Below are 123,590 nucleotides of genomic sequence, written 5' to 3' on the forward strand. Positions count from 1 at the left end.
CTGGTTGTAAGTTAGTACTGTTTGGAATAAAATTACGAATAAGAAAAGACTTCATAGTTGTCAATTTAAACTTTGAATTACTCAATGGTGGGTGCTTGACTCGGCGTCATTCATGCAACTCTCTCCATCTAGTAATGACGCGCCGAAGCTATACTTATTTTTGCCGTCGGTTAAGCGTTGTCCTCGGTTCATCACGGAAGACGAACTACATTGCACCGCATTATGATTAATTAGTGCCGATAAAAGAACGGGAGCACCCCGCGAAAATCTACCACTAAGCATCGTCTTTGTCAACCACAAATTTCACTTGTATCTGCCGACGCTCTAGCCCAGGGATGCAGAACTAAAGAAGAGAGGGGTGGAAGCATGGGGAAAGAGTTTGTTCCCCCGTCCACAAGGCTGGAGCCTTCAATGACGTATATGTGACGTTTGGCAAACACACTGAATACATCTCTCTTCTCCTCCTACCCTGCAATGACGCGAGGGTTGAAGGAAAAGGATGAGTTACGTGTTCCGGCTTGTGACGTTCTGCCACAACTGAAGCACAGTTTTGCATCCCTGCTCTAGCCGTTCGCTAACGATGAGTTTGTTAATTTAAATTGGAGGACTTAGTTCACTTGTTACTCTAAACCTGAATGCAAAACGCATATGATTGAGCTTGCTTGAAATTTTTTACACTCCAATTCAAAGTCAATACATTAGTGATATTTACAGAAATGTTATTACATGGTCTGTAAATCTCCAAAGCCCAATTTAATTAATCTAGTTTAATATGATTATTGCGTTTATATTTACTACATAAACAAACAACCTTTTACATTAAGTTATGTAACGCATTGCAATGTGCGTTAGAATGCCGATCGATGAGAGAGGATGTTTACTAAGCTACCGACTCAATTAGGCGTTTTAATTATTCGGTTTATTGCTTCCAGTTTACATGCTACACTTATTTTGAGTATTTTTAACAGTAAACAGAAGGGATGTGTTGCGACTTTATTACCACATAGAGACGCGATACTCTAAGTTTTTTTTTATTATAGACGACTAATAGATATTCATAGATTCCAGGTTCTTTCTTACCAGACGGGGATATGACTACTCAGATAGATCTATGAGCTACGACAGAACACCACAAGAGATGTGGTATGTATAAGGATTCCAAAACCAGAGAAAAATGTGTAGTGTGACGGAAGATGTAGCCGGCTTAGCTTTCAATCACAACCGATTAACAATTTCATTCAATCAAAAAAGTCTGTTTGGGCTGAATTACTTAAAGACGCTCTATATCATCAGTATTCACCTCTATACCTCTAGACCAGGGATGGGCACAATATTCCCGCGCGGGCACTGTATACACACCCCTCATTTCTCCCTACACAAATATTCTACCTGTCTGCATGTGCGTACAGTAAGCAGAGGTTTGAACTCGGTACCACAGCGTTCTAATCAGGGTTGTGTAAAGTAGTGGAATGTGGCGAATAAATTTTAGGTTTCGTTTTAATTTCCAAGAAATATGGGAGCAAGACTATTTTGTTATTATGAATAAGGTAAAATCCAGTGCCAAAACTTTTCAGTTGAGATTTATATAAAAACATAATAGGCCTATCAGACGGCACTTCGATCTTGAACATAAAGAAGATACTGGCGAATATAAACTTATACAGTAAGCCTAGATGAGAGTTTAAGCAGGATTGTTAAAAATGGTTGATATTAATAAAATACAGTGCGTATACTAATTAGTTCCGCAGTGACGTAAGAGGCAGTATTCGATCCGGCAGCTATGTAAAGTTGGTACTGTGTAGCGCCTAGTTTGAACACATAAGAATATTACATCTCTCTCTTGCTCTCGCCCATTATTCAATGCGGCTAAGGACATTGACTCTACCTGCACGATACCAACACAACTGTTCGAGTCTCCAAGTTCTGCTTGTCACGTCTCCTGCGGAGCCATTTAGTATACGCACTGTAGTTGTTACATACGACAAAGCAATGTGTTATTTTAATGTAATTTGTTGTGTAGTTTGAAATAGTGAGAAAGTTTTTAAGAATCTACAAGAATAAATTGTTAATGGAAAAGACAACCCATAATCACTGCTAATTGAAAATGCGGTCCGATCAATTTATCGCATTTCAAACACATAGGCGAGTCATAGAGAAAAATATCCTTTTTCAAATGTCAGGTAAAACCAGCAAGGAATTGTATGAATTATTACTTAATGATAAGTCTCCTAACTTAAGTAATTTCGCAGCTAAGATGCTGGCAATCTTTGAATCCACTTTTGTCTGCAAACATTTTTTTTATAAAATAAACCTGATGAAAAATATTACGCGTATATGTCTAACAGCCTATCATCTCGTAACTGCTTTACGTTTATGTAGTAATACTATTCATTCTAATATAGGCAGACTCGTCCTGACAAAACAGTATAGGTGATATAAGTGATTATTTATGAGTGCTAAGCCATAGTGACCATATGAATGCTTATATTATGTATTTGACTTGATTTGAAGTGTTTAATGTAATGGCATGCCGCGTTAGTTTTGTACAGCTCTAAGTGGAAGAAAATGCAAGTTCATTTGTGATGTAAACATGTCCAAAATATTGTGGAAGGAGTGAACTGGATCATATTTACCTTCCCTCCTTTATGCCCATCCCTTCTCTACAGCTATTACGTAAACGCGATTAATATTTAACAAGAGATGAGTTGATTGTATACAAAGTGACGTATAATTCAGTAGTCTGGTCTTGGCTGGAACAGGGCACAGATTCTACAATACTGATATTGGTGGCTTTTGGTAAAACGAAATACATGGAACACAAACACTTTCATGCGTCCATATTTATCAACAAAACGTATAATTCTAGCTTAGTAATAGGCCTATACTTATTTCATCACTGTGAAAGAATCTTCTTAATGTTCCACACCAAACGCTCTCAACTCCTTTCGATGCGTAGTTCTGTTTGACAAAAGAGGGGGTTGAACTGAGAGGTTTGGGTAAAGTTGACCCAGGTTACTGGGGTTTATTTGTTCCTTGTTGTAATTTTTGTCAGTTTATTATAAACATACGTGTGCATCTATGAAATAAAGAGTACTTGCTCATAAAGACCAAAACTATGTCAGTCTTCATATGTTATAATATTCATGTTTAATACATTGTGAAAGACGAAGCATTAAGTTACTTGGATTTGTGTTTAAAAATGTGATAATAAATTGATGTCGTAATTTCCAGCTTTTTATTACTACAAGAATTACGATGTATAATTAATTTATCTAAAATAATTCACAGGAATAAATTACTGGAACAAAAATCAAGACAAAGTGAATATGATTTATAAAAGTTATTATTTTGTTTTCTGAAGAAGTTTCCTGCAGCTTCGCTAACAGAGGCGTTAGAAACCTAGTCTATAGTTTGTAACATTTCAATGTCCATCGCTTTTATTGAAAGACGTTATTTCATTTATTGTTACTACTACCGCCATCTTGCGTCACGTTGTAAACAGATAATAATTTAAAGATATCTCTCTTTGATATTTTTCTCTTCCATTCAGTGATAATTACAATGAAATTCCTAGAAGTACGGTTTGATAAAATGTAAGACAGTTTATTACGAAACAACTGGCAATCTTTTTGTAAAATGTGTATTGCATTCACAATGTTAATGCTGACTGAAAGAATGTATTTATTAGCACTTTAATCCTTACAAAACCTATAAATACTAAAATAATGTTATAAGAACATTTATATACTAACGTCATTAGTCATTAGTTTCCCCTAACTTTTATCTGATTCTGATTCTCTAAGAAGTTAACGCTCTGTCAGTATGTTGCAATTAAACGAACAACTTCCGAAAATAAAAAGTAAGGCTTGGATTTTTTCCATTCCAAGAATAATTCTGTGGTGTTTGGGTAAAGAGAGATAAGTCATAAAAATGAGTTTGGAGATAAATGAAAATTAAACTTCGGACCGTTATTGCAAATAATTTTCTACACATATAAAACACATCAGCTGCTAGCATTCTTTGATTTTTGCACACTCATTTGTATAATTTAACTTCTGTGTTCATCTGGGGAACAAAATTCCATCTGCACAAAAAATGACTTATCCCCCTTTACCCGAACACCACAGAATTATGAAAGTAATTGACATTACACCTTAAGTGGTAAAACGAATTACAGTATATCTACTGTATCTCTATATAAAAATTTTATGTTCAAGAAAAAAACATTGAATTTAATTACTCGCTTATTAGCATACCTTTATGGTCACTAGGTACTGTACATAATCACATCTAATAGCGAAATTAATAATTATATACTCTAAGAAAGTCGACCATTTTTCAGGACTAGAGTATGGGAATCATATGATATTGATTATCTATGAAGGTTTGCTGTACTTCCAACTTCAATTAAATTTTGGATTTTCTATTCTTCTAAGACAGCCTAACCTCAGTTGTTTTCTATTACTCTTTTTCTTTGAGAGCATAAATTTCACTGCAATATAGCACAATGTTAAGAACTAGATTATTCTGTAACTTTAATTCTGAATGAGTTCACATATTCATATACCATCAGATGAAAGATCAAACTTAAAAACCGGATATCTCATATTAATAAAGGGAACAGAGAGACAGAAAAATAACTTGATACATATATTTTAAGAATTACAGCAGAACTCCTCAGAATAATACTAAATTATAAATTAAAAAACACAGAAATGTCGATTACTCTCTAGGTAGCTGGCAGGCAGAATAATTTCTCTTGAAGTTCGGAACAAACTAGATGCCGGAAGTAATAATTATGTTTATTATTATTTGTCACAATAATAATGATGATAATGATTATGATGGTGAATTGGCTCACTGAAGTTGTTCATACATCGTTTTTAAAGCAATAACTTATGAATTCAATCAGTCGTAATTGTTTAAAATTTGAACAGTTTAGGACCCCTTGATCTCTTTATGTTATGCAAAATGGAACCCCAAAAACTGAGTTTAAGCATAAACTAGGCTGTTAGAAATTTAATTTTTTCAGTCGTTGATTTTACTACTTTATATATTTTGTTAGGTGTTAACCTTTACATAATAAATTGTGTGATGTATGAACGTTTTCGTTGACCATGTCAACATCATCAGATACACTCTGTCATTTTACAATATCAATACTCTCAATGTTATCTACACAATCTACACATACAATACATGTTTACTATCATATGAAGATAAAACCTATTAAAAATTATATGAATTAGTTTTATAATGTTGAATTGTGGATACCCCAACTGTCAACATTTTTATATTTTATCTTACTTTTAGCCTCATATCATTACATCGTTCATATTATCGTTCACATGTGATGATTTGCAAAGAATATACCCATGATAATATAAGTATATTTTAATTGTTGACAGTTGGGGTATCCACAATTCAACATTATAAAACTAATTCATATAATTTTTAATAGGTTTTATCTTCATATGATAGTAAACATGTATTGTATGTGTAGATTGTGTAGATAACATTGAGAGTATTGATATTGTAAAATGACAGAGTGTATCTGATGATGTTGACATGGTCAACGAAAACGTTCATACATCACACAATTTATTATGTAAAGGTTAACACCTAACAAAATATATAAAGTAGTAAAGTCAACGACTGAAAAAATTAAATTTCTAACATATTCACAGACTTTTCTGAAAATTACGCAAAATGAATTGCAAAATATAAACTAGGCTATTTATTCCTGTGAATTGCAATTTGGATGTCTCTTGTTATACTGCGTGGCGGAATGATATGCTCCACTTCTGCAATTCCTTTACTTTAATTCACAAATTAATATTTGCTGTTCTCATAGAATATGATACATTGTTTTGATGCAACATTATTTTTGTGTGAATAAAAAATACTATATACTTTCTTCCTATGTGGTAAGATGTACATTTAAATCAATAAAATGTCATATTTTACACATGAAATAGTTTCTGTCGTCCATTTCGATTTTCTCTTTCTTTTAATATTCCAGTTCTTCCTCAGCAAAACTGCTGCAGACACGACGCAAGGTACGTGGAAAACTACTAATTAATTATCATTACAGCTTATAAATATACAAGGTTTTCATTTCAAAACTTCCCATACTACTTATTTCAATTACATTTAATTTAAACAAAAACATGTCAATTTAGATATTGAGGGGAAGGTTTAAAACCAGTGTTAGTTGAATTTTAAGTTTAACTCTCTCATCTCATCTCTTCGGAAATTTAAAGTGGCAGCCCTATAAGTTACTTTTATACTTAAAATTGAAAGAGTATTCAATTGTCTATACATCTCATTCATTTCTTTTCACATCTTTTGTTTTCTATCATCGTCTGGCACCCTGGATTGTTCTTATTGTCAGCTGGTTGTGCGATAAAAACAGTTTATTTTGGGTAATTTCCTAAATTTAATTACAGTAAAACCTCTCCTTACGGACACCCCCAAGATACGGACACTCCTCATATACGGACAGATTTTTATGTCCCAACTGAAATAATATAGAAATACAGTGAAACCTCTCATTTACGGACATCGATGGGACGTAACAATCTGTCCACATCTGGGAGGTGTCCTTTATTGGAAGGAATGCTCCCCAATCTAACAGTAAATTTATGAAGTGCATTATGTATCCCTTCACGCTTTAAATTAAATTTATTGCTATAATTTAATTCTAAAGACAGTATACTGTACTACAGTAAATTCTTTGCAACTTTGAACTACAGTAGAGAAGACCAAAAAAGGAAAATACACTACTGTGCCATGCAGTACTGTAATTTACAGTTTTCAACTTAACTTTTACGTTCAGGTGTCATGTCTCTTGAAACAAAACAACTGATTGAAGTGAAGGGAATGATCCTACTAACCCCATCATGTGTCGAATACAATTTCACAACTGCGGAAACCTTGGACCCATCAGAAAGGTTAAATTTTATGACTCTGTTTATCCACCCGCTTCCAGCTAACAAGGGATAGCCAACTGGGCTAGTGGTAGCCTACGAGACCTTTATTATCTTCTTTCACGTTTCAAGGAATTTCTGTACAATTCTCAAAACTAAATTTTCCATTTTTGTAACACATTAGGTCTTCAAAACCAAGTTCTGTCCGCAGTCAGGAGGTAAAGCAAGCTTTAGGACTGTGAAACAGCTGTCCGTGTCCGTGTCTGAGAGTGTCCGTAAACGAGAGTTAAATTTATCATTATTCGTATATTATTTCAGTTGGTACATAAAAATCTGTCCGTATTTGAGGAGTGTCCGTATCTTGGGGTGTCCGTAAGGAGAGGTTTCATTGTAATGATAAATTTAACTCTCGTTTACGGGCACTCTCAGACACGGACACGGACAGCTGTTTCACAGTCCTAAAGCTTGCTTTACCTCCTGACTGCGGACAGAACTTGGATTTCAAGACCTAATGTGTTACAATAATGGAAAATTTAGTTTTGAGAACTGTACAGAAATTCCTTAACATGAAACGTAACATAAGGGTCTCGTAGGCTACCACTAGCCCAGTCAGCTACCCCTTGTTAGCTGGGAGCGGGTGGATAAACAAAGTCATAAAATTTAGTCTGTCTGATGGGTCCAAAGTTTTTGCGATCGTGAAATTATATTCGACACATGATGGGGTTAGTAGGATTACCTTCTCTTCACTTCAATCAGTTGTTCTGTTTCGAGAGACATGGCACCTGAACGTAGGCCTAAAGATTATGTTGAAAACTGTAAATTACAATACTGCATAACTGTAAAACTAGAATAAAATTGCATGGCACAGTACTGTATTTTTTTTTTTTCAGTTTTATCTATGTAGTTCAGAGTTGCAAAGAATTTACTGTAGTACTGTATACTGCATTTAGAATTAAACTACAGTAATACATTTCATTTAAAGCGTTAAGGGATACATAACGCACATTACAAATTTACTGTTAGATAGGGGAGTCTCCCTCCCAATAAAGGACATGTCCCAGATGCTGACAGATTGTTACGTCCCTTCGATGTCCGTAAATGAGAGGTTTCACTGTAACTACTTACTTACTTACTTACAAATGGCTTTTATGGAACCCGAAGGTTCATTGCCGCCCTCACATTAGCCCGCCATCGGTTCCTATCCTGTGCAAGATTAATCCAGTTTCTATCATCACACCCCACCTCCCTCAAATCCATTTTAATATTATCCTCCCATCTACGCCTCGGCCTCCCTAAAGGTCTTTTTCCCTCCGGTCTCCCAACTAACACTCTATAAGCATTTCTGGATTCGCCCATACGTGCTACATGCCCTGCCCATCTCAAACGTCTGGATTTTAAGTTCCTAATTATGTTAGGTGAAGAATACAATGCGTGCAGTTCTGTGTTGTGTAACTTTCTCCATTCTCCTGTAGCTTCATCCCGCTTAGCCCAAAATATTTTCCTAAGCACCTTATTCTCAAACACCCTTAACCTATGTTCCTCTCTCAGAGTGAGAGTCCAAGTTTCACAACCATGCATAAGAACCGGTAATATAACTGTTTTATAAATTCTAACTTTCAGATTTTTGGACAGCAGACTGGATGATAAGAGCTTCTCAACCGAATAATAACAGGCATTTCCCATATTTATTCTGCGTTTAATTTCCTCCCGAGTATCATTTATATTTGTTACTGTTGCTCCAAGGTATTTGAATTTTTCCACCTCTTCGAAGGATAAATCTCCAATTTTTATATTTCCATTTCGTACAATATTCTGGTCACGAGACATAATCATATACTTCGTCTTTTCGGGATTTACTTCCAAACCGATCGCTTTACTTGCTTCAAGTAAAATTTCCGTGTTTTCCCTAATCGTTTGTGTATTTTCTCCTAACATATTCACGTCATCTGCATAGACAAGAAGCTGATGTAACCCATTCAATTCCAAACCCTGCCTGTTGGTTTCACTGTAATTAAATTCACTAAATTAAATGTTCAAAATGTGCTCCATTATTGGCTAGACAGTAATACAGCCTATTTCAAAACTCCTCTACATATCATTGTCATTATTGTATCGGAGTGCCTGGGAAAAACTCCGGAAGACAATGGATCACTAGCGTATATTTGAATACCTCTTACATTAAAGAAAAGTCACCATCGTTTTAACAATTTAATAAACTCTAGAAACAATAACAAGAGTAGGGAATATTACTAAGACTATATAACAAATAACTTATAACTAGAATAACTAATGGAACAATGATTATTAGAGGAGAAAAATTCGCTCCGGCGCGCCGGGGATCGAACCCGGGTTCTTGGTTCTACGTACTATGTGCTCTAATCACTGAGCTACGCCGAAGTTCAATCCACATCACCAGATCGAAACCCTCTCCTCTAGTGTTTTTCCCTTTGTGGCCTGTCTCCAAGTTTTACATTAAATGTTGACATATATTAAGTCAACTGCCATTATACAAGGAGCGCACTCAATTGATTGACTTGGTGGCCGAGATTCCACAGTAACATGCACTGTTACATATTTTAATGCTAGAATAGTATAAAACGTTGTATGTAACACGTGTATAATCTTCATTATAAACACTCATGAAAATTAGAGCGCGAACGTGCTCATCCACGCTCACGCGCTAAACTTTCACTCGTGCCAAGATTATGCACTAGTTACATAAATTACTATTGTGTTGCTACCTGAAATCAACAATAATCTTTGTAGTTTTTCTCTTCAGTTCTAGTAACAACAATCTAAGTTCCCAGGCGACGGTAGAACACAAAAAAGTAAGAACGAATCAATGAGCTGTATAAACAATTGAATATTGTTTCAAATTTAAGTATCATAATGTAGAAGTGCTATTTGAAATTTTGAAGGTGTGGGTGGAAGGTGAGGGTGTGAAACCTAAAATGCAATTAACACTGGTTTTAACTTTCCCCTCAGTAAGTTGACGTTTTTTTAAATTGAATTCAATTTAAATAAACAGTAATTTTGATTGAGAAATTTTGAAATGAAAGCACTATATAAGTTTTTCTCTCTATTTCACTGTTTCAATCAACATAATTGATATGAAGCATTTTATAACAAAGAGAACACTCAAAGTTTCACAGACTTTCTCATTCTAAATACTATTCAGTTGATAAGAGGTCATTAGTGCTAAGAAAAATAGTAAGAAGTGTTAAATAATGTGTTTGGCTGTAAAGCATTTCAGAATAAATGTGACCTTTTCGTGCCAGGAATCAATTCCTGAACCAGTGAATTAGTAGACATAAAACTACAACGGAATACCTATTGACCCAATTACTTTAAAGAATAAAAACACTGAACATTACAATTGAAAGTGGCAACGCTGTGCGTGATGGGTAATGACAGATTAACACACAATGCTGGAAAAAAATAATTGTCGCTAGGGAATTGTAAATTATAAGCCGAGAATTTGTTCACGCGAGTTTAATATTTCGATAATAAAATCTGTAAAAAATTTCCATCATATTTTCCTCTGTTGCGCGCATTCACAAATTGTTCCTAGTATTGCCAAGCTGTCAAAGCGACAGAAATCTCCAGCTTGATGAACTACGTCACAGTAAAGTATTCCATTATTAAAGTTCGTTCAAAAGCAGGTAAACCACATTAAAAGTAGTCAGTGACTAACATATTACATGAAACTTGTTACAGTAAGGTGGGTGCTCCTGTTATGGCCATGTTCCTGATATGGCCACCCCCCCCCCTATTGTGAGTTAGTTAACCAAAAAATCCGCTAAATTGCAGCAGTGAAAGGGCATCCTGGTATGTCGCTTGATCGTTTTCCATCCAGTCAGGTTGAGCAGTATGGCGTCAGTTGCCTGTTTTGCGGTTTTCATGTGACCTCTTCTTATTTTTCTCTGGTAAGTCTCCTTTCGATAATTTCAAGGGAAAAATTGTTCCGGGGCCGGGTATCGATCCCGGGACCTCTGGTTGAACGTACCAGCGCTCTACCACTGAGCTACCCGGGAACTCCACCCGACACCGTCCAACTTTTCCCTTTATATCCACACAACTCGCGTGGGCTGACGAAACGCCAGAGACCCACAACGAGTGCACACAATCTCTGTGTGACTTGGAATTGTGGTTTTCTGTTAACGTACACAGTAACGTATATATTATGCAAATCTAGTCTTTCAGGTGAAGCTCCCTGTAAAGCAGATTTGAATAATTTCAGATTTGATGCCTTGAAATTATTCAAATCTGCTTTACAGGGAGCTTTACCTGAAAGACTAGATTTGCATAATATATACGTTACTGTGTATGTTAACAGAAAACCACAATTCCAAGTCACACAGAGATTGTGTGCACTCGTTGTGGGTCTCTGGCGTTTCGTCAGCCCACGCGAGTTGTGTGGATATAAAGAGAAATGTTGAGACGGTGTCGGGTGGAGTTCCCGGGTAGCTCAGTGGTAGAGCGCTGGTACGTTCAACCAGAGGTCCCGGGATCGATACCCGGCCCCGGAACAATTTTTCCCTTGAAATTATTCAAATCTGCTTTACAGGGAGCTTCACCTGAAAGACTAGATTTGCAAGTCTCCTTTGTTTTATGCATGTTTTCCAAATACTTGTTTCATGAAAACCATCGTACTCCATTCAGTTTTTAATGTTCTGTTGATTGGTGTTGTCGTTGATGGCGTATCTTTTACGAGTTGTTCATAATCAAACGATTTTCGTGAAAGCTTACCTGCTCCTGATATGGCCATATCAAATGCACCATGGCCATATCAAGTTCATTTCACTTTTATTTTTTCACCTGACAAATTTACATGCCTTATAGCTGGGATTACGCAAAAGTTTTGTATTTTAAGTAAAACAACTTAATTTTTTATGGAAAAACCTGTTTTGACTACACTTTTGAATTATAAAAAAGAGTATTGTCATATTTATTCATTTTACACCAAAATTATTTAATTTTAGCACAACTGCGCTATCAAACTGAAAAAAACACGATTTGTAGAACATGGAACAAGGGTGGCCATATCATGTGCACATGTTCCTGATATGGCCACTCGGTATACTTTTGGAATTTGGGACTTTTTGGACAATTAAAGCTATTTTATGGGGAAAGGAAATTGTTTTAAGAAAGTCCATTAGGCTGAGAACGAGTAAGAGAAAAGCGGTTTACATTTTTTTCAAAATGGCGGCTAGAAAAATTCTCAAACCTTAGCATGGCCATATCAGGGACACCTACCTTATATCTAAGTCACTTTTAGACGAAACTGTTCGTAAATGACCTGACACTGATGTGATATCCTGATCATCTTCAAATGAATTGGTTTGTACTGATTTTCCGAAGTAGGTTAATTTATGTAGATTTCATTAGGTCCCGAATTTTTTCGCTTCGGATATTTCAGATCGGAGATGAAAATTCTAATAATTTAATTTATTAGTCTAACCCAATATTTTGCCTTGAGACACAGAATAGCTCACAATAAAATTTAAAATGAAACGAAAAGCTTTTGATAAAATACGGTAGGCCACCGGCGTAGCTCAGTCAGCTGAGGCGCTTGTCTGACGATCGGGCGTGGTTTCGATTCTCACTTGGACTGATTACCTGGTTGTGTTTTTCCGATGTTTTACCCAGCCGTAAGGCTAATGTCAGGTAATCCATGGCGAATCCTCGGTCTCATCTCGCCAAATACCATCTCATTATCACCAATCTCATCGACGCTAATTAATAACCTAGTAGTTGATAAATCGTCGTTAAATAAACAAGTAAAAAAAACATATGGTAGCCTATAATTGAAGGGTTCAGATCCATAGTGGGCCAAGCGCCATTTATTAAAAACGGAGAAAGCAAGGGTTAAAGTTAAGTGGATACCATAGTTTAATTAAGATTGGCATAACATTTAGTTTTAATGTGTATACTTTATATTACTTGCTATATGTTTTCATTGAATTATGGTAATAACTTCATTTTAACCCTTGGTTTCTACGGTTTTAGTAAATGGCGCTTGGCCCACTATAGTTCTGAACCCTTCAATTATAGGATGAAAGTGATGTAAGTATCCAGACTGAAGGAAACAATAGAATGTATTACAATACATTTTTAAAACTATTATCCGTTTTGTTTATTAAGTGCAAGGTTAATTAGAAAATTAGGCCGAAGGTCTGCGTAATTTGGCAACAGCGCTTCTTCGGCTTACCTACGAATACACATACGAACTCAGGACTGAATAGCAGCATTCTGTCTCTTAGTCACTGCAGCAGGGTTGCTAGATTTCCTAATGATAGGAAATAACGATACGTATTAGTCTCTTTATTTAATTTGCAAGAAAATTGCGCATTTTATTGAGAAACTGCAAAGGGACAAATCATTCCTTATCAGTTCCTCTAATGAAAAGAGTAAAAGTCAGAGTCGTACGGATAGTAATTATCGAGTAAAACGGTGTTAACATTTAGGGGAAAATTATTTTTTTCTGAGAAAGTATTCATTTGCGATTAATATGGTAATAGAATTTTTTGTTGTGCTCTATCCAAGGATTAAGCCGTTGAAAGCTGCACATTTCGCCTATATTATTACTTTTACTCTTTAGGTCTATACTATTTTATTTCTTAAATTTCTTTAAGTAAAAAATATTTTCACATTCTTCTCAACTCAACTTCCTCGTCCTTGAATGGACTGGAACTCATCACATTGTTCACCACAATAGTCCAAAACTCTTATAAATATTCTACATATTTGAAATGTGGATATGGAGAAGAATGGAACGTGTGAAGTGGACAGAAACAATAAGAAATGAAAGTGTGTTAGAAAGAGTGGTTGAAGAAAGAATGATGGTGAAACTAATCAGGAAGAGCAAAAGGAAATGGTTGAGTCACTGTCTGAGAAGAAACTGCCTACTGAAGGATGAACTGGAAGGAATGGTGAACGGGAGAAGAGTTCTGGGTAGAAGAAGATATCGATGATATACGACATTAAGATATATGGATCATATGAGGAACAAAGAGGAAGGCAGAAAATAGGAAAGGGTGGAGAAAGATGGGTTTGCAGTGAAAGAACTGCCATTGGGCAGAACACTAAATTAATTAACTAATTAATTAATTAATTAATAGGATATTTTAATAGTACATTATGCAACGAGCCTATAATGATAGTAATTAAGAAAGCGAGTATGGATGTTTATCAAACGAGCGCAAGCGAGTTTCATAATTTTCATACGAGCTTCTTAATTACCATTATAGGCGAGTTTCATACCACTTTTTATGCTCGACCATATTTCTAACTTGAAATTACCGGTATTCAGATGTATACATTTTATTTGTATCTGACAAGATCGGAAGTGACCTTGTTCTAGGTCGTGAATTGTGAGATGTGCGCAGACGCGAAAGTATTGATTTTTTCCGAGAAACAATAATGTCATTGACCTTGTGTAATCCCGTTAAACGTGGTATAACTTTGATTATTGAATTCGACATTGAAAAACGAGATGACAAATTGAATTTATTTGAATATTATTTACAATTAACGCTAATTATTATAGTAACAGAACATAACTTTCTGCGACAGTATTGGATTTCAGCCTCCGTGACTTTTCGCTAATTCTCTTTCGATTGCATATCCGAGAATAATCGATACTTGCGGTTTTATAACGGTACAAAGCTGACTTCTCATTGGCTAAACACATGTAAGCTGAGTTATCATTGGCTGAAGACCTGTACTTTAATGAGTAGGTGTACTTTAATTACATGCATTAAAGTACTGCTACCAGGTGTATAATTAGTATATATCGGCATGGTCGAGCATAAAATTCTTTATCGCAGACTTAAATCGAAACTATTATCAAAGAACATAAACTTTATAACTTGAATAAATAATGATTTTGAATAATTTAAGGAATCAAAGTTCGAGAATAATATTTTAAGAATTACACGACTTTGATTTCAAAACAACTATGTAAAATCCGCAATAACAGAAACACCATAACAATATATAGGCCTATATCTATGTGATGATTGTTCAAGTCCAGCAGGTGGTCCCCGTGGCGTTCGTGAATGCGATGCAGACAGGTGGGCCATCCTGCCTCAGCCCTTGAACGAGCCAGATTCCATCCTCATACGAATAGCCTGATAAGCCTCAGGGACCCAAAGCTTCAAGTCCTTCCTATAATTACCAGCATTGCAAACCCGTACTTCTCCCAAAGATTTTACCCCAGCATATTTTTAACTAATGCAGATGATACAGTAGATGAAATTAGAGAAGGATGGAGAGCGTTGACGGAATTATAGAGGAAAATGGGAAAATACCGAGAAAACTCTCTGCACCATCTGCTTGATCCACCACAAATTCCATTATCACTAGACCGGGGTTCGAACCCGCGCCGCCTGAATAGAAGACCAGAGCAGAGACGTGATTTATAACGGTATGTTACGAAAATATGTTGAGAGTATGGCATATTGAAAAGAAATATCTACTACCAGAAACCAGTCCAGTTACCGGCGTAACTCAGTCGGCTAAGGCGCTTGCCTGCGCTCGAGGTTTTCTCCAACCTTAAGGCAAATGTCAGGTAATGTATGGCGAATCCTCAGACTCATCTCGACAAATACCATCTCGATATCACCACTCTCATCGACGCTAAATAACCTAGTAGTTGATACAGAGTCGTTAAATAACCAAGCAACAAAAAAAACAGTCCCAACACCGCCTGTCATCGCAACAAATTTCTTACTGATGCTCCAAGATTTGAGTGGGGCGACGGGTGAAATTTTGGTTATTTTCAGTCGAAACCATATTTTAGTTTCTTATTCGTGTAAAAAATGAATCAGCAATATCTTATTTATACGTTGAGCACGTTTCAATGCATAAAAGCATAAAATTACGCAATATATAAATGGCTGCACTCTTGAGCTTCAATTCCATGCAAATTTTATAACAATAGGTACCGGTAGGCCCTACTAGAAAATTGAAAAAATAACTTTTGACAAAATAATTTAGTTCTCTGTTATAAGGATATATTTTTAAAATATGGATACTTAGTGCTTTTCTAGTACATCAAAGCATAACTCAGAAAATATTTGGGTGACATGCATGAATATTTGTAGTATATATATCATATGTGGAATATGTGTGCCAAAAATGAACCAACTAACTCAAAAACTACAGAAGTTAGAAATTTCACCCATCTCCTCCCTTAAACTCGGTTCTTCGACTTAAAAGACAGACAACCTAGCCATTCTACTGTGCACCTACCTGCTAAGTTCTCACCAATACACCGTGTCTATGTCTACAAGTCTACATCATTAATTTTAAGTCTTTCTATCAAGAAGATTTAAAATCCATTAATCAATACCGCCTCGACGGAGCAGCTAGCGAATAACATAGCATATTGGTAGTGCCTCAGTAATTGTTGTGGCAACGGAGAACGTGTCATAAAAACGAAAGCCTGTAGCAGACGCACGATAACATGATCGGTTGCTACACGACGAATCTGAAGATGGCGTGTGCAGAAATACAGCTCCGATAAGAAAATCTTGCTTCACTTCACGTAACAACGCCAGATGCTTGAATTTGGACCTGGGGAATTTTTTTTGTAAACCTCTCAAGTGAAGGTCGTCGAAATGCTAATGCAGCATAGAAGTTTCTCACGGTTTATATAAGATTAGTAGATGGCAATAGAGGCTTGCCTAACAAAAACTCGACTCATACAAATCTGGGAGGCACGGCAGATGAGCACTAGAGATATGGTATACAGATTTGATGGCTGGTGAGAATTGTGTTATGTGACGGATGGTGGAGCTGGCTTAGCCGGGCAGCACAATCGATACGCAACTCATTCCATCACGGGTGCACAAAAAGTGTATTTGGGCTCAAGAGCTAAGAGATGTTTCATGTCCCACCCGATAAGTACCTATGTTTGTATACATACATACATACGGTTCTGCCCTTAGTCTTTCACTGCAAACCCAGCATTCTCCAGTCTTTCCTATTTTCTGCCTTCTTCTTAATCTCCGATACTGAAAACGTGCATTTCTGTGAAAATCTTAAAATCCAATTTTTGCAGCGTCACAACACATCTAATAGCAAAGTAAAATCTAGAACAGTGTAACTATTTCGAGACGAATTCATGTTTACATCAAAATTTCCACTGAAAATTATGAGTACGTTAAGAATAAGCTTCTTGAATGTGAATAAAATTGTGAATCCCGCAGATTTCCCGTATATCCTTCTCCTTCCCGTATATCCTATCCGCCTTCCCGTATTTCTTCTCCTCTTTCCTGTATGTGTTCTACTCTATCTCGTATATTATTTTCTTCTCCTCCTCATCTCTTATTTCTCGTATATTTTCTCCCCTCTCGATTTGTTCCTTCTTCCTTCTTGTTCAAAGTTCAAGTTATTTGGCCTTTACTTTTCCGTGTCTATCAAAACTTACTTGCATACCTACAAATGGCTTATAAGGGGACCCGGAGGTTCATTGCCGCCCTCACATAAGTCCACCATCGGTCCCTATCCTGAGCAAGATTAATTCAGTCTCTACCATCATGTCCCACCTCCCTCAAATTCATTTTTACATTATCCTCCCATCTATGTCTCGGCCTCACCAAAGATCTTTTTCCCTCCGGCCTTCCAACTAAAACTCTATATGCACTTCTGGAGTCACCCATACGTGCTACATGCCCTGGATTTAATATTCCTAATTATGTCAGATGAGGAATACAATGCTGTCAAAACTAGACAATAAAAACATAGCGAGACTGATGTAGCCCGCACGACAAACATTTTACTGTTTCAGACGAAAATCTCTTGTCGGACAACTATTTCCTCTTTTCCGAGAATCGATTTCTGAACCATTAGACTTGTAACCACTCAATTACGCGTTAATTCGTTAAATTGATGAACAAATAACAAAGCAGTAATTACGTTTGCAGCCAGACTCCGAATTAAACCTTTTCACCAATCCACATTACTTTCATCGAAATATACAACGATTGCAATGACTCCATGAGCCAGGGATGAATTCCAATAAGGGCGAAATTTAAACCCATTCCTCCTTAATTCCAACTATGTTCCCATCTTAAAAAAGCGTCTACACAATGTTTATTCAACATCGCACATATATATCATAGCCGACACTTTTTTTAAATCATCCACCTAAATAGGAAATCTCTCGAGTACAATGACCTACAATACCACACGGGTATGCACAGACAAACAAAACCATAACTCATGAAGGCGGTGTGGATCTGGCCGTGATCCCATGAAATCGACGCGACGCCACAAAACCCAGCGTCCGGGGTAGCAGACTTAGCACTCAACATTTTTAAAAATGCTCCAAGCAATTTTACGTACGTGAAAATTAAGTGCTGAGCTTGCTTTGTCAGTACAGCACTTAGTAACAACCTGGAAGATTATGACTTCGATCTCGAGTGAAGGCAAAACTTTTAACTTTCCCATTATAAGAAATAGTGGGTGAATAGATTGCAAAGAAACCGCATCGAGGCAGCTGGGTTCTCTTGTAGGTTTGAATTACTCAAAGACGTGTTATCGGTGACTATTACACTTTTACTACGTCACACTACTTTTGACCAATAAAACGGTACGAAAGGACGTCTTTCAACCAATCGTAGCTGCTTATCGCACAATTGTATCGCGTCCCTAGCATTTGTTTAATTTTATCGCGACCCCAGAATTTGTTTATTTTTATCACTACCCTAGCATTTGTTTCTTTGTTTGCCAACATTTCAAACTGCACTGGTCTGGACGTCAAAAAACAGAAAATTACAAACCACTCCAGTCGATGCACAGCAGTTTCAAATATGACTCGCATTGGCATTCAAGAACAAGAATTAATGAAGCTCAATGGTCATATATGAAGAGCACCATTCGGAAATCCTCAATAAGTTGAGGGATACACCATGTACATCAACGAGTTCACTTCTTTTACGCACACGTCTAATATAACATCAACTGAACTACAACCACTAAAACATTCAAATTTGAAAATTGTACTTTCAATAATTGTTTCTTTTAAAATTATTCATGTTTATTTTTTATTTCATCATCGTTAATTAAAACGTTTCTTGTTTATTTCATCATCCCTAATTAAAACTTTTCTAACACTTGTTTATATTATTTAGGTTATGTTTGTTATAGCTTCTGCTATATGATATTATGGATAGTCACGTATCAGAGATTGTTTAATACTAAGATTTATTGAAAATCATCTGTCAAGTGACGTTGATTACTGGGATCCGGATGATTGAAGTCGAATGCAAGTTTTTTAATAAAAATGAAACTGAATCAACAAAGCGTTCTTGACTAGTAACCGTCCACAGAGTTCAATGAAGATTCCATAGTTGGCACAACTGATAACAAGAAAACATAATCATAAAACACTACTGCCATCTAGCGTAATGTTGAGATGGTACAATAATACATTTGAAGACAGTTGTATTTTCGTAAGCCAATTAATATTTTATTGTATTGGAGTACTTCGTTACTTCTATTCTTTATATACTTTCTTCTAATCGTGTAATAGTCAATTAAATCCCACTCGAGTTTTGATTTTCTCTAGATAAATCAAAACCTCTAGTGAGATTACTGTTGATAAATGCGCAGTATTGGTATTTCGATACACCACAAACTATTAATGTAAAATATTAGCTAATATAAGCAGTTATAAAACATTATTTATTTATTTATTTATTTATTTATTTATTTATTTATTTATTTATTTATTTATTTATTTATTTATTTATTTATTTATTTATTTATTTATTTATTTATTTATTTATTTATTTATTCATTTATTCATTCTTATTTATTTATTTATTTATTTATTTATTTATTTATTTATTTATTTATTTATTTATTTATTTATTTATTTATTTATTTATTTATTTAGTCATTTATTCGTTCGTTCGTTTCTTCATTCATTCATTCATTCATTTATTTATTTATTTATTTATTTATTTATTATCATAACACACTGCTCTCTCAAATTGACTGAGCATATTGGAAATTCAATCAATGGCTTTCTCAAAACACACTAACAATTTTTATCTCGAAAAGGAAGCAAAAAAGGAGGAAATAGTATTATTTTTTTATTTGAAATATCTCAAAGAATAACCTCTTGAAATTAATGAAATTACTTACGGTTCACTCTATATATAGGCTCAAGTCTGATTGAGCGCAGGGTTTTTGCATAGGACTACGTCATGTATTGGATGATAAATAAAAGATTTGTTTGAACAAATGTGAATTGCGATTCTGGATGGCCGAGACACAAGTTCGACAGCTGAGTTCGAAAATCCTTGTCTACCCCTAATTTATAAAGCGTGAGGAATAATCCAAATAAACCAATGTTTAGATATACGCAGAAAGCGTTATGTTAAGACAACTGAAACAGTTTTGGCTTCAATGTAGTGTCATCTTTAAGGAGTATGTTCACACCGAATGTGGGCAAATCTATGGTTTAGTAGGGGACCATTTATCTAACGCGACCACCAAACTGGAAAGCAAGGTGGCGAACGGCCAAACCCTGGGCAATCCGTCATTCCACTGTTCATAACTTTCGGTTTATCGACATGTCCTTCCGTGAGATTACTAACGACCTCTCGGCCAGCATTATCACCGGGCTACACCGCTGGAATTATGGAGAATCAAAGCGGAGAGCGAGAAATTAATTTCATGTTCAAAATTACTTTTGTTCGTCAACAAAGGATTACAATGCGAGCAACTGGAATATAACTAAAATCGTATTGTCTTTCTGAACCATCGATTTCTTAATAAGATTAGGCTTATTAGTCTTCAGACTCCTACTTCTATTCATCATCATCATCATCATCATCATCATCATCAAAATTTGACTTGAAGTACTGGACTTTTTTGGCCCATTCCGTCGTTATCCTTGTGAGAGCATCAAATCAATATTAAATGTTTACAAGCATCGGGATTGTGGTCAGCGAGGCGTAAGATAGTTGTAATTAGTCTTTTAAAAATACGGTTTAATATTGTTGAATAGATAAAGGCTTTGTTTTAAACCGTTTAAAACCTGTAAGAATGGTTCATTTGATTCAGGGTGTCACGCAACTTTGAATACTGAAAAACTACACCTAATGCTTTGGGGGTCATCATAAAACAATGCACTGGATAAACCAATAGACGTCTAGGAGACAAGTTACTGATGTATATATTCTATTTAGAGCAATGGAGACCAAACTGGGTATCGTGATTACATCGTGTAATCAAAGACATTCATACTAATAAGGAGAGATTCCTGTACATTGCTCTCTGTCTCGCTCACGTACTGAAGGTAAGCAGTGTCGCTACCATGTCGCTCTACAAACCCTCTGTCTCTAGCAGAACAGAAGGTTTCGTACAGAATGGGAAGAGGAATTTATTCGCTCTTTTGTCGGAGAAAACGTAATACTTATAACAATACTGACCATTACCAGTAGCAGTAATAATAATAATAATAATAATAATAATAATAATAATAATAATAATAATAATAATAATAATAATAATAATAATAATAATAATAATATAGAGAAACTGATTGAATATTACGTTCTAGTGTAGTAATGAAACGAGCTATTAAAGTCCAAGAACTGAAATCAGCCATAAATCATCGTCATGAAGAGAAATATGACATAAATAAGTGTAACGAAGCCAGCTACCTAGTGGTGAACGAAATAGCTCGTTCTCTTAAGCCTTCCAACGAAGGAGAGTTTTTTAAAAGCGTAATGATCAAGATGGATGAAATGATTTGTCCAATGAAAGTTGTTAAATAATTTTGAAAAACTGCACTTTCTCGACTAAATACCCAGAAGAGAATTCAGGAGATTTCTGATTGTGTTCATGAGGAATATTTAAAAAATGCAAGGAAAAAAATACATATTATTGGCTCTTGATGACAGTAGTGACATTACTGATACAGCAAAGCTTGCGATTTTTATTAGCGGGTTGATGAACTCAATGTTAGTGCACGAACCACCACTGGTTGTAGTTTTCATGCCAAGTACCTCCCCCGACTCTTTACTTCATATACTGTCTCTCGCGTGTAATCACTGCCGTTCGAGTATTGGTCATCACTGTAGCCGAGTCAGAAAGTATCCGAACTTCGGGTGGCAACGCCGTGCTAGTAGGCAACTTCTCTGCCTTGTGCGCGTGGTATGTAGCCTGGTCTCCAGGCGTATATTCTCAGTGTGCCGACCGAACAAAGGGGAAAGTAATGCTTGAAGTGTTCTTCGATATGCAGGATCACACACAATTCCACTTTATTTCTAAGGGTCGAACTGTCAGTAAGGAGACGCATGTTGCAATTCTTCAACGTCTTCGTGATGCAGTTCGAAGAAAAAGATCAAATTTGTGGCAAGGGTAGAATTAGGTTCTTCATCATGACAGTACCTCAGCGCATCGGTCGCTCTTGGTGGGCGAATTCCTAGCACAACACAAAATACATGTCCTTCCACAGCTATCATATTCTTCAGATCTTGCTCCAGCAGATTTCTACGTATTTCCAAAGATCAAATCCCTATTCAAGGGACGGCGATTTGCGTCAGCCGAAGAGGTGGAAATTCAAGCGACGCGCGCTCTGCGGGAAGTGACCAAAGACGGGCTGCAGGAATGTTTCTAGAAGTGGTATGGACGCTGACAGAAGTATATCACTGTCCAGGGGGCGTACTTAGAAGGTGGTGTTATGTAAATGGTTACATATCATCTGCAACAAAGTTATTTACATATGTTCGGTCACTTTTTGACTCTAATGGTAGACTATAATTTAGTCTATATTATAAAATAGGACAGTGATGTGCTACTATAACTTACTCAGTCAAACAGAAGAGTCTAGTTCTAGTGAAATGCGTCCTCGATCGGAAGTGTGGAATCTTTTCGATACAAGACATGTCAATGGTAAGACAGAGGCAACTTGTAAATATTGTAAGACTATGTATCACAATGCTCTGGCAACACGACTAAAAGAACATCTTATCAGATGTGGGCTTTGTCCTCAGTCTGTTAAGCGGATAGCTTCGAATGGTATATCGCAAGTAAAGAGGACAAAAAAAAATACGTCAGAAGTTAATATGCAGGCTAGCAGAGGCGGATTTTTAGGGGAGGCAAGGGAGGCTGTACCTCCCCTAATATTTTACCAGAACACAATATGACAGTATTAATTCCAGCTGAATTAAGATCACAGACAAGTTATAGCAAATGACTAACATTTTTCCTTTTATATTAATTTTACTGTTCACTACGACTCCATGTATTGTAGGTCCCTATCACCACGGCATGGCGCGCCCTCAGGTTGCGGATCGAGGAGACGGCCTCCAGATATGAAGGGTAGCTGTGAATATATTGAATAAGCAGTCGCGGACAGCCGATGAGGGGTGGTCCTCCAGCTTGGGGGTTGGGCGAAGGGCTAACAACCCATCACCGTAAAAAACAGCTTGTTACGAATCCTTCAAATAAGCGTCGGAATGGGACTGATTCTCTGGCACGACCACAGCAAAGGAATAAGGTTTTGAGATTTGGTGCTTAGGAAAATATTTGGGGCTAAGAGGGATGAAGTTACAGGAGAATGGAGAAAGTTACACAACACAGAACTGCACGCATTGTATTCTTCACCTGACATAATTAGGAACATTAAATCCAGACGTTTGAGATGGGCAGGGCATGTAGCACGTATGGGCGAACCCAGAAATGCATATAGAGTGTTAGTTGGGAGGCCGGAGGGAAAAAGACCTTTAGGGAGACCGAGACGTAGGTGGGAGGATAATATTAAAATGGATTTGAGGGAGGTGGGATATGATGATAGAGAATGGATTAATCTTGCTCAGGATAGGGACCAATGGCGGGCTTATGTGAGGGCGGCAATGAACCTCCGGGTTCCTTAAAAGCCAGTAAGTAAGTAAGTAAGTAAGTTCACTACGACTAAGATATAAGCTACGTAAAGTCGACCACATCCAGTTGGTGATGCCCGCTCCTATACTGTAGATAGTACAAATAATTCGTACCGAAAAATAACGTCTAGCAGCTTACAGTGTCTATGCGATAGATGGAGAGAGGAGACAGTTGCATCACTCTGCTCTCCGGTAATCATGACAACAGCAGTTCAACCAATAAGATAGCTGGTTAGCGGAGTGTTTAAACTTAACTAGAACGCGCGAGGGGAGCCGAATTTGGAGACGTCCTATCCACCGCTAACAACTGTACTTCTGTACTGCTTATAGTCAGCTGGTTTCGGCTGTATTGGGAAACTCTCTCTCTTTCTCTCTTCTTGGTTTTAGAAACTTGAGACACGTGTCGTTAGTTTTCTCTTCCTGCGTAAAAGTTTTTTTTTTTATGTTGGCAGTTTTTTCTCTTGTTTGCGGGTGTTCCTGTTATTTTTTCTTTTGTGTTACGAGATATATTTATTTACACAGTACATTAAATATATCGAGAGTTTAGAAACAAATGCAGATTTGTCTCTAGCTTCTTCTAGTAGCAGTTATTCAGTATGCTGTGACCTAATTGATCGGTTTGCGAAGAAAAAGGATCATCGAGTGAATTTGCTGTAAAATTAGGCTACGTAATAGTAATGAGCAAGCCCCAGATTCTTAGATTCGAACCAATTTTGTTGCTATCTCGTTACTCTCGAAATATTGCTTTTCTTATTCAGATTAATACTCACTGTTAATAATAATAACGATCAAAGTTGCCACGTCTGCTGGTCTTCCATTTAGCGTATTCTCAGAGTGCAAACCACTCAGAGAAAGGTTCGGTTTAGCCATAAGGGAATGCTGAATAATTTCCAGATTCAATCCAATGCTTGACGCTTTGTGGCTCCAACCGACAAGAAACCTGTCATGGATAATGTGGTGGGCACTGCTAATGGACTCATATGGTAATCAGCCATGTGACGTACGGTAAAACGTCTGTCTTCTCTGATCAAGCCGTGAACGCACACCACGTTATATTCTGTTGTGGCTGTTGTCCCATCACAACATCCACTGTCCGATAAGGAAGTCCGCTCTGTTCCATATTTGAGATAATTTCAGCAGGATACAAAACCATAACAAAATTTTAAGAGTTGCCTGTTAATTTCCGCCGCCGCACTTCACTACTTCATCAAATATTCAACCACATATTTATTAAATTCAAACCGCCAATACTCCATCTATCTCTAGCATAGACATAGATATCTATTATGACACTGTATGAATTATTATCCTGTAATACATATAACACATAACAGGAACTATCTCAACGATTTTCAGTTCCATTTCCAGCATGTAGGCTAATGAGTACAGATACGGAAATAAAATTTGGAGCCCCCTTAATATATCAGTTTAGCTTACAACACACTGTGCATGTGCAGTAAACAAGAGTTCCTGTATATATGCTACTTGTGGACAGTCGTGTTACACCGCTGCTTTACTACACAGTACAAATTATGGTTCACGTCTATATAATTCGATAATAAAATTTAATACTTTCATAAAGTGAAAAGAAAAAAATTATAGGAAATAATGGTTAACAGAGGTATACCAAATCATATTACTGAAATATTTAAAGAAATATACAAAGGTACAACTATATGTGTAAAAGAAAGAGGTGGAAATTTTAAAACAACAAGTATTAACACTGGACTAAGACAAGGGTGCTGTACATCACACAGAGTTAGTGTGCACTCGAAGTTGGTTGCTTGACGGTTGTCAGCCCTCTTTGAGGTCTGTGGATATAGAGGGAAAAATTGGATCGATGTCGGTTAGAGTTCCCGGGTAGCTCAGTGGTAGAGCGTTGGTACGTTAAACCAAAGGTCCCGGGTTCGATACCCGGCTCCGGAACAATTTTTCCCTCGAAATTATTCATCACCCACTTTATTTAATTTATATCTAGACAACGCAATCCGAGAATGGAAACAGCGGTTAAACATTTTAAATATATCCTCTGATTATAATAGGAAGAATTTTATAATGACACTCCTATATGCAGATGACCAAGTAATAATTTCTGACAATGAAGACCGCTACAAAGAGCATTATTTGAACTCCATAAAATAACTCTTAATTACAATTTTTATATATCAAAAAACAAAACCAAATCTATGGCATTTCAAGGACCTCATCCGCTAAGATGTAAATTTGTATTAGACAATAATATAATTGAACAAGTAAATACTTTAAAAAATAATGTAAGAAAAGATACGATGATAAAATGTTATAAAACTATGGCAGTTCCTGCAGCTCTATATAGTAGTGAAACTTGGACAATGACAGGTAGAGATAAAAGTAGACTACAGGCAACAGAAATTATGTTTTTAAGATCAGTTCTGGGAGTCACTAAAAGGGACAGAATCAGGAATGAAGATATAAGAAATCAATTACAAATTTTAACCTAAATGAAGAAATTGACCATCACAGAAAAAAAATGGATAGATCACGTAGACAGAATGGATGAGAGAAGATACCCAAAGAAAATATTAAATTACATACCTGAAGGAAAACGAAACATAGGAAGACCAAAAAATCGATGGAAAGACCAATGAACTAATAATTTGGAGCGCGCAACAAGCCTTAGTAGGGCTTAATGCATGAAGAAGAAGAAGAAGAAGAAGAAGAAGAAGAAGAAGAAATTTAATCCAGAATTCATACTTTAACCAATGAAATTTTCAGATCCAGAATTTAAAAATGTATATGACAGACTCTTCCCTGTATTATATGTACCATGTATTGTAAAACAAGTTTATTTCTATCCTAAGTATATGTTTTCTATCTTATCTTGGTTACTACATCAACATGACCTGTACTAATTATACTACTAATAATAAGTTAATATTAATCCACCAATCTCAACATAGTCTCTTTTTTTCACTCACTTATTGCTAATATTATTATTATTAACTTTATTATTATCATCTTTATGTGACCTTTTTTCTTAAGTATTTTGTCTACAAAGTATGTATATTTATGTATGTTTCTATCTACTCTTCTTAAGAATGTGATATTAGTGCAAGAATTTTAAATTTTGTTTTACAAACAGTAGAGATTTCTATTTTTGTGAATTACCGGTATGTATAATCTGTGTAGACCTAATCAGAATCTTAAATTTTAATTCAGAAAAAATAGGTGTGTTTGGTGAACAATGTAAAATTGTATCTCATGTGCAAGTCTTTCTATCAGAACGGAACTGTCCCCGAACACGAGCTTTGCTCTTTCGGGGTACTTTAATGTAGCGTTTTTATGTATATGTTATTATTAAGTAAATAAATAAAAAAAAATTGTTGCCTACATACAGGTGGACTCCCATCAAGACTCGCTCCAAATTTTAATTCCGTATCTGTACATTTGATTAGACATACGATTAGGCTGAACTTCATTATAAATTTGTTATACAGGGATGGCCTCATATTCTCAGTCTTCCTTGTTGAGAGTGTCCTAGTTTCCTATCATCCCTTAGTACCCCTACCACGTCTCTTCGTCCTAGCAAGTGATTACGTCAGTGAACCGAATTGTACTCACACGGAGTCCAGCTCTTAATTCCGATACCACCAGAATTTCAGGTTATGGTTGATTCATATAATATAATTAGTATTTTATGCTTGTTTTCATGTTGGTACTTCCGAATTGCAGGGATGGAAAGTTGCTTATACCTATATTTCGTAATTGAAAGGAAGTAAGTCATAAAGCCAATACAAAAATGGAACATTCATCTCACTATAACTCAAAATGGAGATTTTGGACTTCAGTTCTAGCTTATAAGGTAAGAGCTGCTTTTGGTCGTTTCGATCTCTATCTTCCCGGCGCCTATCAACGAAAGTAATGGGTAAGTGGCTGGTTGGGTCTATAAATATTTTAACTATTCTGTTAGGACTTTATTTCCAAGATTACAACTTGACAATGTACCTTGCTCTTTTACTTATGGTGGGCAAGTTAAACTATGCCTTTTAATATATATATATATATATATATATATATATATATATATATATATATATGTAGTTTTTTTAACATAACGTTTAAATTTAGAGATAAGACAAGTGAATAATTCTTCCAGTGAATTTTCAGCACCAGAGGTACCATGAAAATGACACATGCAAGTCCATAACGGTCGTAAGACATAAAACACCGATCCGTGAATACCAGCAGAGTGATATCATTCCAGAGATACTAACAAGAGACATCGTTAAAGGTCGCCAACAAATATCCATTTTGGAGGAAAAGAAGGCACTAAGCGTCCTCGTCAGCACCAGGAAGCTACCCAGACCCTGTCAGCAGGAACTACGCATCGAATGTCCCGGTCCTTGGTATCACCGTATTACATTATGAAATTAAATTAAGGATAAAATGGAGTTTTGATGGTACTAAATTTGTACTGTTGAAGGAAACGAGATAATAGCTTTACTACGCAGAATATTTTTACTACAGCTACATGTGGGTGCATAGTTACAGATGCATAGCTTTACTGTGTAAGTGGTGTGACAAATTAAACAAGAAGGGTATAAGGAAAAGAGGACTATGCACAAGGGGAAGTAAAGAGAACCAGAGGAATGCAAGGAGAACAAGAGAAACAAAGCGAAGACATGGAGAACAAAGGGAATGCATTAGAACAAGGGAGAAAACAAGGACGGGGGGAAGACAAGAAGAACAAGAGAAGTAAAAGGAGAGCAGAGAATATATCAGAACAAGGAGAACACAAGAAGGACAAGGGGAATACAATATGAAAACAAAGAGAAAATACAATATAATAATAAGGGGCATACAAGTAGAACAAGGGAAGTCAAGGGGAACAAGGGAATACAAAAAGAACAAGGGGAAGTCAAGGGGAAAAGGGTAAAATAGGTAGAACAAGGGGCATACAAGGAGATCAGGGGAAATACAAGGACAAAAGGGGAACAGAAAGAGAATAAGGGAAACAAGGAGAAAATGGGGAAGACAAGAATAAAAGGAATACAATTAGAACAAGAAGAACACAAGGTGAACAAGGGCAATGAAAGGGAAAATCAAGGGGAACAAGGAGAAGACAATGAGTACAATGGAAACACGAAGAGTACAAGGGGAATACCAGGATAACAAGAGAAATACAAAGATAACAAGGGTAATACAAGGAAAACAAGAAAGCGGGTTGCATTTTTATGAGACGGTCAATTCTCAAGTTACCACTCATACCTAGTGAGGAGAAAGACGTAGTTTTATGTCAAAACCATTGTCTGCTCAATCCAATCAGTCCTGGGATCGAACCCAAGCTCGAATAATAATAATCCCGCACTCTAGTACTGAACTACAGGTGAGATAGTTTCGCATTCTCGAGTAACACTGCCTCTGCTGCTGCGCGACCAGCAAGTTAGTATTTCAAATTCTCCCCTCACGCGTATCGCTAGATGACGTCACCCGCTACAATTCAAATTCATGTTGGGTACACTGATCCTTTGTCTGTCGATCGTCGTTTATTTCATTGGAATATGTTCTGTAGTTTATAAATTATAGGCGCGACAAAACTGGCCTGTAAACGTGTCGCTCGACTTTCTGGAATGGTACCATAGTACTGGTCCGAACTTATTATATAGACGTATTCACGTCAAAAAACACAACACAAGGGAGACTAGTTTTTAGAGGGAGTGAAATAAAAGTACATTTCCCCACTCATAATGGAACCCAGGTACACTGAATTGGTAGGCTACCTAGAGGTCTATATCATAACACTTGACCTGCGGCGAAGGATAACCAATTTATTTCACACAGGTCACAAAAAACACAGCTGTTAAAACGAGTAAAATCTAATTTTACACACCTTCTTCATTCTTTCGTTGTTATTCTTATTTTTCCCTTCGTTACAAATTTCTAGAGTCTCTTACGAATATTTCCTTAAAGCAGTAGCGTAATACCTTACAGTTTCAAAAGAAAATCCCCCTTCAGCTGACTCTACCAAGGCTATTCAACTTCTACACTTGTTTTTTTAGATCATACACATAAATATCCATTGAAGCTGGCACTGGTGACATAAAAAATGCTGTATAGTGTCTGTCCGAATAAAGCTGAAAGTCTGCAATACATATAAAACTCCTTGGTAACAAAGTTTAAGAGACACGACGCGACGGCCGGAAACACAATACTGCGAATCAGAGCGCCTTCTGGTGTTTCTGTTATTTTTACACATGCAGAATGAGGCGAGAGGAACTGATGGATTTCATTACGATATTAAAATGTATAACAAACAAAGATAGCCTATTACCTTATTACTTTAAGCCAGGGACTAAAGAAGCATTGATAAGAATGTTTCGTTTCTAATCGTGTGTTAAGATTTAATAATATTCCTGATGTTTGGTGTTTACTTGCAGGATCTATCAGATGTTAAAGTGTATTCTAATTCTCCCTAAACATTAAGGGGTTAAGTACAGCTTACGGTAGTAAAATTTTGGAAATATTCAACATTTTTTCCTCCATTAATTTATCTTATACAAAAATAAAAATTAGTATGTGTAAAACATTGTACTTCTGTTATATGAAAAAAAAAATATTTTTACGATTTAAAAAAAATTATTTACATTTTTTTTTTAATTCAATTCACTGTGCAGTGATGAAGCGTTTTCCACATAACTCAAAAACTATCCAACATTCTGTGATGAAATTCTTTATGTGTATTTACGCATGTCATATATACAATATGATCCAACATCACTTCTCTATCTTTGATAGATTGTCTGATAAAAAATAAATTAATTTAAAAAAATGGTCAAATAGTATTTTCTTCTAACACAAAATAAAAAATATATATTTATTAAGGAATGTAGTTGAAAGAGCATGATATTGTAAACATGAGTCTCAGCAATAAAATAAAAGAGAGAAATCATGAAAAAGTTAACAAGATTACGAGTTATGACGGAAACGCTGCATCACTGCACAGTAAACTGACACAATTTTAAATTTTGAAAAAAATATATATATATAATTTTTTTTAAATCGTAAAAATATTTTCTTATGCAGCAGAAGGACAGCGTTTTACTCATACCAATTTTCATTATTGTACAAGATACAGTAATGAAAGAAAAATGTTGAATATTTTTAAAAAATTTACTGTTGTAAGCTGTATCTAACCCCTTAAACTACATAATTTTTATTGTTCCGCAATTTACTGTAATTCCCAATTATAAATGATTCTTCACAGGTTAAATATTTAGGAATCATTATTGATAAACATCTGAAATGAGACAAACAAATCAACTACCCTTGTAACAAATTACGTACAATTATATATTACTATGTTCAGTTACGAAATTATTTACCAATGGAAGTACTACGTACAGTTTACTTTGCCTTATTTCAGTCTATAACCCAATATGGAATATTAGGACGGGGTAGTACTTATAAAAAAAAACTTTAATCCACTAGATGTATCACACATAAGAATGATTAAAATATGTAAAAAAAAAAACCTATTGATTATCCTACTCAAAAATCGTTTTTAGAATTTAAAGTCTTCAAAACACATCAAATGTATATCAATGCATTATTAAATGTTATACATAGAAATCACACAATATTTCCGATCATATACTCACAAACACAAAACTAAAGGCATGGATACAATAAGTTTGTTCGAACCCAAGTGTTTAACGAGCACTGCTTCCAACCATAGTAGTAATATCGGCCCTAGAATGTATAAAAAATTAATAAAGAAATACCCACACCTATTTACTTCCAACAGTTTGAAATTTAAAAATGTGTGTAATATGCGTAATTATTAATTTTTAGATGTTATTTTATTGTAATTTATTCATGTAAATTTATTTGTGTCGAATCCTCCCCTGAGTACGAGAATACTCTCTTTCAGAAGAGTGTTAGAATTTTGTAAATTTACAATTAATTTCTTTGTATTGTATTTTTCTGGCAATAAAAAAATATTCGTATTATCCCAATTAGACATTCGACTCTACCTCATTATCTCCTGGCTTAGTTGTGTCATGAGTGATGCCTGATTGGTGTCACTTATGAGGTTCCAACCTGTCTTCGGACACTTGACTAAACAACAGACAGTCGAAACAAATAGGGACAAAATGTTCTTTTGGTATTTGTGCAGTCATACTCATCTGTGAAAATTTTTAAGTAGTGAGTAAAACAAACCGATGCACCTAAATGTCTCAATCCTATAAATCAGCGGTCATCAGCGCAGTACACCCTCAGGCTAGCGTCTCTTACCCGCGAATAAGAGATGAACTAGCGTGCATCCGTTGCTGCTGGCGGGTATGCTTTCTCCCTCTACCTTCTGCACGACGGTTCATGTTCCGATACACTCCTTACCCGTTACCCATTTCAGCTAGTGATAACGATCACTGCTATAGATCTATAAACACTACAAAAATTACGTCTGCAACTGTGTGTATGTACAGTATTACATTCCATTTTACAAAATATGTCCAGTGGTATGTTACGTGGAGAGGACATTCTCAGCCTTTAAATTCACGTTAAATGACAGAAGACTAATTTCGCAACCAACTACGGCTGTCTTTTAACTTTCCAATTCTGCTCACACAACGTTTTCTTAAACACTGCCATAACAGCTATTGCGGAACAAAAATTATTTAATTTCTGCAGTCAGAAGCACAAGATGGCGCACCGCGTGCTGATGTTCTTTCTAACACTGTTCAAAACAGCGACAATTCTTTACCAGAAGAATAAGATGGTGTAATATGTTTGAATTTAATATTACACGTGTGTAATATGGGCATTCGTTTCACCATTGAAGTAACGAAATGAGTAACCGAACGAGAATTAGTAAATAAAATTTAATAATAAATAAGTTAACGAACAGATAGACAAAACACTTTGAAATATGAATTTATATTCTCTAACATATCAAATATTCCTCAAACCCTGAAATACCCATTTATGTTCTTTATAAAATTTATATTCTAAAAGTGTTTGTGCTGAAGGTACCGGCATAAATAGCAATATAGTGGAATAAAATACGTTTATACTAAAATTCTAATTTTTATAAATTACGTTTGAAAAACCCCCTGTGTGTCCACCGCTGTGAAGTAACGGTTAGCATGTTTGACCGTGCAACGAGCGGGCCCGGGTTCAAATCAGATTTGGACAAGTTACCTGGTTGAGGTTTTTCCGGAGTTTTCCCTCAACCCACTAAAAGCAAATGCTGGGTAACTTTTGGCGCTAGATCCTTGATTCATATCGCCGGCATTTTCACCTTTATATCATTCAGGCGCTAGATAACCATAGCAGTTGATAAAGGTCGTAAAATAATCCACAAAAAAAGAAAACCCCTGTAAAAGCCAGACTCTTATTATTAATTTAACAAATTACAGCGGATCAATCTTGAATTCCGTATTATGCGATTTGAACTGAGACTAACGCTATGGATGATTCAAATGTTGAAATTCCGTTATGATGCACCAAGTTCATCGTATCTTCTTTCAGACTCATCATAAAAAATTTCATGAAACTGTTTCTTACTTTTGCGATAGAGACAATAATAGCTTGTACCTACTGTAAGTGACCAGCCAAATTCTCTTGTTTTTTTTTTTTTCGCATTTCCTCAAAGTTCGCGAGTTATTAGTGTGGAAGTTGTTCAGTTCAGTACTATGGTTGTGATTTTTTAAAGTAGCACGTTCAATATACTGTTAAGAATAAGAATAAACATCACTAAACATTTAAAATGTGTTTGGATGTTAGAAGACTACTGTATAATATTAACATACACATGTGAAGAATTGCTCTATGTTTAAGCGGTTCTTAAGTATTCTTATGTGAGCCTGTCTGCTGAATTATGATGGTCATTGTGTCAGTTTTAAGCTACGGAACACAAGCAAACAAGACACGTAGCGATGGGCGGTACTTCACAATTGCAAGCGGAAAATAATCAGAAGCATACAACGACCGAGCACCGGTCAGGGTGATTTGAGACACGTGACGTGAACGGACTGCACACAAGCTGTTACGGAATAAGAGATCATTCCTATAATGTGCCGGGACTATTTAATCCACAGTCTGTCAGTGTCGTGGAGTAAGCTTTCTCAATGGGAAAGCCAAGACTTTTTGTTGGTGGGGAAGAAAGTTCAGCTGTAAATTTGCGGATGACGAAGTAGTAATGCGTTTATGTTTTAACATAACTCTTTACAAAACAAAAAATAACTTAAATATATATTATTTTTTTAAATAATGTACACGTCCAGTCTACTACATTGTTCAACCTTGTGTACAAATGTTAAAACGTGTAAATAACTGTTTTATGTGAACCTGTATTTTTTTTTTTAACTTTCCAGCTGCTTATCTCGAAAACAACATGTTTGCGAGAATGCAATTTTGAATAAAGGTTTCTTCGTTTGAAGGAGAGAAACAATGGTAGGCCTACTTACTATTTGTTTTACTAAGTGGAGATCATCAAAGTAATTTTAAGGTCACTTGTTTATGGAAATTCAAACTTTTTTTCATCAGATTCTGATTTTACGAACAAAAATAAATTTTGTCTCAAACATTTATTTATCAAATCTTATTTTTATAAAATATTTGGCTAAACGAGCGCAGAGGAAATTCCCTTCGTACTCAGCTTGTACACCTTCAAGTGATTTACAGCTTTTTCCTTAGTCATACCAACACAACTTAGAGTGACATTATTAAAGTTTCATCCTAGTGGGTAGATAGCAAGTTTTCCTAAGTTCGAAAATCAGTGACGAGTTAGGTTTGGTTTGTTTAGACTTTTGATATGCCTTACATAAGTATAGGCCTACGCTTTTTGATAGATAAGTAGATCGAACGCGAGTTGTTTTGCTTTCATTGAGACATACGTAGTTTACCTTAATAATTTCTATTCACTGTGTTCTTTACAAATTATATATCATTTACATAATTGGTAAACTAATTTCTAAAACAATAATACACTTACCTTATGTTGGAGACGAAGGCAGTAGCAAAAGGGTATTCCACACTCTCGATTCAGACTTCTCTCACTCCAAGAACCTTACTTTACACTTCATTACTTCACACTTTATATTTCGTCACTTAATACCACAATATAAGCATCTACAAAGGAGGCACTCAGAAATTCAGGAACTGAATGTTTAGACATACTGTACTGACGAGGAGTTGAAACACTCTGCCTGTCTCTTTCCCATACCTCACTCTATGTCAAAGTCCAGTCACTCGCATAGATAAAATGTCCCAAATAAGAATATATAAGCAGTTTTTAAAATGATTAGGCCTATATAACATGATTTATTGTATAGCTTTAAGAAACAAGTTCCCACAGAAAGGAATTTGGATTAACAGTAACATTGCACTTACGTGGATAAAATATAACTTCACTGCTAAGAAAAACACTTGACAAGTCCGTGAACAATGTAAGATAATATTACCGAAGCGTTTGTGTGTTTGTGCAGCCACAATAATACAAAGAATAATTTACTAAAACACTCAAAACTTCCGAAGAAATATTATATAAAGTTCGCGAAATAGACATCTTGAGAAATACACTAAAAAGGCGCCTAAAAAGCTGAAACAAGAGACGAAGCAAACGGCGCAAGACGCGTAGGACAACTGAAGTCAGAAAATTGGAGGGACAGAATAATGGTGGTGGAACTGAAGGTCACGAAAGTCATCATAAATCAGATATTTATGGGTATGTAATTTTATTCATAGCCTATTTATTTCAGTACTATATATATATATATATATATATATATATATATATATATATATATATATATGTCATGCATTACTTTTAAAGTATTTTAATGTGATACAATATCTAAAAATCATCATAGATTTACAGCATTGGTTTGATAAATTTAGAATGTAGAGTACCAACTTCGTTTTCATTTTATTACTTTAATAAAGAATCTAACCTTACTAGTAACAAATGTTAAATTTAATAATAATAATATCTTTAATCATTTTCGAGAATTTAAATATGATTTCAAGGCTCACAATTAGGCCATCAATAGTGTAAAACGACAGAGTTTTGTTAAATTCTAGCGCACGAAATTTTAATGAGTGCTGTTAATTGAAACAGTAGTTAGTCAAAGTCAAAGGTTTTGGGTTTTTACAGCATGGCATAGCTGCAACAACATCCAACTTTTCGAAGTTTCATGTCAGCTCTGTCATCAGGGATGGAGAACATTGTTTGTGGATCATTGCCAACAGCATTCTCCAGAAATGGACCTAACGAACTCAAAACAAGATTATCCTTTTCTGATGATAGAACCAACATGTAGCTCAGAAATGTACAAAATAGTATTCCTACATCCATAAGAATGTCAAAACACAGAAATGTTGATACTATTAAAATTGTATTTGATAAGCTCGGTATTTAAGATTTATATTCAGCTGCATAGCCTTTATTACTTTTCGGTGAACATATAGGCCTATTTATTCTAAAAGTTATTTCTAGAAGAACTGCTGTAATTACAATAGTAATTTGATAGTAAAGTACCATTATCTACGTCTCACTGCTATTCCATAAGTAGGCCTACTGTACGTACTGGGTCAATTCTACGGACTATTAGTAGTAATTCATTCAATTCTAAAGTAATTGGACGCGTTAATTTCGATACTAGCATATTGAATGAAGTATTCAAATTTAAAATTTACCATCAGCGTAGCTCAGGGGTTAGAAGCTGGACTCTAGATCTGAGTTTTCAATATGGACAAATTCGAATCTCGCTTGGAGTGATTACCTGCTTGGATTTTTTTCGAGGTTTTCCCCAACTGTAAGGTGAATGTCAGGTAATAAATAGCGAATCCTCGGTCTTATCTCATCACAAAATCCACTGTCCCTGGTTAACTTTGTAGTTTGAGCCTATAACAATTTTCAACCCGTTCAAAAGCATAAGAACTGCTCCAAATTCGATAGCATTATGATAGCCTAACTTAAAATTACTCACACATGATTATGGTTGAAGGTCACAGATTTCCACATTAACAATAAATGCGATAAATAGTGTAGTAAAAAGGAAAGTGATTTTATTTGTGTACATACATGTAATAATACCGAATAGGTATATCAATATTTAGACAACGAAATAATTCACTTTTGCGAAAAATCGAAATTATCCCAAAAACCACGTAATCACTTTTTATTGTTTCTTTATTTATTTATTTATTTATTTATTTATTTATTTATTTATTCATTCATTCATTCATTTATTTAGCCGGAGTGCGTTGCAATGCTGAATGACAGCATTGACATCCGGTCATATAGCTATCACTCACTTATCAACGTACAATTTATTTATCGTCCTATTACTAGTAAAACCAGTTAAGACCAGTAATGCAAGTTTTGTAAAAACAGGAATTAAAACTTCATTAATGCACCAAAAATCATAATAAATTCTTTAAATAAAGTAATTGGTATGTTGCCTGCATGCAACATTTCGGACTTATTTCATCTTAGTGAATACAGAGCACGAAAGACAAGTCGGGGACTGTACTTAACTTATTTTACACAAAAAGTGGACTTAATATGCTTTACTAGTAATAGGACGATATATACAGGGACATCATTTTATTTTACTTCAATTTTTATTGTACCTGATTTTTTTAATGTACTTCACTCCCACCCCTTCTACTAATGAAGTTCAACCGTCCTCCACACAGATCCAAGACCTCATAATATACACAGTAGCCTTACGGTCATAGTAAACAGTACGTTCTAAAAATATGTTCGCGTTTTCCAGTGACGAAAGACCTTTCAATATTGCATCATTTTCCATTTGCCTACGTCGCATCCCGGTTTCCCCTACTTGCTTCTTTTCGCCTCTCTGTAAATGCTAGTGGCTGGGCTGCCTTAACTCTTTTCTGGGAACATTAATTTCTGTTAGGAATTGGACGTCTACGTAATATTATACCCATACAATTGTTTAAAATAACTTAAATAAAAGGGCCTCGTTCAGTAATTAACTGTCACGTGATTTCCTCCCTTTCTACGACGCTGCGACGTAATCACTTGAACGGACAGTAGATAGCATGTCTGAGTAATTTTATCTTTTCGGATCGGGCAGAAGTGAAGATTGAATTTACAGTGCGTAAGGTACTCTTTTATAGAGTAGGTACAGAATTATTTCAACATGAGTTACTAGTACGAAGTACGAACCTGGTAATTGGAATTAGGTACAATAGTCTATAGTGCGATAATATGCACATTAGAACTGAAGCCTGTATCGAAATGAACGGCCACCATTTTCAAAAATGTGTTTAAATATCCATATTATGATTATTTTTCAATTTAACTTCATTCTCTATAGTGTACGCTAATGTGTTTTAGACAGTATAATATACACTACATAATGAATACGTCCGCGTGGAAAGCTCAGTTCGTGAGTAAAAACATTCTTTGTTAATACTGTACTGTATTTTGATTAAACAAAACCTAATGAAAATTATCAAACTCAAAATCGCGATATTTCCTAGTTTACGTAAATGGATGTACTACTTTTCTTCCCTCCTATACCTAGTAAAGTGATTTGTTTGTATATTACGCCAGTATCATCGAACTCCAGTCGTGGAAAGGTTCTCAATCAACCGTTAAGCCAAAGGCATAGCCAGGTTAATATTAGAAATGTTAGTAAAAATAAAATGATGTCCCTGTACATAGGTAGACCTTCTTACATTATATGCACACATACATTTTAAAATTTATTTTATATGTATTTTAACTTATTTATTTCCCTCATTCATTTTTCTCTTACTTTCTAAAGGTATGTTCCTAAGGATTTTATTATCTGTTCATTTGTAATTCTTGATAGCGTATTGTATACCTGACGCCGCGAGAATGAATTTTGATGCAGCCGAGCGTGACTAGAACGCCATGACCGCACTGGTAGAAAAGGTGGGTGGTACAAGAAGGGGTAGTAAATCAGTCGCTCTGAGGAGCTACAGTTCTACAGGTCTGCATTAGGCAACTAAGACAAAAGATGATGCTTCCATTTTTCTGATACTGTCTGACGTACTCGATTGTAGGTTCTCATTGTAGTTCTTACATCGCAGCGTTTGATAGCAAAAATCGCATATCGTTAGACGTTATTCAACTTGCATTTTTTTAATTGTCCGTGACCCACTACCATAGCAGAGCACAGATCTTGCCAAGATCTTGTCAAGTAGAGTGACCATATTTTCAGATAATAAAAGCAGAACTTCCTCTGATTGAGATTCTGGCTGGTATGTACGTCTATTCTCAGGCAGTAGGCTACATCTCACTTGACGATATGTGTCAGAGGAAGGTCATTGTTTGTATGCATCTGAAATCTGACTAGTATATCTTCTTAGTGGGTTATTTTACGACGCTTTATCAACAGCTTAGGTTATTTAGCGTCTGAATGAGATGAAGGTGATAATGCCGGTGAAATGAGTCCGGGGTCCAACACCGAAAGTTACCCAGCATTTGCTCATATTGGGTTGAGGGAAAAATCCGGGAAAAAACCTCAACCAGGTAACTTGTCCCGACCGGGAATCGAACCCGGGCCACCTGGTTTCACGACCAGACGCGCTAGCCGTTACTCCACAGGTGTGGACCTGACTAGTATAATACGAGCTAGTAGCTAGTCGGCGTATATAGCTAGTCGGCGATGTATGCAATGGAGGGGGAAAGGAACTGGCTACTCTATCCCAATATTTCCTGACGTAGTTGCCTCATAAGTGGTGTTTTTTTGGTATCATTTGTGAGGTTCAGACGTGTCTTCGGATAGTCGATTAAAGAACAACAAAAGCAGGATCCATTCCTTAAAGCGTCCTGTAAAGCGCGGCCTCGGGTTTTTGTTATTCACCTTATATTAGACTATATAATATACCGGTACCTACCTAAAATATTTAAACGTCATATATCAAAGTAGTAACCAGTTTGAATACAAGTTTTCAAATATTAGACAAAGGAAATAATATATCAATAATATAAAAAATAATAATATGAGGAGTATAAAGTTTACATTGTTTTCACGTGTTAATTACTATGTTACGGTACTTTGTTGGCTAGTTTCAGCCTGTGGGCTATCCTCAAAGTGATATAGTGTTAAAAGTTGTGTAATCAAGGTGTATAATATGAGGAGGTATAAATTGATATTATATATTTATTATTATTACTCATGTTTACTATTAATCTATCTTATAAGATGACTTAGATTAATAATGTAGTTGCTGTAGCATGATTATTCTGCTTCAATTATTGAGCAACTACTTATTTTTGATTTGAATATAATGCTTTCAACAACTGCTCTGTCCAAGAAAGAAGCCATAGAATTCAACACAGCTATAATTCAGATTACACTCTGTAATCAATATATTATGTTTTAAGGTTTCTGGCTTCAGTCTACATTTATTATCTGTCCTTCTACATATTATTCACTCCTCCGAAGTATTTCCTGTTGTTTTCCTCTTCACTTATTCTATCTTATAGAAGATAAAACATGGAACTTTCACTTCAAATTTTATTTCGCAAGACTTTTAAGAATAAACTAAAAAATCAGGATATTTATAGGTATTTCAAGCTTTTGTGTGGGCCGCAATATAAGAGGAGTATCCTGCGAAAATCGATTCAGTAGCATACGTAAGGATCGGAGCAGAGGAAAATTCTCTCCGGCACTGGGATTCGAACCCAGGTTTTTAGCTCTACGTGCTGATACTCTATCCACTAAGCCATATCGGATTCCAATTCCGCTGCCGGATTGAATCCTCTCAGTTTAAGCTCCACCTCTCAGTTTCCCTTTAGTGGCCAACCCTCATGCACTGTGTGAAAGATGTGTGACAGTGGCACAATGTCCACACATGTGCAGAGGTGCACTCATTACGAGTGACTAAGTGACGACGGAATGAGCGCCGTCTTAAATCACTAAGTGATTATATACGCACATTATATTATTGCGATGTACCGAAGTACATATGATAACGCAGAATTCCTGCACGGAAATATCATATGTACACCGGGGACAGAACAACTAGAGGCTTTAGTGACGTCACTACAGAAGAGCCCACGCACAGCAGAATTATTGTTCGTTGCACTACAAACTGAAAACGTTGACCACTTACCTTCACTGATCCAGCTGCGTTCTCACAATATAACTTCTGTTCAGAAAATGTTTTGCAGATGGATAGTACCGTACAATTTTATATAGCTCAACTAAAATATGTTTTTATATTGACTTAATCTGTTTACTATGTATTGTATTTTTTGTTTAGCATAACTGATGAATTGTATGTACTGTAAATTGAATAGTATACTGTATAGGTCAACTGATGAATTGTTTAAGCTTATAAATTGAATTAATCTACTTCATATGAATTGTATAGCTTAACGAAAATAAGTTTGTAAATTGAACTAATTTGATTGTATATGTTTGTATAGTTTGGCTGATGAATTGTATATGTTCTTAAATGATTACTAGTCAGTGTAGCTCTACTGATGAATTGTATACAGACCTACTGTAAATTGAATGGTAATATGTATAGCTCAACTGATGAATTGTTTATGATTATAAATTGAATTAATTTACTTGATATTAATTGCACAAATTTGTATAGCTTAATGAAAGTATGCTACTTTGTATTGTATATATTTGTATAGATTTGGCCGATGAATTGTATATGCTTTAAATTGAATAGTAATCTATATAGCTCTACTGATAAATTGTTTGTGTTTGTAATTTGAAGTAGTTTGCATGATATGTATTATCAATTTCTGTATATCACAACTGGTTGAATTGTTTATGCCTTAAATTTAATTAAATTGTTTTGTATTATAATATAGCTCAACTTATGAATGATCGTTTGCGTTTGTAAATTTAATAATCTGATTGGCTATGTATTGTATACTTTTAGTAGAGCCATCGATGTTGGTCAGTCGACAGACTCGCTGGGCTGCTGATCCGGAGCTGCGTTCGGGCTTGGGTTGGACCCCCCTTTGGACTTTGGTTTCTTCGGAGGTTTTCCCCAGCCGTGGGACTGAAGCCGGATGGTCTATGGCGAGTCCTTGACATCAACCCCTTTGATTTGATTACCCCCTTTGATTTGATTACCTGGTTGGGTTTTTCCGAGGTTTCCCCCACCGAAAAGGCAAATGCCGGGTAATATTTTGGCGAATCCTCGGACCTCATCTCATCTCACTACATCTCGCCAAAATGTAAAAAAATGTAAAAAAATGTAAAAAAATGTAAAAAATTGTACAAAATTGTAAAAATTGTAGAAAATTACTAAATTGTAAAAGTATAAAAATTTGTAAAAATTGTAATTGTAATATTGTAAAATGTTGACATGTTCCACATCTTAAAGCTTCATTGCTCATGTAAGATCTATGGAATAAATAAATGAATGAATGAATGAATGAATGAATGAATGAATGAATGAATGAATGAATGAATGAATGAATGAATGAATGAATGAATGAATGTACCTGCTAGTGCGGGAGGAGGGGGTGGTGGGACCGCTTAAAAGTAACGGTCTCCACGCTTCTAGGGGCCGTATTCATAGACATTTTTAGCGCCGACTTTCGGTGGATGATCAGCGTTTTTTGTATTCATAAACCAGTGTTAGCGATAGGATATGATTTGAATTCTGTACAAGTAACCAGTGGATAGCGGGGGCTAGCTTAGTACGCTCGTAGCGCATGCTGCGAAATGTCTATGAATAGCACCCTAGATGTTCTGCCCCCGGTGTACTTCGGTACATCGCAATATAGCATACGTAAGCATTTAAACTGCGCACGGTGATTAACATCTCCTTATGACTAGGCATCCCATACGACCTTTGTAACGTAACGCATTGACTCTGTATTAAAGCTGTAAAGGGTTAATAAACTTTCATTGCTTGTTAATAAAACTGACAGGCTCATGTCAATAGATTTACTGGCATGTAAAAGAACTCCTGTGGTACAAAATTCCGCCACATCAATGACGCTGATATAACCTCGGTAGCTGCGAGCATCGTTAAATAAAACATTTTTTTTTTTTAATCTTTAATGTTATCATCCTTTGTTGAACCAGCCATTTGTGATGTGGTAACTTTTTTTTTTTTTTTTTTTAGATTTTCTCGTAATTTTTTGTTGTAGTGTTGTCTCATTAGTTCCATTATATTCTAGATTATTACCATTTATTCTACTTTTATGTGTAATTTTAACAGCTAATGATTTAATACCGTTATTTAAAGAATTAATGGAAATATGTTTGCTTTCACAAAATCAGTTTTGTTTACTTTATTTTTAGTGGCTAAATAAATTTATATAATCTAGTGCTAAATTACGATTTCTAATTTGTGTTATTTCTTTAGTATCTTTAGGCATATTTGTTTTTAAATCCTGTGTAAATGATTTTCAATTATTTTTTATTTTTTTCAAATCAGAATTAGTTTTTTTTTGGTTTCGTGTAGTATGTTGGGACTATTTTTACATTGTCACTCATTTATATTTAGTTACATAAAAATATATGCACTACTTTTACCGTAATATTTTATATCGCTGGAAATTTAACAGTTTTGCATACCCTAAATTACTATACATTTATAAGTACATTTGATATTTTTCGTTGTTAATATAAATAAGGGTTTAATATATTTTAGAATACTGCTAATAGAATAAAATTTTTAATTCAATGTTTTTCTTAATATTATGCTTATATATATATATATATATATATATATATATATATATATATATAATAACGTTTCTTCGTGACTTAAATGGGGTACTGTAGTTGACAAAAGTCCTTTGTGGAAATCTTTGTTTCTAATTTTACATCCTTCCATAAGTGGTTATGGGCATAACACTCAATTTTTCATTTATATAAAGTAATATTTAAACACCTAATCTCATTTAATGTCTTTGTAAGATCAGATTCGAGCGGACCCGGGTTCGAATCCTGGTTGGGGTTTTTCCAGGGTTTTCCCTCAAACAATAGAAGTAGAATTGCTGGATAACTTTCGGTGTTGGACCTTCGGACTCATTTCTCCATTGTTAATTTACATAAGTATTATCATCATCCATACCATAACCCGGTGCAATGTGCTGTACTTGTACAAGAGCGCGTTTGTTCGGCTAACCAATCATTCACAGAATAGGAGTGGTAAGCACAATAAGCCTCATGCTGCAAGTGTAAGCCTTCCGGTTCCTCCTCCGTACAATAGAAAAAAATATATATATTTGTTATGCTTGTCAGCATACATTAAAAGTAATAAGGAATTGTCTTATCAACATTCAAATAAGAATTCTAACAAAATAACATGTTATTATTTTTATTGAATCATATTAATACATTATCTTTACTATCCATCTATTTATCTCTTCCTCATACTTTTCCCACTAGCCATTTGTTATATGGTTAATATATTGATGGTGGGTTTTTATATTAAAAAGAATGGCAAATCATATTTTTTTAAAAGGCCCCATGCTTCCATATATTACTAATTGGTTTTAAGCAAATAGTTGCACATTATTCCAACTTTATCTTATCTCTATTATAATCATCTATAAATTTTCCAAATTGTTTTATAATTTTTGTTATATACTTCAATAATGATTCACACTTCATTGTGGCGGCGTCTCCTGCAGGAGGGCTGTAGGACTGCAGCCCCCCCCCCCCAGATAAATTTTGTATGTACTAGTTATTATTTTTACTTCCCTTAGTTTTCAAAACACATTCCGAGTTTCAAATTTTCCTCTGCTACACCAAACAAATAATGTCATTTCCACCTCTGTGAACTTCAAATTTCCTTCCGGTACGATGAGTCAAAGTCCACTCCTTGTGCGCTTCGCACAATTCTTTGGTCCGGTTTGGTCAATCAAATAATGTCATTTCCACCTCTGCAAACTTCAAATTTCCTTCTGGTACGAGTTGAAGTCCACTCCTCGTGCACTTCACACAATTCTTTGGTCCAGTTTGGTCAAACAAATAATGTCATTTCCACCTCTGCAAACTTCAAATTTCCTTCTGGTATGAGTTGAAGACCACTCCTTGTGCACTTCGCAGAATTCTTTGGTCCGGTTTGGTCAAGCAAATAATGCCATTTCCACCTCTGCAAACTTCAAATTTCCTTCCGGTGAGAGTCGAAGTCCACTCCTTGTGCGCTTCGTACAATTCTTTGGTCCGGTTTGGTCAAGCAAATAATGCCATTTCCACCTCTGCAAACTTCAAATTTCCTTCCGGTGAGAGTCGAAGTCCACTCCTTGTGCGCTTCGCACAATTCTTTGGTCCGGTTTGGTCAAGCAAATAATGCCATTTCCACCTCTGCAAACTTCAAATTTCCTTCCGGTGAGAGTCGAAGTCCACTCCTTGTGCGCTTCGCACAATTCTTTGGTCCGGTTTGGTCAAGCAAATAATGCCATTTCCTCCTCCGTGGGACTGCCAGTACATTGCATCGTCTGCTTACTTTCCTTCTTCTTCTTCTTCTCACGATACTGTTACCGGCTGAACTGGCTATTAGCAGAATGCATGGTCTGTAAGTTGTATATGTATAGGTTGTATGTTTTACTGTTTTTCTAACAGAAGTGTATTTCTATTAGTGACATGTTGCAACATTTTTGTCAATGTGTTTTCATCTTTTGAACAGTGTGTGTTTGCTATGAATAATTCACTGTGATATTTAAAATTTATACAATTTAGTATTTTAACACTGCACGAAAAATGTGAAATTAAAACACGTGGGAGACCGAAACCTATGTTGAATATTACACAGACAGCTTCAGTCCACCAGAAACAGTACACTATAAGTTTCACTACTGAAATTTACAATAAATATGAATGGATTTGCAGTTGTGAGCTAAAAATCCACTTCTCTGCTTTCCTTGTCTTTTATTTGGAATTAAAGATGACACAGCAAATATAGCGTGGGTTGAAAATGGCATAACAGACTTAAAAAGGCTGTATAAAAAAAAGTCATAAACATGAAAAATCAGAAAAATACTTAACCAATATGTTTAAATTTGCTACGCTCAGTTCAGTGAATGTGCAGACATGTTTAAGCCAAGGCCGTAAGGAGTTAATTCAATGCCACAATGCTCAAGTCCAGAAAAATAGGAACACACTTTCAAAAATAATTAACTGTTTGAAATTTTGTAGTTTTCATGAATTAGCATTAAAGGGACATGAGAATGAAGGATCTCAAGGATCACTTAATCAAGGGATATTCATGGGATTATTGAAATACAGTGAAATCGACTCTCTGTTGAAATCTCATTGGTGGTTGTGTAAATTTGGTCCAATACATTAGAACCCATTGTCTTGTTTCGACATTTTTCGGAAATGCTAAAACTTTCGAAAATAGCCATAACACTGCCTTTAACAAGTGAACCTAAACGCTGTTTTTCTACACTTAAAAGAATTAAGACTTACCTTAGAAACAGAACGGGACAAGATCGATTGACTGCACTTGCTATGCTGTCCATAGGAAAGGAAACGATAGAAAATGTTCAACGTTTTGATGAGAGAGTGATGGATAAGTTTGTAACAATGAAGGACCACCACATGGAATTTATCTTTAATAGTACATTATGCAACGAGCCTATAATGCTAGTAATTAAGACGCGAGTATGTTTGTTTATGAAACGAGCGCGAGTTTCATAATTTTCATGCAAGCGTCTTAATTACCATTATAGGCAAGTTTCATACGACTTTTTATGCTCGACCATATTTCTAACTTGAAATTATTCATAAGTATTCATGTTATGGTTATCTAAGTGAGGAGCGGAACTGACCTTCTAAATTGTGAGATGTGCGCAGACGCGAAAGTATTGATTTTTTCCGAGGAATGAATGTCATTGACCTTGATATAATCTAGAGCAGCGGTTCCCAAAGTGTGCTCCGCGGAGCCCTTAGGGTTCCGCGAATGATTCTCAGGGGCTCCGTCCGCGAAAGTTATGAAGATGATAAAAATTGGTAATTCCATCTAGTCTCTAGCGGGGAAAACGGAAACTACTTCCATCAAGCGAAAAATACTTTCTGAGAAAGTAATTTGCATTCTTCTTGCTACATGGAAGCATTAATATTAGATCTACTCGTCACTGGAAATATCTCGATCTTTCTTGCTGGCCAAGTACTCGATGATTCTCGAAATTTATTTTATTTTTTATATACTGGGCAGGCAGCGTATGTTATTCGTGGTACGTGGAATCTACAATCTATTGACTGTTACATTACCTCAAAAAATATATATACTGTATACCTGCATGTTAATTTAATAGCAGATGTGTCAGCTAAACTTTCGTTGAACCGGAACTGTGGCTTAAGACGGGCTCCCTAAGACCTAAGAGTCATTAGCCATCAACCAGTGCTCAGTCAAAGGGAGATAACAACAGCTATAACCTTACTATCAAAGAAGATAGTGCGAATTCCTGGGAATTGAGTTCGGAATATGTTGAACATGATTCTGTCTCAGCATCTACGATGCCTAGTGTAGAGGTATTGAAACTAACAAACGAAAATATTGTTATTTATATGTAATGATAAAACACACATGTTAGGTCAATAATACAGTGATCATTGATTTTATGAAATACATTAAAGGTGATATGTTACAGTTGTATGAACACTACTTATACAACTGTAACATATCACCTTTAATGTATTTCATTGTGATTTATATTTGGTCACGGGATTCAGTGAGTTTGCTGATGAACGTCCACAGTGTGTGATATGTAACAAAGTTTTATCCCAATAGTTCTATGTTCCCTGCCAAGCTTAGACAGCATTTCTCAATTCAAAAATTGACAAATAAAACTGCAGACTAGTTCGAAAGAAAAAGTGACGAACTCCATGCAGTTCAGACAAAATTTTACCTCGTGTAAAAACAAACAACGAGAAATCACTGAAAACGTCGTCATGACCAGACTCTTGGTGGTAAACCTCACCACTATTAGTGAAGGTAGTGAAGTGCATGGTGGACAAGAAAACTGCAAACTTGATTTCCAGTGTGTCCTTATCAAATAACACTGCATAATCGAATCCAGAATCTATGAAAAGACATAAAAAAAGTCATGATTTCCCGTATCAGTTAAACGAAATTTTCGTTACAACTTGATAAATCCACAGTCTTTGCCGGATTAGCTATGTTAATGATGTTTGTGCGGTATGAATTTTCACGTTCTTTCATGAAATATTTTGTTCTGCAGCCACTGCCATTATCTACAAGCGGTACTGAATTTTTTTCTTCTTCATTGAAAACTCGATACCGTGGGACAATTGCATTGACGTGTCAACAGATGGCGCAAAGGCCATGGTAGGTCCTGTTGCTGGCGCGTTACAATGATCAAGAAAGTTTTAAAAACTGCACAAGTAGTCACTGTGTACTACACCAACACGCCCTCGCAACGAAAAAATGCCAGCATTATTAAAACAGGGACTAGACAACGCCTTCAAAATTGTCAACTTTGTTAAGACACGACCTTCGCTGTGTAGAATACTTAAAATCCTGTGTGAAGATATGGGTAGTATACACAAGTCATTGTTGGTAATATTACACACAGAAGTACGATGGTTGTCGCGCGGTAAAGCGTTGTCCCGATTACATGAACTTCGAACGGAAGTTTCTTCACTTTTGAAATACCAGAACAGTTTGCTTGCAGATTATTTGAATGATCAGGAATGGTTGTACAAATTATGTTACTTGGCAGACATTTTTCAAAAATGAATTCAGCACATACACACAAGGTAAACGGAAGACTATATTCGATGCTGATGACGAAATTGTCGCACTGAAGAAAAAGACAGCGTTCTACATAGAAAACGTCGACAATAAGGATCACTGACTTCAAACTTTATAAAAGAAAATAACATAACAATGAATGTCTCATTCATATCAATGATGAAAGAACACCTTGACAATTTGCTTCAAAATATGAATCCATACTTTCCAAGGGACACTCAGGAATCGATTCTAAAGAAATATGAGTGGATTGTAGATCCATTTCCAGTGATGTCAAAACTAGCAGCCCTCACTGCTTCAGATATGAGGTCCTTACAGACATGGTTTCGAACAGCCACTGTCAGGCATAAAAAAAGCAAACCATTTCCCAAATTTTGGGCTAAGTTAGGGGAAAATCTTTTGATATTAAGTTCAAAAGCTAAATTTCTCTCACTGCCCTTTGGTACTGTGTATCTCAGTGAAACGACCTTTTCGAGGTACACGGCTACAAAAACAAAATATCGAACTTGTTTGGACACAGAAGACGATATACGTCTTCAACTGACTTCTATGACACCGGACATTGACAAACTCTGTCGGAAGAAACAGGCACATTCTTCACATTAACTTCGGGTGTACATGTAACATTGTAACATTTTTTTAAATATCGTAACTACGGTACTTGTTAATATCATTTTGTAGATTTATATATATATATACACACAGGATGATTCACCACCCGTAACAGTAATTTATTTCGGAAACTAGTGCATGAAAATTTTCGAGATAAAAATATTTATTACTAAACCACATGTGAACTTTCACTTGAGCTTGATCAATCAACTCTAACAGGAAGTAGGGTCAGTGGCGTATCACTTTAAAATTTCAAATGGTAGTCGGGGTCAAATATGGTACCATTTGATAGAGCTCTTCAAAACGAACAACTTTCATAGGAAACGTTTTTATTAATTCCTACTCTTTCAATGAGAAAACATACTAAAAGACAATGGGTGATTTGGACCACCCGTAAGTCATTTATTTAGGAAACTAGTGCATGAAAATTTTCGAGACAAACGTATTTATAACTAAACCGCATGTAAACTTTCACTTGAGCTTGATTTCATCAATCAGTCTTAACAGGAAGTAGGGTTAGTGGCGTATCACTTTAAAATTTCAAATGGGAGTTGGATCAAATAAGGTACCATTTGATAGAGCTCTTCAAAGCAAACAACTTTCATAGGAAACGTTTTTATCAATTCCTACTCTTTCAATGAGAAAACGTACAAAAACAATGTAATCACTATTGAGAAATGTTACAAGACGAAAATGTAAACAAGACAATTAATGTTGACATGTTGCTGAAAGGCTGGACAATTCCATTAATTTTTTATAAATTTTCAAACTATCTGCCGTTGTGAGCAGCATACACCTGTACTCTTCTACTAACACTGTCAGTGACTCATAATACTTCGGCGTGGTCAAGTGACTGGCAGAGTAGCAATTAATGAAAACGTTTGTTTTGAAAGGCTCTATCAAATGGTATCCTATTTGACCCGACTCTCACTTGAAATTTTAAAGTGATACGCCACTGACCCTACTTCCTGTTAGAGCTGATTGATGAAATCAAGTTCTAGTGAAAGTTCACATGTTTTTGAGTTATAAATATTTTTGTCTCGAAAATTTTCGTGCACTAGTTTCCGAAATAAATGACACGGTTTGTCCGAATTACCTATTGCCTTTTCGTACGTTTTCTCATTGAAAGAGTAGAAATTAATAAAAACGTTTCCTATGAAAGTTGTTTGTTTTGAAGAGCTCTATCAAATGGTACCCTATTTGACCCCGATTCTCATTTGAAATTTTAAAGTGATACACCACTGACCCTACTTCCTGTTAGAGCTGATTGATGAAATCAAGCTCAAATGAAAGTTCACATGTGGTTTAGTGTAAATATTTTTGTCTCGAAAATTTTCATGCACTAGTTTCCGAAATAAATGACTGTTACGGGTGGTCTGAATCACTCTGTATATACTTCCGTTTATGTATCGTGTGAAATACTGTATGCTTCATAGAACGTAGACAGATAAACTGAAAAGTAAACATTTCTTGGGGCTCCAGGAGAAACTTTTGCTTCAAAAAGGGCTCCGTGGCTGAAAAAGTTTGGGAACCGCTGATCTAGAGAATAACATGAACATTAAACTTGATATAACCTGGAAATTGATTTAGAATTGAAAAACGAGATGACAAATTGAATTTATTTGAATATTATTTACAATTAACGCTAATTATTATAGTAAAAGAACATAACCTTTTGCTTCAGTATTGTATTTCCAGCCTCCGTGACGTTTCGCTAGTTGTCTTTCGATTACATATCCGAGAATAATCGATACTTGCAGTTTTATAATGCTACAATGGTGATTTCTCATTGGCTGAACAACTGAACTATAATGAATAGGTGTACTTTAATGAGGTGCATTAAAGGGCTACTACCAGGTGTATAATTACTACATTTCGGCATGGTCGAGCATAAATAATTAAGGTACCTTTTTATCAATGCAGACACCCCCCCCCCCAAGTATTACTACTATGAGTGGTCACTTTTTCTTTTTGACAGCTGTACACAGTCATTGTGTTAAACCAGACATTTTGAAATAAAGCAAAGTCGGCATTAAATTTATCTGTTTAATTATTATGTTTATACATTCTGAGAACATTACAAATAGTAAAGTTACGGAACCACAGCATCCATCCATACAGTACATATTAGATGTCACCAGTCATAATGCCCTTACACCTGATGCGAGTTATTCTTTTGAAAAAACATTTTATTTAGGAGAATCACCTTGAAACTTAAAATTATGACAATTAATTAAGTAAAAGAAGGGATGAGAGCCTTTTGTACTCAATATTTTTTAACTTCGTTAAAAAAAATCCCACAAGAAGCAAAGAAAAAAATACAAAAAGAGACAGCATGTCACCAGATTATGAAGCTAAATATCTTTATATTGCTCTAATGGACATTAGAAATGTTTTCTACATTGAGGTGTATAACATGATTTCTCTTCACAGAAATAATTGATAAACAGTGGCGGAATTACAGTTCTACTACCCATAGACACTCCAGAATTTTTCACCTCCCTATTTTTCTAATTTTTACTCCAAAAATTACCCCTTCGCTTTCACTCTCAGTAAACGATGGAATACAAAATAAGTCTTACGAAATCTGTGTTTATTTTAAGGAGAGAACAGGCACTTGAAACTTATAATATCAGTTTTCAATCTATTTTATCTTGTCTTCTGTTGAGCCAACTGATTAATGATTTCGAACAAGTCCATTTCCAATAAAACGTTGCCCTAAAATTTTTCACTGCAGACTTGTAGTCTATTTAGTCTATTGGTAAATCTGCCTCTGTCGACATGGATAATTGAAGTCAAGTCACGCGAATGGTGTTACATGTATACGTCACTCTGATGTACAGGGAGCAGGAAGGTAATGACCCTGTGATTTCTTGACCTCAGCACTATTTCTATTAAATTTTTGTAATTAAAATTGACAAGTTCCAGTAGTTAGTAGTTTCCCCAACACAAATGTATACCGTTATTAATAAGATATGAAGTGTACATCTTAAGACTTAATTTAATATTCTGTATCTGTGACTGGTAACCCCTAATATGAAGTCTGTTTACACATACAATATATTTAACTCTGTATTTACACACAAGTTACAGAAATATGTATTTCAAATATGGTTCTTAATTCTGTAGAACAGTAGCTCACACAATAAGGTGCATTTGAAAATGTGTTATCTAAACTAAATATACAATATCTAAATTAACTACACAGATTGGAGATTGTTCGACAAGAATAATTTCAACACAAAAAGGAAGAACCTGCTGGAATTACCAGACCATAGGAACTTGATAAACCAATGCTCAATAGCATTACTTTCTTACATAAAGTGCACACTGATATTGTGTCTTTGGAACTAGTATGTTATATATTGTATCTGTTAAACTGAATAAAAACTATCAGATTAAAAGCATAACATAGTTCCCTCTAAATTGTTGTACCACATACGATATTTATGAAGACCTCTATAACAAAAACTATGATTCTTCACATAAAACAACTATATAATCAGCACTCATAAGATAAGGTAGTGGAAACTGTTAACTTTTATAATGTACTGTACAGTAAAAATACAACTTATATTTCAGTTGTCTGACAATACATAATTGCACTTCATTTGATTGCAAATGAACAAAGTAACTGATTCTCTTCCAATTTTATTATATAAGGCGTCATTAAATGACAAGATAATAAGAATTTGTCAATTTTTTGTATTAAGATAATACCTTATTCTTCTTTTCAAACGGATAGTACTAGATCCATTTTCTTTTTTAATGTAAACAAAACAAGTTTACGTATGAGATAAAAGTTCACTTTGTAACACATCCCTCAGAATTTTTCATAGTTGTCTAACTTTCAACAAATAGTCCTCTCTTCTTTCTCGTAACATGTGATACACATAAGAAACAACTAACATATATATATAAATTAGCACACAGCAGACTTTCAGGAGACTATTCCACAAAAGTATGGAGCAATAATTTTGCAAGGTACAAATAAAAATTCCTGTGAATAATTTCGAGGGAAAAATTGTTCCGGAGCCGGGTATCGAACCTGGGACCTTTGGATCGGTGTCGGTTAGAGTTCCCGGATAGCTCAGTGGTAGAGCGTTGGTACGTCAAACCAAAGGTCCCGGGTTCGATACCCGGCTCCGGAACAATTTTTCCCTCGAAATTATTCAAATCAACTTTACAGGGAGTTATACCTGAAATCTTGATTTGCAAAAATTCCTGTGAAGTTTATAATTGTATTTTCTATTCCACAAATAATATACAAATTCCCTACATTATTACAAAATATGGTTATTTTGTTAGTAGTATGCACAAGTGATGTCATAACTAATTTAGTTAAGTTCCTAACTATATTATGTTGAGTGTATTGTTGCAATATGTGGAATATTACAAAGATAGTAACCCAAAAATTAAAGCATATCTTTTTAAAACTTAACTGATTTATTTGTATAATAAATCAAATTTTTGTTGTTAATATTATTAAAATTATAGTTTTTCAAAGGCTACTTTATTTAAAAAATTAATTTTGGGGAATATAGTCAGTTAATAGTAAATGATGTCCTGTTGACAGTACGTTTCTTCTATTTGTAGGAATTCTAAAGTATACTTGAAGTTATGCAATGATTCTTTCAATCTTTTTAAATAAACAGTACTAAAATACAGTTTAGTATTAATTCTCTAAATACAAGGTACTTTTCGTTAAGTTCATTTTTACTATTGCTATCAGACCATATTTAAATAATCTGTGTAAAGTACCAATAACACTTCAAACTATCACATCTCTTCTCTGTCACAAAAACTGATGTAAGATCCAAGAAAGTTACTAATATGAATGTATTTGAAAACAGAACAAAAAAATCTTCAGTTGTAACTAAAAAGTATGAATTAATAAAATACTAGTGTACAAGAATATTTTTATAATACTTTTGTGGAACAGAACAATGAAAACGTCACTTGTAAGTACAAGATAATAAAATACAAGTGTACAAGAACCTAATTTTTCTAATTTGTATAGGTCACAAACAAATTACTTCAAAAGAACTATTCTATACTTTCGTGAAATATGATCAGAAGTATTGATGGTGCAGGGGCTTGCAATATAGAACATGTGCTAGTCAACACTATTTGATACTATGAACATTGAAAAGTGAGACCCTTACCAGTGTTACGTATGTTAAAGATTTTAGTCACTAATTCACCAATTGAGAACAGGGGTTTACAGATGCCAGATATTCAGTTAAATGCGCAAGGAATTAATCTTACACATAAAATAACAATTACTATTTTACAAAGACAATATGCAATTAAATCAACTTGTAGTCCTCCACATAAACAATCAAAACTGTGAATTTAGTTCAATATTTTCACTCTAACATGTTCGAGTTACTAAATAAAATCAGATACAGATTAAAAAAAAAAAACAATCTTCTGTCACCGATTTACTTACAAGGAGAAAAGAAATAAATCATAGCATTTACATTCCTTTTATTTACGTTTCCCCAACATTTACATAATTTTTTTCAGCCCCTTTGGTTCTCTTAATTTTGCAATGTTCTACTGATTTACAACATATTTCTCCGATTTTTTTAAAACTGTACAAGAGCAGATTGACAATTTGTCAATGAAAAGAATGCAAGAGACAAGAGAGAGAGAAAGCGAAAAAAACTGGTAGTTCTTTCTATAGGCAAGAAAGGTGGGTATCGTAACAAAAATAAACATGAGAGAACAAAACAGATTCTAAATCAGTGCATTACTAAGGATAATATAAACCAGCTGAAGAAAATGAACAAATAAGCTACTCCAATAATATTATACGCAACATATAGGCTATACCAAATGTATTTATCATTTACCAATTACAAATCCTTAATTTAAGTTTTATTTCATAGCTTCATTATTAATTACTCTATGCAAAATGAACTATAATAATACACACAAAAAAAAAATAAATAATGGCCGACAAAAAGGACCCATTTTATTTCATAGTTATGTATCATTAGACCCCAATCATATACCCCTTTCCATGCGACTTAGTTCATGGAGAATACGGCTTTTTAGCTGCCCAGAACACGAGCCATTCGTCCTTAAGCAACGCTGTATAGTCGTACTGTTAACACTCAGTCACTGTTTTCTTTCTCTTGTACGGAGGAGGGACCCAAAGGCTTGCACTGCACCCTAAGGCTTATTGTGCTTACCACTCCTATAATGTGAATGATTGGTAGCCGAACAGTTGTGCTCTTGTGCAAGTACAACATGTTGAATGGTGAACTGAACCAGGACTATGGTATGGATGATGATGATATGTGAATTAATGATGGTGAAAAGAGTCCGAGGTCCAACACCGAAAGTTATTCAGCAATTATGCTTCAATTGGTTGAGGGAAAGCCCTGGAAAAAACCTCAACCAGGTAACTTGTCCAGACCAGGATTTGAACCTGGGTCCGCTCGTTTCATGGTCAAATGCGCTAACTGTTATACCACAGCAGTGGACCCAGTCATTGTAAGTGGTAGTAATTTAAATATACATGTTCCCAGATAAAATATTGTAGCTATAAAGAAGATAGACTTGTGAACTAAGTCGCTCGAAAATCATTATAAAATATGTTGAAGTTTATGTTATATATTAAAATAATTACTGTGAAGTCGAAAAACATTGGATCCCATTTTATTTCCTCTGATCAATACATTGGTAACTATGTAACCGCTAATTATTATTATTATTATTATTATTATTATTATTATTTTTATATTTGTTAATTCAAAGAAAAACAGATTATAGAATTTGCCATGTTGCAATGTCTCAAGAACTGTTCTATGAATGTAATTTTTAATGGCTTACCTAGTGTAAATTCAGTGACAAAGTTGAGCCACATAAAGTAACTAACTACCTACTTCTCTGGCTACGATTCTTACAAATCTCAAATGTCTAAGTCCGCCATTTTGAAACAGATGAAGATACAGATTTATGACTATAAATAAATGGTGTGAGAGATTCAAAGTATTTATCAGAAATTAAAACAACCACTCTACACAAACACACATATGCGCACGCACGCACCATACACACACACAAACACATTATCTTCCACTCTCTTTTAATACTGTTACTGCTTGCTTACTGGTACATGAAAAACAATGAAGTGAACTTATCACAAACGAGAATTGTAGTTTCAAATTGTGAATGTTTTGTGACTTCACATCTCTAACTTCATTTAGTCTACTAATCATAATTGTAATACTATTTCAAGAACGGATTGAAAGTATAACTGGTTTTTCAGACTGCAATGTACGAGTATGAACAAATATTCAGTTTCTTTCTATCCCACACAAAGTACTATCCTTCAGGTTCTTTACCACAGAAGATAATTTCACTTATCGTACTTTAAAAATATTTCTAGATATTAATGAAAATTGAAGTTAAAGTCCATTATTGCAATATTCACAGTCTTGATTATGATGCTTCTTAGAGACTCGTTACACCTCTGTAAACTTGTTTCCCTCCCACCTCAAAGAAAATAATACAAATGAATAAAATGATAAAAATAAAAACATTAATACTGCATTCCTTTACAAAATAAAGCACAGAATGATGATTAGTTTATTATAATATTATGCTCTCACCTGTTGAAAGCCATCACAATTTTTTAACTAAGCATTAATTACCAACCTCTATTTATACCAAAAATGGTTCATCATGTTAGTATCATATACGCAAAACGGATACATGAAAGCAATGCAATTTGTTTTTCAAAACTTTTGTAGGTTTAAAATAATTCCACAAGAAAATAAAACTAACTATGATATGATTTACAAAAATGTGTGTCATCTGACCCAATATCACCTTATAAGTTTGTAACTACATTATGAATTATATACACTTAAATGACAAATTGTAGAACCCCAGTTGATACTGTACATCTTAATTCTCACTAATTCAACTGAAATGTACCTGCACCACCAATAGCACACTAGAATACTTTTTAAGTAATATGAAATGCATCATTTGATAACAACATATCCAAATCTAACAATCTCCAAACTAAAAGCTTATTTCTTCTACAAACTGTTATTATCGTAAGTAACAATACTTTTTAAGTCTTCAATGGTGTGATGTACAGAAAGTAATTCAGAACTTGTGAAGTTGATAAACAATAAGATGGCAAGTAAAGGTTAACTGCCCGAAGACAGGTTTGAATCTCATAAGTGGCACCAATAAGGCATCACTCATGACTAACATTATGACTAAGTAAATACTGCATGTGATATTGACAGTGATGCATGGCAAAGTAAGCAGTATGAAATGTCATGAACATACTGCAAGCTGCTATTTCTCTCATGGTCTCGCCAGTAAGTCAGCAGATTCTAGAAAATATAATAATTTGTAATTTCATTATAAAAATTCTGAAGAAATTGTCTTTAAGCAAAAACATAGCACAAACCTTTAAAAACTTTTCATTCAAATTAATTCATTAAGACCTTGTACAGTTCATTATTTTAATAATAGATTAACCATAAATCGTGAGTTCCATAATTTACATAATAAACTCATTTGATGGTAACTGGTTTTTATATATTTTGTAAAGACCAGGGAAACATTTTATTTCTTATGCAATAAATTAGAAGAGATGCTAACAAGAATTAGGACCAATTTTAAAGAACCTGTTACTACCGACAAGGATACAAATCACAATAGACTTGTCATGAGTTATGAATTGTAGCCAGTAATATATCATGAGGACGTAGATGTCTACTTTCTATTTTCTGAGATTTTTGTGCATCAGCAAAGTTTATTTTTTACAATTATCCATGTGAGTAGTTTAAAACTCAATAATTATTTTTTCTGCATTCCGTAAGTGACGGACATAAAAAATAAACAATGTCATCAAGATGACACACTCATTATATTATATTTTATGCATTCCGAAACAATTCAATTTCTCAAGCTATCAGTTAAATCCTTGTTTATGTTAAATAACCATATTTTTACATTCTACTTTATATTAAAACTACAGTATCTCACTTAAGAAGCGCACATAAGTTAGGTTAAGTTATTCGAGAATCATTTGACTCAGGACTGTTAATTGATCTATTGTGAATTGCCTCCCTTTTTAATTTCTATTAAGCATTCCCTCCATAACAAGATTTGTAAGATTTTTAATAGGGAAATTCTTACATTGCATTAAAACATAGTTTATTCTTCTCAATGCATTCTCAATGCACACAAATTTTTGTGCAAGGGTTTAATCAGGTCCCACAATACTGATCTTTAGAAATCTGCTGATACTATTTTTGTTCAAAAATTTTTTGATGTTTTTTTTTTACACTGCTTGCTATTAGAAACTGCGTAATTATATCCAATAAAATAAAAAGCATGGCATGGAAAGTGGTGACATAACAATGTGACAAGTAACAAATTGCATTCAATATGAAGCAGAAGAACCACGTTCATTCCAACTTCAGTCAACCAAAATCTGAGTTAACCGACACGTCTTTTTTTTCTTGTCATACACAAGATAATACTGTACTCATTCTTTAATCTGGGCAGATTTGAGGAAACTACAGTACAGATTGTTGATATCTTTACTTGTTCAGTTCAACATATGTAATGAACTAATGGAAGATTTGGGAAGAACCCAGCAACTACAGGGTTGCAGTCACTAACAGGATTCTTTAAGAAACAATTTCCCTCCTCTCTCACTCTTGAAAGAGGGTTGCTCATTAGGTGACTGTCATCTGACAATGTCTTAAGAGGTGCTATTGTCAACCCGTGAAATACCTGCACTTGCTTCAATTATGTAGGATTAGTAGCCCCACAGTTAACATAAATCAGTAAAGTAACAGTGTGAATTCTTTACTTACAATTCGAAACATTATATACAGGATATTCCAGTAGTGTGCTAGTGTGTTTTGCAAGAACATTACAGTGTACGGTCAAGTAAATGGAAACGTGCAATGATTACCATCGAAGAAAAACTTGAGGCCGTGAGGAGAATAAAAAATGGTGAAATCCTGATATAGATTGCTTTACATTTTGTGGACGAAAGTCGAGGAGGCATCACCAGCAGATATTTTACTAATAAAGCAATGTAAGAACATAGCAACAAAAGAACGTCGTGAAAATAAAACTCAAGACCCAAATATACAATTATTTTAAGCAGATCTTTTTAATGACTTAAAATATACAAAACAATTATTAGAAGTATTCTCTGTTATGCAAGCGAAACTTGGACATTATCTAAGGAGACAGAAGCTAAACTAGGTATATTTGAACGCAAAATATTCAGAAGAATTTTTGGACCTGTGCAAGAAAATATGCAGTGGAGAATACGTTATAACGAGCTATATAAATTATACAGAAGTTTCGATATTGTTACTTTCATCAAATTAAGGAGGCTTGAATGGGCCGGACATGTCTATCGGATGGAAGGGAACAGAATACCAAAGAAGATCTTAGTAGGGAAAATACATGGTAAAAGACCAATTGGAAGACCCAAAAATAGATGGATAGATGTGGTAACGATCGATTCTCAGGTCTATCTCGGAACAGCTGCCTGGAGGAGATTAGCACAGGACAGGGACAGTTGGAGGAAGAAAATTGAGGAGGCTAAGGCTCGACTTTGGGCTGTGATGCCATCGTAGTAGTAGTATCTTGTTAATGTAAGGCGTAAATAATAAATTTTTAGAGTACCTGGATAACAATAGAGAAATTTTTTAATCATGTTTCTTTTTTCGTTCACAGATAAGTGCGATTTCTGAAACTTACGGTTTATCCAAAAAATTGCTTATCCAAAATCACTTCTGCCCCCACTGTTTTGGATAAAGGAGGTTCTACTGTACTCTCAAATGGTCGTTAGTTTTATTGCACGATGTCACCCACTGTTGCCTGCATCATATATCACATCCAGTATGTGCAAAGCATAAAGTAATTTCCCAAGTGTCTGTTAACATGTTTATGAGACTCCTACAGTAGGCCCGTCTCACTGTTATAAGAAAAGTAGTAAGAAATTAAATGTATTTTATACACAAACTCAAAAATCAAATAGATTTTTAACCTATATGAAATATAACCAATTAAAAAAATACCATCACTGCAATAAGTTACTACTCTGTCCTGGTTTGCAGTCAGGAGGCACATGTGTAATTAGAGAACACAGACACTTGACAGAAGCATTCATGGAAATGAAGAGCTAACAGTGATTTGTGCTACAGATGGGTGAGTTAACAAAACAGACGTAATTCCACAGCCTTGAAACGGGACATCGAAGTCAAACAAATCTAGTGGAAGCCACTTCACGCGCATACACATCCACTCACTCACACTCATAGACAATCATTGACTAATGATTCTGAAAGCTAATCCTTCACGAATGTCTTCTTTCGAATTACTGCATCTTGGACACTTCAAACTTCGTTGTCATTATCTCCTACAATGATAAATTCACAAATTAGAGACCTGTAATAATTAATACTGCACACACAACAATGAGAGTAATAAAATTTATGTAATATGTTTAAATTTTTCAGTTATACAACAGGGCAGTTATCTTCTATACCCTTTCATATCTTTAGTTTCCCATCTCTAACACATATTTTGATCATTAAGGTAATTTAGAACATACGAGGTGTGATCATTAAATTTCGAGACTGTCTGTTGTGGGTGAAAGGATCATGTGATTGACACGCACACCAGCAGTGACACTAGACGACCTTGAAGAGAAACAGCACAAAGTTTCAAAGTGCTGTCTTCATTGAGAACCATGTTACACAAGGTTTTGTTAGCATGCGCATTTGCAAAATCACGATAGACTCAAAATTGGAGCAGAGAGCCAACATCAAATTCTTTGAGAAATCGGCAACCAAAACCCATGGAATGTTGAAGCAAGCCTACAGGAATGAAGCAGTGAGTCGGGCGAGGCATTTCAAAACCCATGGAATGTTGAAGCAAGCCTACAGGAATGAAGCAGTGAGTCGGGCAAGGCATTTTGAGTGGCATTCGTGTTTCAGAAATGGCAGAACATCGCTGGAGGACGACAAGAGGCTAGGTTGACCACACACGTGCAACACTGCCGAAAATGTCGAAGAAATTCAATAAATTGTGCACAATGATCGACACATCAACATCAGAGAAATTCCTGACATTGTCAACATGTCATTTGGAAAGGTTCAAACGGTCCTCATATTCACATCCAAATAGATGCCTCATGACGACAATGCGCCAGCTCACAGAGCTCTAGTAACACACCAGTTTTGCACCCGTAACAAGATGGTTGTCGTTCCTCAATCCCTGTATTCACCAGATTTGGCCCCCCTGCGACTTTTTTTTGTTTCTGAAGATGAAATTGAAGCTAAAGGGTCGCCGTTTTGGCACTGTGGAGGAGATCAAACGCGAATAGCAGAAGTTGCTTGACAGGCTTCAAGAACGTGACTTCCAGGAGGGATTCCAAAAATGGCAGATGCACTGGGAACAGTGTATAGCTGCCCAAGGAGATGGCAGCCAAATTTATATCGGGTAATTTTATTTCCATTTATGGGAAAGGTCTCGGAATTTAATGATCACACCTTGTATGCAGGCCCACTTCCGTAACAACTTAAAAAAAAATTGTAGACAGTAAGAAAAGGGTTCACTGTAACATTAAATAGTGAAATCTCTATATAAGATTATCAAGAATAACACATAAGAAAGAACTGATAATGAACACATACTTTCTCGTTATATGTATTGCATGTTTTGTAATAAATCTGTTCCTTATTACAGTGACATTTCTTTTTAACGAATCTCTGGAGAACTACAATAATTATTTTTTCTTTAAAAGCGAATTTTTCTTAAAAGGGGTTTTCAATTAATACAAGGTGGGGCAACTTCAGAGATTATTTTTTATTTAGAGTTGCTCATTACTCACTAACGAAGACAATGTCTTAAATTACATAATTTCAGCTTACCTCATCAGAATCCATGGTTGTTAAAGCTCTGGAAAAAAAAATTACAACAGTAAGTTTAAAAGTTGTATTACATCTCAGGATCATAGACTATCATTTATGTTAAAAAAAAAATGTATGAAGATAACTACAGAAGAAAAATTTCATTAATAACAAGAATAAATATCCAAAAAAAAAGGGAGCAGCTATATGTACTATTTCTAGAAAAGGAACAGTTTCCTTCTTTATACAGGGTGTCCCATTGATCTTGCTCATCCAAAATAATTTTTTTCTTAGGTGCCATATGAAAAATTGTATCAAACAAAAAAAGTATTAAAAAATGTACCCAGAAATTTTATTTTCATCTGACTAAATTGTTAATGAAAATTGTATTATGTGACATACAATCATACTTACGTATCAGCTAGTGATGAGGGGATATTTTCTTCGACCCACTTTAAATCATCTTCCTAAAAAAATAAAAATCATAATTTTTAATTAGCTAAAGCATTGAAATACATCCCTTAAATAATACATATCACATTTACCTGAATATAAGTGCACTTTTTTTCATTACAATAAAACTGACGAGATAGGCCTGCAGGTTAAAACTGTGTATGAGTGTTCAAGCAATAAATTCAAGCCTATATAAATAAAATTAACCTAAAAATGCAGTGCAGCTTATATTTGGGTAAATATGTTAACTCTGTTAACAGATGAAGACAAAGCGGGAAGAATGTTTCATGTCACATGTCTGTAGTGTTAAGATATTCCCAGTATTACGTGGGCATGAAGCATTCTTCTCCCTGTGGCAGCCAACTTTCAAAGTGACTTTCTGTATGACTCGGATCTTTTTCAGTTTCGTGTTTTAGGCACGTGATAGTGTTCATGCTAAACCATTAGATGGCAGCATCAGCTCCTTTTGCACTGAAAATGTACGTGATGGGTTTTTTCTACTTGGTCTTCAGTTAAATCAAATTTCACACAAATAACATGAAATTATATTCCTGAAGTAATGGAAACAAAGATATAATTGTGAGCTGTACAGTGTATACAATTAACTAAATATAGTAAGGCAGTGGTCGGTAAATGTAGTACATTTCATATTTGTAGAACGCGACTTCTTAACTCCCACCCTCTAGTTCACCCGTACTGGCATGGTTGGTTGACGTCTATAGTGGACGCAATATATCATGAGGTACTAAAATGCAACTTCAACATTTTCCCTCTTTATAGCATAGGAGAAGAATGAGCTCGGTAGGTTTGCTGCAATCACTGTAGAACGGCTGAAGGTATAAAATGCCAATCACGAGGTTAATAAGTCCTATTTGAAAGTAGACCTACTATCTCGGCAAATGTCTATGCAAACTTTAGGGCAGAACAAAGCACTTTCCTTATGTCAGCTGGTTCCAGAGAATAAACTGTGGACCTTGCTCCCAGGTTTTAACATATTTATTGTAGTAACTCAAATTTTCAGAAAGAAGATACATACCACACTATTACTGGACTTGGGTTTCGGAGAATTACTTCTGTATCCTCTCATCTTAACACCTGTAATCAAAAAACAAAAGTATATATATATACATAAAATGACGAAATATTACTCTTAAGAGCATGTACTAATTTCTATTTTTTTAAATTAAATAAAATAGTTGTGTATCATGGTCTGACCACAACAATCTTTTTGTTGAAATTAAAAGCAATTACACATTTAATTTCTTTTAAACTTATAATTATAATAATTTCCTTCTCCAGTGTAACAATAGCAGCAGCAAAATATTCTTGTTTCAATGTCTATCTTCAAAAGCATATTCAACAATTTTTAACTTCAACGAGGACCCTTCACTATTTCCCTTAAAATAAATTCAGTTACATTATGGATTTTGAAAACTCGTGACAAAATTTTCTTCTAAATAATCTGTCAGAGTCTAAAGCAGGCATGTCAAAAATCAGGCACTGAAAGTGCAGTGTATGTGCGCGGAACACCGGTCTGTGCAGATTGCGTCATTCATGGTTTGCTCTTACCAGTTCTTAGCGGGAGGGATGTACAAGAATCTATTCTGCGCTTCTAGTGTTCAATTAAATTGACATTTGGACATTATAAACATACTTAGCAGAAGGAAAAAATACAATTATTGTCAGTGTCTATATTTGACAATAATTGTAACACAAGAAACAATAGACTTACTCAGTTACAATTCACAATGCAGTCGTTTGTAAAGAATCATTGATTTACATGATTTGTATACTGTATTTGAAGAAAATATAAATATTGCAGTAATTTCGAAACAACAAAAAACGAACATAGTATTTAATTTTACGTAGTAAGTAGGGCCTACTGATTATTTCAAAGTAATACTCTTTCATTGTTCGTCAAGCATTATTGGGACCATTGGTGCACAATTACATGCAATAGAACATTTTGAGGCTTTTACACAGGAATCATTTTCTTGCTGTATATTAATATAAATTCACATTATTATTAATAAATTGGATAAATTAAGCTTGAATTTAAATTTATATATAGTTTATTTGGAAAACGTTGAGAGCAAGTATCAGCAAGTTGGGAGCGTTACTGAATTTATTTGAAAGAGTACTTCACAAGCTGTGAAGCGAGGACATTTTCTTTATGTCAGGTTGAAAGATTTATTAACGTAAGTAGGCTATATTAAGATAATATACTAACGTGAGATGGAAAATTCGCCATTATGTATTATTTTTCCAGAAAATTTTTCCGCTTTACAAATAGTTGCTTTCTTCCTTCCCTTACAACCTCAAGACGCTAACATGTATTCTTCACTCAATATTCTCATCACTTACCAGCTGATCAAATAAAAGTTGTAAGTCGTCTAACCATTGATGGCTGTGTTAGTACAGACTCCAAAACAACATCAATGTCATGTTTGTCTTGCCGTGAGCGTATGTACTAATTAAGAAATAAGAGCTGGCGAATATCATATTTTGAGAACTTTACTAATATGATTTAAATTCTCACATCACTATTAGGTCCACATGATATGATGAAAGCCTTTCATTTTAAAATAATTACTGTTATTACTGTTGGCTGAGGAAAACATAACAGTTACGTTATATGATTCGTGATTTCTCTTCTTCGTTATATCTGTGAACTCCTCACTTTATTTTTCATAACGCATTCACAGTCACAGCTCAATGAGCACACCCGTACTGATCTGTGTTAATGAAACCAAAGCTGTTCTGCTACTGCAGGTAATATACAGCCCTGTCGCATTCCCCTTCAAGCCGATTCACTCCCTCCAGGTAGGGGAATAGGAACTGCACACTGCACAGAGACAAGTGCACAATGTGCAGGGTTTTGACATGCCTGGTCTAAAGGATACAGCAGATTTAAAAAATATGGGTCATAAATAAGTTAATAAAAAATGAAATAAATATCTTTGTAGTTTCAAATCGAATATTTGTGTTTAATTCATTAATCTTCACAGTGAACCAATTAATTATTTCATTTTATTAATTAGACATGCTTCATTTCATAGTCATTGTCATTAAATTTAATCAGTGTACCAAATATATTGATAAAAATCATGCTATCGTCATCTTAGTGCAGCATCTTAGGCAGTTGTCAATACACTGCCATGATGAAATAAACATGGAATCAGGTATGCTGTTCAACAAACAATAATCATTATCATCGTCCTAACAAGTATCGGATCTAATGGCCCATTACGGTCTCAAGCCATCTCTTTAAACAAACAAAAATAAATTAAATTTCTGTTCATTGTAAATTTTAATTGACAACATGGAATAAAGAATACAAACAATTTTACTCTGCTCGATTTTAACTTGCAATATCAAACACAGAATCAGTAGCACTATTTGATTTACAGAACAGTAAAGATATATATTATATATTTTAAATTCTTGTGTAACACTGAAATTAAAAGTTTACCATCTACATGAAACTCGGTATATACTCTATTAAAAAGAAGCTTAATCACGCTAATATATCTTAAATGCACAAGACATTTGATTTCTACAATTTAATCTAATTAATTAGTTTCCTTGTAACAAAGCAATGATGTAAATTCTTAATTACCAAATGCATCATTAACAAACTGTTCATCCTCTTCGTCATCTTCTGGGGCATCCAGAAGAGGTGTGAAGGCATACCTCTGATTGTTATTCGTAGGCCTCCACAAAATCATTATTACCAAGAGCAGAACAGAGAAGAGGAGATGCCAATATGCGTCATCTACCCATAGCTCTTTCCAGTCCTATAGCAATAACAAACACTTCAGTGGTCTAGTAACATGCATAATGCATACAAAAAAAGAATACCAGTGAATAAAATCTGCACTTAATGCTATTATGCAAATGATGTTTCTGTTGATAACGTGCAGTGTAAAAACAACAATATTACCGCATTTCTAACAAGCATTAAGAAACATTTGATCCTGTTACACCTTCATCTGTTTGAGACCAACTCTTCGGCCATCTTTTGCTCGCCCATCCTGAATTTAATTCTACGACATGACAGAAAATTTTAGAGTTTGTCGTAGTTCTAAACTCTGGCAGTCTGTTTAAATGTTATAGTCAACTGGTGCAATTTTTTTATATTTAATTGTATTTAATTTGTTTTTAATATCATAACTTTTTTTGAAACTCATCTCTGCTGATAGGAGACATCATTTATCTTCATTTTAAAATCCACGTTTGAAAATCATGGGGTATGTTTTATTTAATTCAATTTATTTTCTGATTATATTTTCAGCATCTTATTTATTGCCCTCCATTTTATCAGTCCTCCAGGTTGGAAGTTTTTCATTGGGTTAACTATCCAAGAACATTAAAAGTATCTGCTTTAGATCTTCAGAAAGGAATAATAATAATAATAATAATAATAATAATAATAATAATAATAATAATAATAATAATAATAATGATGATAATAATAATAATACCAATAATGCGTAGGCCCTAAAATTCTTTTTGATATCATTTAATGTAAATTTCTGTAATGAACTAGGTCTTCCTATTCAAAATCTAGGTTTAGATAGAGGAATTTGGGGAAATAGTCATGAAATATTATTAGAGCAATGTAACACAGTGCTTTTACAACTTAAAATAATTGTAAACATTGACATTACGAAGTTAAAACAGAAAATTAAATCCTGCCGTACAATCATTGTTGTTAAGTGGAAGAGATAAAGTTCATTGTAAGTTTAAGCCAATGAAGTTGAACACTTTTTACGGGACAAGCTTGAATTTTACAATGAAAAAGTACAGTACCTCTTAAGAACTGTTTTTCAATATAATGGTGTCAATGCACATACAAAGCATTAACAAATAAACAAAACCTTCAAATTTCTGGGAACTATTCTCTCAGAACAAACTATGAAGTAAATAGAACACAATAAATTTCAGATCGCAAAATAATACTATAATAAAAAAAAAGCTACATCTTAAAATAAGGAAATGTTAAATTACTTTTGTAAGAGCTGTTGCTGTTTTGAAACACTACTGATAAGTGATACTAGGTGTGGCTCTTAAATAACAGGATTGATGTGATAAAGGTTTATTGCGTTAAGTCATACAATTTAACTTCTATTCCTGTCAACAGTCTCTTCTCCTCCATCTACTCAGAGCTTCCATTATTGCAGTTCCTGAACTGAAAGCGATTGTCATTCTGGTACTCATTCAATTCCTGAATTGGAAGGCTTCCAGTGTATTGATAATTGTTTAGCTTGTAGGTCATAATGATAAAATCCAAGTTTCGCCATATTTTATCACATTTTCGAAGAAATATGATTGGTATTGGAGTCTCTTTTTTAAGATTTCGAAGTAAATGGTTTTCCAGCTTTCCTTTTGTCCTGGTATGGATATTTTCAGAACCATTTTCGCGCACGCTTTCTCCAAGTTTAAATGATGGAATACAATTTGACTACATTCTTTTTATTAATGTTGGCAATATAAATATGCAATCATTCGACTGCAGAGATGTCAGTCACTTCGCACAATCCAATTGATTCGTTTAGTGTTTTCACCAGTTTCTGATATTCCTTGATTTCAATAACTTTCCAAACATCTTTGAAATTTCTGTGCTACTCGAAAGATTGAGTGCATAATATGCAATCATTTCCATGCACTACTGTTAACAAAAAAAAATGAGTTGAAGATTTTTTCTGTTTCAAACAGAATTTGAGGATAATGTTCTGTTCGATTTTTAAGCTCAGCATAACTCTAACGTTGCAAAGAGTTAGCGTTCACTTTAAATTACTCATACTCGAGAACTAAATGACCTACAGGGTTGAAATTGGATTCGTCCAAGTCAATTTAAGGTCAACAACGAATCCACTTTTTCCTGCAGAACCTCTTACATTGTATACAGTGCATGCAGTAGTTTTTAATTAGCCACACCTGTACATGAACGCCCTAATCCGAGACTTGTATATGTTGCATAATTTAGTCCTTTAGAATAACTTACATGACAAAAGTAAACCAGCATTTACAAAACTTCAAATCTCTACCTATTAGGTACACAACAGTACTCACTGTGAGGCAAAGAGCAAGACGATGGTACTTTATTGAATAAAGCATAAAAACAACTGAAGAAATTACTGCAAATATGAGGGTATTGGTGAAATGCCTGTACAGGGATAATTTCACCAGATTTCTGAAAGAGAAAATAAAAAAGAAAAAAGTTACTTTAATAGAAAAAATCTGATTAATTAACATTTTGCTGAATTATTAATTTTCAGTGTAATTAACTTAGAAGGGTACTAGTTACATCTGAATGCAATCTTTTCATACCAAAACATTTATTACTAGCAAAATCATAATATAACTTATTGCTTGTCAACAAACACCATTACAGTAATAACATTTATAACAATTGCAATTCAATTATAAAACATAGATGCAAAATTAATTACACTTTTAAAAATATTTTTAATAACCATCTGTTGTCAAAATATAAGATCATATTCAATTATGATAAGACGATTAGCATAAGCAAAGTTTTAAGTGAAACAGTAAATAACACAAATGATAAAAAAATTCATTATATTTAAGTAAAATGTGTTTTAAACCATATACACAGACCTAGATTCAACACACACTTTAGGTAAAATACTGCAGTGCGAGCAATTTGAAAGATGACAGCTGGTAGTGCAAGACCCATGCAATCGTTGGCATTCCCCTCCATGAAATCGCGACACTCTTCCCGCTTTCATAGTCATGAATGAGATTCAATACAGAGTGCAGTAGTGTTGAGCAATAGTGAGATTTTACTGCGTCATCATATATTCATCTTGAATATATCCATCAAGTGCAGAAAGTTGTATGGCAGGACAAGATAAGTAAAGAGTCTTCCAATAAGAGTGTCCTACTTTTATAACAGCTGTCGTGTTTATGAAGCTATAGTAGTCATATTTTTCCCATGGTTACAGTTGTTGACAAATAATCATGAAATGTTACACCATTTCACAATGCATAGAAATCATTCAAATTTATTATTAAAAAAAATTATCCGTTCACCAAGCATTCCGTGCATTACGTGAAGTGTATGGTGTGTGTACGATACCAGGCTATGATAAGGGATTGTTTGGCCTCTATTGGAAGGTATGGATTCAGAAACATCTCGTTTCAGCATGATGGTGCCACGTGTCATACTGCTCACGAAACAGTCGACCTTTTGAAGGAGAAGTTCAGAAGCTTCTTCACTTCACATAGTGGTGATGTTAACCGATACCCGAGATCATGTGATTTAACGCCCCTGGATTACTTCTTATGGAGTTATGTTAAATAAGGAATTTATGCCAACAAGCCAGAAACAGTTAATGACCTAAGGAACACTATCACGTGCGTTATTCATGAAATTGAGCCTGGTTTATGTTTGCTTGTTATTGAAAATTGGGAGACCTGTAATACGCGCAACTGACATTCTCTTCCATACGTAATGGCATTAAGTGTGCTTCAAAATAATAGTAATTAAATAACTAAACCTCTTTCGTTTACACAATTTATTTAATTTTAAAAGTGTGACACTCTTACTGGAAAACCCTTTATTTAAACGTAAATTTCCTGGTTTCTAATGATGTTTTCGTTTTCTTTTCTGGTCAGTCACAGAATCTGTTTTATTAAACTTATGCACTAATTTTAATATTGTTTTTCGTATTGGAACTGGGCTGCCAGGAAATTTACATCTAAATGCTTGTCTTATCCTGCTACATAACTTCTTGCACGTGATATACATTCTCAACACAAATATACGATGACGCAGTGAATATCTCACCATTGCACAACAAAACTGTGCTACTCCAATGAAATCTCACTCACGACTGGCTGCAGGGAGGAAGAGCGCCGCTATTTCATAGAAGAGAATGCCAGTGATTGCATGGGGCTTGGGCCGCCAACCAGCCAAACAATGTTTTGGGACTTCTAAACTGCTTGTGTGTAGAATGAGACAGTACGGACTAAAGGGACGAGAAATGAAACGAGAAGGTAAGAGAAGAAGACAGACAGAGAGAAAGTGGTATACAAAAGGGAAGAGAAGAGATGCGAAAAGGGAAAAGATCGAGCACATTTTGCTCCTCTGACAAGGGTGTAGAGCCTACTTTTTAAAATATAGCATGTCATTTTTTGTTGGAAGAGAGCAGAACTCAAAATACTAATGCTACATGAAAATGAAATAAGCTATTCATACCTACCTTCGTAATCTAAGAGTCCTTGTAGTTTGCACAAGACTTGTGAAGATCCACCAGCAAATAGCAGAATCAAGCACAGCCAGTGGAATACTTGCTACGAGGATTTGATTTGAAGGATCATTTTTTGGGTGCATCACACGAAGATAGCTCTCAATTGCTGCCAGAGTGAAGTACAGCAATCCTGTTCCAACAACTCGATGAAGCATTGGACCCAAACGAGGTCTTGGGGGAGAAAAAAAATCAATGATATCATCATCATGAACTTTACAGACTAAGGCTCCCTTTAGCCTGTTTCTGTCTTTCTCAAGATAAATGTTCTTGATCAATCCATCGCGGCTTAGGACAAATCAATAATGATCAATATAATACATTTTAATCTTCAGCTTGGTGAGGTTGCCAAGGAGAAAGAATGTTAAAGAGTAATATTTAAGATGTGACATTTAAATGTCTCACAAGAAAATGGTTTACTGAATATACAAAATCACAGTTGGTTATTGAAAGCTAACAAGAAAATTGTTTGTGACCAAAATCTCTCACTACAAACACACTTTCATTTCATTTCATTTTTTTTTTTTTTCATTTCATTTACTGTAATACCCCATAGATCTTACAGAAACTCTGACCACTAAAATATGAGGCTTAAAAATTGACATAAAGACACCAATTAAAAATTAGGATTTTAGAGGAAAAGATCATTCAATATAGGAACTGTCAGTGGAAACACAAACAGTATATGCATGAAGTACGTTATTCTAAAGAATTTTGAATTAAAAAACCCTGTCTTACACAAACAAATCAAGAGTTGCAATCGAGCGAGGGTGTAACGTAATGTAGAAAAAAAAAAAAAAAACAGAAAATTAGTATTGGTAAAATTACTGTACAATTAAATTTTAATTACCGGTACATACAATTTTGTGGAAAGCTCTCTGGCTAGTGTTTTAGCTAATAGAATTTCAGTGCTTTTGACCATTATTACTAGAATAAAAACCGATTCAATAAATGTCAAAGCCTGAATATTTCACTGATTACTGGTTAACTAATGTTAGTATTACAAATAAAAAGAAAAAGAACTTACTTCACTATTCCGAAGCCAAGACTGACAATGATGACCAACATTCTAGCCAATGTTCTTTTACCACACGAGACGAGTTCTGCCAGCAACATGGCACCCTTTACTGAAACTCCTGTTGAATTGATGCTTTGGTATTCTGCATAGAAAGTTGCCTGTAAATATGTACATTCTTGAGAAGCACCCTTCTTTATAAGGCAAAAGCTAACATAAAACATTACACAAAAAATTGATTTTAAACTAATATACGGAATTTATAAAGAAAAGAGGCAGAAAAACTGAAACATGAAAATAAACTGTACTAACCTTTTCCAACATTCCAAGAAGAATTACACCCCCAATCCAGAACTGAATCCTTAACAAATCACGCCACTGGCAGAAAGACACGATGAGCCATGCTAAGCCCAATATTACATAAACCAGACACATGGCTCCATAAAACTAAAATAAACAATACAAACAAATAAGAGCATATTTATTTGCACAAAGTAAATCGCATTCTATAAGCAACACATTTTTAACTTTACTTACAGGTAAGAGAGGCCAATCTGCTGCCGATAAGTAGCCATATTTGCCCTGCATCTGGATACTGACTGTAGCATTGAACTTGTCCTTGCTATCAATCAAAAGCCTCAATACATACACACCGTCATATTCAACTGTGTAGACAGGATGAGCAGGATTCTGGAAACAAACAATACTGTGAGTTACATCATAAGAGTTTACAGCTATCTAAACATTAACGATTTATGACTATCTGTTTATTTATTTGTTTGTTTATCAACATAACAGGCAAAGCCCAAATACAATATTCATGATTTACAATTTACATAATTTATAATATATAAACAAAGGAAACGAAACATATTCTTATTAAAAGCAGAAAGAAAATAGAAAAGAGAGTAAGGAAAAAATAAATTGAAAATAAGGTGTGAAAGTAGCTTGAGATTAACTAATAATATTCTGCAAAATATGATAAATTAATCTGTATTTAGAAAAATTCAAACTGAAAATATCAATATTCGGACGAAGATATAATTTATTGTATAATTGCAACATTTGGAAAACTGGAGAATTTTTGTGCGATTCAGAATTTTCCCTTGGTACAAAACATAAATTTGAAAATTTTAAGCTTGGGTGCATATAGGTATATAAAATAAACTAACACAGTCCAACTTATTGTCAATAATTTTATAAAGAAAGTTTAAAGATTGACAATTTCGTCTAATTTTACAACTAGTAAAATAGAAATGGTGAAGTATTGTAGCATAACTCTCATAAGTTGGATATTTATTATAAAGTCTATAACATAACCATTTTAGAAAGTTATTTTAAATATTTTCTAATAACAGAATATATTTGTTAGTAACTGGATTCCAGATAACCGCAGAATACCCTAATTTAGATCGAACAATGGAATTATACAAAATTGTTAAAGTTTTGGCTTTAATTTTAAAAAATTTCTCATATCAAAATCTAAACTTTCATAGGACAAATTTATAATATTATTAATATGGCTATGAAATGTAAAATTACTGCTAATAATATACCTAAATCTGTGTGTTCATTTTCTGCTGGTAAAACATTTGCCTCTATTATACATGAAGATTTAATTGTATTTTTCAATCTAGAAAAGGTCATATGTATACACTTATTAATATTAAATAACAATTTATTATTAATATTCCAATTAATACTGCAATTACAAGTAAGTGAATTGATAAAATTTGCATCAGTCCTTTAAAGTAACAAACAGACAATAACACTGCATTATTGCCTCAAGTGGGATCAACAATGTAATTATGACATAAGGTAAAGTTATCCCTATTACAGACTATGGAGATCCATGGGTAATGGGAAATTGAGGCTCCCACCTTTGCATACAATCAATATTAGTAGCAGTAGAGCTGCCAGTCCTACATGCTTGTCACTTTACTCTTAATGGAAACTCCCTGGTAGGTATCATTTCTGTTAGAGGCTAAGTCGACCCTAGGGTCATAATACAATTGGTAGGAATAAGGTACCGATAAATGAAAAAATCCATGATCCCACTTGAAATCAAACCCTCAGCATTCGACTTTGTAGCACAGCAACTTAACCACTATGCCACTGCTTGCCCCGATAATATAACATCCTGTCTCATTATACATATTGTACTGAGACTAAAATAATAAACTGTAAATATAAAACAGCTACTCTAAGTCCCATTAATTCCATAATTGACCAGATTAACAGAGTTGACAAAATTAAAAAATAGTTCAAATGCAATGTTGTAAACAATACATTAGTTCTAAACCCACGTAATCTGTTAATATAAATGCATCTGTACTTTCAGCTACTCTTAAATGTAGACCTATTCTATTTTACTGAAGCACCAAGACTCGTTAATTTTTTTTTTTATTTTAGTAGGTTATTTTACTATGCTTTCTCAACAGCTTAGGTTATTTAGCGTCTGAATGAGATGAAGGTGATAATGCCGGTGAAATAAGTCCAGGGTCCAGCACCGATAGTTACCCAGCATTTGCTCGTAATGGGTTGAGGGAAAACCCCTGAAAAAACCTCAACCAAGTAACTTGCCCCGACTGGGAATCGAACCCGGGGCACCTGGTTTCATGGCCAGACGTGCTAACCGTTACTCCACAGGTGTGGACAAGATTCATTAAGATCCCATACTTACATAGAGATGAGGATTTTGAATTTGTTTCACAGATGTTGTCTTCTCCTCATCCTTCTTGTCTTTATTAGCTGCATCTCCTTCAGCCTTACTTTTATCATCTGTTTTCTGGTCACCCTTCTTGTTTTTATCAGTACTTTCCTGAGCTTTTCCGTCCTTTGTTTCTTCAGGAACAACAGCTGATGCAGACTTCATTCCTGAACTTGTAATCTCTTCCTAAAATATTAGAGAGTAATAATGAAATCAAAACTCAAACAAGCTGCATACTAATCAAACCCAAGCTTTGTTCTACTTGTGCAGTTTTCTGGAAGTAATTGCACATTAGTTCAAACACATCAGCTGTACTCAAAATTATGGAATGCTTTCCCTGCAAGATACTTCAGATATTGAAAGGGGGATAAAAGTGTATGCTAACCAAATATTCAATATATTGAACTAGCATAATGTCTTTTGATTGACTGACTGATCAATTTATATATTGTTAACCAAGTGGCCTTATATTCAAATTCCCGACGCTTGAATTTAAATGTCTAGTTTGGGGAAAAAACTTGTAGTTTGCTCTAAAGTAATTCATAAAAAATGACTACGCAAAATTTTAATGCAGAATTTATCAGAAGCTATGCCGAAAGCATGTGCTTACTGATTACAACTTTTAGTAAGATGTTTTGGTGTAGTGAATCTCGCGCAACCATAGCTCGTAAATTGAGGTGATTGGGTTAATAATAATAATAATAATAAGTTATACAATGAATAATGCAATTTTAATTAAAATTTAAATAAGTACTTTTTCAGGCTTTGTGGGTATTGCGTTATTACAACACTTTCAACACAACAAATTACAAGACGTATTGTTTTCTTATTCCTTATTCTCTGACCCTATTTCAAAACCGTGTAAAACAGTGCACACTTTTATTAAATGTGAGGTTATATTGTAATATTTTAGCAGTTATAAGAAATTTGTCCGTTTAATGATGAATGGCAGCTCCATCAAGACAATGTTCCCCCTTATTCAGATCATCCTGTTCAAAACAATTTTGTCCAACATGGAATCTCACACGTCGTAACAGCCCTCCTACTCTCCTGTTACTTCTGGCTGTTCCCAAGACTAAGATGTCACTAAAAGGTTCTACATTTGGAGGAATTGAGGGTTTGAAAAGTTCTTTGGTTAGTGGAATGACTACAGGAACAACGTATGAAGTCAGGGAGATTAAAGTATGAACTCGAAAACTAACTTAGTCTTCATTTTACAATCATTAATAGCAAGCATTTTGATGAAACCTCATACAGTATAATAAAAAAAGTATTTTTTTTACGAAATTTTAACAAATGTTTCATTAGATTTGATCATTTCTGAAACCAAATGCCTTTTACTTTTATTCTTCTCATTTTCTCTTTTCCTCTCCATTAATACAATTGTAATTAATTTTAAATTTAAATACGTAGTAGTAATCTAATGCCCAGGTGCTTGGATATATTCTATTTGCTTCCTTGCTTCCCGAAAAATTACTTAACATATAGAAGTTCATTATGTTACATAATAATACCCACGATACTTACCAATATAATGTTTGAAGCACATTTGTGCCGTGATTTCACTGGTTGCATTGAGTGAGTTCTGTTATCAAGAGGCAACGTGCCTGCTAGCTGTGTTTGTCCTGAATTCTGAAAATAGTAAACAAATACAAAACACAGATATGAGTAGCTATGTGTGTTTGTACACAACCCCTGATCACATATATACCAGACTGACCATCCCCATGTTCAAATCGGTAACATGCGGAAGAGAACGACCACCAGGATCGCCACTGTCGACTGAGAATGACCGCTAGATGGAAGTACAGTTGCTCCATGCAATTCAAATGAGAGTTATAACGTGACGTCTTATGCAGTAGCTAAATGACAGCATAGTGAAATTTATAAAAGTTGTTGCTGTCAAAGCCTATAAGGCTCAGCAATCTGTTATATATGTGATCTGAGACACAATTCATGTCACACAGTACCTAAATTCGATGTAATCAACTTAGAAATTACATCCAATATTACACACTACCCATGGGCAGTCAGTTCAACATAGAGTACCGGTACCATATTTATTCGCGTAATCCCCCACCACCAAGATTTTTAGGATATGTCTTTCAGAATTTCATTTTTCTCGCGTAATTTTCTCCTCTTACATTAAAAAAATTAGACACTCCTTTTTTCCTTCAAGAGCGTCTTTCATGAATATTCCCTATCGAACAAATAAGGATGTGAAACTCAACGCCATTACTCATCCCTTCCATAATGAAAAAGTCTATGATTCCTTTGATGACAAAGATGATGATCTGGTTGTTGTGTACTGGAAGTAGTGGAGTGTACAAAACATGTACGTTTATTATGTTTACGTAATTACCAAATTAATTCTTTTACACGCGAAGTTTAACAATATGATCTGAGATCAGTCAAGGTCAGTTAAAGTAGTACAAAAAAAAGTCACGAAACTGCCCATAATTACGCGTGTGTGTCTGTGTCTGTGTGTATGTGTGTGTGCGTGTAAATTTGGTAGTTATTATTAAACATTGATTTGATTAGTACATGAACTGTTTGATGTTATTTATGACCAGACTATTCTCGATATTTTATAGTCCTCGCATAATTTCTTCCTCCTCGATTTCCGTCCGAATTTTTGGAAAAATATAGGAGGAAATACAAGGTAGTAAGGGAAACTCTAGGCATTAAAAGATTACAGACAGTTAAAAATCCAATTGATGCCTCAGCAGCAAAACAAAAATTTGTATTCTCATCATTAGAATCGAGGAAAATATTAATTATGTAATTTGAAGAGTCACTCTTTAATTCCTTATAAATTGGAAATATATACAACTCCTTCTCCAAGTTCCATAACTTTCTATTTCAATTTAATCAAATTAAATTTATGGTCTTTAACATCCTAAATATTGTAGAACCTGTAACAATAAAATTATGCGGCTATTATGAATACAGAATCTCAGAACTGTGGATGAGAAAGCACTTGCAAGAACTTTTATAACGATTATTTAATGACGCTGTATCAACTACTGGGTTATTTAGCATTGATGGAATTGGTGATAGCGAGATGGTATTTGGCGAGATAAGGCCGAGTATTCGCCATATATTACCTGACATTCGCCTTACAGATGGAGAAAACCTCGGAAAAAATCCAACAAGGTAATAAGTCCAAGAGGGAATCGAACCCATGCCCAAGTGTAACTCCAGTACGCCAGTGGCTGCCAGAAATTACATACAGGAATTTTCCACATTAAGTATTCAATTTTATGTCTAAGCTTCCATAGCAATAGATAGTTAAAATGTATCATTTATCTATAAAAAGCATATTTTGACACAGAAATTTTGCCTGGAATTCTGACAGGTCATGAAAAATTTACTGAGTATTTCATAAAAAGCAGATGTTTGTTGGATAAACATCGGTAAGAGAGTTGAAAAACACGTACAATCAATTTCTATCTTCATACATTTTACATTTGAGAGTACGAAAATTGCATCCAAACAATGTTCAAATCTAGGCATCATTCAAAGCATAAAAAAAAACAAAAGTTAAATGACCAAAATCCTGTACTGGAAAGCAAGAGACTAAAGTGAAAACCACGAACCTACCATTCGAAACTAACTACAATATATTATACTCTCAAAATTACCCATAAAAGCTACATCCTTAAGGTTTTTAAATAATCTCTAGAATGAAATGTACTAAATGTTGAACAAGATGCAGTCAAATATAACTTAATACTTCGAATTTGGGGATTTAAGGGAAGGATACATCCTCATGACATCATACCGGTTCTCCATTCTCAAAGCGTATGACATCCTGCCAGCAAGTGGACTGTGAGAGAGTCCATTCTATATCTATGTCCAAATCTTTCTGTTGTTCTTCAGGGTAACAGGAAACTGTGAACATATATAAGAACATTAAGATAAACTGTACTTACATTTCCTTTGATTAGATATAAAGTACAGGGGGAAGAAGAGGCAAAGATAATTACATAAAAGTCTTCTACAATACGCAGTGTACTAAAATAAGTGTGTAAACAATTGAAATTTCATATAATTACATTATGGTACTCTGAACTCTATATTGAAAATGTTTCTTCTAATAAGAGCAGAATATGTATTTTGAATTTAACCGATTTTATTGCTACTGGTTTCGAATGAAAGTTAGTGATGTAAAGCAAACTAAAATATTTTGAAATTCTCAAAATTGCAGAGTTATTGAGAGGAAAAGTTTTGATTTGCTACATGCATTGTTAATGTACCAATTTTCCTCCATCATCTACTAATCTGATATGTTGGCACAATGTATAACTGTGAGACTATTAATGGAGAGATTCTGAGTTCGAGACCCATTTATACTTTTCCTTTTGCTCTGTCCTTTGTCATGTTACTTCATACTACTGCTTTAATTTAATCATGAACATACCGTCTTCCAACAAATAAACCCTGTGAGGGGTAGAATCACAAGTTTCCTTCCTTTTCTTTCATATTTCCCAACAAGAGTAACGACAGTTTCGGTCAGCTTCATTCACGCCTACATACCACTAGAACTTATACGAAGTCAAGCAGTATGATCCATTACTGTTTGCGTAATAAATAAAGATAACAGTTGAGGATTTTTTATGGTATGGAAGGGCGAAATGAGCACTGTGAACACGTTGTAGAAAATGGTAGAGTGGGAAGAAATCAAGTAGTGGGAGATGGTACTTTAAAAGCGATGGTGCTGCCACAGGGGCCAATAACAGTGGGTGAATTGTATGTCTCGTATATTTCGAGGAACAGAGGTAATGCATTTTGCAGCTCCATACTGTGAGTCATACCATCTCCATATTATCCCTACAGTGTGCTTACATTCCTACATTTCATGAAGGTAAGAAACATGACATAGGAATCTTTAACTACTCCACAGTTACACTGTAATCAGAAGTATACCGGTACAGAGTGAAAGTGAAATAACCTTGCAGAGTGAAAGAGACGACAGAGTACACTTAAATGAATAGAAAACCTATATTACGTTTTGTGATTAAATGCATGGTTAAGTAGAAAATTAAGTTTGAAGTTTCAGCAGGCAGGCAACATCACCACTAACACACACTATTCGTGATACAGATGTAAGAGATCAACGAACTCGGCAGTGGCTTGAAATTAAAGATTTTTTTTAATTAAATTTACACAAAAACCGTCCTTGCTATTGAAATACATCAGAGGGATAAATTATTCTTTATTAGATTTCCTATCGATATGACAAAAATCACGATCCTACTCACAATAGTTGCCGAATTAGCAGTTAAACATTTGGGGGGGGGGGGGGGGAACATTTCTTTTTCATGAAAAAACCATGAACTTTCCACCAATATGATATTACAGTTTTTTGTTACACACAACATGAGCTATTCGGTCTGAAAATCTGCAAGGCTATTTCCCTTCCACCCTGTATATGTAATTATAAAACTACTATTTTTCAGTTGGTTTTATCATAAAAACGAAAATGGATGTGTCCTATTTTTGCACAGTGGTGAAGACTACAGTCACTCTTGAATTCAATATAAACAGGAAATAATATATATAGCATATGAGCCGTTCAGAGCAAAAGTTGTATATGTCAAAATTGAGTAATGAGGTTTAAAGTAAAAATTCTGTAAAATACAGTGCAAAGTAGCAATTAATATGTCCTTCTCGCTATCCAATGACTACTAATAGTTTCAATAAATTGAATATTAATTGCTACTTTGCGCTATATTTTACAGAATGTTTACTTTAACTCTCATTACCCATTCTTGACTTACACCACTTCTGCTCTGAACGGCTCATATATACAATGACAGTAGACTAATTCGTGAAAGTTCGATGATCTTTAATAGGCGAAAAATGATGAAATTATATTGTATTCATTATTAAAAATAGAAGCAACATCTCTCTTCTTCTATTAATGTATGAGGAACACGTCCATAATTAAATTAGAGCAATAATTCTAAGTTTAAAATAATATCAGAAAAAAAGAAAGAAAAAGGCTATTTCTTTTAATGTCATGTTACTCTAAACCAGATCTCGAATTAGCACCTCTCCATTACTAGTCTCAAACTTACGCATTGAGTTACCAAAGCTAGCTGGTGGAGAAAGGAAAGCAATATTAACTAAATACATAGGTATATGAGAGACCACAAAGTTTGCTATCAATAACTCAACAACCCTTCAACACTGTTGAATTCAGTTTCGGTCTTAGGAGAAAGGGATAGGGGTAGGAGGAGGGAAGGGTTAGTGGTGGTGGTGGTGGTGGTGGTGGTGGTGGTGGTGGTGGTGATGATGATGATGACGACGACAAAGCCGAAAAAAATAGAGATGGAACCTGTAATTGCATAGTAGTTGCGCAACTAATGACTGGCTAATTTTGAAACGCCAAGGATTACCTTTTTTTGCACTCATGAGAATTCTCAAGGACAAAATTGATGACAAATTACGTCATTTCGCCATCAAATATTCGTGATCGCCTTGTAGATGTTTAGCCCTATGAAAAGATCTAGTAGCTAGAAGGAAATATATAATTTGTCCAAACTACGATTTTACATCATCATCATCATCATCATCATCCTCATCATCATGGCCCAATGGCCTGTAATGTCCTAAATGCTGATTTTTAGCCCATCTCTACTCTTTGGACGGCCCAAGGATCTTTTCTCATGTTGACGAAATATTTTTAATTCCTACTTTACATTAAGGTAGCAAAAATATCATGTATGCAGTACATTTCTAAGTGGATTTCTTTACTGCACACATGATCTGACAGCCTTCACCTTCAATTCATGCCAATTATTCAACCACTCTTAAGGTAAAGCTCCACTTTAAACATTACTTGCATGAGTAACTATTACTTGAAACTTACACTGCCCTTATTGCATACCATTCCAATCAATGTTACCAAACACAATAATTTGCCATTAATTACTCTGAGTGGCACTCAGATATTAGCATTTACGTATCATGTTAAAAAAAAACAATACATTGACATACAAGAAAGATCTCCTTACTTAATTAAATGCAGCTATTTATTATTCTTTTTTTTTCTTAGACTCGTCTTAAGAAGTCGAGATACTTATGGTATTACGGATACTTTACTTATAAATATAGGCCTACATTGTTTAAAATGACAAAACAAGAAGGAACTGTAGATCACTTGAATTTCAGCTATTCAACACGTTAACCATTTTTAACCGATACTTCAGAAAATTTTCTACATGCGGTATGCATAATTTCTGGGTGTAAAGTAACAGCATAATTTGCACTCTCCCACAGACAGGTTATTTAAAGTGATAGCAAGGGTTCAACACTTGTTCTTGAATCAACCCCCTCTTACTTACAAGCCCATGTTACATTGAATTTGTGGCTTGGAATAGCTAATAGCGAATTCATCATTAATGTTATTGCTAACAAAAGATTGGAACCTAAGTAATTTTAATATAAACACTAATCATAATGACAAAAATGTTCGAGATGCTGCTCATTCATATGCGGCCATTTTTGATAACTTTTTAAAAAGTTTTCATTGTCTGTCTTGAGTTCTTTTAGGCTATATAAATCTTTATTTTTGTCCTTGTAGGCTATTAAGTTTTAATTTTTTTGTCATGCGAGGATTTTTTCTGTAGGTACAGTCTTTTCACCTCTCTTTTACAGGTTCTGTTTTCACATACAAAAAAAAAAAAAAAACTTTTTGGTCAATTTCCGAAATATCATTAACCAACATAAAAATGCTTAACATAACAGACATAAAGAATAGCAACAGTAGATAGTACAACATATGTAAGTAAATTGCAATATCTTATGTTTCGCGAGAAAGGATCTCGTATAACACATTTCCCTATCTCATGTAATAAATTATGTAGATATATTTCCCTATAACTTCAAAATGATCTCACTATATGTATAGTTCTCATGAATAATATCTATACCTCGTTCCAAGAAGTAAATATTTCTGGCAAAGGAGGAGAGAAGTATAATTTCCATTCAACCAATGGCAGAGGTCTCATTTCATGCTTATCTTGAAGTTGGGCTGGGATAGAATGCTTCAGACCGCCCAACCTCAAGTCAAGCGTGAAATGAGATCTCTGCCATTTGTTCAATAGCAATTATACTTCTCTCGTCATCTGCCGGCAATGTTTACATATCTTATCAGACATTATGGAACGAAGTATAGATTATAGTTAAAGGATACATACTACTTTTAACGAAGATATATTCAACTATACACAACCGAAGTTCGAGGTATAATTTTCAGGCTGTTTCCAAACAACAATTAGGTCTATACAGTAGGTATTTTTGGTGAATGACGGAGGGGAAAAGAGAAAGAAGGTGAACATTGTTTATTCAATGAGAACGGCGAGGCCCCATATATGAATATAAGTAACTTATATATCATGTTAACAGTGATTCATAAACTGTTGTCGAAAATGACAACAAAGTCATTTAAATATGCGCTCCTGCATACATGGCTTGTATGGCTTAAATGCAGGTAGTAGGTCATTGATGATGCAAAGGAGGAGAGTTCGGCCAGCGCCGTGAATCGGGTCCCAGCATAGCTCAGATAGAAAGGGCGCTCAGCATGCAGAGCTAATAGGACCTGGATTCGATTCCCGGTGCCGGAACGAATTTTTCTCCAATAACAGGTGTCCTATCAGCGTATTCAAAATGCATTTCTCTATAGGGCCAATATTCGATATCTCCCAACACCAGACATGGGACTGACGTCTGATTTGCGTTTCATTATGGGTTAGATGGGTTAAATGAGTGATGGCTAAGTGACATGAGGCCATGTGACAGGGTTAGTAAGTTAGTTGGGGGGATAACTAAGTGACGTGAGGTTGAGGAATGTGAAAAGATTTCAATTATTTAAGTACGTTTTCTCTCTCGTGTGCAGTGTGGAGAGATTTCGAAGTTTCACCCTCTAATTATAGAAGGACTTCATATTATTAAGTGACGTCCTATTACCAAGTGACGTCACTGTAGTAATTGCATGTCGTCATGTTTATCTAGGCTTATTACTATACTCCAGTACCGGTAACACAACATTATTCCAGTAAGAAAATATTACAACAAGCGTAAGTTATCAACGCACTATGATCCTATTCAAACTGTAAAATATCCTCTTACTCTGAATGAAAATTTGAGATCCACTAAAGAGACTCTTCGGAACTGCAACATTATTTCTCTCCTGAAACAAACACATGCATGACACGTTACAACAGAAGTGGGAGTGGTTGTTAGGCACTTCTTAAACGTTTCATTACTAAATGCAATCAAGCCCCTGTTTTTATATTGCTTGTCAAAGTATTATGACACGTTGCAGATCTCTCTAAATAAACATTTAATCATTGGATTATAACAATTTTCGGCAAGTTTTCCTGCTTTGTGAAGACGGCTATCCATCATTTAAACATGGAAAGATTTAATTATTTACAGTATTACTTACTGTGTTTAATATGAAATCCCACTTTCCTTGATCTGGAAATGCCACAGCAAACACAATCAAAACACTGAGAAAATAACATTTTGTTAAGGCACGAATAGATGACATCTTCACTACCTTTAGCGTTGCCGACGGTGACAGGAAACACTGAAAACAGGAAGTCCTTCACTTGTTTCGTAAATATTTTCATACAAGTGACAGATGGAATGTCAGCTGTTGACCAAATGTGTATTAAACATTAATATTTAACTTTAAGTGCACTAATGAAGCGACAGAGACAATTGGGTGACTAAAAAAGAATATTTACTAAATCAGCTTACGCATATTATGGATAAATGGACTACATTCGATTCGGAACAAGTGACGATCAACGCACACAGTTACTGTTTATGATGATCCACTTCAAAGTTTGTGTTGTATAAGATACTAATTACATACATTCATAATGTTAACGCTTTTAAGTCAAGCTCGGTTTTGGACCTTGAAAGATGAGATAGTAATAAAAAACACAGATTTTGGAGCATTCAGGTAAGGGATTGAGGTTAGGTCCAAGAGAGCTATTTTAGTGATACTATACCTACTACTAAGATTGCAGGTCTGTGGTTTTATTAGAATTTCTAAGAACCAAATTAAATTAGTTTGTTTTGTCTAACATGTAATATTGATATACAGTTCAAAAATAATTACACAACTCTTCTATGGGAATATATATAAACTCATATCCAGACCTAACATTGATTATTTATATAGATTCATTGGGTTACCTGTGGGAATAACAAATAAATTCTGCTTAAAGTATTAATATGTATTAATACCGAATTGACATTGAGATCAATTAACTCGGCAAATATGTGCTGATAGACTAACATAAATTGAAATTACATTAAATATCTAGGCTAAGTTAGTCCAAGTGACGCATCGTTTCTGACAGTAGCTATAGGTACCTTATACTTAGTCTATGCTGACAAAGTGTTCACAGTAATGAATTGGAGCAGTAATGTTATATTTTCAGTGCCAGATTCATATAATATGTATGCAAATGTAACCTACGGTATGTGTAATTGTGTGTGAACTCTTGTTTGCAGATATCATGAAAAGAAAGATGTAACAGATTCTCCATACAATGAGAGTAAAAGATCATATGCTGAGAAGAGAGGTATGACATGGTTGCTACAAAATAAAAGACCAACCAAACTTAAAGACTCAATCAGAGAATTGGAGGTAAGAATGCCATTTTTAGAAGAGGTATAAATTGGACTTTTTCTATTTCTGCGAATGAAAAAGGAAATCACAACGTTTTGAAGACTGGCTCTGTCTCGTGATCAAGCAGATTTAGCTGTTCGTAACGACCCCAACGAGTACATACCCCTTCTCACTCAATTTTTTTTTTTTTATCTCCTGAAGACAAAGGTCTTCGAAATGTTGTGATATGCTTCTTCATTACCAGCACACCTCTTCTAAACGATTTACCATTGCTTTCTCCCTAAATTTCTTATTCTATTAGTAGAAGTTGCATTTCATTTTCAAGAGTAAACATACATAAAACAGGCATACTGGTACTTAACAGCACATTTTGTAAAGTAAATTCATTACATTCTGAATAGAACTATTCATACATACATCCTGATGTCGATCAGTAGCCTATTTGACAGTTGCCTAACTTTAGTTCATAATTCTATTTAGCCTAATATATTTAATAGGTTTATATTTAGTTTCACTTTTAATAGTACACAACCGTAGTGTGTGTGATTCTAATTAGGGGTAATTGTGAATTACAGGAACGCCACTTCTTATCTTTTTCAAAATCGCTGAAATAAACTATAAAACGAAAGTATTAAAAAAAATCGTGTTAGAAGATTGAATTTGTGTATTTTTGGTTCAGGGAGCATCCGCTTTTTGGTGCAAAGATAATTCGTTTGGCGTGTTTCTTAATTGAAATTATGAAATGGTGTTCCTGTGCTTCACATTTAATGAAATTTGTTAGGACATTGCAATTATTTACTTTTGCCATCACACAGACAGTATACTATTTACCTTTACCATTATACATACAGTACACTTTATCATCATCATCATCATCATCATCATCATCTTACCCATATCTGACAAAATTCACGACTTTTACACGAAAGTGTTGTAATATAGGCCTAACCAGGGCGCGAATTTTTATGACCTAAAAAAAACCGTAAAAATGACCCAAAGATGTTAGAAAATGACCTAAAATGGTGAAAAAATGACCTAAAAGTAAACAATCCTATACATAAGTAGTAAAACTTCTACCTTAAATTAACAGCTCTCTGGACTTTCTAGAATGGTATTCCTATATAAATGTATAAAATTTCCCACGCAAATACAAGTTTTCCCACAACCTACAGTATGAGCTACAATTAATAATTAATTAGGCTATAATTAAATGTTTAAGTACAATAAAAGAGAAAGATAAATGTATCACTCAACAGACCTCCTTTATATCTAGCATAGTGTATCCCAATGGCGGAGACTAAAATAGACGTTGGTGACTTCAGAGGAGCTGCAGTTGAATTCTTTTATTTGGAAGGCAGAGTGTACAACTCTAGCTTCATCTCCTATTGTATTTCTCTTTCTTCTTTTGACAACACTATCGAGAAAATCCTTTCAGATTCCGCATTTCAGTTGGAGTAGTGTCAGTACTAATTTTGCGAGTTTTCTTATATTGGGAATTTTTAGTTCGTCGTTGAAGTCTTTAGCTTAAATTACTAAAAAAAAATCGCCTTGAAATTTAAAAAAAGACCAGAAAATGCCCTCAAAATAAAAAAAAGACTTGAAAGATTAAAACAGCGAAAAATAACATAAAAACTACGGAATATGTATTAGGCTATATGACTTTCTTGTGTTAAATTCTATCATACCTGGTTTACATGTTTCGACCTGTTATTAGTCTTCTTCAGAACCGGTCATTGCTGGTCTTGGCGTCTCTTGTTTCGTTTCCTGTGGGGGTGTGTTTGTGTAGTGTAATGTACAATAGAATTTAACACAAGAAAGTCATATAATACATATTCCGAAGTGATACAGTGTTAAAAGTTGTGTAATCAAGATGTATATGTAAAAACTACATTTCTGTAACCAGCAGCTCGTATCCAAAATTTATTTATTTACGGGTGTTACAAAGGATGTAAAGAAAAAAAGATGACATGTCATCAAAATCCGCACCCTGAATATCACTATATTTCCATTGCTAAAGTAGGCTATGTTGTGTTACTGAATTGATAACTTTGATGAATTTTTTTTTACATTGATAGATCTCCTTTGTTTCAGGAATTACTTGCTCAACATAAAGTGGTGTTTATAAAATGGAGAGATAATTGTATGCTACAGATAATGCTTAGTTCAGGCATGCTTGTCAACATCTGTATTAATATCTTCACTGGTGATATACTCAAAATCGTATTTGATAAGTACTTGATAGGAAAACTCCTGTCAGAGTATGTAGCAGATGGTAAGCAGTGACTGTTTTCAGCATTATTTGCCATATTTCCATTACTGTACACCTGTAGTAGTTTACATAATTGAGGCTTTGGGTTCCTTTGCTGTTACTCAACTTTAATCTTCATACTGGATAAATGAATTGCTGATCTTTGTTGCCCCAGTATTGGAATTTGCTATCATCTCCCATTAGCATTATTAATATGTTATTTCAGATTTCCTATTTTCTGTTAGTTTATTAATTCTTGACTACACATTTACCTATACTTCCTAACATACATTCTTTATTTTTTTAATAATTTTCTACTTTTCTAGGTGTAGGGATTTATATGGTTGAGAGACTGAAATAGGTGAATGAATGCAAGGTATGTAGTAACAGCAATAGGATATATCAGTATTGCTTACTTGTCTTTTATATCAAGAATGATATTTGTAAGGTGGTGGAAATAACTTTCTTTTTTCTTTAATTTTCACTAACAATAGCTGGAATTTTGTACATCATTTTCAATTAGTCCAAGTTTTCGTGGAAAACTTGAAACTGTGTCCGAAATGCAGCTTTTGATAATGAACAGAATTGTTTTACACTACTTTTCATCAAATAACTTCCAAGTATATACTGTAGATGAAAGTATACACTGATTACAAGATCTTATCTCAGTATGAAGTAACATTTTACACCTGATGCTACACCAATCCCAGTGTCACACTTACTCCATTTGATCTTAGAAATAGATCTTCGTCTGTTTTTAAAAAAATGTCCAAATCCAATTAAACTCAAATTTGAATTAAAACATCAAAATGAAAGCAGAAACAAAATTGACTGTAGGTGATAATTACTTAATAGACGCAAAATAAAGAAGTCAGCCAGCTGACTTGGAGACAAAACATTACTAAAGGTATGGTCACACATCACTAACTTTTGCAGCGCAACTTTTTGTATTGCAGCTGCAAAAGTTGCGTGTCGTGTTCACACGTAAGCCAAAAGTAGCGCGCTGCACGCTACTTTTCATGCTACACAACCCGAGTGCTGCAAAAGTTGCAACTGGAGGTTGCGAGTCTGTTCACACACAAGGCGCTACTTTTGCAGCCGCAGTCATGCTGCAGGTTTCCATCTCCGTGTTGACATTTTGTGGTTATGTTCGCATTATTAAGAAACTCATGCGAAAGCTTCCTCATCTATTATTTGCTTTTCTGTCGTATCTAGTATTCAGAAATTGACATTATTTTTACTATAAAGCTTTTAAAAACGCCTATATACTTAAATGATAACCAACAGTATATTCACGTAATCAATGTTGGCAACCCTCCTGTTTGGAACTACGTTACGGAAAATTAAAAAAATGAATTATATTGTCAGCAATTATACTCAGACTGTGTTGTGTATTTAATAATTGTTACAAATAATTTATTTTTATTACATTTAGCATTAAAATATATCCAAACAATAAAAGTATCATTGGCACATTTGGGTGGTAATACTGGTTGCAACCGCAGCAAAAGTTTCAACAAAACCGATATCAAAAATGCTGCGGCTGCAACCCTGAGAACCCTGTTCACATGTCACTACTTTTAAGCTGCGTGCAGCATGGAAAAGTAGTGGGCAGCAGGTTCGGCAGCCGCTACTTTTCGGGTTGCACCGTTGTTCACACGTCGCAGTACAAGAGTTGCGCAGTTTTTTGTACTGCATCGCTGCAAAAGTAGCGACGTGTGACCGTACCTTTACTTAGAAAGGTTAGGAAAGATTGTGAAAGTATGAAGGAGAAAATATTATGTCACGTATTTAGAGGTAATAAGTAGAAGGGAATAAGTAAAATGCACATGCCAAGTGATGGAAGCCATAGAAATAGTTCATAGAAAATACATAATCCGCTTCACCTACACCTCTGCACACTCAGTATTTTTATTTTTGCATAAAATCCAGTTTTGGGCATTCATATATCGATATTCATAACTTGCAGAGATCATCTTTTGCTTTCATCACTTGCTTTCTTTTTATATCTACTAGACCAAGTCAGTGAACAGAATCAAAGAAGGATGTTTTTCCATTATTTAAACATAATCTTATTATCACCAACACTGAATTCAATAATGAAATTTGAATATGTGATAACATATTCAATAAAATATTCTTATTTCTGTTGTTGTTCAATTGAAACAATATGTATATTTCTTCTCTCCAGTTGTGTTCACAAAAACACATTTAATGTGTTCATACAATGACAATCAAGTCACGCTGATTTACTTCACCAAGCCAGCATTGAAGTACAACATGCCAGAAAAACTTAGCCGACTAGAACCGAAGTTACAAGTTCTAGAACTTGCTGGGCCATCTGGTCGTCGTCTGGAAAGGAAGCTGTCTTGTAATATTACGGGGGATATGGTAAGTTTTAAAGCTTTTGATAAATCCACTGCAGTATGTTAGTAAATAATGCAACATTAATTAATGCTGGTAAAATGTATTTCTTTGTGTTTTACAGGTTTTAATTTGGTGGCGTTGCACGAGAGATGAAGTATATCCTTGGAGTCCTTTGGTTAAAGATCAAGACAGAGCAAATGTCCATGTTTATGGAATAAATGGGTATGAAGACTATTGCAAGATATCTTTATATGATATCGATAGTATTTCAGTATCTTTTTAATAGAAGATTTCTACTCATAGTAGATAATAAAAATACATATGCATGTTAATACTGTTATAAAATTGCAATAGAAAATTGTGCTTTATGTTGTGTATTGATGCTTTTTTTTTAGACAAAAAAATTTGGTGCCACTGTAATTTTCATTAGCAATAGATTTTAAATCAGAATGTTTTCTTTAAAATCAGTGGTGGCTGGTGGTTTGAAAATATGGTGGTGCACAATGGATATCGAAGAGGAATTAAACATACTTTAAAGTTTAAAACCGTGTATACCTGAGGGGGTATACATATAAGGCTTATTTATATGCAATTAATAAATAAAATGACTAAATACAAGCATAACTATTTATACAGAAAGTCCAAAAGTGGAAGGAGTCGTGGGCGGAGCTCTCTATATTGCGATTTACCCTCATGAAAAACATTTGAGCAAAATGTCGTCATCAAAATGCTACCAAGTACCAAGTCCAACATTTTCGTTCATAAAATTCAAATGCAGCTTTCATAGGCTGTCGGGAGATAGCAGCACTTATTGTCAGAACGACAACTCTTACAACTTTAAAGCAAAATACAAGCTCCTTTATGTATTGTGCCATTTGTGTGCATGCAGATTGAGAAAGTAATATGCGAAATATGCGACTGTTCGTTGCACAAGCCGAATTAATACATTTTTCTTGCTTATTACTTCGGACAAATGTCTAGTTGAAACAGATACTTTCCCGGTGAATTTAGTTTCTTCTGCAGAGTCCATGTCCATGTCAGAGAGTGCGACAAACCGTTCTCAATGAGGAAAGCAGTAGACCACGCCTCTAACCCCCTGTCCCCGCTTAGCCGAACGTCTCTATAAACTACCTTTCATAGGTTTTCAACATCTTTGCAAACCAAGAGGCTCAGAGGCTCCTGCAGACGTACAAAACAAGACGCCAGCTGCAGATAGTCATGAATGAAAATTAAAAAAAAAAAATACATTTTTAATATAACAAAGCCGGGAGATTAGGAACATTACTGGGGGGTGTACAAACCTGCAACCCCCTTGAGAAGCCGCCACTGCTTAAAATCATTCTCATTCTATTACATTCTTCCTGATGTTACCTAAAACAATTGCCACCAACTATTAATAAAGAATTTTCATCGTTTCCCTATTAAACAACTTTTTATGCTATGCAATCCAATCCAAATCAGAGTTACTGTATTAAATAAATCTAATTCATATTGCTATTTGGAGCTTCTTCAGAATAAAACGAATAATGTAAATGTTAATAATCCATTTCCTGACTGGTGGATATGTCTGTATCTAACTCCCTACTGTAAATTATATCACACAGATGGCACTTCAAAAGCTGTTGACAATAACAATTGTCGCTTAAATTAATTCAAAGTAATTGAAAATAAATTAACTGTTATTCTTTATTTCCAGAATAAAGGCTGAGCTTTTATGCTACTACAGAACAGAGTTTGATCCAGTCTGTGTATCATTCAGTCAAGTACAATCGAATGTAATACATTCTGTTGAGCAGAAAGTGTCACGGAAGGTAAGATAACTATTTATCACCTCTAGCTTTCAATACTAGCTGTCAATGAGTTATTTATGAGAATCTTAAAATTATACAATTATAAATAAAGAAAAGAAAAAAAACTTTATTTCATTTCTTAGACTTCTCAGTCTTGAATACTTTTGCTCTTGGAATGTTTCTATGAAGAATTATAAAGTTAGCTGTTAGTTACTCCCAGCCAAGATGCAAATGAATAGCTCAAAGAGAGTATGAAGTACTGTACTGTATTAAAAAAAAACTGAAAGCTTTACAAAACAATGCCATTTTTAAGCTGCATTATAGCTGGTAGCAGGCTGCATACGATGCAATATAACTCACGATAAAAATGTATACCACATTGGATACGTGACCAAACAGGCATGTCACATGTGGAGGGAGGAAAGGAGAATCTCCACTACTGTGCAGCCTGTTTGCAGGCCATTACGTAACTTAAAAATGACTCTGTAGTATCAGTATTTTGTGCGTAAATATATACTTAATGATGATGATGATATACGGTAATACTCCAGAAGCAAAATCAAGTTCATGAAATATTTATAATTCTACGTTAGTTGACATCAATAAAAGTTTAACGTTAAATAGTCACACTGTAAAGTGAACCCGGGCTATGGTGATGGATAATAATGACATGTGACATGGTAAAATGAGTCCGAGGTCCTATGCCAAAAGTTACCCAGCAATTCTGCTTCATTTGGTTGAGGGAAAATCTGAAAAGAAAACCACAACCACGACATATGGCTAGCATCTCAACTTCGATTTTGATTTTAAATGGTTTGACATTAGGCTATAATAAATAATCAAGCATAATTTACAAAAATAAAACATAATTCTTAAAGTTTCATTTCAAACCACTTTATTTTAATAAAATATTGTAATACAAATGTACGCCTATTGATAATTAAAATTTAACAATGATGGTAGTGCTCTTCAATGAATATTTCAACACTGGAAATCAGCTACCAGCTACTTTTAAATTCAGTTTGCTTGATTCATATTCATATTTGTTTTATTCTGTTCTCTATATTTTTTTTCTTTCGGTTCTGTAATACATACTTTAATCAAGATGAAAAGGTACTTTCTGTTCATGATAAACTCTTTATACTTTGAATTATTTTCGTAGTACCCTGTTTAGAAATGTTGATGTAGTGAATTAGAGATGTAACAGTGTCATCAAAAAACTTTATCTTTGATTAGGTTTATGTAAAAGTCCGTTCATTTAATAAAAGAAAAATATTAAAACAACGCACAATTTGAAAATATGTAAATGTTTATTATAACAATAAATTTGTGTAAAATTATGAAAGTGATTTTTAAAAACGAAAAGCGTAATTGGCACTCACATAAAATATAAATCTGGTTGTTCTGCTTAGTAGTTTTATACTGGTTATTTAATGGTGCTGTATCAACTACTGGATTATTTAGCGCTGATGAAAGAGATGGTATTTGACGAGATGAGTAATGGTGTAGATGGTGTTAAGTGTTCATAAAAATTCAAGCTATGCTGTTGTCTCTGCTTACCTACTTGTATAATTCTGCAAAATAAATGTAAGATTTGCAACTTTACGCAGAAAGTAATGAATCGAGGTGAAAAAAGTAATGTATGTTTCCCAGTTATCAGTCTGATCTACCAAAATTAGATACATTGTATTTCCTTCATAATCATAGTATGGTTAATTAATAATTAGTAGTTAATACTCTCTCCCTATCGTTCGTTCTTCAATGTAATGTAAGAAGCTGATATTGACACTTCCTTAATTGAAATTTTTTTCTGGCTCTCTGTTAACATTCATGTAGCAAAGTACTCTTTACAACGAAGAGACTTCCTTTTAGTGTTAGCCTAGATCATATATGTAACAGATAACTCCTTGCTACGTTAAAATCAGCAGCACTTTGAAGAGAACAACCGCCAGGATCACCACCCGTCCGCCGTAAACAAACACGAGATGGCAGCACAATCGCTAATGCAATTCAAATGGGAATTACGACGTAACTCCTTATGTAACAACTAGATGGCAGCGTAGTAAACCTGACAAAAGTTGTTAACCTCAAAGCCTATAAGCCCAACATATCTGTTACATATATGATCAAGGGTGTTAGCATTTTATCCAATTTCATATTATTTGCAACACATAGCTTCACAAATTTATTAAATTTATTCTGAGTGTTTTTTTCTCGTAGAATGAGATGCTGCATATAGTAAGTAAGGTACTTTATTCAATGATTTTCTAACATAGTTGCGTAAATCATTTTGTTTCAGGGGGAAGTTACGGTGGAGAGTTGTACTTACGAGATCAGCAAGTCAAGGTTACAGCGCACATCAGTAACTTCAATACCTCTTCAGACACAAGTCTGCTGTCACGGCTTCAGTCCTGATGAAGAGAAATTGTTGCTTGGCTGCATTGATGGATCCTTGGTTCTATTCGATGAAGGAAGAGGGATCACACATTTGGTCAAAGCAGCCTTTGTAAGATTGTTTTGTTTAGAAAGAAACTTTATTTATATCAATATTTTAACTGGACTCCTACAGAACATAACATTTCAATTCAATAGCAATTGTACAAATGCAAATTTGTATTAAAACAGTTCACCCCAGCCTAATATAGTGAAAGATAAACATGACGCCTTTCTGTTTCTTCTGACTGTCACATTCTTTCAGCATCAGGTAGGAAGTAACTATTGTCGGGCTTCTCTTACACTTAATCCTCAGTCATAGATTTCTGTTGTAAAGTTGGTAAAGAGATACAAATTCGTACTATCATTGCTAATGAGAAAGCGTATATTTCTTAGTTTACACTGAGCTTTCGGCTTATACACTTGATATTTTATAAATGGTTGAAAAATCTGTGGATTAGTGCGTTTTTATCATTATCATTGTGAGCTGTCACATATAGACTACAGTGGACTATAGTGGACTTTATGTTGTTAGCAAACAGTTGGATACATTAAGATGTATGGATTGATTGATTGATTGATTGATTGATTGATCGATCGATCGATCGATTGATTGATTGATTGATTGATTGATTGATTGATTGCTGTCACAAATTGTGAGATTTTTTAACCAACATTGAAAACCCAAAATGGTATTGTGAAGATATTCTCAGGTTACACTCATTTCTCTTGCAATTCCACCAATTTGTTTATTATGTCTCTCACTGTATAAGCAACATCAATTAATATTTTTAAAATCTCCCTATTTATTCTCATTTCTTCATTATGTTGTAATTTTAACATTTTGTTGTGCTGATTAATTACTAGAGTCACAGATACTGAGCATTTGTTTGGACAAGCTTTTAACCCTTCTCCGGGCAACCAGGGTCCGTCGGGCCCTGGCACTACTATTTTTGTGAATAAAATTAAAACTATAATTTCTACCTACTTGAAATTTCATGACTTTGTTAATTTCTGTGTTTTTTATATTTAGGGAGGAGGAAAATATTGTAGTATTTTGCACAAATGTTCTAGAACACTTTTACTTCTTTAAAGCCTTAACCGGGCATGCAGGGTCTATTGGACCATAGTATATTTTATTGGTTTTTCTCACTTCGTAACGAGGTTTCACCCTTTCAAACCATTCAGTGATAATGTGACGGAAATGGAATGTTGGCAAAATTATTTCCGAAGCTCAACAACAATAACATTTTTAAAAATTATGCATTATAATAAATATAAATAAGTCAGTGTGAAGTTATGCTAGCCATAATACGGTGTAGTTTATAATAGAATGGGTGACTGAATCTCTCACCTTTACTTTATTTTTATATGGGAGTAATTATTATGGAAAAGCCGAAGAAAGTCAAAGAAACAAAGGTACGGTCTTTAGATGTTACAATATATTTGAATGCATCTTAGTTATGCTGTTATACTGAAGAGTTGTGATTAGGTCAAATATTCTGACAGACTCAGCGTAAGTACTTGTGTGAAGAATCCATTTAGGATTTGCTTAGAGAACCTGACCTAACAAAAGACGATTCTAGCTACGGGCCAGACGATAACGCCGATAATAGCAAATCTGATCATCAGAGTGAAGCATCAGAAGTTAGTAATCATCATTTAGAGCCACAATATGACCCTGAAACCCCTGATGATGAGGATCTATATATCAATGAGAAAAGCAGTTATCATCAATGTGATCCATAAGAGGTTAGTGTCGACAGTCTAGAACTAGGATATGGGGAAAACATTCGTTCAAACTGCTAATTTCTTTGGTGAAGATGGCACCACGTGGAACTCTCAGCCTTTTCCGATAGGCTGACCTAGGGCTCACAATATTATCAAAGGGTCAATAAATAAAGTCACTCTTTCACCTGGGAAAGCTATTGATGCCTTCAATTTTTATACCGATTCAGTTATAAGTGACATAGATATATAATCAAGAGGCTGAGCGGCTGTATTTAGAAAGAAATGTTGCACACCCATGGAAGTGTTGTAACGACACTGAATTGCGGCCATTTTTCGGTCTACTAGTAACTGCAGGACACCTCAAAGCAAATTACACTAATTATGACATTCCGCGGAGCAGCTTGTATGGTGTTCCAGTATTTAGAGTGACCATGGGTCTCAAGAGTTTCAAATCTTTGCTAGCGTTTACTAGCTTTGATGACAAAACAAGAAGATCCATTTGCCGTGAGAAGGATAAGTTTTCTCTGGTTATAGATGTCTGGGAAAATGTGAATTCGAATTTAAAAAAAATATTAGGCCTATATTCCTTGTACTGATATAATGGTTGATGAGCAACTTATTCCATTCCGTGGTAGATGTCCTTTCTGTGTGTAATAAGCACAGTGAAATGACCCGTGTGTGTAATAACTGTAAGAATGATGATGAGTGATGACGTGTGGGAGTGTGAGAGTGATGACGTGTGAGTGTGAGAGTGATGACTTGTAGTGTGTGAGAGGGAAGTCGTGTGAGTTCGAGAGTGATGATTTGTGAATGTGTGAGAGTAATAACGTGTGAGAGTGATGACGTGTGAGTGTGTTGATGTGAGAGTATGGGTGATAACGTGTGAGCGTGTGAGAGTGATGACGTGTGAGAGTGATGACGTGTATGTGTGTGTGAGAGTAATTACGTGTGGGAGTGTGTGTGTGTGCTAGAAATGAGAAAATCTAAAATTTGTGTAAATGTATGTGAGTTTTACAACGAAAGTAAAAAAAAAATTGTAGATCATACAAAAAACATGTTTCTTTTATCGCATGAAAAAACTATTAAAATTATATCATTTATATATATTATCATGGATACTTTGGTCACTATAATAATATCATTATTAAAGAAGATTAATATTGTATACAATAAAATGATTTTCTTCTGTCAATGTATTAAAATGGCATGTGGGTCCGACGGACCCTCCTTGCCCATCTACGTTACAAAAGTAGGTTGCCCGGAGAAGGGTTAAATAACAGATGAGTATTTAAGTGGTCTTTACTTGATTCATGTCTACTCATTGATCTAGATAAGTTTTTTTATGTCCTCATATCCTTCAAAAGGCCATACACGTTTAGTTGTGCTTAATAGTATATTAGTCATTAAGCACAGTGCTTCCACACAACCATTTATGATTACTGTACTGTACCACGAACACTGACATGATCTACTTTCACCTTTATCCTTTTGAATCAACGATAGTTTTGGTGTAGGTCGTTAAGATCTTAAAATTTCACTCTTACCACACTCTGTTTTTGTTGGAAAGGAAATCTCCAGCAAACTAGAGATTAAATCTGTACTATCTGTTTCACTAGAACTCGGACCAAGTGGATCTTTTCATTCAGTCAAATATTTTACAAAGCACGATAAATCTAGCACAATTTTATGTCTTTACCACATTGAAATTAACAATGAAGCCACTATTAATAAATGTCGCGCGAAAAAGCTTACCTATGCTCACCACTTCTGCTCTGTAACTATTCCACGCTCTCCGTTGAGCCTAGTGTGATCTTCAATGTTAACCATGGCAACCATGACATTAACATACAACCTAGTGGCCAGTCCTTATCTGACATCACCTCACATTCATTAGGATCTGAAGCATATGCTCTCTCATTTTACACACAAAATGTGGAAATATTATCTGTGCGGGAGAAACCCAAATACAAGGTGGAGCAAAAGTCACTTTCCCCAATATTCGTTCCTAGGTTCCATACTTGTACACATATACGGATGTCATAGCTTAAATAAACGAATAGCTGGTGTAATAAGTGGTGGGTTGACAACCATGGTCGTGCGTCAACTGTTTTTCCGATATCACGTCTTGAAAACAGGCCTCGTTTTGTCGAAATGCAGTTAATGCAGCAACAGGATGGAGCACCACCTCATTTTGGTGTAGGAGTGAGGGACTTCATGAACCAACAATTCCATGAATGGATTGGTCATCGTGGCACAACAGAATGGCTACCCAGATCATGCAATCTGACGCCATGTGATTTTTTTGCTGTGGAGTATCCTGAAAAATGATGTTTTTGCTCAGAAACCGCAGGATCTGCATCAGTTGCAACAGATGCTCGAACAGTCATTTGTGAAAATGATGAAAATCGCGAGTTATGTTTTGCCATCTGTAAATCAGTGTCTAAACATTGTGAATTGTCTATCGAGAAACGGGGCCTCTATTTTGAACGAAATCTGTAAAGGAATGTGTAGTCAAATGTAAATTGAATGTAATTAAATGTAAGGAAGTGTTTGAGAAAAGCGACTTTTGTTCCATCTTGTATAAGACAATATGAAATTTTACCATAAATGCCGGATAGATTAAGATTACTTCAGTTGATTCACAGCAAAATCTTAATATTTCAGTAAGGGAAGAGGAGGCCAGACCTCCCCTTAAAAACTGGCCCTGTTGCCACTTCATTATTATCATCCAATGAAGAAGTATCCACTCTTGCCAGCCGTCACTGTAACATTTTCTGGCATAATTAGGGTCTTCAATGAACAGCCATTTAAGCTCGAAAGAGATTAAGATATAAAGAGTGGAATACCATGGGAAGAAAGTGGCATTCTAATAACTAAATGTACATTTTCAGATTTCAACAATGGTCTCATGGCATCCAGATGGAGCATTGGTGGTCGTAGCTAATGAGAGAAGCCAGTTTCAGTGTTACGATATAGCCTTGGCGTGTATTAAGAATCAGTTAATAAGTGAAGATGTTACACCTTCCAATCTGCTAGATTTAGCTTCATACTTCAAAAACCAACCAACACTTGTCCAAATGAAGTGGAGCAAGAAACCAGATGTATCTCAGTATTCAGAAAATTATGTACAAGCAGATGGACTTCTACTCTTACAGTTTGAGAGGTAAGGTTATAACCATGGTCACACAAATATGTTCAATATCTTACCATGGAACTAACGGGCCCGGGTTCAAATCCTGGTTGGGACAAGTTACCTGGTTGAGGTTTTTTTTTTGTGTTTTCCCTCAACCCATTAAGAACAAATGCTGGATAACTTTCGGTGCTGGATTGTGGACTCATCTCACTAGCATTATCACCTTCATCTCACTCAGACGCTAGATAACCATAGCAGTTGATAAACAAAATCATCGTCATCATCACGTGGCGTCTAAGGCATCCTGCCTAGGACTCACATTACGGAATGCGCACTGGTTCGAATCCTCATGGGGGAAGAAATTTTCTCATGAAATTTCGACCAGTATATGGGACCAGTGCCCACCTAACATCGTGATATACTTGGGGAGCTACAATAGGTAGTGAAATCCGGTTGCGAAAGCCAGCTATAACAGCTGGGGGGATCATCGTGCTAACCACACGATACCTCCATTCTGGTTGGATGATCGTCCACCTCTGCTTCGGTATGTGGGCGTGAGGCCAGCAGCCAGCTGGTCAGTCTTGGCCCTTCACAGGCTGTAGCATCACGAGTTATTATTATTATTATTATTATTATTATTATTATTATTATTATTATTATTATTATTATTATTGTTGTTGTTGTTATTATCGTCATCAACTGAAGGTTTATGTCAATTTTTTTTAACCAAACCTAGACATTTACGTGAATAGGATTTCTATCTCATGTGATCTGCATGATGAAAGACCACTGCTAAAAATAATACAGGACATACACAAGACAGTCATAACCAAACTACACAACAATTCAACCTACGCAGAACACATCACAAACTTTAATCACAACTACAGCAATATAGACACTGACATGAAAATACTACTCATCCAGCCAAGAAACCAGAAACTTGGCACTCTAGAACAATATGAAATTTACAGACATATAAAAACACATCCCCAGCACATCCTGAACACTCAACTCAATTTCAAAACACACACCCTTTTTGACACAATCATGAACACACCCCACCACAACAGGAAACCAGAAGATACCGCCGGACCTTCACTAGGCTTTGGACAATGAAGGATAACACTTCGAAACTAGTCGGCCAGGTAATTTCCTAAAAAGTTAACACAGTAAAAAAGTTGCAAGTTAATCAGTGATCATTTTAATTGTTGTATAATATAAGTACTGGTATGTAATGAAAAAGATAGTGTCACTTAGACACATGCATTCTGCCACATTGGCTGTAATTGAGAGTGAAGAAGAGCTATATAAATTGTTAAAATAAAAATAATAAAAATAAATCCAAGGTGCAACAGCACATGATGGCTGACTACTCAGCCTCAACATCCACATGCCTCACCTCTGCAGTGAACAATCATCCAACCAGAATGGAGGTATCATATGGTTAGCACAATGATCCCCCCAGCCTTTACATAATTGTTGCTGATATAAAATACTTCACTTCGTAATGTAGTAAATTTTAAAGAAGTTGCTACGATTGTTATTAATTCAAGTTTTAATGTCACCACTAGGGGTCCTCTAGCTGTGCTACGACTGGTGGGTGGAGGGGGCTTGAGAGGTGATGCCCACGGAGCAGGACTCTCTCCAGATGTACTGGTGTCACAGTACCTCTCTGTCAATCAAGTGGACCGTGCTATTAATTTATTGCTCAGTCTCAATTGGGATTCCTACGGCTTCATCTGCCTGTCTTGTCTTCACCGAATTGCTAATCATTTATTCCGACAGCCACTCACTCCAGAAAGAGAAGGTGAGAAACTTGCTTTCGCTTTATTTAAAATATGTAACATACATCTACCAGTATGAAGAGTCATTTGTTAATTTTTTCTGTGATTTTTTTAAGGTTTTTATATGCATAACTCTTCCCAAAAAAAGAAAGAGATAATCAAGGATCTTTTCCATAATAATACAAAATAATAACGTAAAAACTATTTTAAGGTGTGAAGTTGTATTTTTCTCTTTCACAAAATACATTATATATACATTAAATATGTACCAAACCTATATGCACATAGACTTATTCCAATTCAGAAATAACTAGGTAAACTAAAAGAACTCCAAAAGGAAATAACATTTCAATGGATACCTAGTCATTGTGGTATACCTGGAAACGAGAAAGTCGATAATATTGCAAAACAGACAACATATTCCCAACCAAGACTTCTTCAAGTGATATCTCTATCCAGTGCTTTTGCTTCAGTAAAGTCTCATTTTACAAACCTATGGATCAACAATTGGTTCTCTTCTGACAAAGGAAAAGTTTTACAGTCTGTACAAAAGAAACCAAATGACCTGGAAATGTACAAAAACTTGGCCAGACATGTTCAAACATTTTTAACAAGAGCCAGAACAGGTCACATTCTCACTCAATTGTACCTACACAGATTTCACATTTCTGATAATCCTACTTGTCTGTGGTGTAATAATCATGATGAAGATCTGGACCACATTCTTCTATACTGTTCATCCATAAACCACAAAAGAAGTAAATTAAAATCATCAGTACCAGTTGCAGCCCTGCAGTATATATTGACTACACCCCAACTCTGGCTACTAAAGGCTGTGTGATGTATCTTGTCTCACTGTGAAAGGAGAGAGAAAGGAGATATGTCTTACTTCGTCTGTGTTGTTATGGCGATGGGGGAGTGGAGCGGTGCCGTCCATCCATCCAGTGGCGGAAGGGACTAGTTGATACATTCTGTAGCACAAAATAAAATAACAAAATATCTCTCTTCGTACTGTGTAGTTCCGTCACTGAACTTGTCTTTCAAGAAACTGAGTTCCGGCAGCCTGTACAATAACAAGATTTTGAAAGGAATCCTGAAAATTCACAACCCTCCTATAATCTCCATCCTTATTTTAAGGGACTTTGGTTTTATTGCTACTGAGACAAGATAAACCTTACCAGGTATAGCAACAGGCATCTATAATGAACACCGATAAAAATACCCCTCATTTCTAGTGAAAAACAACTGAATAGACTACAGTGGACTATAGTGGACTTTATTTTGTCAGCAAACAGCTGGATACATTAAGAAGATTGATTGAAAATACATTATTAGTTACTAATTGCTGCAAGTAACGCCATAATTCATTCATGTGCTTAATTCTTCAAACACTTGAAAGTAGGCTTTTTTTTGTAAATTTTATGGTACTAATTTGATATACTGTAAGTTTAATGATGGCAGGAATGCGAACTAATGATTTTAGTGTTCTTGTGAAGTAGGTAAACAGTGTACAGTTGGTTCTTTGCTTACTGTGTCTAACAGATTATAATAATGCAAATCAAGATTTCAGGTATAACTCCCTGTAAAGTTGATTTGAACAATTTCGAGGGAAAAATTGTTCCGGAGCCGGTTATCGAACCCGGGACCTTTGGTTTAACGTACCAACGCTCTACCACTGAGCTACTCGGGAACTCTAACCGACACCGATCACTGACGTTAAACCAAAGGTTCCGGGTTCGATACCCGGCTCCGGAACAATTTTTCCCTCGAAATTGTTCAGATTATAATAATGTTTTGATTGTGGTCTTCAGTGTGTTGCATCTTGACTCTGAATGTATAAATAAGTAAGTACAGTAGTTCGTAATTATGTCTAGCTGACAAGAGCTTTAGTTCAGTGTGCAGTGTGTTGTAACCTATATTCTATGCCATGCAAAGATTTTGTCTTTGTGCCTCCGTTAAAAAATAGAGCCATTTATTATTATTTCTGTACATTGACGGCATATCTTGTTAACCCATCATTTTAAGTACTGCTGTCGCACCACATATTAGTTGTAAGCATTCTCTATAAAATATGAATAATGCTTTTGTGCAGCAGAATAATGTTAAATGTCACTTGCAACTAATAATATTATTGTGGAGTGGTAAAATACAAATGTACAAGTAGTTTTTGTGGAACATAATTTTTCTGATTAATGGCAGTTACAAGTGAATTTACATATAAAATAGTACTACGTACTACTTTTGTAGTACAGTATAGGCCCCAAGATTTAGTATTCTTAACAGATATACAATTTGTCGTGTAATATATTAACATAGACAAGAATTTATATGATTTTGTACATCAATCATTTATTGATTTATTGCTTACACAAGAGAACTGCTTAATATTTTGGCATTCACTGTATCTCAAGCCAAGGATACTTCGATTATTTACTTTTTCAGTAAATATCATTGAAGCTATTAGTATGTGTAGAGAATTCAATCTTATTTAAGACTATCTTGTTTTAAACAAGAATAAGACGAAAGGATATATCATATTTTTAATAGCATAATAGTCAATTACTATGTTAACAAAATTGGCTCACAAATAAACATGACTAAATTGAAAGCTAAAAAGAGGCCTAATGCATTTGTTTAAGAGTAAGTTGGACTACATCTCTCTAATAGTACTGTATGTATTTTATTACACCTCTTAGTTCAACTGCAAACAGCATTGGGGAGTTTTCACGTTCCACTAAGACCCATCTGCCATGCAACTGAGGTTGAATTTGGAGATCAAGTAAGGAATTTGACTCGCCGTTTCTTCCATCATCTGTTAAGGTAAAGTTTAAATTACAGAATCTTATTACTTATATGTCCATAAAAAAGAATTCTTTATGATCTAAATTTTTATGAAATAATTTCATATTGCTTAATTGGTCAAAGAAACGAAAAGCCTATATGGGGCCTTTTTTCTCTCCCAGGTATCGTCTATTTGAAAAGGCATTTCGACTTGCAATTGACCTGAATGATCACGATCTCTTCATGGATATATATTATTATGCCAGATCAATGAAGGAAGATGCAATGGCAGAGGCAGCTCGAGTTAAAGCAGAACAGATCATGAATAGATGTAGCAGTAGAAGCAGTTCTGGAACAGGTAACGTACACTGTACTGTGGTGCATTGAAAGGATGCTGTCAGACCACTTCTGATAAAGTCTGCAAGTATAGTAGTAGTAATCTAATGCCCAAATGCTTGAATATATTCCATTTGCTTTTGCTGCCCAATAATGTTAAAATTAAATTGAACTTATGTGTTGTTCATTTTGCACCACCCAAAGATTAAGGAATTCTACAGATGTGAACAACTTTGCCTTAGATTTATTAGAGTAAAGTAGAAAACAAGAAAGACGATGAAAAGATTCCCAAGACCTCGAGAGCTCTAATATCATCAGGGTCACAAGAAAACAAGAGTTTAGCCTAGAGAGACTAGATACGAAAGTTACACATCCATCGCTTATGCATGGTTTATTACTTACTTACTTACTGGCTTTTAAGGAACCCGGAGGTTCATTGCCGCCCTCACATAAGCCCGCCATTGGTCTCTATCCTGAGCAAGATTAATCCAGTCTCTATCATCACATCCCACCTCCCTCAAATCCATTTTAATATTATCTTCCCATCTATGTCTCGGCCTCCCCAAAGGTCTTTTTCCCTCCGGCCTCCCAACTAACACTCTATATGCATTTCTGGATTCACCCATACGTGCTACATGCCCTGCCATCTCAAACATCTGGATTTAATGTTCCTAATTATGTCAAGTGAAGAATACAATGCGTGCAATTCTGTGTTGTGTAACTTTCTCCATTCTCCTGTAACTTCATCCCTCTTAGTCCCAAATATTTTCCTAAGCATCTTATTCTCAAACACCCTTAACCTGTGTTCCTCTCTCAAAGTGAGAGTCCAAGTTTCATAACCATAAAGAACAACTGGTAATATAAGTGTTTTATAAATTTCAACTTTCAGATTTTTTGACAGCAGACTGGATGATAAAAGCTTCTCAACCGAATAATAACACGCATTTCCCATATTTATTCTGTGTTTAATTTCCTCCCGAGTATCATTTATATTTGTTACTGTTGCTCCCAGGTATTTGAATTTTTCCACCTCTTCGAAGGATAAATTTCCAATTTTTATATTTCCATGTCATACAATATTCTGGTCACGAGACATAATCATATACTTAGTCTTTTCGGGATTTACTTCCAAACCTATCTCTTTACTTGCTTCAAGTAAAATTCCCGTATTTTCCCTATTCGTTTGTAGATTTTCTCCTAACATATTCACGTCATCCGCATATATATGCATGGTTTATTAGTAATGTTTTCTGCATAAGACTCGTATAAAATTATACATGGTTTATTAGACCGTTAGTTCGAAACCTAGTGTTGACATGTAAACTAGCCTTTAGACTATGAGAGAAAAGTGATATATTGTGACAATTTTTTTTTTTTTCAGACTCACCTCGTTGCTCACATTCATCATGTTCTGGTTGTTCTGGGAGTGACGACAGTGAAAGTCGAGGAACTTCTAGTGATGCAGAAGCAGAAATACCTCCACAACCACCACCTCCCTTACCTGTTAAATCTTCAGCTGTTCAAGCACATAACAACAGCCCAGCAAGACAGCCTGGAGAGAAGCAGAAAGTGAAGTTCTCCGACACAGTCACACATATTTTGGTACCTGTACGTGCCTTCTTAGCTATATCCTAATTAAATTAAGCCAGTAGCTCAACAAAATGGATTTGTGCACTAGTACATAGAGTTTTCTAGCATAGTACTGTACTGGGTGTTCAGTTCAAAATGTGTCTTGGCTCGCTGTATGCCGTCATGTGGCCAGCTGATGAGCCTAGAGAATTCAATCTTCCTACACTTCCGCAGCTCAGGTGTATAATCTAAGAGGCAGAGAAGTTGGCTAGCAAGTACGGCGTTCATTCTGAAGAGTACGTGCCGATACGTACGGTAACGCCGGTAGTGGCAGGAATGTGAACTGTTTGGAAATATGTACTGTCGGGATATGGGGAGAGGGTTAAGACAATTACTTACGTATTTGTTGACATTAACTTCGATGGTCAACATGGACACGGAGCATTCGATTTGTGTTGTGTAATGTTATCGTACGCAACCGATGATAACAAATACCCTGCGTACGACTTGCTGGCGCAAAACACAGTTCGAAAGAGGTTATGGTAGCACACAGACCGTACAGACCGCCATCTGTTGCTACGACGTTCAAGTTATACCGTACACGTTCTCAAGTTCAGATTGAAGAACGCCTTAAATAATAGGCAACTTCTCTAACATTTAAGCTGAAACTCGCTTCAAATCGGTGACCCAACAACAGTGACGTCATGACACACTTTGAAATGAACACCCAGTAGTTGTAAAAGTCATGGCTCATTTTCATTCCATTGTCCGTCTCTGAAGCAATATAATTATAATCGAGAGAAAGACTTACAATGTATAAAATATAAATAACAAAATGTCGTCAAGTACATTAAATCTTTCCTAAATATGACTGTATAGCAAAGTGAAAATAATTATTAAAGTAGCAATAGTAATAATGATAATAATAACGACGACAACAGTTTCTTAAATCATTAGTTGTTATTGAGTCTGTATTCTTATATAATTATATTTATATATCAATTTCACATACGAGCTTTCGTTTCAAAACTTCCCATTCTGAATAACTATTTCAATTAAATTAAATTTAAAGAAAAACACGTCAGTTTAGATATTGAGAGGGAAGTGTGAACTCGGTGTTAATTACATTTTACACAATCTCAAGGGAAGAAAATGAAACTCTCTGCATCATAATCCCGATTTACCACGAAAATCGTCTGTAGTTGCATTTAGATTGCCAACAGGCCATGATTGTTTGGCCAAACACCTGCATAGAATTGGAATATATCAGTCCCCTATCTACCCATTGTGCAACTCAAACCAAGAAATGGATTCGGAACACCTCAAAATCTGTGCTTAAGTGGCTGACAATGATAATATCTTTGAAAAAATTGAAGTGCAAGAGATCAAATGACTTTGTTGTCAAACGCCTGGCATTAGAAAACAACAACAACATTTTAGGTTTCACCCCCCCCCCCACCTCCTTTGAAATTTCAAACAGCACCCAGTTATCTTGTAGTGTTGGTGCTAGACAATCGTCTGTTGCATTTGTTATTGAGAGATTGAGTTTCTAAGTACTGTCATGCTTATTTACAAATAATATCAGACATTTATGAATTTCCATTGCAATATTAAAATGCACAGTTATAATAAAAACACTAAAACAAAACCCTAAGGCTAACACTACCTACTGATTGTACATGTTTCACAGAAGTACTAATATTGAAGGTCCTTAAGAACTAGTAAAAAAAGACTAGTGTCCTCAGGCTACAGAAAAATTACCTGTCACAGTTAACGACTAAAGCCAATGATAGACAAATTGCCAACCTTACAAAGTAGTGTACAAAACTCTCCTCTATTTTCCTGGTCCTACTGGTACCTTCGCCCTACTTTTCCTCCTCAGTTTTATTATTATTATTATTATTATTATAAGATACGGACGGCCGGGTAGCTCAGTTGGTAGAGCAGCTGGCTACGGACTGGAAGGTCCGGGGTTCGATCCCAGGTGGTGACAGGATTTTTTCTCGTTGCCAAACTTTCAGAATGGCCCCGAGGTTCACTCAGCCTCCTATAAAATTGAGTACTGGGTCTTTCCTGGGGGTAAAAGGCAGTCAGAGCGTGATGCCAACCACACCACCTCATTCTAGTGCCGAGGTCATGGAAAGCATGGGGCTCTACCTCCGTGCCCCCCAAGTGCCTTCAAGGCATGTTACAGGAATACCTTTTTTTATTATTATTATTATTATTATTATTATTATAAGATAATGATTTTATTTAAATTTACAATTTTCATTAAATATAATATTGCACTGTTTAAATCGTAATATAATTAACTATTTTATTTTCGAATGACGTACGAAATGTAATTAAAGTGAAAAGATACATTTGCAGAAAGTCTGTAGACTTCGTTATTACTATTAACATAATTAGTAGTATGAATTGGAAATGTTTGGATGTTGCATAGGATCTCCCACCACCACTGCCTGAAGAGGAAGACTTTGCATCTCAAAATGGTCCCTGCAGCAGCAGTAGTACTAGTACTGTTATTGCCATCCAACCGGAGAGGGAAAGATCAAGACATAATTTTTTTGTGCCTGATCCAAATCAAGAATTGGTGGATAGCCTTCCATTGTGCCTTGGGAACAAAGATTACTTGAAGGACTTTGCTACATTACCAGGTATCCAACATAATTCAACAGTCCAGGTGTTACCGGTAAATTACATGCAGGAACCACTGTAAACAAGAGGTCAGGAAACAAAATTGATTAAAATTAATGGAGTAATGTAGGCTTGTGTGTCTGAATATACAAAGAAGCAACCATATAACGAAATTTGTAAGTTACGTCATTTTGTAATATTTGTTTACAGATGTCTCCGAGGAAGAAGACAATGGAAATGGTACAATCAAGATTGTACACTTTGGAGTTGTGTAACTACTACAGCAGCTGTAAATATGGACGCCATAATCTTGCCGCTTTGTGCAAGTCATACTTCATCTGTATATATACTCATGGATATACACCTAAGTGCCAAATATCTTCCAATAAATTAGTGTAGATGCACAGTATATAGATATAGATAAATGCTTCAGAAGAAAATATGATGTATGAACATACATTGCGAAACAGAGTAAAATATCAAAGATAAATATGATACAGTAAAATATTACATATATTTTGGTAAAACGTAATATGGCGAACGCCAATAGAGAAAGTTATTCCCACCCGCGCCGCTTGGCATCTCGCTCGCATGCTCTCTCTCTCTCTCTCTACTATCTGTCACGCTTCGATGGATCACTGCCTCGTCTCGCACGTATTTCGTAACACGTACTAACAAAATGCACGTATTTCATAACATGTACTAACAAAATGCATGTATTTCATAACATGTACTAACAAAATTGGGGCATTAGACAACAGCATAAAACCAATTAAACAACACTCACCTGTTAACTTCGCACTGCCCCACTGTCCAATGCACACCATCAGTAGCATCGCTTTTCGGCGCTAATTTCATATTTTTCCCACAAGTTGGACACTCATAATGACTAGCAAGTAGTTACCATCCATGCTCCTCATAGTACCTTACAGTATCCGCCTTCAAATTCTCCCTGCACAATTTGAGGAAGAAGTACATGTCTTCGGTACGGCTCATCACTACACGTGGTTCCGTCTGTACACGAAGCTCCACCAGCGCGCGTTAACAGTTATGCCACCCCTACCAAGCTACATTCACAAGCCCGCCACTTTGTACCTACACTATTTGGTCATTGTCCCCCGCGCCATTCTTCTGCAATATGTTATGGCAATTGCCTTAAACATAAATACATTAATTTTCCCTTCTACCCCCAACTCGCCTCGGTAGCCAAGAGGTCTAAAGCGTGACCAAAAAGCGTGCGTTTAGTGTTTAGTTACGAACTTACTCGGATCGAATCTTACCCACTGCGAAGTCATAAGAAAAAAAAAAAAAAGAGAGAGACATGAAGCAAGGAACAGAGAAGGAGAGGCTGGAGAGAGAGACAGAGAGGGAGAGAAAGGAGAAACAGAGCCAGACAGGATGAAGTTCCTCTTTTGGTTCATAGATGTCGCATTTTTGTTCCACTTTCCTACACTAGATGTCACCCCACCCTAAATCCCTATTTCCACTCTTTCCCACTAGTGTGTGTGGTGAGCTTGTAGGGGAAAAGTGGAAAGGGGTCGTGGGTGGAGCTTAGCGTTCGCCGTATTACGTTTTTACCTATATTTTAACACTTCCTTAAAAGTGTTAACATGGATTAGGAAAGCTAACAAGATGAATATTGCAATTTGTGCGCTATTGAATTAGCCCCTCTTCCATTCTTCTCTTTCTTTTTGGTCAATACAAATTTCGATTAAATATTCAAATTACTATAATTTTATGATGGCTTGAACGGGGAGAGAGCCATTAATCCTTCCCATTGAAGATTTTAAGGAACCAACCTGGACAAATACCCAATATATATATATACACACACTAATAAAAATAGAGAAATATGATACTATATGTTCTGACATCATATTGGATTTCTGAAGTATGAGATTGAAAGCCATGTTTAGAAGACGAACAACTCTTCCAATGATATTAATTTATATTATAGTGTTTTACTGTGAAGTACAAATATATTTTCAAGTATTTAATCTTTTTGTAGTTCACAATAACAATTTAATCTCAGTGGTGATGTATTAGATACAGGCTTCCATCTCTCAACACTAAATTTGTACAATGCTGCTTCCTCCTGGCCCCACATGATATGGAAATATACATAGTCTGTAAAACAGCACATTTATTTTATTAGAACTTTTTAATTACACAATGATTCTCATTACTATACTCAAAATATACAATTTTATACTATACATTCGTGAAAGTAGTAACTCAGCAGTAAAACAAATACCATTGCCGTCCATACATAGTATGAACTATATAACAATTGTATCTTTAGCATAAATAAATATATATTTTGTACATTTTTATACAGTCTATTTCTTTTTCGTAGTTGGACCTCCTAGTTCTTCCAATTGTGTCTTCAGTTCCAACAATTCCACATCCGGTATGTACCGTTCTTCCTCAAACTCTTCCTTATGCTCTTGAACTGTCATACTTACTCCTTCTGGTAAGGCTGTCTGTAATACCTCAAAGAATATCGAACCTATTGTAGATGGTAGGTCTATCACCTGTGTGGGAAAACAGTGAAATGATTTTCGTATACTTGCTATCAACTATATTATGAAGTTTCCAAAAAAGAAAATTATAGAAACGAGCATAGTTTAAGTGATGGAATAACATTACAAATTCAAAATTTACGGAAGGTTTCTGTTTTTTTTTTTTTAATATATATTGTATCTTATTTTGCTTGTAACTTTTTATTCTTTCCAAAACCAATGTAATTTCTAATTCCGGTAAAATTACTTTTTTTTTTTTTTTTTTTTTGGTTTAACAAAGTGTATGCAGCTTTTTCATAAAAAAAATTAATTTGTACAGTATTTAATCTCGATAAATGTTCTTTTCGAAATGTCCAAATTTCATTATCATACAGAAAGTCGAAATTGCAGTTGCATACTTAAGTCTTGTTCTCTTTGAAACCTGGTTCGGTTTGAAATTTTGATTTAATATATTCAATATTTGCTCGTATTTAACTATTTTTGCTTGAAATTATATTTCACCTTCAAATGGATATTGGCATCCTAGATACAAATTAGTTGAATCCATTTACTTGTTCTAATACTGTATTCTCTAATATTATTTTATTTCTTACAAGTTGCCGATTTGAAAGAGGTTACAGTTTTAGATTTCGAAGCTGAAATGCTTATACCAAAATCATCCGAAACACTATTCAAAAGAAAAACACTTATTTGTAAATCACTTTCTGCATTAGACATAATTATCATATCATTGTATATAATATGTTCAAGCTTATGTTATGGATAAATTCTGAAGTACCAGCTCCAAGAGAAAAGATAACTAAACATCAGAAATGTTCAATAGATATTCATTTGTTTATTTAGTTTAATGATTATAAAGAGTCTCCCCCAATGGCCTAATTAATGGTTATCATGCTTTCTTCTGGACCTAAAGCACTCGAGTTCGATTTTTAAACAAAAAAAAAAATCGTAAACTATAAAGCTGTTGGTTCCATATAACAGGTTTACTGCATGTGAAGTTTCCTTTCTTCATAAAAGGGCAAGAAATACGTAATACCTAATATTTTAATAAATAAAAGGTTCAAGAGCAAGATATGGTAAGTGCCTTTCCAATGATTTTTAATTATGGTTATTAGGTGTCTTTACTATCCATAGACTTTGTCTTCATAAGATGAAATATTTAAAACTCACACCAACAGACGGAGTATGAGGTCTTGAATATTGTGAAAATGCTGGTCATTTCATGTGAAGCTCAGTAAGCAACCTCTTCTTTATAGTAAGTGACATAATCAAGAAAACAATCTGTCAGGATAGATCACTTGTGAAACTCTGCCAGGCATCCATACTGTCATTCAGTAAGAATAATCCCCACTCATTTAGGTGACAACATTGAAGTATACAGTGAAGTTAATTTACGACCCAGGGGACAATATCAGTCGTCATTGTTATCAGTTCAAATAGGAAGGAAATATCAAGCTAGAAGATCAACTGACAGAAGTAAACTGAAAGACATATTGCAATGTATGAAATGGATACCTCCACATTCGACCTCATATTTTTAAGGTTTGAAGTTTATCGATGTAGATGAACACAGAGTCAGGGAAGATGAAGTTTACGAAAATCAATTAATTGTGACTGCAGTGTACTCATTGCTCTCTTGAAACACCAAAACACAAGAATAACATATTAAAAGACACTTGATTCTTAAAAGTGGTCCTTTTCCTTTAATTTCTTAGCTTGTGGTGTGTCTATTAATAACATGTCAAGAAGTGTATGTAAAGTCCACACCTGTGGAGTAACGGTCAGCGTGTCTGGCTGCGAAACCAGGTGGTCTGGGTTCGAATCCCGGTCGGGGCAAGTTACCTGGTTGAGGTTTTTTCCGGGGTTTTCCCTCAACCCAATACGAGCAAATGCTGGGTAACTTTCGGTGTTGGACCCCGGACTCATTTCACCGGCATTATGACCTTCATATCATTCAGACGCTAAATAACCTAGATGTTGATACAGCGTCGTAAAATAACCCAATAAAAAAAAGTGTGTGTATGTATGTATGTAAAAAAAAAAGAGAGTAACCATCAACTATAAATAACAAAGTTATGAATATGCTTCAAAATTTGTGCTTAACATGTATTTCAATAATATAATATGTTGCCTGTTTTCTATATTCACTCATGGTCTAGTGGTCAGAGCTTCTGGCTATAGTTCATGAGGTCCCGGGTTCGATTCCCGGTTAAAGCACAGGAATTTTTCCTTAAAGGGGATTATTCCTGTATTCGTCCATGGTCTGGAATTTAGGTTAAGTTTAGATTTAAGACCTCTCCTGGCACCACATTATCATAATCATCCTATCACATCATTGGGGTAATGTAACTCCGCCTTCCAGGCGCTCCAACCTCAGAAGTGGGTTACAATTAAGCCACAGCCAGGAGAGAAGACCAGAAATGTCGAAAAGACAACTTGGTGGCACTGGATTAAATATATATATATATATATATATATATATATATATATATATATATATATATATATATATTCACTTTGTATTTTCTTCTATTTCAGTATAAAAAAATTAGGAAATTTATTTTATGTTTTTCCAAAACTAAGTTACTTGGATGGCACTTACCATCTTTTACTCCTGAAACCTTCAAATACTTAAAAGAAATATCTCAAGCTCTCAATTTCACAGGTTGTGTCTTTTTTTTTATATTTACTTTCCCGCAGGCTACAAAAACCATCTTGTAGGCTATAAAGCGACCTATGGGCTAGGTTAGCTAATATCATGAATTATGTAACATACCTGAATATTTCTTTCATAGATAGGAAGTTTATATTCCGATTCCACAACAGTGCTTTGTGGTTTGTATTTTTGAACTTGTATATACTGAGGAGGTATTGCCCATCTGCAAAGAAAATTATGTATAAGAATATATTAATTCATTATCAGCAAAAGTAACAAGTTCAACCCTTAACCCGAAATACCAGTCTGCCAGGCCGGTATGGTATTTATTTCTTGAATATTTGCAACACTGCTTAATATTATGTCTTATTCTTTGAGCTATGTTTTCTTTAGTCCTTCTTTAGGTATGCTGTAGTGTGGTTGCCATCTAAATCTGTTCAGTGCATTGTTGTCGCTGTTTCTTATTAAAGTATGTAATTATTGTCTGCTACATTTGCCAGTCTCACAGACTGGTATTATCACCACAGCCTCATGCTTAACATGTCGGCATCACACAATAACGTGCGGTGTGCTTTTAAAACATAATTCTGCCGAGCGATTGTTGCTCTGTAGGTTTCACTCTAAGCGTCACGTTGTAATGTCTACTTCCTTGATAGGAATAAGCACTAGTTTGTTATATTGTTAAATGGCTATTATTATTATTATTATTATTATTATTATTATTATTATTATTATTTCATATACGAGTACGTTGACATTTTCAACTCTTAATAATAATTCTTTAACAATAATTTTTAATCACATACCTTAATGTTCGTCCCCAGCACAAGACATTGCAACCTCGGTTTTAGACCACATGGATTAGATAAGTAGGTGTCATTTAATAATGGAAGCAGCTTGCTGGTTGCAATATTGAAATTGAGGCGAGTGATTGGAGTGGCGACACAAGAAATTGAAAACAAGAATACAATTAAATTTCAAAGACCTGCCGAATGTTATGCACGAGGCCACTCAAAGACCTGCCGAATGTTAACCATGAGAGCGTGGCGATAATATATCGTATTACATAGTAGTTCATGAAGTTCAATATTATTGTAAGTATGTTTTGTGTTTAATTTCTTTTCGGTAATTGGTTTCTATTATGTTCCACAGTTACTGCAAACATATCTCAACATATCGGTTATGTCCACTACATCTAATCCGCCATTACATAAAATGATGTAATAAATAAATATAAATAAAATAAAATTATGCCCACTGATCCTAATTTTCGGAAAATAATACAGCAATGGATGGAAGATGAAGATGAAGATGAAGTAGGTGAATATACACATTTCGATGATTTTGCCCAAACCCTGATTTTATCATCCCTAGTGCTAATCAGTCTGAAACATCAGATTCAGAGTCAGATGAGTCATTAGAAAGAGACATACAAATCCCTAATGAAGTTGCCAGATTAGAATAGAGATGAAACAGCCCCACCTAGTTTTCCTAATACTTCAACAAATGACGTATATCTTGAAGAATACAAGTTTGTATGGTACAGCCAACCCCAACGAAAAACTACAAAAACGCCTTCACACAATATTATTCGAGATCTGCCTGGTATTACCACATCTGCTAAAGACTTCGGTAGTGCAGCTGCTCCTGTACACATCTGTAACCTGCATCTGGTTAATTGATAAAAATAAATTGTATTGAATTAAATATTTTAAATTACATTTATTGTAAAATGTGTGTTTATTGATAAAAATATATTATCTTGGATTAGAAGTGCCTAAATTACTCATAGGAACAATAATGAAATATGCCCAAGGTCAATTTTTCTGTAAATGTGATTTTAAATGTATAGTCAGGTTAAGGGTTAAAGCCCTTAACAACAGTTACCACCACCAACTTTCATGGATTAAGCCTACTAGACTCGTTACAGTCTCACGAAGGGCTGAACTATGCTATTCAGTTTCCTTGCTTTCCTTATGGTTCTTATATTCATAGGTCCATATTTGTTAACCTTCAAACATAATATTTTAGTGCACAAGTGCATTGTTTTTAATAAGTTTTTAACATGCTATATTAACCAAAAAATTATCAAGCATCAATGAAATTGCTGATAGCAAAATAGTATTTTTGGCGAGAAGAGACCAAAGATTCGCCGTGAGATTACCTGACATTCACCTTACAGTTGGGGAAAATAAAGTAATCAGTCCATGTGGGATTTGAACCCATTTCCAAGTGCAGCCTTAGATCATGAGTCCAAATCATTACCAGAGTTACACTGGTGGTCCTTCTGTATCGGTTCATAATTATCACGATGTATGAATTCGACACATTTTGAAAATGAAAAATAGAACTGGAGCACCCGGAGAAAATTCCTGTATTACTGGATCACGGGCTTGCCCAACACAAGTTATAAATCGGAGTACGCCAAGGATCGAACCTGGGTCCACAAGATTATAAGTCCAGCGCTCTAGCCAATAGAACATCCAGTGCTCTAGCCACTAGAGCACTGTGGTGGCTTTCCAGTCTATTGTAGTACCACCTAAAATGAAACCGTCGACCAACTTGCAATACCTAAAAAACAAAAGGCATTTACATAATGCAAGAATCAAGTTGATCACTCACATTAAAAAAACCACTTAAATTTTCTATAAACAGTAATTAGAAAATGCACAGTAGAAATGCTTTCAAAGATTCTGCATCAGGTAAATCATGGGAATATTTCATCAATGACTAATCCATTATACAAGAAGACTCTAAAAAATATACTGACACAATTTCGGACATCTAACTCAAGACCAAGCATTTATACAAAACTGGAATTTCAGTGAATTGTACAGTATGCAGAAAGGACAACCATATGAAATATTAAGTTATATACAATAGATTTCCCAACATAGTAGTAATATATAAAAGCGAATGACAAAGATCTCCAATATGACATTCTGTATAAAGACAAATATACATACCCATCTTCAACTTCTATATCCATGCTCTGTGCAATCTTATTCACTAACTTCTGATAATTCTCCAGAACTGGAAAATCGTACCCCTTCAACTGAATGTTAAGTGGATTGTAGAGTGGAATTTTTGATTTCCCAGTCTGAAATTAAATAAAATGTTTTTTATGCATACTCATTAATTTTTAAATCAAAATATTCGTACAACGAAATGACACCAAATTTCTAAAATAGCATAGGCCTACCTCAAGATAATCAGGCTCATAGAGTCCTTTAGAACGTTGTTGTGTAACAGATGGTAAATTCGGAAATGTTAGTCCTTTTCCTTTGTGTAAAATCTCCAAAGATTTTTTCTGAAACTTTAGAAAAATACATAGGCTACATTTGTTAAATGGCTAAACTAGCGCTGAGGTAGTTTCCTTCCTATTCTGCTTGCATATTATGAATCTGTGACAGGTTAGGTTTGGTTAGTTTAGGCTTTTATTACGTCTTGCATATATGATCAACTGAATCTCCACAAAAAATTCCTTATAAATTGAACGATTTCACTTCCGATATCACCGAAAATACCTCAGCGCTAATCCCACCAATGATTCCATTTTAATGGTCACATTTTATGAGGAGGCACTAGAAATAAAAAAAAAAAAAAAAACTGTGTTATTTCTGTACAATTGCGTTACCACAGGAAGGTAGGAATGTAATTACATATTTGGCTTCTAATAGTCATACATACCATAAACAAAAGAAATCTTGGTAATTATTTTTATCTCTGTCAAATTTATATAGGATCGGCCAAGCGGCCGAGGTATGTGACACGGTTTAGTGAATTAGTTGAGATGTTATATAAGCAATTAGCCTACTAATTTTGTCACATATCTCGGCTCATGTCATGTAACTATCCCCTCAACTAACCCACTAACCTTGTCACATTTCTTGGCCGCTTGGGGTATAGTTAAGTGACATGAGGGTAAGCTTTTGGTTTTTTATTTTCTTTTTAAACATGTTGTAAATCCCTAACATTGGGGATTTTTAAGAAAAAAATTAACTCCATAAATTTGGCACAGAAATAAGAGTGGAAAATTACGGTGAAAGAGGTATTTAACCCTATATACAATATATTTACAGCATTATATACTATGTCATTACAATTAAGTTACTTATCAATGAAACATCTATATTATAATGCTGGTATATACTTTTGGTAGACAAACGCTTATGCCTTGCATATACGTATTTTGGTCGGTAGGTGGATGGGGATTGATATCCGCCTTTCTTTGGTAGCGCAATTATCTGAGCAGAAGATATTCTTATGATTTTCAGTTTCACCGGGATATTTTCTTGCCACACAATATGGTTAGGTTAGGTTAGGTCATAGCAATGTTGACCTAACTCGCATTGCTTAATTCCAATAGCATGTCTATCTATTTATACAAAAGGGGAATCCTACAAAAGCTTACCTGGCGTGTGAAAAAATGCAAAGACATGTTTTACAATGTAAATTAAAATCGTGTTTATTAATGTTACAAACAGATCTACCAACAGTAATTTAAATTATTACCACTATCGATTCGTTACGTATGTATCGACATGTTCACATTAGAGAACTATCGCAAGTCTCCAGTATCGAATTTGTCGATATTTTGAAAATAATCGAAAAAAATGAAGTCTGATTACAAAGTGTTCATAAAAATTAAATAACAGTAAATTAAATTTACTAATAGGACCATCGCTTCCTTAAATGTGGAAAATGTATTACAATTACACTAGATTTGCAACACCAGTACTCTTATGTGGGTTTTATTGTTTTTATATTTAATATAACAAAATGTTATAGATATTAAATTTATTGGAGGCATCAAGAGCGCAACGATTTTTGAAATTGTAACTAACATGTGACGCGGGAAGCGGGAACGCTATTGAGAGCTTCCAACAATGTGTTAAGAAACGCACTATCCTGGAAGAGAAAAGAGACGTAATTAGAAGACAGAATTTCAATAATATGATTAAATTATAAGAGGAAGAGTTGGTGACGAAAAAAACCTATAGAACTGTGTCGAGTTTGTCGTAATGATTCTTTAATTATAGCGAAGACTGTTGCAACTATAACGTAAGTTTCATATTGTGGTGAAAGTATTTTAGTAAATTAATTACTCTTTTACTATGCATATATTGTATAACAGTCGACAAATTTCTATCCAAATATAGAGATGGCTGTACCTGTAGAGGTAAGAAGGCTTTAGCTATATTATAGCCCTCTTGCGCCTCTTGTGTAGAGAAGCGTGAGTAAAGGGCACCAGGTTTCTCTAATAGTCCATGAGTCGTTTTCATAAAAAAAGATCCTTAAAAAAACTGATGGAAAGGTTGCGTTAGATTTGGTAGAAGTTTGTTTTTCGTGTTCTTTCTTGACTGTAGCATTGTAGCGAACAAATTGTACAGTACATTGACAGACAGGATTTTGGGAAAATTCATAATTTCATCACTCATAATTTTGGTAACATAAGGAATAAATAATTTGCAGTGGTAAAGGATTCTGGTCCCTCGTTCTTACAGTGTAAGTTACCGGTATTTCATTTTTTTATGCTTCATCCATTGTCTACCGATACTGAAATACTATACTACTACTACTGTACTACTGTTGATACTCCATATTATTACCGGTACTATTAGGTACTACTACTAATAAGGTTTGGTGGCTAAACTGAGGTAGTTCCCTTCGTACTCCTCTTATACACTTGAATATAGGCTACGAATCTGTGACTAGTTAAGTTTGGTTAGTTTAGAGTTTTGTTATGTTTTGCATATACGATCAAAAAAATCCCTTACAAATTCAACCATTTTCATTTCCAAAATCACCGGAACTACCTCAGTATTAGTTTCACCTAATTTATTTATTTATATGTACTTCTATCTATCTACCTGTCCATCTGTTTATCTGAATGTTTGTCATACTACTCTTTTAGTCTTTCATGTGTAAGTCCAGCATTGTGTCCATACAACTACACATGAGAGTCCTGGGTAACCTATAATCTTCCAAATAGAGAGTAACAAATTACGTTTCAATTGTGTACTGTTTAGTTTCAAATATGTAATTTCAGTACTACCCGTGTCACCTGAGCTTACCGTGGCGTAGAGTGAGGTTGCCATTGCCTCCCGATGTTTATAAAAACATAACTTCGGTGTCTATGGAACGCGAGACAGTTACCGGGTCGAAAGCTTGTTTTTTTTTATTTTATTTTTTTATTATTTTTTTTTTTGTCGCAATGTTAGTGAGTAGACGGAAGAATATATAAAGGATGCTTTAGACGAAGTCGGTATTATTTCAAGTAATAATGCAACCGATTACCTTATGACCTTAAGTTGAACAAGATTCCTTGGGATCTTCAGCACCCTACAAAAATATATTCCATTTAATTATAATAATAGATCTATATTAATATTATTTATATGTTATATACCGGCAGAGTATTATAAATTAGGTACAATAACTTTATTTGCTCCTCTTTCTATGGCATTTTCTAAGGAAAGAATGAGATCTGCCCTTCTTTCATCTCCACAGAATTTCAGTGGATTGTAAATTATCATACTGTTTTGAGAGTTATAAACTTGGGAGATTGTTTCTTCTTTGAAAGAATTTCCATATTTTGTCACAATTCCACTCTCAGCTACATATTATTTTCTGTGTGACAATTCTACATTCACATTGTAAATTATAGCCTCAACCGCAAACATCACAAGAAAAAAAATAACCGAAGAAACCGTCGATCTTATCCGAAATGCATTCAACCGAAGCCCAAGAATATTTACTTGCTTGTGGAATCAAGCTCCTGTCTCTTTAAGAATTCTATCCCGCTGAAAAATTGATTTCGACGTAGGTGGATCCACGTTGAATTCTAGACTCTGGTAACAGATTTAAATTCAGCAAGTCAAAGCATGCACTTCACTTTTTGATGTGGTGTCCACATTTTACGTTCAATTAGAATGTTTAATGTCGACTATTAGCAATTTGTGACATAAATCGCAATGATAAATCGTATCTTTTTTGTTTTCTTGAATTTTATTGCCTTATTGCACCGTTTCTCAAACTATGGTCCGCGGACCACTTGTGGTCCTCAAGGTCTGCCCTTGTGGTCCTTAAAAAAAGACAGAAGAAAAAATAAAATTCAAACGAATTGGCGTATCACACTATAGCTGAAAATCTCAGAGTTTGTAAATGACACATGGCAATCGCCTTTCACTTTTTCTCCCAGTACTGACATTTTATTTACCCTACCCGTCTATCGTCTTCCCACTCTACTCTCAGCAACAAAAGAGGGATTTAAAGCACTATGAACGTGGTGTTTCTCGCTGTCTTTTCCGTCCACATCTGGCGCCGTGTGTGTAACCCAGCTAGGGATTATTCGAGTTCATAACAGGACCAAAGTCCCGAACCTTTTCATTATTTATGACTTTCTTAATAGTTTGGCGACACCAGTCTACACATTGAAATGGTCACGTACTGTGCGTCGTACACCAATAATAGAACATGCAAAATTGCATCTTTACTTGTTCTGGGGCATGTTTCTGGATTAATTTTTTTTATTTCCGTTTTTTGCAGATGACGATATAAGACATTTTTTTCTATTAACATTAACTTAATTAGTTAATACTAATATAAAATTCCATGTATTCTGGGTCCCTATTATCACGGCATGGTGCGTCCTCGGGAGGAAATTAAACGCAGAATAAATATGGGAAATGCCTGTTATTATTCGGTTGAGAAGCTTTTATCATTTAGTCTTCTGTCAAAAAATCTGAAAATTAGAATTTATAAAACAGTTATATTACTGGTTGTTCTGTATGGTTATGAAACTTGGACTCTCACTTTGAGAGAGGAACAGAGATGTGTGTGTTTGAGAATAAGGTTCTTAGGAAAATATTTGGGGCTAAGAGGGATAAAGTTACAGGAGAATGGAGAAAGTTACACAACGCAGAGCTGCACGCATTGTATACTTCACCTGACATAATTAGGAACATAAAATCCAGACATTTGAGATAGGCAGGACATGTAGCACGTATGGGCGAATCCAGAAATGCATATAGAGTGTTAGTTGGGAGGCCGGAGGGACATAGACCTTTGGGGAGGCCGAGACGTAGATGGGAAGATAATATTAAAATAGATTTGAGGGAGGTAGGATATGATGGTAGAGGCTGGATTGATCTTGCTCAGGATAGGGACCAATGGTGGGCTTATGTGAGGGCGCCAATGAACCTCCGGGTTCCTTAATAGCCAGTAAGTAATTAATTATTTCTACATTAAAATGTAAGTATACTGGTATTAAAATATGCTACATAAATGATAAATTTGCCTTTAAAGGGAACAAGAGTAAGGTGGTCCGCGGAACTGTTCTAACTTAAAAAAGTGGTCCTCACTTCAGAAAAGTTTGAGAAACGCTGCCTTATTGTATAGATTTCTAGCATTATTGTTATAAAATAAAATCTTGGAGAATTTCTACATCGTGTGCCAAACATATAATAATAAAATAGCCTTCTGTTAATAAATGATGAACAATTATTTCTTGATACCTCTAGCCCGGACACGGTGTATTTTCTGTAAACTTCAGTTAATATGAATAACTTCAGAAAATTCGTTAGCTTTAAATTAAGACGAAATAACCTTAAGTTAGTATTTATACAACCAAAAATTCTCAGTTAAGTATAACTGAAGATTAATTTGATGTCTTAATCTGAGGTTCTGACCTTGACTGCTTGTTCCATTCATTAAACTGCTCGGGAGTAAACAGTTATTATTAGCGAGCTAATTGTTCGTTTATTATTCTCTCGAGGAAAAGTAAATATATGAAGTCATATTTACGAGAATTCAGCATTGTTTCACTGAACCTCTGAGTCATCCTTTCTTGTATATTAGTAGGCCTAATCATTTCTATCAGATGAGCAGGATATGGCGCTGCGGCCTGCACAACAGCAGATGTTTCACTTCAATTAAAATGCATTATAACTGTCAGAGCTGGCGCTCGAGATTGGTCTCGTAAGTCCGTTTACTTTCGCAGAAACGAACAGTTGCACGAATAAGTGATTAATAATTCAACAGAATATAAAGCAAAAGAGTATCAATGTGACATATTCTTAATAACTAGGCCTACGTATTTTGTACATTCTACGTGTTTCGCAACAATTCAGTTCCTTTATCGTGTTGTGTTGTGAATGATATTCAAAGTTAATAATTCTCTTGAACTGTTTATTCAGATAATTTAATATGCACCCAATTCGTTCTCTGAATTGTAGGCCTACGTGAAAGACATGTTCTACGGGGCATATCTTAATTATACCGACAAACTTTGGAATCGGTAGAGAACTATTTTTTAGGCATGTTTTGTTAAGGAAATCACAGGAGGTGACGTTTACGATCACACGTCGCTACTTTTGCAGCGCTGCAGTACAAAAAACTGCGCAACTCTCGTACTGCGACGTGTGAACAACGGTGCAACCCGAAAAGTAGCGGCTGCCGAACCTGCTGCCCGCTACTTTTCCATGCTGCGCGCAACTTAAAAGTTGCGACGTGTGAACAGGGTTCTCAGGGTTACTGCCGCAGCATTTTTGATATCGGTTTTGTTGAAACTTTCGCTGCGGTTGCAACCAGTGTTACCACCCAAATGTGTCAATGATACTTTTATTGTTTGGATATATTTTAATGTTAAATGTGATGAAAATAAATTATTTGTAACAGTTATTAATTACACAACACAGTCTGAGCATAATTGTTGACGATATAATTCATTTTTTAAATTTTCCGTAGCGTAGTTCCAAACAGGAGGGTTGCCAACATTGATTACGTGAATTTACTGTTGGTTATCATTTAAGTATATAGGCGTTTTTAAAAGCTTTATAGTAAAAATAATGTCAATTTCTGAATACTAGATACGACAGAAAAGCAAATAATAGATAAGGAAGCTTTCGCATGAGTTTCTTAATAATGCGAACATAACCACAAAATGTATATTGAGAAGTCAACACGGAGATGGGAACCTGCAGCATGACTGCGGCTGCAAAAGTAGCGCCTTGCGTGTGAACAGACTCGCAACCTCCAGTTGCAACTTTTGCAGCACTCGGGTTGCGCAGCACGAAAAGTAGCGTGCAGCGCGCTACTTTTGGCTTACGTGTGAACACAACACGCAACTTTTGCAGCTGCAGTATAAAAGTAGCGCTGCAAAAGTAGCGACGTGTGACCGTACCTTTAGTTTCAGTGCAGCAGGGTATCATGTAATTATTTATGTTGTCGAATTGTTGTTGTTTAGTCAACTGTCCGAAGACAGGTCTGAACCTCACAAGTAATACCAACAAGGCACCACTTATGAGGCGGTGGCTGAGTGGTAGACCTTCAGTCTGTCATGCAGGCTGTCCGGATTCGAGTCCCGATCAGACCTGGAATTTTTCATTGAAAAATCCATAGGGACCCTTATGACGG

At 34.9% G+C, this 123,590-nt stretch overlaps 3 protein-coding genes and 1 non-coding gene across 7 annotated transcripts; 2 read left to right on the forward strand and 2 right to left on the reverse strand.

Annotated features, from left to right (window-relative positions):
• The first annotated feature begins 53,226 nt into the window (after positions 1–53,226).
• Positions 53,227–53,298, forward strand: TRNAD-GUC (transfer RNA aspartic acid (anticodon GUC)). Its single transcript has one exon. It is a non-coding gene; the product is annotated as a tRNA-Asp (tRNA).
• A 6,730-nt stretch (positions 53,299–60,028) lies between these two features.
• Positions 60,029–84,183, reverse strand: LOC138703060 (transmembrane protein 87A). 2 transcript variants are annotated; one of them, XM_069830606.1, is made up of 15 exons: positions 83,982–84,135; positions 83,663–83,723; positions 78,309–78,418; positions 76,052–76,156; positions 74,498–74,710; positions 72,352–72,504; positions 72,127–72,261; positions 71,827–71,975; positions 70,755–70,973; positions 68,599–68,719; positions 66,143–66,320; positions 63,560–63,618; positions 62,485–62,537; positions 62,092–62,119; positions 60,029–60,575 (listed from the first exon to the last, which is right to left on the reverse strand). In XM_069830606.1, the coding sequence occupies exons 1-15, from the start codon at positions 84,084–84,086 to the stop codon at positions 60,534–60,536; spliced, it is 1,731 nt and encodes a 576-aa protein (XP_069686707.1). In that variant the 5' UTR covers positions 84,087–84,135; the 3' UTR covers positions 60,029–60,533. The 2 variants fall into 2 exon arrangements, with proteins under 2 accessions (XP_069686707.1, XP_069686705.1); XM_069830604.1 differs by lacking the exon at positions 83,663–83,723 and having other exon boundaries at positions 60,393–60,575; positions 83,982–84,183.
• On the forward strand, positions 84,142–108,417 carry frtz (WD repeat-containing and planar cell polarity effector protein fritz). Of its 3 annotated transcripts, none has more exons than XM_069830601.1 (14): positions 84,142–84,506; positions 85,064–85,199; positions 87,273–87,453; positions 89,621–89,820; positions 89,918–90,018; positions 91,493–91,607; positions 93,886–94,092; positions 98,642–98,913; positions 100,458–100,693; positions 103,367–103,490; positions 103,634–103,809; positions 105,169–105,395; positions 107,800–108,013; positions 108,204–108,417. In XM_069830601.1, the coding sequence occupies exons 1-14, from the start codon at positions 84,424–84,426 to the stop codon at positions 108,266–108,268; spliced, it is 2,337 nt and encodes a 778-aa protein (XP_069686702.1). In that variant the 5' UTR covers positions 84,142–84,423; the 3' UTR covers positions 108,269–108,417. The 3 variants fall into 3 exon arrangements, with proteins under 3 accessions (XP_069686702.1, XP_069686703.1, XP_069686704.1); XM_069830602.1 differs by having other exon boundaries at positions 107,800–108,082; positions 108,204–108,332; XM_069830603.1 differs by lacking the exons at positions 84,142–84,506; positions 85,064–85,199 and adding an exon at positions 87,756–87,805 and having other exon boundaries at positions 87,359–87,453.
• A 1,704-nt stretch (positions 108,418–110,121) lies between these two features.
• Positions 110,122–117,727, reverse strand: mRpL48 (mitochondrial ribosomal protein L48). The gene is made up of 5 exons (XM_069830607.1): positions 117,586–117,727; positions 116,374–116,487; positions 116,138–116,271; positions 113,292–113,394; positions 110,122–110,527 (listed from the first exon to the last, which is right to left on the reverse strand). The coding sequence occupies exons 1-5, from the start codon at positions 117,610–117,612 to the stop codon at positions 110,333–110,335; spliced, it is 573 nt and encodes a 190-aa protein (XP_069686708.1). The 5' UTR covers positions 117,613–117,727; the 3' UTR covers positions 110,122–110,332.
• Positions 117,728–123,590: the final 5,863 nt, after the last annotated feature.

Source organism: Periplaneta americana, chromosome 7 (assembly GCF_040183065.1).
Source record: "Periplaneta americana isolate PAMFEO1 chromosome 7, P.americana_PAMFEO1_priV1, whole genome shotgun sequence".
In the NCBI taxonomy this organism is placed as follows: domain Eukaryota; kingdom Metazoa; phylum Arthropoda; class Insecta; order Blattodea; family Blattidae; genus Periplaneta; species Periplaneta americana.

Coding starts and splice junctions, on each gene's coding strand:
- LOC138703060 (XM_069830604.1), bottom strand. CDS start 84,168: ATGAAAATATTTACGAAACAAGTGAAGGACTTCCTGTTTTCAGTGTTT. Junction 70,974..71,826: donor CTTGGCTTCGGAATAGTGAA/GTAAGTTCTTTT, acceptor TTCTCCCCCAAG/ACCTCGTTTGGGTCCAATGC. Junction 68,720..70,754: donor AGGACTCTTAGATTACGAAG/GTAGGTATGAAT, acceptor TTTCTCTTTCAG/AAATCTGGTGAAATTATCCC.
- frtz (XM_069830601.1), top strand. CDS start 84,424: ATGTTAACGCTTTTAAGTCAAGCTCGGTTTTGGACCTTGAAAGATGAG. Junction 87,454..89,620: donor GTCAGAGTATGTAGCAGATG/GTAAGCAGTGAC, acceptor TCTTCTCTCCAG/TTGTGTTCACAAAAACACAT. Junction 89,821..89,917: donor GTAATATTACGGGGGATATG/GTAAGTTTTAAA, acceptor TGTGTTTTACAG/GTTTTAATTTGGTGGCGTTG.
- mRpL48 (XM_069830607.1), bottom strand. CDS start 117,612: ATGTCTTTGCATTTTTTCACACGCCAG. Junction 116,488..117,585: donor TGCATTTTTTCACACGCCAG/GTAAGCTTTTGT, acceptor ATTTTTCTAAAG/TTTCAGAAAAAATCTTTGGA. Junction 110,528..113,291: donor TCTATGAAAGAAATATTCAG/GTATGTTACATA, acceptor TTTCCCACACAG/GTGATAGACCTACCATCTAC.